This window comes from Mustela nivalis (assembly GCF_964662115.1).
Source record: "Mustela nivalis genome assembly, chromosome: 18".
NCBI classification, from domain to species: Eukaryota; Metazoa; Chordata; class Mammalia; order Carnivora; family Mustelidae; genus Mustela; species Mustela nivalis.
In genome coordinates, this window is record NC_139037.1 from 1,318,645 (window position 1) to 1,459,097 (window position 140,453).

Genomic DNA, 140,453 nt, shown 5'->3' on the forward strand with positions numbered 1-140,453 from the left:
AGAAGGCCAGAAGGATGTGTTGTTAAGGCCTGAGTGAAAGGCACGGTATTCTGTGGAGAGCACAGCCTGTGCAAAGGTCCTGGGGCAGGAACCTGCTGGTGGCTTTAAGTGACATGCAGGAGGCTCCTGGGGGCTGAGGCGGAGGTCAGTGGGGCTGACTCACTGACTTCTTGGTCACGGTCTCCTTGGTCACGGTCACAGGAGGGATGACACCGGTCTGCATTCTGAGTGAGGTAGAAAGATGCCCTCCCTGGTTTCTGACCCGAGCAGGACGCAGTCAGCATGGGCTTCAAGAGGTCAGGATCCCTGGGGCTGCTCAGGGAGCTACTGGGAGGGTAACACCCTGAACGAGGAGGCCGAGCCCTGGAAGGCCGCTCTGCCATCGGATTTGGGGCCTTGAGCGTGTGTGCGACGGGCTCGAGCACCATCAGGCGACCTGGCATTTCCCGCCCATCCCCGTCCCCTCCTAGAGCTCTCTGGACCTGCAGCCTGCTCAGCAGAACTCCTTCCCGCTCGGTGCGGTGTCAGGTTGCCTGGCCCGAAGCCTGGCTTCCCTCTGGCCGGCTCCTTTGGCCCTCTAACTTGCCAAGCCCTCGCCTGGACAGCCCTCGGATCCCGAGGCCCAGACGCCAGCCCCAGCCTACCTCCCCAGGCTGGGCTGGCCCCTCTTCCCCACGGGAAGCCCCAGTGGGCGGGAGCCAGAGGGCCCGACTCTCTAGGAAGTGCCACGGGTCAGCTCCACCCTGGGGGGCCGGGCGGTCATCAGAGCTGGCATGCCAGGGAAGGCCAGCTGTGGACGCCTTCCTGGGACAGCAGGCCGCCGGGGGAGGGCGGAAGATGGGGTGAAGGGGGGGTTGCGGCCGGCCAGGAGGTGAGGGGCTCATTCCCATCGTGGCTACACTCAGCGCGACGCGCGGATCGCACAAACCTGCCAGCGACGCTGTGACGTGGTCCCTGTGCTCCGCGTGACGAGACTGAGCCCGGGGCACCGCCATCCTGGCCTGCACTCAGCCCCGGCGGGCACGACTGTGTCCCAGGGGAGCCTCCCCGGGCCCTCAGGAGACACTTTTTCTCCGCTTCTGCGGCGGGAACCAAGTGCCGGCAAACGTAGACTTTGGAGACTGTGGGAGCCACGGAGTTTCAGTCTGCTCTTTCCGCATAGTTGCATGAGCTGAGTCAGTCCCGGGGAGCGCGCGGGCTGAACTCCCCAGGGCCGCCCATCACCAAGGAGCTGCAGGACCCCCCGGAACGAGCCACCCGCGGGCTGCAGGACCGCCGCCTCTCCCTGGTTCCGGAACTCCATCTTGTCACCACGCAAGGTGACCCCACGCCCATCAGCAGTCGCTGCTCACCTCTGCCCCCCCGCCCCGGCCCCTGCAGCCGTGCACCTGCCCATTCTGCACATCCGTCCAGTGTCCAGCAAAAGACAGCCTGCTGGCCTCTGCAGACACTGGTCAGCGGCAGCATGTGTCCCCGGCCTCCCCGCGGGGAAACCAGAGCGTCAGTCCCCATCGGCACGCATGTGCCTGCAGGGTCAGGGCCTTCCCAAGGCCTCGTCCTTTGATTTAAGATTTTTTGACAACAATCCACCAGACCCCAGGGAGGAAGCCAAGTACAGCCTGGGGACAGAGAGGCATCCGGGAAAGCCGCCATCTCCGCGGAGCCAGGGGCCCTGGGCCAGCGTTAAGGGGAGCCCAGGACCCACAATGGGGAGGGACGGCCGCGTGGCCTTGGGCTTCCCCGCTTCTGGTGTTCGGTGCTCCCTGGGCCCCACGGGGGCCTGGGAGGGTGCGAGGTCCCGGGAACGAACGACGAGTGCCTGCCGCTCTCTGGTCTGAGTGGCCGGAGTGGGGGGCTCGCCGCATGCTCGCCGCAAGGGTGTGACTGCTGCTGCCCATGGATGACAAGGAAACCGGCCCCAGCAAGGTGAGGACACTTGTCCAAGGTCACACAGCCCTGGTGGTAGTGCCTGGATTTCTGGAGAAAAAATCACACAGGCCGAGAGCAACATGTTTGGGGTCTTGGGCCGTTCCAGAAGCCTGGATTCCAAAGTCCGGCTCACAGGTCTGCCGGATGTGAAGGTGCGGGTGGGCCTGGTTGCTTCTGGAGCTGGGGGGGTGGGGGTGAGCCCTTCCTCTGCCTTCTCCAGCTTGCAGGGGTGCTGTGTCCTTGGCTCGCGGCCCCGTGTCCTCCAAGCCCGGCCTCCATCCTCCTGGGTCCTCGGCCTTGACCCTCCTGCCTCCTGGGGGGGCTCCGCGGCGACACTGTGCCACCCGGTCGCGCCTCTCGGCGTCTTCTCTCTGGTCCCTTCGCCAGGACAGCGCACGCATCCGCAGCCCCCGAGCGGCCGTCCCGCAGGAGGGACGCGGAGGTCCGAGAGGCCCGGGGAGCTGCCCGGCGCATCTGGCAGGCGACTGGGCTGGGGTCTGAGAGGCGGTGGGCTGCCCGGCCAGGGGGCGGCAGGGGGAGGTCTGGGGAGGCGGGCAGGGAGGCGGCCCTCGGGTGGGAGAGCGGGCAGCCGCAGCGGTGCAGCCCGGTTTGGAGGGGCCGTGGCTGGCCGTCTTCTCTTCCAATGTGGAAAGTATTTTCCCTTCGGTAACTAAAGCAGCTCTGTGTTTATACCGGCAGCCCGACGGTGGGGGCCGCGGGAGGGAACCATCTGGAATGCGGGGGTTGCTAGGGAGGGGCGGCTGCGGGGAGGGGCCTGCTGGCTCCTGCGATGGGGGTCCCCCGGGGCGTGGGGAGTCGGGGGTGCGTGGGTGCACGGGCGGCACGTGCTGCTGTGTGGGGGAGCACCCGGCTCCCGGCCGCGGTGCCGCTCCTGCTCCGTGAAACCCGGGCCCCGCCTCTCAGCCTCAGTTTCCCTGTCTGTCCAGGGGCGCACAGCCGGCGGGCTGTGGGTCGGGACGGAGATGCCGGCACGAGGGGGCCAGTGGCTGCTCTGCTCCTTTTTCCAGATGGCTGGAAGCTTCCTCTGCCTCCTGGTCGTGGCTGCGCTGGCCCTCCCGCATCGGGGGCCTTCGGGTCCTTCCAAGTGAAGTGATGGAAACCGGGCTCAGAGCTGACCGTCTGCCCGGGCCCGAAGCTGGGAGGCGGGAGCTGGCAGTCTCCCGCGCCAGCCTCCTCGGGGCTGGCCCTGTCCCCCGCAAAAGGCCCGAGAGTTCATGCTTGCACACGTGCCTTTTCCCCCCTCGGAGGCTGGCATCCGTGTGACCTCTCCCTCAGGTCCAAGGGCTGCTGAAAGGTGCCAGGTCAGGTAGGACAGCTTACAAGGTCCCCCTAGAGCCACCCCAGACCCTGAACCCCAAGCTGTGTCATCGGGAGGCCCCCCTGGATCCCGTTCACCTGGGGGGGGGACCCTGGGTGCCAGAGAGGGCCCCTGGCTGGGGTCAGCACACCGGCTCGCGCCTGCAGCTCAGGGCTGTCCCTCCCCTATTGGACTCAGTCCTTTGGGACAGGAGTTGCCCCTCCGTCACAGTCCCAGGGCCGGGCTGCTGGTCCCTGCCTTCGTGGGCCCCAGCCTGGCCCAGGTGGGAGGCAACAGTGGGTCCCGGTAGGACGGCAGGACGGCAGGACGTGGGGCGCTGCCCCCCACGGATGTGTCCAAGTCCCACCTCCCAGACCTGAGATTGTGCGCGTACCGGGAAACAGGGTCTTTGCCGATGTGATGGCGAAGATGAGGGGCCCCGAACCCGAGGACTGGTGTCCCCCAAGGAGAGGAAGGGGGACAGACACGGAGGAGAGGCTGCGTGAAGACGGGGCGGAGACCGGAGGGGGCCTGGAGCCCCCAGGAGCCAGACGAGGCGGGAGGGGCCCTTCCGTGAAGCCCCCCGGAGGGAGCGAGTCCAGTCTGGATCTCAGACTCTGGCCTCCACGCTGGGAGGTAACGCAGTGTTCCGTTAGCAAAGCCTCAGGACACTCCTACGGGGTGCGGGGGGGGGGGTTGGCCGGCCCTTCGGGGGAGCAGAACTGCTTGTACCTGCTGCCCTTCGGGACCAAATCTGGGTCCACACTCCACCAGGCCCGGCTGCCCCAGCGGCGACCGCGGGGGGCGGGGGGTGGGGCCGCAGGTCGGCTCGGGCCCCGGGGGTCCGCAGGGATGCCCGCTGGTCTCTCTGGGAGGCACGAGGGAGTCCGAGGGGGTCTCCCTGCTGCTCCTTCCAGCCTCCTCAGGGGGACCGGAGCAAGCCCACGGTCCCCCAGCCCAGGGCAGGAGCTGCAGCCTGGGCTTCTGCCTCCTGGACCGGAGGGCGTGAGCGTGGAGACGGGGGGTCGGAAGGGGAAGGATGGGGTGTGTGGAGCCCCAGCGGCGAGACGCGGTGGGCGAAAGGGCCCTCCCTTCTTCTTGGAAGCGCAGACCTGTCCCTGCCTCAGGGTTTTGTCCTGGCTGTGAGGCGACCCTGCGGAGGGCCCGGGTTGGGTCAGGCTGGAGAGGTCCTGGCAGGCTGGCGTGGGGTCCCAGAGCGCCCTGCCAGGGCTGGAAGCCTGTGACCTGGGGCCCAGCAGACTGGGCAGTGGACTCCTCTCCCTGCCCGGTGCCTCGGGTGGGAGCCAGGGTGGGGACATCAGCCGGAGAAGTGCGCCTGGGATGGAGCCAGGAACCCCTGTCCCCAGAGACGTGCGCTGGGCAGCAGTGAGCGAAGCGGAGAAATGGAATAAAATCCCTTTTTAATGCTCTCGGCTGCTAAGTTCGGCACTTGAGCCAGATGTCCGAGAGGACTGCTCACACTGTGGCTCTGCCACAACCCGGCTTTCGTGCACCCCAGCAACCCAGAAGCCCTAGAAGCGCCCTAGAAGCCCTGGGAAGGGGGGGTGCCATCTTTCTCCGTTCTTCTAGGGCGGCCTGGCTAAGTCTTGGGGGGACACTGGACTAGGAGGCACAGCAAGACCATGTGGTTAGGGAAGAAGAGGTCAGGTGAGCAGAGGTGAAGTCAGGAGGGCGGTGACACGCCTGCGGTGGTGGGCGGCAGGGTGGGTGGCTCGCAGTGAGAACCAGAAAGCTCTCTCGCAGAGTCCACTTCCTTGCAGGCCCCAGGAGCGTCACCAGCACGCGAGGAGCACGAGCCAGCGTTCCAGGGAGCCTCTTGGAAGATGACCCTTGAGTGCGTCACAATCCCAAGGTTCTTCACGAATTTGCACCAAACAGGCTGCTCAGGGGTCCCCATAGGGGCCGAGGGAGGTGACAGCAGCCCGTGGTGACCGAGCTTGAGCTATGAAATGTTGGCCTGGAGGGGTCCTGGGACCGCTGTGCCTGCAGCCCTACATTACAAGGGGGTCCTGGGGCCAACAAGGGAGTCACGTGCCCCTGCCACCGAGACACACGCTCCAGGGAGCCCGACTCGGGGCTCCTCACCCCCCGCAGCGTTCGCCGGGCCGGAAGGTCAGATGCCTCAGCAGAGCGCACGCCTTCCTCCCAGGCTCTGGGGCAGGACTGGCTGCCGTCCTGGGCCAGTAACCCGTGGGTGGGCGGGATGACGCACGAGTTCCGAGCCCAGCCGCGTGTCCGTTCGCCCCTGGGCGCTCCTGGCCTCGGCCAGGGCAGCAGCGAGCCCGCGCAGCCCACGGACGGGAAGGACGCGGCAGGACCGGAAGTGACCACAGCCCGGAGCCACGTTCGGCCAAGCACAGTCCGGGTCCGACGCGGCAGAGCAGACCCCGGGATGAGTGAGCGACAGAGAGCGGTCGTTGCTGTCTGTCGCTGAGACTTCCGTGCCGCCGGTGACACCGCCGGAGCGGACGGACACAGGCCGAAAGCCGGCCCAGGCAGACGGCGCAAGGAGAGAGGGCGGCGAACGTCCACGGTGCGCTTCCTGCCCGCCGGGCTCTTCTGAGGACGATCTGGTTTTACCTGCTTAGAATTAAATTAATTTATTAAAAAACACCAGTTTGCCCACTTCTTTATCTTGCGCGGCTCTTCCCGGTTCGAGGCGGGGCACTTAGCTCCGGTTGGGAAGTGAGCTGCCCCCTGTCACACAGCCACGCACGGCAGAGCTGGGACCTGAGCCCACGTCTGTGTCCCCATAGTGCCCCGTCCGGCCGTCCCACACGGCAGCCGCTAGCTACCTGGGACTGCTCAGATGTAACTGATGAAATCAGGGAAGGCTCCAGATTCCACGCTTCGCTCACAACAGGCCCCTTCAAGTGTGCGAAGGCCGCCTGTGGCCCGTGGCCGTGTACGAGACCGTGCACGCTTGTAGCAGTCCCGGCGCCCCAGGGAGTTCCGGGTGTGGGTGTGGACTTGGGCCAGCCATCTGGCCGCCTGGGAGGACCCGTGGGCCAGTGCAGCCGCGGCTACTGTGTGCTCCGTGGCCTCGGCTACTGTGTGCTCCGTGGCCTCGGCCACCGTGAGCTCCCTGGCCTCCACATCAGCTTGCAGCCCACCGCAGGCTTGTCACGGCAGGACAGGTGACGCGGAAGATGGGTGGTCTTCTCAGGCTCTTCCAGAACCTTGCTGGGGACCCTGGGCCAACTGGCCCCGGTTCTCATAAACACGGCGGACCCTCAGGGGCGTTGCCCGTGCTTCACTGTGACTTGCCCCAGCAGTGAGGCCCTGTGCCCGCCACCCACACGCACACTTATTCAGCCCCGGGTCATGGGCAGCCTGGGCGCCGAGAGCAATGACTTCACCAGCGAGAGAACGAGGTTCACACAGGTCCCTTGTCCAGTAGAAATGCTGCTCTCCGGTCTCGGGGGTCAGCATCTCCCCAGTTCATGAAGCCTGTTTTGGGAGCCAGGGAAGCGAGGCCCTTGCTGGGAGCAGCTGGTCTCCTGCATCAGGCCTGAGCCCACCCAGCCTGGGGCCCAGCACAGTGTGTCCCGGGCCGCTGTGCCGTCCCCACATGGCTGTGCCCTGCCCCGGACAGTGGAGACGCGTGACAGCTGCCTGCTGGGCTCGTCGGAGGACAGGGCTCAGGCCCCAGCCTCGCCTGCCCCACGGCCTCTCCAGGTGCAGTGGGACGGTTCCTGCCAGGGTCGCCGGCCAGAGCCTGTGTGTCCCCATGACGGTACACGTGGGGAGGTGGGTGAGGCTGGCCGCGCCTGGCACCTTCTTCCCGTGCAGAGGGCTGTGCAGGGAGGGGTCCTGTTTGGGAACCCTCCTGGCCCGCCTCCTGTGACCTCCTACATGTTCACATGTCCACCCTGAGCCGACCCAACCCCACTCCTGCCCTCCCAGCAGCCCCTTGCCCCGGCACCGCCCTGTCCTTGGTCCCCGAGCTCGGCTCGCGGCTCCCTGCTGGCGCTCACTCAGCGCCCCTCCATCCCCGCCCGCCCCGCCTGCCCCCGCGAGCCGACCCTCCGGCAGCCTTCTGCACGGGTGCCGTGGCGCTCCAACCCCAGCATGGGGCAGCGTCCAACTCCGCGTCCACCCCAGATGCGCTGCCCGCGGGCCTCCCGCCATTTTGACCCCAACCCTCCGCTCTGTCTATGCTGTGTCCATGGAAAGGGGCAAGAACCTGCTGGGTTATGGGGCAGGGCGCGCGGCTCCGTCCGAGCCCTGAGTGAGGCTCGCTTGGAGGGAGGAAGCTGGGGAGGCCCAGGGTCAATCCTGCCCTGGGCCGCCCCTTCCAAGTCTGCCAGGAAAAGTAGGACCCCCATGAGCACGCTCCCTCCTGAGCTCTGGGTCGTCCTCTCGTCCTCCTGTGAGGAAGCAGGAAGCATAGAGGAAGGAAACATGCTTTCCTGCCCGACGTGGTTCCTCATGTGCAGTCCCCAGGGCCCTGCTGCCGGAGGGCCCAGGCCAGCAGGCGGGGCCAGGACAGTGAGAGGCTGCCCACGCCTCCCCAGGCCCCCAGACGAGGGTCCCTGGACCTACCCCCAGACCCTGGGCAGGGCAGGCCCTTCGTGAGGCGCCAGCAGCCCCTGACCCAGAACCTGGAATCCCGGCCCTGGCTCTGTTGTGACCTTTCGTGTGACCCAGGTGAGTCCCTGTCCCTCCTTAGGCCTCAGGAGCCCTGAGGTGGTGGTCAGAGGATGCCTAGAATGTTCTGCAGATAGGCCCCAGAAGTGGCGACCCACAGGGGTAGGTGGGAGTCTCCAGGCCATCTAGAACCAAGAAGGAGCCATGAATCAGGGTCCTATGTGCCATTTCTTGTCCACTTGCTCCCTCCTCCTGGAAGCCTTCCTGGGCTGCTCCCTGGCCGCTGGGGGCTGTCTGCACACTCCCACTGCTGCACTCATATATCATTTCTGTCATGGAAACTCTGTGCCCCGTGCCCGGCACAGGGCTCACCTCTGGATGTCAGCGGAGTGATCGAGCTACCTGCACAGGCTACAGGGCCAGACGGTGCACCCATGGGCTGAGCCAGGCCCCTTCCCTTGGGCCTGCAGACGCTGCATGGGGCTGGGGTGGTGCTCAGGCTTTCAGGGAGGGGAAGTCCTGGGTCACTTGTCCCCACCGTGGTTGAGCTAGAGGCAGGAAAGGGCTCCTTTAACCGTCTCGGACTTCTCTCCAGCCACCCGGCCCTGGGTCAGCGGTGGGGTCCCTGGACGGCATGGACGGCAGCGAACAAGGAGAGCCGTCACCGTCTGTCGGGCAGGGGAGGAGGGCCGAGGGCTGCTCTGCCAGCCCGAGCAGGCAGTGGGCGCTCCATGAGCTGGCGGGCAGTCGCGGACAGGGCAGAGCCTGAAGCCGGCGCTCCGGACAGCCTGGGAGCGAGGAATGGTTTTTGCATTTTTAAAGGATTGTTAAAAAAGAAGAGAGAGAGACAGAGACAGAGACAGAGGCCATATGTGGCCTGCAAAGCCTAAAAGATTTATCACTCTTTGGCCTTTTATAGGAAGTTTGCAACCTCTAGGTTGGAGGAAGGGATTGTGTGGTCAGGCCAGGGGGGAGTGGGCCTGGGGTGGAGGCCAGCAGCCCTGCAGCTGTGCTCCCTGGCCTGGACACCAGCCCCTCCCCCACCCAGGCCCTGCCCCTCTGGAGGGTCTGGTCTCCTGTAAGAGAACACGCTCCGGGGAGGGGTCAGCACGGGCCGGGAGGGTACAGAGGAAGCACCTTCTGGAAGCCGACCTCCTGCTGGGGCTGAGACCGCTCCGGGTGGCTCTCAGCTGAACAGCCAGTCGGCTGTGGATGGCTAGACACTGTTGGCCGTGGCCGTGGTTCCCTGGGAGCGAGTGTGGAACCTCGCAGGTTTCTGGCCTGTTCCCCCCACCTGAAACCTGGAACACGCCTTTAGTTCCAGCCCCCGTGTCTCCTGGAGCGCCGGCCCTAGGACCCCCCGTGAAGCCTCTGGATGTGTTACAGTCACTTCTTCCTGGCTGACGCGTGCCGGGAGTCTGACCACGAAGCCCCCCGTGCTGCAGGCCCAGGGGGGACGGGTCAGCCCCAGCCCAGCTGCCGCCCGTCCTGCACGCGAAGCCGTCTCGGACGCTCCATACCGGCCCGTCGGCCCCTGACCGCCACGGCACAAGCTTCGTCACCACCACCCAGGAGCCCCCAGTCCCTCCAGCCGTGGCGCTGTGTTACCCAGTAGTGAGCCCAAGCTGAGCTCGCCCACTGGCCACCCCCCTTCCTGTGTGCGGAGGCAGGGACCGTGCCACGTGGGATGAACCCGTCCTGGCACTGACCTGAAGCTACACTGCATGCGATAGTTAATGCCACGGCTCTTCCAGAAATGGCTCTAGGTGCCAATTTCCAGCAGGTGGAACCTTGCTGGCTGCACCACGGAGGGGCCCGACAACACCCCTATAGCCCGGCCATCGGCTCTCCTTCCGGGTCTGCCTAGGGACCCATGGCCGCGTCTGCCCTGACAGCAGCCCCCACGGGTAGGTGACAGTCCTTGGTCCTTGGGAGCAGTGGCTGGGCGCTGGCCAGGGAGGCAGGAGGGGCTGCGGGGAGGGGCTGCAGGCTGAGCAGACAGGCCTGGGAGAGCACTTTGTAAAGTGACCGGCCGACGCCAGGCATCATCGTTAGCAGAGGCGGCAGGGCTCAAGCTGATGACTTTGCCAGGACGATGCTGAGCGAAGCCACAGACGACCGGGGAGGCCCCGAGGGCGGCGAGGCTGCAGGCCAGCCGGCTCCTGCAGGCGGCACCCCCCCAGGAGGTAAAGCGCCATGTGGCCCAGGTAAAGCTGGGAGGTGCAGACCAGGGCACTCCCGGGCTGGGGGGCCCAAGTCCTAGGTTCCCGGGAGCTCAGGCTGTGGCCTCTGGGCAGGTTCTGCTCCCTGGGACACCCTTGGCAACCCCCTGCCCCCAACGATGCACGTCAGCCCAGAACCCGTGAGTGTGGTTCTCTTGAACGGAGTTAAGACCAGGTCACACGGAGGAGGGTGGGCCCGAGCCCACAACGGGGTCCTCACAAGAGGGCACACACAGAGGAGAGGCCGTGGGAGCCAGGCACAGAGACTGGCTGCATGCCAAGGCCCTCCAAGGACTACACATCCTGCGGGCTCCGGGCCCGGCGGCCTCCACGTGCTCGGCCGCCTTTCCGGGCCTAGCGCTTCTCGGGGCTGGCGTGTCCCCAGGTCACTCTGCACCTCGAACCCTTCCCGGACTGGACGTGGCCGTTCTCACCACACCCCACCCCACCCTGGTCAAGCGAGCTGACCGCCCTGCAAGGTCCTGAGGCTGCCAGGAAACGCTATGAACTCCCAGCAGCTCAAAGCAGGGGACGCTTATCTGCTTGCTGTCCTGCGGGCCACAGTCTGAGCTCCAGGCATCACTGGGCCACGCTCCCTCCAGGGACCCCAGGGGAGGGTCCCTCCTGCCCCTCCTCGCTGCTGGGATGCCAGGCGTCCCTGGGCCATGTCACTCTACCTCTGCCTCCCTTGTGTCTGTGTCTCAGGGTCCCCTCTGCTGCTTCTCAGACACCGGTGCTGGAGTTGGGGCCCACCTCGATTCAGATCTGCGGGGACCCTCATCCCAACCCAAGGCCCAGGCTGAGCGTCCATGCGGACAGGCCTTCATGGGCTCCACGCCCTTCCTGCAGGTCAGAGTCACCTGGGGGGGTGCGTCTCCGCCATCACCCCCCAGACCTGATCTGGGCCTGGAGCAGGGGGTCCGCAGTAAGGTGTGTGGAGCTGAGCGGACATGGTCACGGCTCCCAGCGGGTCTCACGTGAGTGACACTCTCACACCCATGGGCCCGACGGCGCCGCAGCCTCCTCCGGCGTCAGGCCTCCTCCGGGCGGCTCGGCCTCTGACCCCTCCTTCTCGCAGCGTGTCCCTGAAGGTGCCAGCAGGATGGGGCTCAGGGCTCCCCGCGGCTCGGCAGAGCTGCGCTTGGTGTAAACCGTCAGGAGCGAGGGGAGCAGATGTCCGGGTATTTGCCCGGGACCCGCCTGGAGAAGCGGACCACGGACGCAGAATCGTGAGAATCCCAACCCCGTGGGAGTGGCTGCGGCTTCTTCACCAGAGCAAACCCGCCGGCGTCTGGGCGGGGATGGGCTCTTCAGGCAGCTGATGACGTCTCAGAGACCCTCTAGACGGGGGCGGCAGGCACGGTGGCTGGGTGTGCACACGAGGGCAAGGGAAGCACCGAGGGCCATTCAGGGGCCAGCTCCACTGCACGGTGCCCGGCAGGGATGTCTCTGCCTCCCAGGAAGCGGGGACGACGCTGTGACCCCGCTGTTCAGATGTCTCGCCTGCCCCCCCTTCCCACGTTCACTGCGGCTGCCTCTAAGCTCACGCTGACCGCCGGGGCCACTCACCCTCCTGCTAGGCACCTGCAAGCCCCGCCCCCACTGGCAGCGGGGCCGGGAGCCTCCTGGGCCTGCAGCATTGGAACAGAAGCTCCTCCCAGAAGGCAGTGCCGCCGAGAGGGTCCTGCACAGTTTTCTTGGCGCGTCTCCATCCCTGCGTCCCTCAGACTGGAAGTGTCTCAAGTTCCTAACTGTCGCCCCGAGTCACCTGGGGACCCCTCTCCCGTGACCAGCAAACTGAGAGCCCTCTCCGAGCTGGCTGTGCCCTCTGGTCCCCAGGACTGGGCAACGGGGGCCCTCCAGGAGGACAGTGGACACGAGGACGCCCCTTTTGCCATGAAGGCCAGAGCGTGGCCAGGGCGAGCTGCAGGCCCAGCCGGCTCCTCCCACCGAGGCTCATGGCCAAGTTGCAAGGGGCGGCCGCAGAAGGGGTGGCGGGAGCTCGGCCGGGTGGGCCTCACGCGCTGGGAGCGTACCCCGTGGGAGGGACTGCGGGCTGGGAGGCAGGAGCCCCGGGGCTCAGAGGCCCAGACTGCAGGGACAACCTGAGCCCTCAGTCCGCTCACCGTGGAGTGGGCTCACAGTATGCACAGCGATGGTCCGCACACAGCCGTGGAAGGATTTCGAAGCTGGGGAGTGATGGAGCTGCGCACTGGGTACCGGAGCGGGTCCCGCAGTCCCTTCCCGCAGCCCGCCCCTTCCCGGTGCACACGCCGTGGGCTGCAGCAGGGGCGCCCCTGGTGGCTGCCCATGGTTGGTGCACGGAGGGGTCTGTCCTGCTAAACACTGCCCCTGCCCCCGGCCCCCGGGGCGGCCTGGCTTCAGAGCCACAGCAGGACCCAGTGCCAGCCCCAGGCAAGACTTGTGAGGACTGCAAGGCAGGCCCCACCACGGAGGGGCCCGTGCAGCCACGAGAGCCCCCGGGGCTGGGCGGAGGGTGAGCCAGAAGCTGTGTCAGGGGTTCCCACGGGTGTTCCTGGGCCCCAGGCGCTCCGGCCAGCCCCCCACACGGACGGCGTCACCCTCTTGCATGAGCCGCAGCATTCTTGGACACCACACTGAAACCTGAGCCTGTCATGCCTCCTGGGACGGCGCATGTGGAACGTTGTTCCCTCTGACTCATCCTCCATCCTTCATCTGTCGGAAAGCACAGTTCTGTTTGTTCCTGAAATACCCTTTCAGTGGCTTTGCTGATGACAACCAAACACCAAGGAAGGGATGGATGGCAAGAGCCCCGTCCCCTGTGGCTGCTCCCGAGGCCAGGAGGACAGTCGTTAGCCGAAAGGGACTCTGGAGCTCCGAAGGCCTACGCTAGGGGAGGGCCATGAGCAAGGGGCCAGAGCTAGAGCCAGCTTCAGGACCCAAAGTGCTGCCACACTGGACCTCTGTCTTCCTGTGAACAAAGAGGGGACTGTCCCCAAACCCTGGGACCTGAAGTTCCAGGACTCATGTGAGTCTCCACAGAGGGGAATGTGAATGATGATGGTGGTGATGGTGAGAATAATGGTGATGATGGTTGTGGTGATGGTGATGGTGATGGTGTTGACTGTGGTGATGGTGATGATGGTGATGATGGTGGTGATGGTGATGATGGTGATGGTGGTGATGATGGTGGTGATGGTGGTGATGGTGATGGTGGTGATGATGGTGGTGATGATGGTGATGATGGTGATGGTGGTGATGATGGTGATGGTGGTGATGATGGTGATGATGGTGATGGTGGTGATGATGGTGGTGATGATGGTGGTGATGATGGTGATGATGATGGTGATGGTGGTGATGGTGATGGTGGTGATGATGGTTTTGGCTGATGTACTGGCCTGGCCTCAGGGGGGTCCTGGGAGGAGGACCCTCATCCCCCAGCCCACATGCAGCCTCTCTCTGGACACAGAACCTGAGGCTGCTACCCCCGCAATCATGGTACCATCTGGTCCTCCATACTTTTCCCAGGAAAACTCAAAGTGCCCCGGTTGGCTGCTGGTGTGGTTTCGCAGGAGGCTCTTGAGGCCTCACTGGAAGCCTCCCACGTCCCTGGGGACCACAATGGGAAGGTGCCCTGGTACCCCCGCCGGCCAGTGGGCACAGCTCTGGTCCGGCCTCAGCCAGGCTGCCAGCTCAGTGTTCCCGCCCGACAGCTGTCGCTTGGACACTTCTCCGCTGCCTGCCTGCATGGGGCAGGGGGACATCCCAGAGATGTCACTCCCTTTGTGTCCCTAGGGGCTGGCCTCCTGTTGCCCTTGCACACGTGTCTCTGCATCCCGGCAGCCACGGGGCCGGCGGCGAGGCCGTGTGCTGCACCCAGCCCGTCTCCCGGCTCCCGGCACGTCGCTGTCGGTTTAGACGCAGCCACAGTCCCTTTAAAAAGGAAATGACCGCGGGGCATCTGGGTGGCTCAGTGGCTTAAAAAGGAAATGACCACTCGTCGTCCAAAGTCCCAGCACCTGCAGGGATGAGGGCCCGAGCCAGGGGTCCTCTCAGAGATGCCCCCATTTGCAGAGCAGGACCTGGGCTTTCTTGCAGCAGGGCGTGCTCTCCGGAAGCAGCTGGCAGACACCATGGAGGGCTGCCTCGAGGCGGTGCCCTGGGTGAGGGGAAGGGAACCCAGCGGCCTGCACAGGCTGGCTGCCTTCCGATAGCCAGCTACCACTCTGTCACCTGCTCTGGGGAAGATGCGCCTGGACAGGATCGTGCTGACTCGGGGAGAGGCCTGGGACCGGGTCGAGGTGGGTCAGTGCTGCCCACTCAGCCGGCCTGAGCAGCCCGGCCCCGAGCCTCTGGTCAGGGTGCAGAGTGCTGGGCATGGACAGGAGCGGGACGCTTGGCGGCTGGAGGGCAGAAAGGAGGCCCGGCGTGGTCTGCGAGCGGGGAGGCCCTTGGAAGCAAACTGTGGCCCACAGTCTCTGGGGCTGGAGTCCCCTTGGCGTCCCCCTGGGGACCCCCCTGCAGGAGGCACCTGGCTCTTGACCCTTTGGTCTAGTGGCAGGACGGGGTATGTGCTGTGCCCCCAGTTAGGAGGGCAACACTGAAACCACTGTGGTGTGGTCTCCGACCCCTCCGAGACCTGGCCACACAGACCCGGGTGCAGCGCGCCTCTGAGGGCATCCGCGGGACAGACACAGGGACAGAAGGACTCTGGCCCCTCACCTCCTAGGACGAGGAGCTGCACCCGGTGCTTCTGAGCACCCCACGCACTGTGCTCGGGCTCGCCCACAGGCCACCAGGCCACCTACCCAGCAAAGTGCAAGGCTGACTCAGGCTAGAAATTCCTAAATTCTTTGAATTCCCTCCTTTTAGCAGAATTCCTAGCTATTTTGCCAAAACAAAGAGTGAAGGGGAGGGTGTGACCTGCCTCATCACCTGTCTCGCACCCACCCCAGCCCCAGGGGCGGGGCGGGGGCATCCTGGCCGTGGTCGGACACTGCCAGAGCTACGTTCCTCTGCGTGGACTTCCACACTTTCTCTTGTGACTTCAGGACAAGCAGGGCTGCACGCCGCGGGGGAAAGAGAAGTCTCTGCCACCAGAGACACAAAACTGTCTGCAGTTTTGTGCTTATGATCATTGCTACTTTAGTTTGTACAATTTTCGAAACCTCGAAGGCCTGCTGACGGCGGAAGAAAGCCACATGAGCATGTTCAGAAGACCTCACTGCCGGGCCATGGCTGTGGCCTTCCTGGAGGGGTGCGGGGGGAGGCCCAGGGGTCTGCACCCGCCATGGCCAGGAGTCCCAGGGAAGGGCGCGCCAGGGCACAGCCCCACGACTTGCCAGAAATGAGCAGCCATCATGTGGTTCTAACTTATTAGTTTCTTCGGTTTGTTTGTTTATCATTGAGATATAATTCGCACACTGTCACATGTCCCCTTTCCAAGCGCACAGTGCCCTCACGTGCGACCGTCACCGCTATGGAACTCCGGGACGTTCCCGTCATCCAGACGCCGTCCCTCCCCATTAGCATTCGGGCTCGCACCCTCCCCCAGCCCCTGGTGACCACTGGTCTGCTTTGTTTCTCTGCCGGTTTGCCTCTCTGACCCTCCGTGGGAAGGGGACCCCATCACGTGGTCCTTTGTGACTGGTCCCTGTGGCGCAGCGTGGCGTTTTGGAGGCTCACTGCGCTGTGGCCTGCGGCAGGCTTCCTTCCTTCTTACGGCAGAACAGCGCTCTGTGGTGTGGACGTGTTGCGTTTCGTTTGCCGTTAGTTCCTGGTCTTCAGCCTGTGATGTGCTCGCTGTGAAAACGCACTGGGAAAGTACAGCCTGTGGACACACACTGGGTAAGCTCGGAATCCCCTCTGGGCTTGGGTGGGTTCTCCTTCTAGAACTTTCCATGGGCCCTGGCCCAGAGGAAGAGTCCACCTCCCAGTTTTCCCAGCAACCGGATGTGGCGCGTGGCATGTACCTGGTTCTGGTTGGTGCATGGAAGTGACGTGTGTGACACCAGTGCTATCCTCCTCTGCCTGCGACTGGGTTTGGGGGGTGGAGAAGAGCTGTGATGGCAAGCGCTGAGGCAGTTATTTTGCACCAGGAGGCAAAGCCAGGGGTTGCAGAAACAAGAGCATCAGGGAAGACCAGGGTCCAGGACACCATAGAGATGCTGTGCTGGGCCGAGGCTCTTCAGCAGAACATGTCACCCACTGCTCTTGTGCTGGGGCTGGCAATGTTTATTTCGGCGGCAAGACCTTACATTCACGGACCGGGCCAGGCCCCGGGCAGGGGGCACCAGCGATGTTTTCTCAGGGGGCTGAGAAGAAGGTACTACCATTACCCCCACATTTTCACAGGTAAGGAAATGGGTGTTCAGAGAGGTTGTATGCTTTAGCCAAGTCAGAGTTGATGGCAGGATAACATTTTTCCTTTAAAAAACGTTTAAAATTACGTTTAAATTCAGAGCACAGTCTGCACGCAGAAAGGGGCACACTTCCTTTGGTGTCCACTCGGGTCATTGTACAAGGGAGAAGCGGGAGGTACTGAGCCCCCATGGTCTCCAGGCTCCCCTGCAGTGCCTGTCTCTGCCCTGGGACTTCCCTGCTGGCCTCACACTGTAGGTTCCCTGATGTCCTCTCGACCCGGGGACCTGGAGTCACACCGTGTGCAGGCGCTCTCCATCGATGCGTGATGCCCCCACAGGGAACCCCCTGGCCAGGCAGCTGGGGTTTGGGACCGTGACACATCGTCAGGGACACTCGATGCTGAGCGCGGGGCCCAGGCATGGTCTAAACAGCTATTCCAAGCCATGGTCCTGTGGCTATGTGGGCGAGCGCCAGCTGTTTTTGGAAGGAAAGCCCTGAACCCACGCCTGACTAGGGGGCTGAGTCCTCCTTGTGGGCCTTCAGAAGGGGAGCTCTCAGCCCCTCCCAGCACCCCCAGGAGCCACCAGCTGGTCCTGCAGGGAAGAGCCCTGAAAACCCAAAGTTCTCCTGGCGGGAGCGGAGACACATGAAGCCAGGTTTCCAGGGTGGGGTGAGCAGCTCGCAGACAGGACGCCGTGGGGCACCAGGTCCAGCCCTGTCCCTGTCACCTTATAGGTGAGGAGGCTGGAGCTTGGGGCGGAAGGAGGGCTGGGTGCCCCCTCAGCCACCCGCAGAGCTCTGGACGGGTCAGCGGCCAGATGGACGCAGCCCGCGTTCTCTCGCGCTCTCCCACGGGGGGCATGTGCGCCCTCTGCCCCTTTCCCTCGGCCATCTGGACTTGACCAAAACAGAGTGGCAGAAGGGACCTGAGTAAGTGTCCAGGCCCAGGCTTGAGAAACTGGCAACCCCCGTTCTGCCTCCTGGGCTCCTGGCTCCCGGGGACGGCTCGGGCAGAGGCGCTGGCAGCTGACGCGGCGGGCCCGGCCAGCTGTGGAGGCACCCGTCTTGCAGGGGGATCCTGTGACCCCCGTCCAGAGGTTCCCCCAAGCCCTGCCCAAGTGCAGACTGGCAGGCCCCCGAGATCACAGGCCCGTCGAGTCTCCGTCACGCCGGCTGCAGAACCCAGGGCGATTTGCTGCCCTCTCTGTGCCTCATTGTGCTCCCAGGTCAGATGGAAACAAGAGTTCACTTGGCGCGCAGGAGTGGGGGCAATTGAGTGTGGGAGCGTGGACGGGGGTCTGGCGTGGGCCAGGGGCAGGGCAGGTCTGTCCTTGTGTGTGACCATGACCACCACAGAGAGGGGCTGGTCCTGGAGGTCCTCCCCTCCGCAACGTCCTCAGGGGGGTCAGCGGGTGGGAGACTCTGCGGGGGTGGGGGGGGGCAGCTGCTGGTCTGCCCCGGCCTCCCCTGCTGTCCGGGCCGCGTGGACGGCAGGGGCCTCCTGCTGCTGCGAGACACCCGCCGCTCCCCAAATACGGAGTGGAGCGGGTCCGAGGGCCGCAGCCATCAGACTTCCAGGCTCACGGGTTAAGCGGCTGCCACTCCAGGTCGTGACAGGGCCCTCCTGTCCCCCTGCAGGGGCTGGTGCAAACACGCTGACTCATGGGGGCGCAGTGTAGGCACACACAGCACGGCCGCGACATTGGGGCAGACGGAGCAGCCTCAGCCCCCAGTCCCTTGGCACTTTACAGTCTACGAGGACGGGGGGACCCCGCACTTTACAGTCTACGAGAACAGGGGGTCGTCCCCGCTGAGCCGCACAGAGAGCCTGGGGGCTGGCTGTGTGAAGTCCAAGATGGCCAGTGGTCACTTAGCCTGGCATCTGCTTGCACAGCGTGGAGGGACTGATGTCCCCATGTTGCAGACGGGCACATTGAAGCCCCCCTCGGACCCGAGGCAATGGCAGTGGCAGCCAAGAGCTGCACGGCTATGGCCAGGTGGCCTGCTGTGCGGTCCCACCCTCACAGGGACACTGGCCCTCACAGCTGAGCTCCCTCTCCTGGGCACTGCCTGGAGTCGCTGGGTTCTGGGCCTCACACTCCTGGGCCTGCAGGCACCTGTGCCCTGTCTGTCACATGCACTCTCCCACTGTGGGAACTGTGGATGCATGGGTCACCTCCACGCTGTGGAGCTGGAGCAGCAGAGAGGTGGTGGCCGGGGCACTGGGACTGGTGGCCTCAGCCCACCCCTCACAAACCCTCCCCATAAGGCCCCCAGCCCAAGTGGACTGGCCACGGCTGCTCCCGTGTGGCAGCCAGAGCCACGAGTCCTGCTTGATACCAGAAAGTCACGACTCTGGCTTTCTCCACTAGCAAGGGCAGCTACGGGCGGCTCCTACCAGGGTCTGTGAGCACTCACAAGCCCGGACCACAGTGCGAGAGAGGGCAGGGCGACGGATCACCACGGCTCCCAGGGGCTGGCCTCTGGTACCACATCTCGTGGGGCGTGGACAGTTGCAGCAGACGCTGGCCCAAGTCTGCCGGAGACTGACCGTGGCAACAGGGGCAAGTCACTTCTTCTTGGGGGCTTGGTTTTCTGGGGGCAACGTGGGTGGGGGGATTCCAGGGCTCAGCTCTGAAGTCCTCGGGCCCTGTCTGTGCAGGACACACCACCCAGAAGCGGGGAAGGAGAGGTAGGGACAGGGAGGTGCAGAGGGCCTGTGGCTTCTGTGGCCTGCCCGCCTGACCAGGCTGTCCTCCCCTACTCATCTGGGTGCTGCTGTGAAGTGTCCGGGATGTAGGCAACCACTAGCATCAGGTGACCCCGAGGAATGACGTGCCACAGGGTGGGTGGGCCTCGTCCAGTCAGGCAAAGGATTCAAGAACAAACACCAAGATTTCCTCGAGATGAAGAAACCCCGCCTCTAGCCTTCGGCGTCAGCTCCTGGGAATTCTCCTGCCTGCCTTGCGGGTCTGGGACCTGCAGGGCCACAAGCTTGGTCCCCGTGACTTCCTGTGGTGATGGCTGGGGTCACCCATATCCTGTGGCGCACGGAGAGGCTCCTGTCCTTGTCTGCTAGAGGTCATACTGCCCGGGACATCCTCTAGCACATTACTTCTCCTCTCCCGTGCAGTTAGGAATTCTTGGCAGAGAAGACCAGCAGCGACAGTACCGTCTGTCTCTAGAGAGTTTTTAATGTCTATGAAGCAAAAGCCTTGAGACGGACAGTCTCGGAGCAGCTCCGACCCTCGGCCCTCAGCGCAGTTCCAGGACAGGCTCGGAGCAGCTCCGACCCTCGGCCCTCAGCGCAGTTCCAGGCCGCATATCCTCAGTGCTCCCTTTGCCAGGGGGAATGGTCCCCTGCCCCATGGTGGTTGCCAGAAAGTTCTCTGCCAGGTGGCTGTTATCCCAGCGGCGTGCACCCAAACCTGGGGTGTTGACGCTTACGAGGGGCAGTGCTCATAGGCAGGGCAGAACTAGTGCCCAGGAAGGGGCAGGACGCGGCGTGGAGCAGGCAGGAGGGACTGAGCGAGTGTGTCTGGGCAGAGTGAGTGCGCCGATCCCGTCGGAGCCGGGGGGCGTACTGGTGCTCCCCGGCACAGGGGACAGCCGGCCCTGGCCAGTGAGTGGGCCTGCACCCTCCCTCTCCAGGCAGGTCACCTCCCTTGGGAGGCCTTAGAGGGGCCGCTGTCCTCTCTGCACATGGCTCTGCCTGAGGGGGCTCCCTGGGTCCATGGGGTCCCCCGTGTACCCCATGCAGAGAGCATGGGGGTCCGGTCCCGCCGTCTCTAAGGGCCCCCAAGCTGTGTTAAGGCCAACAGGACACGGGCCTCGGGTGGGTTATGAGGTGGGTCGGGCCTGCACACACGCCTCACCTGGCTGGGGACAGCAGGCCTGCCTCCCTGAGCCGCCTGTCCCAGGCTCCCCCACAGAGGGGTGGCCCCACAGAGGGGGAGGCTGGCAGCCGGCAGGAAGATGGGGCCACGAGCTCGCCCTGTGTGGATGCCCGCAGCAACTCCACCCCTGTGCCTCCCAGCGGCTGGACCCAAATCCAGCACCCCAGGGCCCCGGGAGGACGCGCTCGGGCCCTCATAGCACCCCGGAGGCCGGTGCTTCCTCCCCCCCCGCCCCCGCCCCCGCCCCAAGCCAGGGACAAACAACCGAACCGCGAGTCTGGGGGACCGGGCCGGCTCCGCACCACACACCACACGTCCCATCTCCCCCCAGACCCGGGCTCCCTCCAAAGATCAGGGTATCCCTGGGCTTTGCGCAGACTCGGTGAGATGGCCAAGGTCATTCCGTGAGCATGGGACAGCTCCGTGCCCTGGCTGCCCTCCGGCGTGGGGCCCTCCGGGGGTGGCCACTGCACACTTCTCCAAACACGGTCACATCAGACGCTCCCTCTGGCACAGGACCAGCTCTGAGACACTGTTGCTGCCCTGTCTGCTACACAGCGGGGGACAGCAGTCCAGGGTGTCATGGGACAGGCCCAGGCGTCTCCTTCCTGAGAATGGGGCACAAGTGGGCCCACTTCCTGGACGCTTCCGCCATCGGCCAGCACAATCACGGCGGCTTGACTTTCCGAAGGGCTCGGGGAGAAGGTCACCAGGTCTCACGGTGCAATTTCTGGTCCCAAATCAGTGAGAAGTGCTGCTGCCTGGCGAGGCTCCTCCCGGCTCCCCGGAGGGCCCGAGAGCATTGGGCAGAGCACGGCGTCTGGAGTGCCCTTGCCGTCAACGGGGGCAGCGGTCACTCCGTCAAACGTCTCCCTGCCCCTTGGCTCAGCCCAGCAGCTCTGGGAAGGAATGCGGTCAGACGGAGGAGGCTGCCGGCCAGCCATCTGGACCCATGGGGGCCACAGCTGAGCCTCCGGGGGGCAGGTCCCTCTGGTCACATGGGGACACCCCTTTGATGCTGGAATCTGTGGTCAGTCCCTCGTGCTGAGGGGCCTGTGCCCTGGGCACGGGTCTGGGACAGCCGCAGGGTTAGGCAGGGAAGGAAGAGCCTTGCCTGCCGGCTCCGAGGCAGCCCCACCGCGTGGGGGACACAGGGAGTCCCCGCAGCTGCTCACAGGGTCTGGGCTCCCCACCACCCGGAGGAGAGGCCCAGCTCGGAGACAGGCTGGGCTCAGCGGCTCAGAAAACAGGAGGAAGTGTGGTGGCTCCTTAAATGGAACCAGATGGGCTTTGGGAGATAAAGGGAGATTTCTGGAAAGTTCCTGTGAGTTCCTGGGGACTGGGGTAATGGTCAGTGAGGACAAGTTGGGAAAATATTCACATGGACTTGCTTCCTGCGGTTGGGAAGATGTGTGGTGGGAATCCGTGGAGAAACCAGAGCCCTCTGGGGGTGGGGCCAGGGGAGCGGCCAGCAAGATGCAGGGCCGCGGCGGGGGGACGTGGGCGCCGGCGCCCCCCTCACCGCACGCCTGAAGTCAGAGGACCCCGATGTCTGCACCAGGGTCGGAGTTGTGCGGGGGAGACCCCGGGACGGCCTCTGCGGCCCACACGTGTGTGCTCCTCCCTCTGCCGCGGTGAGAGGCAAGCCTCCTCCGGCCGCCCTCCCCCGAGGGCTCCACACTGGACCGATGGGTGTGCAAAGGGGACGCAGTACTGGGCGTGAGGCACACAGACACGAGGACCCTCTAAACCCACACTCCACACAATAGGCCGTGCCCCGCCTCGGGGGAAGGAAAGAAATCTCTCCACGAGAAGGTGACGACCGGCGGGGGCGTTGACGTCTGAGCAGGAGTTTGTGAGGCTGGAGGAGAGCTCGGGGGCCGCTCTCCGTCCTCTGCTCCTGCTGACGGGAGGGGCCGTCAGCCCGTGAGGAGAGGGCGTCAGCCCCGAGGGAGTCAATCCTCTCGGACTGAGCCGGGGCAGTCTGTGTCGCCGCTGTCCTGAGTTCTCCGCCCCACTAACCCACTACTCTGCCCAAACCCGCCATTCAAGGTCTACTTATCTGGGTTTTGCGTTGTGCCCTCCCGGCCTGGATGGAGAGGAAGGCTCCGGCCAGAGGCTCTGAGCTTGGGGCTCGCGTGCAGGAGAGACAGGAAGCACATCTTCTGCGGAGGCTCCAGCCCTCGGCAGGCTCCCCGCGTGGCTGGGAACGGGCCGTCCCGTTAGCCTGCGTGTTCTGCGCTCGCTGGTTCGGGTGACGGGGCTCAGGCCTGCTAGTGGGGGGTGTCCCGCGTCTCTGTCTGTGTCGCCATGGTGGACAGCAGCCCCTGAACTCGTGTTACCCCCATGTCCTGGGTAAGAGACTGGAAGGGTCACCAAGGGGAGCGGAGGGCAAAGCTGCTGGCCCACCCTTCCTGCTCTGGTCAGGACGACGGACGTATAAACAAGACAAAACCGCCCCGGAGATGCTGGCAGGAGGGACAGGTGGGGGCCTGGGGGTGTTCGCCTCTGCCCTCTGTGGCCACAGGAGAGCCCGAGAGCCCCCAGCCCCTCCTGGGTCCTCTCTACCGTCACCGAGTCACCCCCTTGGTCACAGGAAGGAACGGAAGCTTCTGTCTCCTGGTTGAGTGACCATCGCCCTGCAGGGCCCAGCCAGGAGTGTGGCCGAGGTGGTGGGGTGGCCGTGGCCACCTCCGGCCGGGTCTGTGGTTGTGGGCACCTAACTGTCCCCAGTGGAGCTCTGTTGTCTCGTACCTGTGGGCCTTGGTTCGTCTCTCTGCGACAGTGCACGGGGCTGGGAGGTGAAAGGCGGTGCATTTGGGGCCATAAAAGGAACCAACCTTTCAGTTTTAACTCATCGTTAGAGAAAGGCTCTCTGGGTCTCCCACAGATCTCGCAAAGAACCACACGGCTGTAAAGTCCCATTTCTGATTCAAGGCAACCCCTATCACACCCCAGCTGTCTTTTTTTTTTTTGCCAAAATTGCCAAAATTGTCTGGCTGATCCTAATTCTCACACAGAAATGTGAGGGCCCCGGAACAGCCAGAACAACCTTGGAAAAGGAGAGCACATTGGCAGACTCGTGCGTTCCTAGAAGCCGAGGTAGCCACGACGGTGTGGGCTGCACAGGCGAACGGGACGGAATGCGGCGTCCGGAGGTAAGCGCTTGCGTTTATAGTCCACGGCTCCTGGCAAGGCAGCCCGGCGACTCGGTGGGGAGAGAACGGGCTTTACAGCCACAGGTGCTGAGCCAGCGGCCCGTCCGCACACGGAGCAATGAGGCTGGACCCCTACCTCACACCATACGCAGAAGTTAACGGAGCCAACGGCCTAAACGTAAGAGATGGAAGCGTGAGACTCTTGGGGGCAGTAAGAAACTCGGTGGCCTTGAGTTGGGCAGCGGTTCCTCCGCTCGGACTCCACAAGCACAGCGACAAGAGGAAAAACAGAACAGGCCTTCATCAGAAATGACACTGCGCATGGCACATGTTGTCACCAGGAATGTAAAAGGACGACGCACCGAGCCTCTCCCTGCGCAGGGACTCGGATCCAGAATATATAAAGAACTCTTCTAACTCAATGACAAAAACGCAGAAAATCCAATGAAAAACTGGGCAAATGATCGGGCGAGACATTCTCCCACAGAACGTGCATAATCGGCCGGTCGGCACGTGGGAAGCCGCTCACCGCACGAGCCCCCGGGACACGGAACCCGCGGGGAGACCCGGCTTACACCCAGCAGCTCCGCTGGAGGTGAAGGCGCAGAGACCAGGCGTGGGTGGGAAGCAGGGCCGCCGGAGCCCTCGTCCCGCCGGCGGGTGTGAGGGGACGCCCCGTGGGAGTACAGCCGGACGGCTCCCCACGCCGTCACGTCGCTCTGAGGCGCGCGCCGAAGAGAACCGAAGACGCACGTCCACGGAAACGTTCGCATGTGAGCAAGCACAGCAGCCACACTCCCCGGAGCCAAGATGCGGATGGACCCCAGACGTCCAGCGGCGCACGAAGGTGCAAACTCACTGCCGAGACCTGGTCAAGGGTGCTGACACGCGCCGCGGCACGGGCGTTCTCGAACACACACTAGCAGGACGTGGCCAGTCGCCAAGGCCACCTGCTTTGCAGCCCCATCTCTGTAAAGGCTGAAGCCCTGGAGTCCCTGAGCGCAGTAGACGGAGCCGGGGCCGGGCAGGCGGGCCGGGCGGGCGCACCCCGGGACACGACCACTAACCGGTAGTGGCTGCCTTTCTGGACCGTTCTGGAATTCGACGGTGGTGTTGGCTGGACGGCCCTGGGAGCACACGTAAACCCGCAGACCTGTGCGCTGCGCGAGTTCTAAGTAAAGCCATTTGAGAAACGTGTTGCGTCTTCTCGCCCCTCCCTGCCGTCTGGCCCTAGCTGGGGCAGAAGGGGAGCCGGAGTCCCTAAAACCCATTTCTGGGGCAAAGAGCCTGCTGCTGGCTGGGGTCCCGGGGTCCCCTCGCTGCCTGGCCTGGAGGCTGGAGCGTGGGCAGCTCTCAGATGTCCTCAGTAGCCTCGGACAGGAGGGGACGATGTCTCCCGTTGGACCCGCACAACAGCCCGGAGGTGACGTGGCTCCGGAGAGGAGTGGGATGTGACAAGTGTCCACGCTCCTAGTGACAGGGACCCTGTGTCCGCCCACAGGACCTTGTGCTCCAGCCTGAGCACGAGCGGGGGCAGACGTCAGCCCGTGGGCAACAGGCACTGTGGTCCGGCTGGACGCGTCCCCCCGGGGGAAGGGGCTGAGCCCGGCGCCCGGAGATCCCTTCCAACGGACATTTTCTTCCGAGACGCCTCCAGGAGGCATGCACAGTGTCCCGGCCGTGAGGCTCGGGGGAGCAGGGCAGCGGGGCCCACGGGGCCGGCGGGGACTGGGGTCGCCCCCACCCCGCACCCAACGGCACTCGCAACGATGCCGAGCAGGAGGGCACGCGCCTCCGCCACCCGCTCAGTAGAACTTCCGTCCTGACACCTGGAAGGTGGGCCGTGTGACGGGGATGTGGGTGCGTCTTAATTTATTTATTAAACTTTAAGTCAACTCTGGCCCACACGTGGGCTTTGACCTCACGACCCTGAGATCAAGAGTTTCATGCTCTACCCACTGAGCCAGCCAGGAACCCTGAGGACGTGAATTGTCTAACTAAAGATTTATTTATGTAGAGAGACAGCGCGCACAAGCAGGGGGAGGGGCAGGAGAGCCAGAGAAGCAGGCTCCCCACCGGGCGAGGACCGACACGGCGCGCGACCCCGGAACCGCAGGATCACGACCTGGGCCGAAACCGAGACTCGGACCCTCGACCAACGGCGCCACCCAGGCACCCCAAATTGTTGACTTTGCATCGTTGCAATTCACTGAAATGTGAGGAGCCCCACGGGGGTGGTGGCTGCTGGGGACGCGGACCCCAGGTCCTCCGGCAGTTTCAGATTTTGTCACCCGGCCCCGGGCTCATGGGGTCACAGCGTTGGCCCGACAGATAAGGACCGTTCACCCGTCAGGCTAGAGCCAGGACAGACCATGTGGAGGCCGGTGGGCCGCACCACATCAGGAACCGGGGTCGGGGCTCTGAGCCCTCCTCACCCACCTGCTCTGGGATGGCTGCTAAGCCTCCCCTGGGCGGCCCCCCGCAGGAGCTGACTCTGATCGGGGATGGACTCGGACACCCCCGCACTGAACTGGGAGGGCGGATGCTGGGGTCTCCCAGGAAGTGGGCCGTCGGGGGCCCCAGGAGCAGGGCCAGTGCCCCGTCTTCCACAGAGAAAGCCTGAGCCCAGAGAGGGAAGAGCCCAACTCCTCTCGTCCCGAAGTCATTCGTCTCACGTAGCGAGCATATGTGAGCACCTTCTGTGTGCACAGCCCTGAGCCCCACCCCTCCCCCCGCTGCAGGGCCCAGGGGCGTCCGCAGCTGTGAGCAGAGGGAGGCGGAGAGCCCGAAGCCGCAGTGCCGGGAAGCCACAGGGTGGGCCACGCAGACCCAGCCAAGGGAAGCAACCGTGGAAATAGATTTTTTAGGACACACGAAGCACCACATTTAAATAGATCTGCTCTTAGAAAAACAAAAAAGGAATGAACTTTATCTTGAGAGACTCTGTCCGCCAGATTCAGAGATGAAATATTTTTACCATTAATACCGTCTGGGCACATACGTAACTGCTGTGTAAGGGCCTGGGGCCTCCCCAGGCAGCAGCAAGGACAGCGGGTCCTACGGCACGCGGCCAGACCTCTGCTCCACCACTTCCGGAGCCCGCCCTGCTGTCAGGGCCGTCCTGGGTCTCCTGCCACCAGGAAGACCGAGACCCCCCCTGGTCAAGGTCTCCATGCTCTCTGCACACTCTGCTGCGGAGAAACCACATGTGGGCTGGGCTTGTGCACGCTGGAGGGGAGTGGGCTTTTCTGAGCCTCAGTTTCCCTGTCTTCAGAATGGGCCCAGCTGCTCTCTCGTCACACATGCTATCGTGAAGACGAGGCCCTGGAAGCAGCTAGGACAGTCACCCTGACAATAACCCCCCCGCCGGCAGATGCTGAGCCCTGAGCGGGACCTAGAGGGGTCGGGGGGTGCAGGGGAGAGCCACTTCCCACCGGCCCATGGAAAGGGCGTGCGGAGCCAAAGCCATCCTTGCCAAGCTCGAGGGGATGCCACACGGACTCGCACCCAACCCCCCAAGAGGTTCCTCCGATGGCACCTGGGGGTTCCTGACCCACAGACCCTCCATGTGCTGCCCGCAGACACGTTCTGGAAGCGTGACCCCCCACTTGTGGGCAATGCCTGTGTCCCCCGCCCCAACCAAGCCTGCCGTGTGAGGCTTCCCTGGCTTTGTTCCAGTGAGCGCTCTTGGGGTCATGTGGAGGCTGCCACGGGCTGGGTGTGGCTGTGAAGTGTTCCCAGGGATGCGGGCCTCCCTGCCATGGGCACATCCAACTGCCGCGGTGCCCACGTGCACGAGGCCCGGGGGTGCCCTCGAGCACTGCTGGGAGTCAGAAGGACGCGTACCCTCCGCCATGTGTGGGTTCCGGCCCACCCGAGGAGGAGGCCCTGTGTCTGCAACCACCCAGGCGGACGCCGGCGAGGCGACGGGCTCGTGCAGGGACCCGGCTCTGAGCTTGTGTCCAGCCATGGACACCTCTGCCTACTGTCTCTGCAGGCAGTGGACGTGCGCCCGGGATGATCAGCGCCTTCTCGAGATCAAAGATGCCTCGGGGCCAAGGGGGACCATCCGGCCACAGAGTGGAGACAGACTAGCTCTTTTCCCAAATCAAACAGGCTTCCTGGGCGGGTCCCGGACAGCAGAGAGCCCCTCTGGGAACGGGGACATCTGGCTTCACGAGCCAGGAGGGGGTCCCGAGGCATCACAGTCGCATGGGCACTGGGAGGGTCCACCCCTGGAGGGTCACTCAGGGGCGGGGGTAGAAGCCATCGCCCAGAGCCCCCTCAAAAGCCATAGGGGTAAGGTGGGCTGTGGGGGAGCCTGACGTTCCCCCCGCTGGGCACTGTGGCCGGGCTGGTGGTGGGTCAGAGCACGGTCAGGTCCGGTTTACAGGTACAGTTTTAAAGGATTTGGACGTATTACAAACCTGAAAAGACAGAGAAGGATCTGCTCTCTGGGTGGCAACCCCATGTGCCCCCAGAGCCCCAAGCCCACCCTCCTCCGCTCGGAGCAGGGCCTTGCTCCTGGGTGCCAAGCTGAAGGGAGAGGGGAGGTCACAGATGGGAGGTCAAAGGTGACCTTGTCTGACAGCTGCTGCTCCAGCGTGCTGAGTGCTGTGGGAGGGGCAGCGCCCAAGGCAAGCTTGGGTCACCCGGCCACGCGTGGAGCCCCCCAGGGACACACGCTCAGGAGAAGCAGCAGGGAAGGTGGGTGTGTGCGGCAGGAGGGGCCAGTGATGCGGGGCCGTCACCCCTGCAGGTGCCTGCTTAGCACTGAGGCGTCCCGATGGCCCTGGCAAGCACCCCTTGTGCCCGTAGACCGTCAGCAAGACCAGGACCCACCCACTGGCCTCCAGCAACCGTCCAGCCCTCCCCTTGCTGGCCCCTCCGTGGCCAGCTGGGCCACGACCCCACGCGCCGGCTGCCTGCGGAGTACGGTCCCCACGCAGGAGAGGGCATCTGGGTCCGGGCGCGGCCATGGGCCGGAGGTAAAGAGGCGGCTGTTTGCTGAGGACCCGAGTCTGAGAGAGCGCTGCTTCCACAGTGGTGTTTTTGCGTCTGACCCAAACGTCCCTGCGTACAAACAGCGGCACCGCTGAGCCCCGTCGGAGCCGACACCCTGCCCCCACCCTCACGCAGCTGGAGCCCCGCCACCGGGCCCCTGGGCCCTGGGAGCTGCCCGCAGATGTCCTGCTCTGGGGCCTCAGGGCTGTTGCGACACATCAGGGTCCTCCAGCTCGAGGAAGGGACATGGCGAAGGCACCGCCAGGTGGGGTCGCTTCCTGCCCTCAAGAGGCAATATCCTCTGCAGAGCGGAGCCTGAGGTGAGGCTTAGCAAGCCCAGGCTGCCGGGACGTGGGCTGCGGGCCTGGCCAGACGTCGCTGGGGCGTCGACCGCAGAATCCGTGTCTGCTGCCGGGTCCCACAGGCAGGCACGACCATGTCGGCACCAGCGCTCGCCTGGAGAAATGTGTCTCGTGGCTCGAGCCCTCCCAGCACCACAGCGCACAGTGGCGGGCCAGGTGGACGCGTCAGGCCTCGTCCGGGCCCCCCCGTGTGTGTCTCAAGGACACGGCGCCAGGGCGCACAGCGGAGGCCACATCGCAGACCAAGGCTCCCCGCTGGCAACCCTACTCACTGCCCACAAGCCACAGAGCTGTCGCGGCCGACCTGTGAGCAGAGGATCCTCTGAACCCACGGGCATCCTCCAGGGGCCGCAGCCCTGCTGATCCCGGGGCCGAGGGGCTCTCACTGTCCCTGAGTCCTGGGATGGCCCCACCAGCTTGGGCATTGCTTGATGGGAAGTCGTTCTTCATTCATTACAAGGACATGCTGTCTACCTGAAAACGTAGCCCCCATCTTCTCTGTGATGCCCACAGTGTTGAGATCTGCGTAAGTGACCTCTGGCAGACAGACTCTCGCTTGCCCCCCGCCCTTGCTCTCTCCTCGGATACACAGGTGCTTATTAAGGACTGGTCCGCAGAGGTGGCGAAGGCCCAGGTTAAGGGGCTTCCAGTGCTTCTAGAGGAAACAGGTGTCTGTTTTTAGGCCGTGGACCCCAAGAGGCCTTGGGGGAAGGGAGTCAGATCACCAGGAAAGGCTTTACCGGTGGCCTTTTCCTTCTAAGAACGTGCCACCCAGTAATGCAAGTTCGTATGTCTTGTCTGTGTCCTTGACCTGACGGGGGTTTCTGGAGGTAGGGGTCATGGACCCAGCACGGTGCCAGGCAAAAGGCATTTGATGGGCATTGAATGAGCAGGTTTGCAATACAGGACAAACCCGAACCACAGGGGAAGCAGGGAGACGGCGCTGGGCAGTGGAACGAAGCAGGGAAAGAAGGGGGCTCCATCGGCCGACTCGTCCACCGTCTGTCCACCGTCCGTCCATCCACCGTCCGCCCGTCCATCCACCTGTCCGTCCATCCGTCCATCCATCCGTCCATCCATCCGTCCACCGTCCGTCCGTCTGTCCACCGTCCATCCGTCCATCCACCGTCCGTCCACCGATCGAGCTTCCACACACGCGTTAGTTCATCTACCACCAACCCACTCATCAGGCCACTAGTCGGTCTACCGGTTGCTGATCGATCTGCCGAGCCATCCCCCATCCGTCTGCCCCTCCACAGGCCTCGGTCCGTGCCGAAGGACGAAGGGACGCGGGATCCATGCTTCCGGCGGCGAGTAGGCCCTGCCCCCGATCTCGCCACTCTGCAGGGAGGCTGAGGCCCCTGGGCTGGGGTCGTCAGGATGGCTCTTCAGAACGGCTGTGACCAGAGAATTCAAGTCCAGGCAAGTCTGGATGCTAATCCAGTTTAGCTAGAAAAACCTGTCTTCTAACAGGCAGGAGGGGCAGGTATAGGGGAACATGGCCTAGGGTCGTGACCAGAGAGCCCTGGACGCTTGTTGGACACCGCGTGGCCACAACAGCCGGTCTGCAGAGCAGCGGACTCGCGCGCGGGTCTGGCTTCTCAAGCAGGTGCAGGTGCAGGTGCACTGGGGTCCGCGGGCCGCGCCTGCCGCCACATGCACCCGCACATGCAGCATCCCATTCCCGCCCGTCCCCGCCCTCCCTCGGATGCGACGGGGGGTCTGGCCCCTCACTGTCGCCCGCCCGCCACGCGTTCCAGGGAGGCGCTACCGGGTGTCCCCCGCAGCCCTGGGATGCGGCTCTCTCGTGCGCCGGGCGGAGCACAGAGGCCCAGAGAGGCTGCGTCTCGTTCCGGAGTTCTCACAGGGACGCCTGCTCGGGCCTCACTGCCCAGCGCCCGCCACTGAGCCTTCCATCACCCCCTGGTTCGTCCTCCCGTTCCCCGGATGGGGCTGAAAACCTGTGGGCTGCGGAGCCCCGTGAGACCAGGGTCACCCGGCAGGGTGCCTGGGGCGGCTCAGCCTGGGGCCGGGGGCGGCGGTGGCCAGACGGGGACCGGTACCAACAACTGCTCTCCGTGCACCCTGGGAGCTGGGCGTGCTCGCGTTCTCACCGGGTACTGCGGTGAGGTCAGAGCCCGAGACGTTTAAGAATCCCACAGGAAGAGCAGGACCCAGTCTCGAACGGGCCTGGGGTGACAGGTCAGGGGAGGGGCATCGCCTGCCGTGTGGGGACAGCTTCCAACATCCACCTCTTTTCTGGAAAAAATGTGACTTTATGCGTCCTTGTGGGCACCGTTCAAGAGGAAACGGGACGTAGCCAAGAGACAACGGTGAGATCAAGAGCACAGGAAATTTTGTCTTTCATCTGAAAACCCCTCGGCTGCGGAGGAATGGAGAGCGGGGCTCGGGGAACACATGGGCTCCTGCTGGCTTGAAGAGCCCGTGGCCACGGCCCCGTCGGCAGGAAATGCCTCATCTCTCTGGGATGGAGTCACCCCGCCAATGGCCATCCTGCGTCCCCTGCTGCTGTCTGAGCTCGGGGGGAGCGCCTGGAAGCTGTGACTTGGGAACACACAGTCCCCAGATGGGGGGCTGCCCCCAGGCCATATTCTGAGACACCCCCTGGCTCTGGGCACTCAGGAATGCCCATGGCCTTCAACGACAGAGTGAGGTTTCTTGGCCAGAGAGAGGCATTTCCTGGTAGGTGATGTTGCAAGAGATCCCCCCCCACCACCACAGAAAGCTTGCAGCCGCGTGTGGTCTGGGAGGCTGCGACTTTGGTCCGCAGATCCCGACGTGAAGTCCACCAGCTGGTCACCGCCGGCATCTGTCATCAGGCTCCCGGAGAGAGGCCGGGGCACGCGCTGGCCCGCAGAGTCTGACACCTGCCCCAAGGCCCAGCTGCGTCGTGCTCCCAGGCCCGGCTCTGGTCTCGGCCTCGGTTTCTTCCCTGGTGAACGGAGTAGAGTAACACCGATGCCTTTGCGTCCCTGTCCCCTGTGTAGACAAAGCTTCCTCGGACGGGAGTCACTGCCGCAGGAGGAACGGGAGGCGGGAAGTCAGGACACCTGGGCATTCTCTGGGACTCCGTCTCTCCCTCTGTAGGATGGGGGGTGTGTGCGGTGGCATCGAGGTTCCCGCCCAGCTCCCGTATTCTAGGATTCTCCTTGGTGGCAGGCTTGTTTCTGGGCCCTTGCGGAGTCCTCCAGTGTGCATAATAGTTGCTCAAGAAACGTGTGCTGAATCCATGAATAACTACGAGTGCACACGCCAGAAGAGTAATGCGCAGAGTAAGTATCGTAAGGGTTAGAGGAAGAAGCAATGGCTCGGGACAGAGGAAGCTGGGAAGACTTCCTGGAGGTGGTGGCAGTTGAATTTAGCCTTAAAGACTGATGATGTTTGGTTGGGTGTAGGGGGACGCGATAATGCTCTAAGCAAGAAGCAGGACGAGCAAAGGCACGCGTGACATCTCAAACATGGGTCTGGCCACCAAGGAGCCCAAGTGACAGAGCAGAAGAAACATGTTTGAAGACAGGCCCCTCTGCTCAGGAGGCTGCGGGGCGCACTCCAGGAACACAAGGGGGTAAAGCAACGTGGTGGACGGGTCTCGGAAGCAGGGGTTCCTACGGGAGAGCGAGGTGGGGACTCCTCCCGGGAAGATGGGGGACGAGGCTCCCAGAGCATCACCCCCGCCCTGGGCACAGAGGACAGCCTGTCAGGGCTGCGCGGCAGACAGGTCCGGGGCTGAGACGGAGCGCGGTCTGCGGTGCGCGGCGCTGTGGGAGGGGACGCTCGCCCCGGAAGGGAGTCGAGTTCGAGTCAGCGACCAGTGCACAGGAGAGCCCGCGGCCCACCCCAACCGACCAACACAAACCCGAGACGCTCATGCCACGGCGTGGAATAAAGACAGCGACAGAGGCGACCACGCCCGGCCATGAATCGTGACTTCAGCGCTGGCGTGGCCCTCTCTGGGGCTGCCGGAGGGTGAGGGTCCAACGCAGCGTCTACACTGGAACTTCGAGAGTTAGCCGTCCACGGACGGTCCCGGCGCCACGGAGACCAAGGCCACGAGAACCGGCCCGCGGATTGAGCACAATTACGTGAGGAGGGGGGTTTTGTGGGGGGAGGGGCACCTGACGGTCCTGGGTCCAGGGTCTCTTCCCTGTCCTGAGCGTCGGCTGTGTGTCACTGCACCACAAAAACCAACGAAACAAAAGGTGAGGTTTGCCACCGTTTTGTTACAGGGAAGAGGAAAGAGGAGGGCCTGGCAGACGCGGCCGCGGTGACGCCTGGGGCCGGCGCCGCCCCCGGTGGGTGTGGACAGCCACGCAGGCCCACTGGAGAGCCACGCGTGGCCGTGCCGGCGTGCACACAGGTTGCCAGCACACAGCGTCCACGTGCGCTCGTGCCTGGACACACCCTTGCACGGCCGGGCTCGGGGCGTGCCTAGTGGCTTGGCCGGCAATAGTGACATGCTGGGAGCTCCCCGTGTCCACTGGTGGGAGGGCAGGGTCTGCCGCCCTGAGGGGTGACCCCGCCGACCAGCGCACAGCGGTGGGTGTGCGGCCGACAGCCCCCAGCCTCTCCTCATGGAGAACAGCCGGGCACTAAAGCGAGGCACGGAACGCGACGCCCCTGGGCCGCCATGCTGGTGCCCGGCGGCGAGGATGGGGGCTCAGGGACACGGTCTGCCAGCAGCGCCGCAGGGAGCGAGAGGACGGGAAGCACACGAGGAGCGTGGCTTGCTCCGGGGGCGAAGCTGGGGGCGGGGGCGGGCTGGTGCCGGCTGAGTATCCGCCAGGGTAGGGTGCGGTGGGTGGGGGGCACACAGCTCTCCTGGCTTTGCGTGTGGTCCCCCAAGTGCGGCCAACTTACTGCCACAGGACGGCTAAAGGGTCGGCGGGCCACAGGCCTTCCGGCAGCCTGTGCCATGGGCCACAGTGGGGGGACTGGGGGCAGCATGGGGGGGCCTGAGGACATGTCTTCGTTCCTTCCCAAGATCACAGCAGCTCACTGGGATGTCGGGCAAGGGACGCCACGTCCTCGGTGCAGACACGGTGCTCCCCCCCCCCGCCGCATCTGCTCCAGACGAACCGCCAGCAGGGTCCGGACCCGCTGGGGTGTGGGGGCGCTGCCGTCTGAGGCCCCCAGGGGCACAGCAGCCCAGGAAGGTGGGGGCTGGCTCCAGGGAGGTCGCGGTGAACATGCAGGGGCAGAAAGCACCTGGGGTTTCAGACGACCAAGAGCATCGATGTCAGGAATCAGGACCGTGGTCCCGGGGCTCAGGGAGCCCGTCCCGACCTGTGAAGGGTTCTGTGGGGAAGGGCAGGGAGCGACTGGGGACCCGTGGCTTGCAGAAGTCCAGCCACCGCAGGAGGGACAGGACAGGCCGAATGAAACCCCCGAGGACCAAAGGTATGGACACCGCAGAAGAATCACATCCCCGGCCAACAGACCAGGACCGCCGGGTGTGACGTGTGTAGACCGTTCAGACACAGAAGGGAAAGGCTGGCATCCGGGCTGCGCGGCCCCTGCAGGCCAAGCGAGCGACACGGGACGCAGGGCCTGACTGCGAGTCGGCGCTGTCGGATCAGGTGTCCTTGCCACAGGACATGGCTCTACCCGTCTCATGGCTGCAGGCCCCCAGGGCCCCCACTTGCAGGAGCCGGTGCCCAGGCACGGCTCCAACCCCAGGGGCAGTTCAGGGACAGGTGCCTAGCCCTCGACCCCGGCCCTGGGTGGCGGCGACCGGTGGGAGCCCCAGCGGAGCTCGGGGGCAGGTGAGAGGGAGCCGCACCCTGAAGGCATCGTCTGGCCTCCACGTGGGAAACGCCGAAGCCGTGGCATGGCAGGTCCACGGACCGACCGCCGCAGTCCGTGGTGCCGTTACAAGCCTGTCTGCCTCGCACCACAGCCCGGCTGCCTGTGATCCCTCTGAGTCCTGGGTACAATTCAAAGGAGAGACAGCCCCGTGCACAGCCCCCGACTGCTCCGGCGCGCAGACGTCAGCGTGCGGCATCTGCCGACGGCTTCCCGGCAGGGGAGGTTCACGCGCGCTGTAAGCGCACCCGTTGGTGGGTCTAAGAACGGCGCCCGCTGGGACCCCGATCCCGCCGGGATGGGGATGGTCTGGCGCTCGAGGACGGGGCCCGTGCCCCCCAGCCCCGCACATAGCCAGCCGCCCGCACACCGCTCAGCGTTCACTCCGATGAGTGTCGAAGGCTAACGGACCACTCGTGCGGCCACGTCCTGAACCCTTAGCAACAAAGATGAGGCGGCAAGTCTCCTGACGTGACATGCTGGCCGCAGTCCTGACGGAATCGCACGGGCCCTGCTCGCGCCCTTTCAACTAAACGTGAAGGTGCTTTGGAACCCGCCTGCCCGCTGGGAAGGAGTGCACCGCGGAGCCACCCCGTGCCCCTCGCAAACCTTATCAGAAAGGAGCCTGGGCAGCCGCTCTCCGGGGGTGAGTTTTCTCAGATGTGGGAAACAGCTGCCGTGTCCCCCCGGGGGCCCCGAGATGCAGCCGCAGTGTAGACCGCAGCAGGGGTCTGCCGCAGTGAAGACCGCAGCGCTCACTGCCCGCAGCGGGGGTCCCACCGTCACGGCCCGGAAGTTTACATCTCTACGGTCAGGCGCTTCTGGTGGGGCTTCGCCTCTGCCACACGTGGCCGCGTGGACCAGCTTGCAGAGAAGGGTCTCGGGGCAGAAGGTGGCGTCTGGACAGGCGCCGGCAGGCTCTCTGCTTGGACCCGGCCAAGCCCCGCCACTTGCCCGGGCTCCCGGCGCATACCTGACCCAGATGCTCCCCAGCACCTTCGGCAGTGGGCCCTTCGGGAGAGACGATCCCCTTCCCAGGGAAAGAGGAAGGGTGGGCGCCAGGGGCCAACGGTGCAATAGGTAACACTGGCCCCTCCGCCCTGGTCCAGGCCAGAGACGACCTAGGGCTTCTCAGCAGAGCAGTGGGGGGCGGCCACGTTCATGTCCAGCCTCCCACGGGACTCCCGGGCTCAGCCTGGACTTCGGGGTAGAAATGCAGACCCAGAGTCACTATTTCTAACCCGTGTCTGCGTCCACAATGCTCCCCCAGCGCTGCCCCTGGCCCTGCAGACACAGCCGGCGAGGCCTCTGCCATTCCCATCGGTCCCCTGGGACCTGGCGGAGGACAATCCCCCCCCCCCCCGGTGCATTCTGAGACCCACTCAATGTCTCGCCACATCTTGTTGTCTGTGACCGTCCCAAGTGTGCACCGATGTCAGCTCCACATTGAGCACGTACCGACATCCACAAGACTGGCCCACGGACCCACCTTAGTCCCACACTGACCATGCAGCACCGTCCACACAGACCGACCCAGGGGCCCGCGTCGGCCCCACGCCGGCCGTGCGCCCACGCTGGTGCCCAACGGTGGACAGTACAACCCATGACAACAAGTAAAACAAGCAGGTTTGGCGCCAAATCAAAGTGCAGGGGCGAGGATGCTCCTTACCTCTGTGGTCCCTGATCACAGCCGCGACTTCTGCAGGTCACCGTCCACACAGCTGTCTCTCGGTCACAAGCAGACTCTGTGGATCAGAAGCAAGAATTAAATGAAAACACGCCACAGCAGCACCAGGACCCGCGAGCCCTTAAACCGCGGCTCTCCAGGCCCAGGCGTGGAGGGACGGGGTCTTGCCAGTTGGCTCTGCCCACGGGTCACCCTCCCTGTACCCACCCCAGGTCCAGATCAGTGACCCAGCAGTGTTCGCGTCCCCCTCCATGGTGCCGCGGTCGCCTGCAGGCAGCTGCGGACACAAGAGTCGCCTGCAGGCACGGCCTGATCAGGCTGCCCTCGTACGGCTCCCTTCACGCCTTCTTTCTTTTTCTCATCCAAGTACTTGGGCAGAAACTGGATGTGCTTCTGTGGTCACTGCATGGAATCCCCGGGAGGAGGGGTGTCCTGTCTGTCCCCCTCACCACAGGCGTCCACTCTCTGCCCTGCGCAGGGCCCCTGCCAGGGAGGGGCTCCTCGCCAAGGTTCTGCAGGTGGACCCTTGTCCATGTGGGTCTCTGTTGGTGGCCAGCCCTACTGTCCCCTCCTCCAGGGCTCTGTGTCTCACACCGGGCCTCCCGACCAGAAGCTGTGCTCTGGGTGCCTCCCGGGGTCCCCTGCCCTCCTGGCTGGCCCTCTATTAGCTTGCCCAGCGTCTCCTCTCGCTGCACAGTGGAAATGGCAAGAACCCGGACGCCAACCAGACACTTTGTGCCCATCCACATCCCAGGAGGCTTCGAGGCGGGGAGACCAACACCGTGACAAACACCTATTCAGAACCGGCACGGAACTGGGTTGAGCCCGGGTTCTGTCCCAGCCTCCAGACGGGCTTCCAGGGAGTCGGCCCTTGTCCTCCGCTCAGAGCCTCAGACCGCGCACTTAGGACGCCCCCGCAAGGGCCGTGCTGGCCTCCGTCCCAGGATGGCCACCGGGGAAGGGGGCTGTGGGGCTTGAGAAGCCGTGTGGTGGAGGCTCTGGGGCCTCCCCAGCCCTGGCTGCCGGTGTGTCGCCGGAACGCCACGGCCCCCACGGTGCTCCCCGGGACCCGCCCTGTGAACAGACTCTCTCTGACCTGAAGTGGCCCCAGAAACACGTGCTCCCCGCTCTGGGCTTGCTCTTCTGGTCAGAGCCGCATCATCCTTACGACACCGGCGGCTCTCTCCTCCCTCCGACTGTCCGGCAATAGCTCTGCTGCCGGCAGCACCGGAAAAAGAGCTGCGCTCAGAGCCCAGATACGGAGCGGGGTCCGACTCGGCGGAGCCCCCCCGCTCAGGCCCCAGGCCCCCAGGGAGGGCACGCGGCTCTTGGAGACCCCCTGCCTCACTCCTTCCCACGCTCTACGTGGGAGAGCGCTGGTGTGCGTGTGCGTGCGTGTGCGTGTGCGCATCTGTAAAGAGCCCGGCTGTGCGCCTGGGGCCGGCGGGGCCCTGCACGCCCGCTTCCTGCAGTGCCGTCCCGGGACCCCGCTGGGTCGAGAAGCCGTGTGCTCGGTCCGCGCCGGCGAGGTAAGACCCAGGGCACGTGGCACATCTTCCGCAAAGCCACGGCCCGTATCCCGTGAGAGGCCGTCCACGTGGAGACGGTCCCCGCGTGTAAGGGACACGCAGAGAAGGGGCTCACAGCAGGCAGTGTGGACACATGCTGAGGGCCGCACGTGGCCAGGCCACCCCCTGAGGGACGCGGACCGGGTACTCCGTGGGGCAATGTCCCTGGGGTGCGCGGAGCGGCTTCCGTCATTCATCCGAACGCTCAGGAGCGTCGGCATTTTTATCGACTTACCGTGGCGAGAGCGTGAGCGGGGGAGGGGCTGAGGGGAGAATCCGCAGCAGGGTCCTGGCTGAGTGCGGAGCCCGACGCGGGGCTCGATCCCACCACCCTGCGATCGCGACCTGAGCCGGAACCAAGAGTCAGACGCGCGGCCGACTGAGTGCCCAGGCACCCCAGTATCCTTGTTTACCACCGTGGCAAAATACACGCAGCATTTGACTTCCCGTCCGCACCTTTTTAGGGGCAGAGCGGGTGGCATTATGAGCATTCGCGACGCCGGGCAGCTACCCCCACGGACGGTCCCCACGGCCCGACGTCTCAGTTTGTAAAACGGACGCTCTGTCCTGGTCGCGCACGCCCCCACTTGCACCATCTGCTCCCGTGTCTACGCATCTGGCCACCTCGCGCCCGTGGAAGCCCACGGCGTGTGCCCTCCTGGCGGCTGATCTCCCGGCCGTGCTCCTGCCGTGCTGCCCTTTCCAGGGCTGAGAAACGCCCCACCGTGTGCCGGCGTCCGCTGACCCACTCGTCCCTCGGAGGACACGGGTCTCCACCTGTGGGCTGCCGTGAACTAAGGCTGTGAACGTGGGGGTGCAGACAGGAGCCTCTGCTTTCCCTTGCCATGGGGCTGCACCCCGAAGGGTGAGCACGGGACCCCACCCAGCAGCAGAGCACGGGGCCGTGCGTCCGTCTCCCAGCAGTGCCATCCTCACGGGTGTGAGCGGGGGTCTCACGGCTTTTCACTGGTGACTCCCCAATGCGGAAGGACGTCAGAGTCTCTGTGTGCAAGACTGGCCCGTGTCTGCGTGCAGATTCCACGTGACCATGGTTCACCTGCACGTTTACCGATGAGCACACGGGCGGGTCCAGCTCAGGGCTAGTTCGGACGGCGCCACGAACGGGAGCATCCCCCCACCCCGGGAGCGGAATGGCCGGGCCGTGGGCAGGGAAGGCCGATGGCTTCCCGGTTCAGACTCCCCACGTGTGCACACCCGTCCCACGTTTCTGTGTCCCCTGAACGCTCAGCACGGCCGTGCCACCCCAGACTTCCTGCTGGGTGGACGGCGTATCTCACAAGGGTTTTTATTACATTTCCTGCGGAAATGGAGCACTTTTCCTGCATCCGCTGTTTCTTTGGATTTCTTCTCTGTGACATGTATGCTCAATGCTTTTGCCCATTATTGTTCTGCGGTGTTTGTCTTTTCCTAAAAACCCTCATTGGATGAACGTGTGTCGAGGAGACGCCGTTAGGGACAGAGCCACCACGGTCTTCCTGTGAAGGCGGGTCTTTCCCTGACACACCCTCACGCCCGTCGCACCCGGCGGCTTCCACGAGCCACGCCATTCACTCGTCCACCCGCGCTGTGAGCCTGGGCCAGCCCCAGCTGCGCCCCCTCCCTCGGGCTTAGACCTGGTCCCGCCGGGCGGCAGCGGCCCTTCCGCACCACCCGCCTGTGCCGGCCACAGCTGCGCTGCTGTCCCCACGGCTGAAGTCGCCTGAGCCCCTCGCCCGCCCGCCCCGGTGATGAGCCATGCTCGTCTCTCGTCCCCGCGTGCTCTGCCCACCCTGTCACAGCAACCACCGGGCCCGCTGTTAGTAACGGTGACCAAGATGACAGCGTCCTGCGCTGTGGAGCTCTGCTGGAAGCCAGCCCTGGGCGGGGACCGGCCGGGCCGTGTCTCACTGACTCCTAGCAACCCTGTGAAGCAGGTTCTGTTATTTTCTCCGTACGACCGAGGAAGGCCCTGGGACTCAGAGAGGCAAAGCAACTCACCCTAAGACACACAGCGAGTCAGGGACAGAGCGGATCCCAGCCCTGGGCAGGGACCACGCCAGAAGGGCCGAACACCGGAGCAGATGAGCCAAGGGATGTGCGAGGCCCAGGCGTCAGCCCCATCTCAGAGCCGGAGGGCTCCGCGGCCACCCTCCGCTCGGGCCTCCCGGGACGAGGCGGCCCACCCGGCAACCGGCCCTCCTTCCGGGAAGGCACAGGAGAAGGAGCGGGTAAACGCCAGCAGGAAGCGAGAGACGCACGGGTGTGCACACACCCCCAGAGCTCGGGGTTTGCCATTCGGGTGCGGCTGGGACACATCGGGTCATCTCAGTGTCCGCAGAATCACAGCCAGTGGAGGCCGGGAGCACGGTCCTCGCCGCACGTGGGGCGGATGTCCTGCCATCTCTAGCGTGACCCCATGCCCAGGTGTCCTCACGTCCTGGCGCAGATGAGGCCAAGAGAACCACTCGTGAGCCGCGGCCCGTCAGGGGCCACAGGAAAGGCCGCCTCCTCTGCCAGCGCCTTGTCCATCCAGAGAGGCAGCGGGGGGGCAGCACCGGGGGGAACAGGACAGCGGCCCCAGATGGGCGCAGCGACCTTCCAGGACGCGGACGACACTGCGCCCGGGCGTGGGGCTCTGTGCAAACACTGCGCTCACCGCCGCATTCCCCCTCCGGATTGCTGAACGCCAACAACCCCACCAAGCCGACGGGGCTCCAGACGGGGTCCCAAGGGTGGGGACAGACTCCGGCAGCGGCGGGGAGGTCTTCCTTAACATAAAGATTCCATGTTCCTGCTCCACCTGGTGAGGCAAGCTACCGAGGGGCCCGCCCAGGGATCCGCCTTCCTTCAGCCTCCTCGGTGGTCCAGGGTCATGCTTTGAGAAACACAGCTGACTTGGGATTCTAAAAGTGGGGTGCCCTGAGTGTGGGGGACCTGAGAGCAGGGGAGCCTGAGGACGGGGACCCGAGTGGGGGAGACAGTGTGCTGGCTGTTCCTTTCTCGGGGGGCCCATCGTGGTGGGCTGGAGGGTGGGCTCTCCTCCCTGGAGGGTCAGGGCTGCTCTGAGCTGGGGCTGCCCTTGACTGCCGGCACTGGCTAGGAGCCATGTTTAGGGCTGTGACTCTCCAAATGGGGTCCCGACACCAAGGGCACCGGCCCCCTGGGAGCTTGCTAGAAGTGGGAGCGGTCCCACGTCAGCCCCCCACCCTCGCGGGCACTGATGGAGCTGCAGTCTCGGGACGTGGGTGTCGGGGCGCAGAGAAGAGGAAGGTCTGGTGAGCCTCCCGGCCTCGGGGATACGGCGGCGGGCATGCGCGTCCCTCCTGCAAGCGGTCAGCGGTGGGGCTGACCGGGACGGCCCCGAGCAGCTTCATGCAGGAGAGACGGCCTCCGTCTCCACGGGGGGCTGGCTGGGGGTGGGTCAGAACTCACCCAAGAGCCCTGTTAAGACCCGGGTTTCCCATCTGTGCGCTCACTTCGCCTCCAGAAGAGAACCACGGGCAGGTGCCAACTCTGGCCGACGGTTTCCACACAGAAGCATCTGGGGGCGACGAGTCCGGATGTTTGCAAGTTACTTTCAAATGCTAGAAAACACCCTGCCACGGGGGCCTGGGGGGCAGAACTCAGGGCCCGGGGCTGGGGCAGGGAGAGCGGAGGATGAGCCCGGGCACCTGCGTCGGCAGCACCGTGGTGCACAGAACGCGGTGACCCACACGCCTGTCCCGGTGGGAGACAAGCAGGTCCCCCCAGGCGAGGAACGGACTTACAGGTCCCACAGGAAGACGGGGGGGGGTGGCAGGCGGACCGACAGAGGGACAGGGACGGACACGGGACAGTCAACGCTGCAGCGCGGCGGCGACAGAAGCAGGTGGCGGGTGCCGGGTGTTCGAGGCACAGCTCTTCCAGGGGGTTTGCAAACACTGAGGGAGGACCAGCCTGAGGGTGAGGCTTGGGGAGAGCACGTGAGCGGCGGTGGAAATCCAGGGAGGCTGGGGGCGAGGCTGCCGCAGGGCCCCGCAGCTTGGTCCCCAGCACAGAGGCCCCCGTGGGCTTTAAGTGGATGGGGGGGCAGCCTGCTCAGCGTCCCAGGTGGGGGCTCGGGGGACTCTGTGCCCGGGGGTCCGATAACACCCAGAGCCACACCCAGACCCACTTGAGCCCCAGGACAGGTGCCGCCCATCGCCAGGCCGAGAGGACCCGACCGACCCCTGGACCGTCGCTGGGTCCCCTTCCTTCCCTCCAGAGCCACAACAGTTGTCTGACAAAGCAGCAGACTCTCCAAAAGTCAAGGCAGCGAACCGTTACGGGGTACCCCCAGCGCCCACAAACCTACCACACAGCCGAGCGGGCCCTTCCGTGGCCGGCCAGAGTGGCACAGTGACAACTAGAGCCGGAGCTGATGGCGGCAGTGGGGGTCGCTCGTCAAGGTCGGGGGCCCCAGAGGGAGACTCAGAAAATCCAGACGAACTGTCCCTGGAGCAAGGCACGGAGTCTGCAGCAGGGGTGGAAGCCAGGCAGCCGATGCAGAGGGCTCCCCCATCCCGGAGCAGTGCACAAGCACCCCCTGCCCTAGGGTCCCTGAACTGGCATCACTGCTCAGTCCAGGCCAGCCCACCCCATGTTGAGAACATGGTCACTCCCACACCCTCGTCCCGGGATGGACCCTGGGCCTTCTTCCCAAAGGCAGGGCTGCCCAGCACCTCCCCTTCTGTGTGGGGGCACAGACCCCGAGCCCCTGGGAGCTAAAGAAAGGGGCCAGCCAGCAAGACCGCCCACACTGGGCCAGGGAGGAGCTTCCAGACTCATGATCCGCCGGTTTTCTCTCCTCTGCCCTTGGCCAAGCGGGCTTGAAGCCCGGTAGTCAGTTTGGTTTAACTTGCTCGGGACTGCCCCTTCCTCCCCGGCTTTCTGTAACTAGCCAGGAGGGCCTGAGAGTCCCGCGGAGCTGGTGTGGCCGCCATGCGTTGGGGACGAGGTCCCAGACGCAGGTGGTGGCCCTGTGGGGCTTCCCCGGACCCCACCACGAGGCTGTCAGGCTGGACCGGACGGCACGCGCAGGAGGATGCGCGTCTCGCCTCCCGCAGGGCTGCAGAGTCATTCCCCTGACGTCACCCAACCTACGCCTCCAGAGGTCACCGCCCCCAGATGGCCCCCAACACGCACAGAAGCACCGACCTGGTGGTGGGAAGCAGCACGGAGGAGGAGGGGTGACAGGCGTGGGCAGAGGCCACGGACGGGGCTGCACACACGGAAGCAGGCGCTCACCTCACCCCTCACGGAAGAGCTGCCAACACCGGGCCGAGCCACCTGTCCGCGGCCGCGGGCACCGTGCACGTGGGCAGAGGACAGGCCAGCGCCCGGCAAGCGGAACGGGGACGTGAGAACCGTCCGGCGTCGAGCCGTGCGGAATCGATGATCGACCGAGTCTTGCCCAGGGGCCGAGGCAGCTCCCGACGGGTCCCACACGATGAACAACACGCACGTGGATGCCAAGCACCTCCTCCACAGAAGGAAAACAATTACCTCGGGTTTTACCAAGTTTCAAAAATCCGCTCTGTGAAAGGCGCCATCAACATGGAAAGACACACCCGAGCCCAAGAGGAAATCCCGGCTGTATTTCCCACGAAGGCCTTGTTTCTCGGGCGTAGAAAGAACCCTTGAATCGCAACAGCACGGAAAGAAGCCGATTAGAAAGTTGGCCCCGATCTGAGCAGACGCCGGACCGAGGAGCTCGAGCGGCGCACGAAGAGATGCCGGGCGTCACCCGTCCGTAGGGGACGCCGGTGGAAACACGCAGACACCGCGGGACACACATCGGCGCGGCTGGAGCCCTCGCTCACCGCCGGGGTGGGCCAGGGCGGGGGGCAGACGGCGGAATGCCGCGGCGGCCCCGGAAGGCAGGCTGGCGGGTGCCTTCAACAGCCAAACACAGACGGACCCCACGACCTGGCGCTTTGCCCTTATAGGTACTTAGTCTGACGAAAGGGCAAATCTGTGTCCACACAAACCCTCGCCTGGGAATGTTCCTGTTGGCTTCCTTCATCATCACCGCAAAGCCGAGGTGACCGAGAGGCTGTCCAGGTCCATGGCGACGAGCTCGGCGTGTCCCCACGATGGTCCGGTATTCAGCAGCAGGCTGGCTCCTGACCCACGACACGGACGGGTCTGAAACACAGAGCCAGACCCCAGCGGCTGTGCGTCGTACGGTTCCGCTCCGAAGGCGTGTGGAAATGCGTGCAGACCCGGCCGGTGACGGCCTGGGGCCAGTGGGGGCCAGTGGCCGACGACAGAGACAGGCAGGGGGCAGTGCGGGGGGAAGCCGTGGTGCTGGGCGGTGGACACGCGACTCCCAGCATCTCTCACCTGGAGAATTTCAGGGTCACAGATGCTGAAATTCAATGTATAGGAATTAAAAGTTAACCAACCCGGAGGGGCTGCGGACGGTGGCGGCCAGCTGGCTGCGCTGGAGTGCTCAGCGGCCTCCCTGCGAGGGTGGGAAGTCTCCGCGGACACGGACGCTGCAGGCTGGACACTCACGCCGGTGGAGGACTGACCGCGCGCCGAGGCGGTTTCTCACTGGGACGCCGGCTGGTTTTCCACCTGTTCCGGAAGGCCGTGGGGGTTGGGCCAGGCAGGGAGCGGTGGTGGTCGGGGGGCCACGTGTCTCCCCGTGGGACCCGAGAGGCTGTGCATGACCGCTGGCGGCCGTCCTCACGGCGGCCCGTGAGCCCAGTGGAGTGGGTCTCGTGGCCCCGCTGCATAGACGGCAGACGGAGACTCCAAGCAGCCGAGCTCAAGCAGGACTCCAGTGCCTTATGGGAAGGCACGGGGCTGGGACTCCGCTTGCGGGCGGTGCGGGGAAGGGACGCCTCCCAGCCCACGGGGTCCCGGAGGTCCCGGGGGCTCCCTGAGTACTTGGGACGTGGCTCCTCCCCCTTGGGTCCTTTTCCTCTTTCTTGGGAGGATGCTGGGTCTCAGAGCCAAACCGGTGAAGTCACATGTGGGGGTTGTTGGAGGACAGAGCCGGTGACTCAGCCGCACGAGAGGGATGGGGCTTCCAGCCCGGGCAGGGAGGCCCGTGGGGGCCAGGTCGTCGTTGGCCTCTGGGGAGCCGCACAGCGTGTCTCTGTCCACGCGGGAACGGGGGGCGCCAAGGTCTCTCCCCGCCGTGCCTCTCCCCTTGCTCTCGGGCTGCCAACGGGTCTGCATGGGGGGGAGCCGTGCTTGGAGCGTGGAGGGGGAGGACGGGGCGGCCCCGGCTGTGGAGGGCCACGTCCTGCGAGCCCACGGAAACACGGCCCCGCGGCCCCGAGGAGGCAGCGCCGTGTGGGGCGTGCGGTGGGAGTGAGGCCAGGCGTGGGGCCGGGCCGAGAGTTTCCACAAGGAAGAGTGGCAGTGTGGAGCCGGAGGCCCAGGGCCGCGCGGCCAAGAGGGCGGGACCAGGCTGGGTGGCCTCCGGCATGCAGGGTCCCGGATGGACAGACGGGTGCACAGGCAGGACGGACGGGCAGGAGGGAGGAAGGGCGAGCGGGTGGGAACGGTGGGCTCGAGTGTGGGGCTGGGCAGGGAAGCACGGGAGGGGCTGGGGGCATGACGGGGCTCCCCCTCCCTCTGCGGGCTCCCACTGGGGCAGGAGGAGCAGCTCTCCCCAGGCGCGGAGGGAGAGCAGGCAGTGCCGTCCCGCCAGAGCTCCCAGGGTGCTGGACTGGAGCTGGGAGGGACCCAGGCCTGGGCTCCGTGGGCCCATGGCAGCGACGCCGGGTCCTCCTGCAGGATGGCCAGAGGGGCCTTCGGCTCCCTGGGAATGGGGAAGGTGCCGGGCAGCTTAGGTGTCCCCGTGTGCACCCCAGCCACGGACCCGGGAAGTCCCCTGGTCCTCCGACCACCACGGTGCACATCCACCCGGCCCCAGGCTCCTTCTGCCTCCGGAGCGGTGGCTGCCCGGGCCGAACCGGGGAGCTCCTCCTTCGTCAGGGGAGACCAGGACTCCGGGAGCGCCTCGTGGACCAGCCCATCGCTCCCGGGAACGACCCTTGAGGACGGACTTTCAAAGAAGCTGCGTGCAGGCCCCGGCTTCCCACTCAGCCCGAGCCCCGATCTCTCCCCAGCCGCTCCCCGGATCTCACGCTGCGAGTCAGGTGCTCAGGCTCCCTGGACAGGAAGGGTGAGGGTCCCACCAGAGGCCAGAGGATCTGCCTGTCCGAGCTCCGCTACGCTGCGTACAGCCCCGGCTCTGGGACCTGCTGCAGGTCCCGTCTGCTTCAGCCGTCCTGTGCAGGACTGTGTCGGTCAGCTCTGCCTGCCGATGGGGTACAGGCCGCAGGACCCGCGCCACGGTGCCGGTAAAAGGTAACTTTTAAGCTGTCCACCTCCCTCCGTGAGCTCCGAAGCCACCCCCAGCTGCTGACAGGTGTGCGCCCACCTACCCCGCAGGCCGGCCTCCGCCCCTGCCCCACCATCCGCCAGACGACGGCCTCCGGGCTCCCTCGGCTCAGATAGCTCTCAGCGAGGAGGACCTGGGCCAAGGGCCGCCCCTCTGGGAGGACACGGGAGTGGCTGTTCCCGCTTCTCCACGGGACCCCCAGGACGTGGCCGCTGTCTGGCCGAGGCCGGCCAGAGACGGTGCGCCGCAGGCTGCTGCTGAGTAAGGCTGTGAGGCTGCGGGCAGTGGGGATGACTGGCAGCTGGGAACCCCAGATCTCTGTGACCTCAGGGGTACGACGGGGCAGCCGCACCCCCCACGCCCAGGAGCTTCGACGTGGGTCCTTCGAAGGCCGTGGTCCCTTACACGCTCCTCATTGCTGCTCTGTTCAGAAGACCAGGTTCCCTCAGACGCCACACCTCCGCTTCCCCAGGCTGCCGCTGTCTCCAAGCAAACACATGCTCTGCGACCACGACGTTCAGCCTGCTTTCGCGGGCCGGAGCCTGGCCGCCTGGGGCTCTGTGCCGGTCACGCCACCACATGGCGCCCATCTCTTTTGCCAGAAGCCTCCGTTTTATTGGACTCTGAACAGTTTCCCAAGATAAATGCCTGAGAGTTTCCGAGTAAGCCCTTAGGCCTTTGTTTATGAGACTCTTTGATCCCCTTCGAGTGTCTAGAACCCCCAGAAGCTTCCTCCTGCCACTACTGCTCACGGGAGCTCAGCTGGGCAATGAGCCCATTGGCCTGTCCTTGGTCTTTGGGGATCCAGGTCCCCGAAAGAGAACCCTCCAGGGCCAGGAGGTGCCCCTCGGGGACCCCACAGGGTCGTGGCGGCCTTTCTGCAGCCAAAGTCCACCCCGGGCCCTGCACAGGGTCCTCCACCCACACAACACGCTTTCCGAGCCCGCCGGGCCTTCCAGCGGCGACTCAGGATGACGGTTCGCTCCCGCCGCCCCCACGGAGGCCCAGCGGCTCGAGGTTGGGAAACCTGCCCTCTCAGCCCCTAACTTAGGGGACGGGCTCCCGGATGCCCCAACCCCTCGCTCCTTTGGGTGGCCCGCTGCCCTTCCCACTTCGGCGATGCCGTCCCAAGCGCCCCTGGAGCAGGCCCAGGCCTCCCGTGAGTTCAGGCTGTTTCTCTTCCAGCCCAGATTGCCACTTGGTCACCACCAGGCTGGAAAAGGCTTTCACTGGATTCCCGCAATCCCAAGGTCCCCACTCCTTAAGTAACGCCGAGTGCGGTTTGGGGCAGAAACAGTCTATACGATGCAGAAGAACGGGAGGGCGGGCGGCTGCGCGCGGCTGGAAATGCTGGCACGGGGCTGAGGTGCCCCGGCCGGGCGGAGGGGCGGGTGGGGAGGGCGAGGAGGGCTCCCAGGGCAGACCAGGCCCAGCCCCGCCGGAAGGCCGTATCGGGGGGAGCCTGCATGTGGCCTCTGGCCTGCAGTTCTCCAGCTGGGAGGGCTTCCCCTGGCTTGGGGAGCAGGCAGCCCCTGAGCCCTCAGGGCCCCCTTTCCAGCCCACGGGGGCCTCCCAGAAAGGGCCAAGTCCGGGGGATGGAGGAGTTCCGCACTCCCGCTGCACGCCCCGCCCCCCTTCAGCAGCCCCTCCAAGGGCAGGAAGGGCAGCGGGAGTGCGCAGCCCCCGGTGGGCCCTCCCCCCTGCACAGCAAGCGGCTTCGCAGGGGCAGGAAGCAGGGAGGGCTGGGAGGGGGCAGCCCGCACGCCTGGTCTGTTGCCCGCCCCGCTGAAACCAGTCTCAAGGCCAGGATGGTGGCCCGACTCCAGCCACGCCCGCAGGGTGGGTTCGTGGCTCCAAGAGGCCGAGACTCAGGGTGACTTGGTGGTGGGTGGTTCTTGGGGGGGGGACGTGTCCTCCCCAAATGTCTGTAACTCACATGTGAGGGGAGGGGTCAGCCCCGGAGCAGGCGCATTAGCCACCCCAAGCAGGGGTTCGGGGCCACACCTGCCAGGGTGAGGGACACGGACAGGAGTGGCTGGGCCGAGCAGGGGCCTGAGGCTTTTCTCCCGGAGGGAAAGGAGCCGGGGCAGCACAGACCTCTCCGGACTCCCTGCTCCCGCTGGCCGCAGCGAGACTCCCTCATCCCCGCCCCCAGCGCGTGGCCCTGCCCCCAGTGCTGTTCCCCGGCAGCGCACTCTAACCTCTGTGGGCCCCCTCCCCGCTCACGGGGCCGGGAAGCCCCCGCAGGCAGGGGGGAGACCCTCTATACACGGGCCCAAGACCCCCATCTTCAGCTCACGCAGCCTCTTCTAGCAACTCTCCACTTTGCCTTTGTCTGCAAGGCCTTCTTCACCCAGGGCCACCCTCCTGCTCACTCAGGGCCCTGAAGCCCACCCAGGCTCAGGCATCTGGGGGGGGGGTGCTTCAGGCAGGAGGAGTGTGCTTGGGGACCCTGGAGACGGTTCCAGAAGGTGCAAACCAGCAAGAAGCTGGGAGGAACCAGGGATGGGTGGACACAGGAGCATGCACTAAGGGTGTGGTTGTCATCACGGGGGTCACGGGGTCCTGGGGTCTCGGGGTTCCTGGCGGGCACAGGAGATTCTGGGGGTCCCAGGGACCTGGGGATCATAGGGAACAGGGACCCTGGGAGTCGTGGGGACCCGGGGGGGCATGAGATCTGGGTCACAGGAAACAAGAAGCCTGGGGGCATCCTGGGGTTCTGGGGAGCAGGGTTCTTGGAGGCAGCAAAGTCCCCAGCTGCTGTGGGCTGGGGGAGGTTTTGGGGCCAAGGCTCCAAGTTCCAGGAGTATTTCCTCACCAGATGAACAAAAGACCACGAGTCCCAGGCTCTGAGTAGAAAGCGTGCAGTGTCTCTCCGTCTATAAAGGCTCCGAAGTGGAAAAACCTGTTGTTTTTCCTGAAAGCAGCTTGGGGAGAAACAATGGTGGTTTTGTTTCTGGAGACTCTGAGAAATCTGGCTGTTTACTTGCCCTGGCGGGCTTCCTGGTGGGAGAGGGCCCAGTGCGGAGCAGGGAGGTGGGGGGCAGAGATACCGGCCAGGGGTGCCCCGGTCCCGCGGCACCCGCACACCCTAGGGAGGCTCAAGATTCCTTCAGTGTGGGCTGGTGGGCGGCCGTGAGGCTGGAACCCAACTGCTTTCTTCTCAAGACTATCTTCTGCTTTGTGGGCATGATGGTTTTTTCTGTTTAAATTTGCTTCAACAGGAAGAAACAAATAGGCCATTTTCCGGTCCTTCGAAGGGGTGAGCTAGGTTGGTGGAGAAGGAACAGCTCCATCACCTGTGAGGACAGCTGGTCCTGGCACGCCGGCGGGCACATGCCCTCAGCCCGCACCTCTGCTCACCACCATCACTGTTGACGCAAACTCTTGGGTTCCTAAGTTCCAAGTTCCTAAGACAAGCAGAGGGCTCCTGCCAGATGCTCCCCCAAGCTAGCGCTACCCTGGACGAAGTCTGCCCTCCCCCATGACGGATGTCTCAAGCCCAGAACCTCGAATGCACTTGGACCCCTTCCAGGCAGGACGTCCTCCAGCCAATGGCTCCGGGCCCTGGTGGCCGCTGATGGTGATGGGGGACGGCCCCCAGGCAGCAAGGGGAGGCGGTCTGCCCTGCCAAGCTGTGCTGCCGTGGAAATCATCCCTCCCCTGCCAGGGACCCCTCCTTAAACAAAATAACTCAACACCATCCACATCACAGTCTTGAACCCCTTTTCTGTGACCCAGTAATTCAGATCTTGATGATGTTCCCCCAAAGGCAAAGCACAGTGTCTATTCCTGAACACAACACACACGATCTTTGTCCCTCGCTCATCCCCGCTAGCCCCCCACCCCCCAAAACTGTCAACATCTATCTCCATTGCGTGAGGGCCTGCCCCTCCCAGAGGAACTTACTTGTAAACCCCGGATCTAGGGGCAGGCCAGGCCGGATGGAGACAGCCAATCAGTGGGGCGCACATATATTTACTGAGGTGAGTTGAAATCCCATTGGCCACCTGTGTGTGGGCGGGGCTCAACCACCTCTATAAAAGTTAGTCTGCGAGGCTGGGCGGGGGGAGTAGGAGGAGGAGTTAGAGTAGCCATTAGAGCCCTTAGTTGGGAGCAGCTGCATCTGGGCAGTGGCCTTATCCGGAGCGGCCTTCTTGGGAGTGACCTTGTTGGGGTCATCATCATCTTCTCTTCGTAAGAGACAGCCCCTACCAGTCAGTTTGATTTTTGATGCTTGGCACGAAATAAAGCTTTGTTTGATTTTTGCTTTGTGTCAGTCTCCATCCTTTGATCACGAACCCTAACATGTTGGTCTGTACGAGGTTCTCTTGAACTAACCTCTAGTTGGGGCCTTGTCTACCTCGTCATTCTAGAAGTTGCCTTATGCTCCATAGAGGGCACCAGTGCCCTTGTATCATTGGACGACGGTGATCAGACAGTGCACACTGAGATGGAAGCTTCTGGGCCATCAGTCTGTTATTCTGGACTCAAGAGGGGGCTCTAGAACCTTCCCTGTTGTCCGGCACGATGCTCCGTTTCCACGCCCAGCCAAGCCCTGTGGTTTGGGGCTCCTTTCCTCATCAGCTGGGGAACTCTGTCCTAGTTATTTGACCACTCCAAACCTTGTCGGCTACAGAAATGGCACTTTTTTACAGCTGTGGAGATTAACTGGGAGAATGCAAGGGAGGCGTGCAGACAATGCTGGGCACACAAGGAGTGTCACTTAAATATTGTCCTCGCCGCGTTCCTTCCCCGTGGGAATGCACCTGGTTTCGCACCATATTCTCGGTGTTCGGATGCAGTGGCTGCTGGGTAAGGTGAATGAGACGACAGGTAGAGCCTACAGGTTGGCAAGAGCCACCCACAACTCAGTTGTGAATGACAGCTTGTCTCGGATTGCTTGGGGCTAATGTTCCAGTTTGGGGCTCCTCTCAGCTACCAGTCCTGAGCAACCTGCGCACAGGGCCCACATCTCTGCGTCTCAAGGAGCCGATGAAGAATTCTGGTTGAAACTACACAACACTACTGGAAGAAATGAAAGACAACCTAAGTCAATGGATAGGTATACCATGTTCATGGATTCCAATGCTCAAAGCTGTCATGATGTCAATCTTCCCCCAAGTTTATCTACAGATCCAAAGCAGCCCAATCAAAATCCTGGATGACTTTTGGGGGGGGTGATTGATATGCAAAGGATATAGAATAGCCAAAGGATATTACCAAAGAACAACTTAGAAGAACTACACTGACTTTAAGTCTCACTATAAATCTATAGTAATCAACAAACCATCACATTGGAGTATGGAGGGCAAGTGGTTCAATAAAACCAGAATAAAGAATCCCAGAAATAAAATACACCCACACACATATCATTGAATTTTTTCAAAAGATGTCAGGGCAACCCAAAAGAGAAAGAAGTCTTTTCAACAAATGGCACTGGGACAACTGAACATCCAGAAGAAAGTGAACCTCTACCTCACTCTGCACACAAACTTTAATTTGTAATATATGGAAGACCTCATAGAGAGAGAGAGAGACAAACAGACAGACACAGACAGGGAGAGGGACACAGAGGGAAATAGGGCTGGGTGTGAATGGGCCTCTGGTAAGATCATGGGGGCAGGAGGAGAAGTAAACCAACTCAAGACACAGTACCCTAAAGAGAAGGGCACAGCTTTAGACCTGCTGTCTTATTGTCACAGGTAGCAACGTCTCTGTGTACCTGTGTCCTTGTGCATACCATGCAGGAGCTGAGACAAATGACTGCGTAGGTTCCTGGCTCCCAAGTTCTGCTACACTGAGTTCATCCCCAAGTTCCAACAACACCCTCTCTGTCATGCTGGTTCACAATCAGCCTGCCTGCATATTCCAGCGGACATTGAGTTTTATAAATTTTATGTAAATACAGTTAACTGGAGAGAACTTAAAGAGGATTATGACCCTGAAACTGGAGCAGTGCTTAGAGTGCCATGAGATCCAAGGACGTCTACTCAGAGCTGCCATCAGACGCTGATGCCCCTGACCTGCTTTCTCGGGTCATTTGCCCCCATCTGGCCCAATTCATCCAAGAAACCTTTTCTTGGTAATTTCCAGTGTCTTCTCCACGCCTCTCCATGTCTCAGCAAAGTTCACTCTCCAAGAAAAGTGCTTTCTCTGTCCCCAAGAAGTGACCAGTTATATTTCTCTTCTGTGCATCGCACTGGCCGATGAGCCCCTGGGGTCCAACGCTGAGCACAGCCAACTATCCAGATGGCAGTTTTGTTGTTCTGGGGAGAAAAGTGGGTAGTGCCCTTAACAGGGACATTAAAAATAAAAAGTTTTGGTACATTCTCCTACCTTGGGCTTTCCAAATGAGCATTTATTCTAGGCTATTATACGGCGTAATCTTCAATCTTCTTGAGTGGTTTGTTGAGGAACTCATGGAACATGTCTGGTGAAGGTGCTCCAACCACCGCAGTGGTCACAGTTTATGAATGTGGACCCCAGGGGACAAGCTGCTCCGGGGCCCACGATTACCTCAGATAGACCTGCCTGGACCAGGAGAGGGGTCCCTGACCATTGGCTTCCCCAAGCGTCTCTCCACCTTCATCAGTTTCTGTCTTGGGTTGAGGGACCACTAACTTCTCTGGGAAGAAACACAGCCCTCCTGCCCTTGGTGACCTTTTGTGAAGCCAGTCCCGTGGGTAAACCAGCATGGGCGGGTATGTTGTTTGCTGAACATGCAGGGGGGAGAGTCAACTAAGGGAGAGCAAGGGAGGGGGCTCTGCGTGTCCCCTCAGAGGCATCACAGATGAGCTTGTACACCCCCGCTTTCGCTCTGGGAGGATGCTGCCCTTAGCTAAGGGGTTAGGACACCCAGTCCAGGTTGACCTTCCAGCGGTGTGGTTCCCATGGTCACCAGCTTGAGAAGGCCTGTGTGCATGACCACTGGACATGTCCACTACATGCGAGAGAGGAGACTGACCCTTGAAGCTACATCGTGGGAAAAGCAATCCGAGCACACTCATTCATTCTTTCACTCACTCCCTCATTCATTCATTCATTCATTCATTTGCTCACTCACTCATCCATTCACAAAGGAGAGAGTCCCCTCTATCCTTTGAACATGCTGCTCTCTTGCCTGACAGCAGTGGTTCTCAAAGTGAGGCTCGGGACCCGTAGCACCAGCGTCGCTGGAACGCATTAGTAATGTGACTTGGAAGCTTGGAGGCTAAGGCCCAGCTGTCTGTGCTCCGAACCTTCTGGCAGACTGATGTCCTGTCCATTCACCCTCGCCAGGGCTCTCCTCTCATATCTTGCCATGACTACCTCCTCCGCAGCCTCTCACGCCTCCTCCATCATGATGCTTCTCACTCCTGCCTCTGCTCGCCTCCAAGGTAAATCCTGAGGAAGGGACCCACACCCAGCAGAGCAGGTGCACAACAAATGAGCAATGAATGAAGAAATGCACGACGGGGTGATGAGTGAATTTAGATCACACTGCATCTCTCTGGGGTTGGAGCTGGGGTTGTGAATGGGAACAGGGTTGCTCTCAGTCCATCACGGGAGGCAGAGAAGAAATGGTTGGGGCCCCTGTGGCCCCCAGAGCCGGCGCTGATGGCTGCAGGGTGGCTGCCCTGGGAGCACCTGCTGACCCGTCCAGGTCCCGTGATGTCTGCACAGTGCCTGGACAGGCACCTCCTAACTGCTCTCACGGGGTCAGCCGGAGCAACCATCCGGCTGCCGGAGGGGGTCCAAGTGACATGTGGCTGCTCCAGCCCTAGTCTCTGTGGTCAGGTCAGGCGGCCAGTGTCGCCGGGCGCAAGGCTGCTGTCCTTCCACACTGCTCTTTGTTTTGGGGTCCATGCTTGGAGGGACGATTCTCAGAGCAGCTCTGGGCCAGGGTAAACAATCCTGGTCTGCCACGACAGTCTAGAGAAATGGCCTAAAAATGGGCCAGGAGGGTTGACTCATGGAGTGTGGGGGGAGGGGTCCAGAATTCCCTCTCCAGGGATGACTTCTTTGGGCTTGTGGAGGATGAGGAAGGTGGCTGTCATGGGGTGACTCATCTGGGAACTCATGCAAGCCTTTGATTCCTCCCGGCAGCTGACCTCCCAGCCTCGGGACACATCTCCAGGACCCACTGAAGGGACAGTAGCAGGGGCTGTGGGAGGACACAAGCCAGGGTGGGAGAGGCCGGGCGCTGACACATCCGCTTCCCCACTCTTCTGGGCCATGAGAAACAGCCCTGCTTCCACAGCCAGAGACCGGTCACGGTCTTCCTGCCACTTACTCATTCTTACGCCCCTAAGTCCATGCTTGTGTCTGCCCTGAGTTCCGAGGGCTGCTGTGAGGCTCTGCTGATCCCAGAGGGACAGCCTCGTCAGGAAGGGTGGCAGTCCCCTCAGATCAGCCTTTTGCTCCCTCGTACAGCGAGACTCTCCTCGAAGCCGGGGACATCACTCAGAGACAAAATGCGTGTGAATGGGGGGCAAATCTAGTCTGGTAAGTCGTAGGATTGCTTCATGGCCTTTCCCTCGGCAGTGATGAGCTGGGGAGGGTATCTTCTCGTCACTGGCAGTAAAATCCAGGTCTTCTGGGCGCGGCCGGTTTCTCTACTTTCCCAGATCATGGGCTTTCAGACCCAAGCCGCTGGGCACATGACTGGTTGTCATAGTTATGGACTGTCTTGTGCTCATCCACCCGACCCCCCACCCATGCACTCAGCCATCCACCCACTTAGCCATTCGTCTGTCTACACCGGCACCCATCCGTCCGTCCGTCCGCTCCCTCGTCTCCCCATCCAGCCGAAAGCACGTGCACGGTAGCGACTCTTCGCCATTCCTACGCTCGCACTGGGAACACGAGGTTGGATGAGGTATTGTGTTCCCCATGCCCTGCTGGAGCACAGGGCGGAGGAGGTGGTCTCTTTCTCTTTGAGAAGTGCAGTCCTGGGTGGTCCGTCCTCAAACAGCTGCAGAGCAGGGGGCCGGCGCCAAGTGTGAACACGACTGAAGGACACCCACTCTTCTGGGAGGAACTGAAGGAAACTTCCAGAAGGGGCGATATATGTCTCGCATCCCAAATGAAGTCAGAAGCCACTAGCAGACAGGAGGGCCCAGACCCCTTCCGTGCGGGCGCAGGACAGGTCGGCAGGCCAGGATCACAGACGAGCGCTCGCGGGCCGTGAACAGGCCCACTCAGCACCCGTGTCTACGGCGCGACACAGAGCGCCTCGGGTGGCCGCCTTGGGATGGGGCTTCCGTGCGGAGCCAATGAGTCAGCTGCCGGCCAAGGACACTCACTGTTTTTCCAGACTCTGAGAGCCACCTCCTGACATTTTCTGCCATTATAAGCAGTGACTTAAGCATCTGGGTAGAGGATACAGGGGAACGCAGCCAGCCAGGGCCGGGACAGCGCCACGAGCCGAGCCGGGGACGCGGCGATGGTAAACACTCCCAGCCCCAGTCAGCGTCCCCCTGCGGGGGGGCTGGGGGGCTCAGTGAGCGCGTCAAATGGCTTTTGTTCCTTTTGTTTTTGTTCATTCCATGAAGGAGCTCACTTGACTCATGATTTCCCAACCAGCTCCTTCTGCAGCTTAAGAAAGCAAGAGTGAATAATTGCTCTGGGTTTTTGCTTGTTGGGTTTTTTCCTTCCTTACAGGAATGTGTAAACACCCTGGGTTTTTTGAAGATGCGCTGCCAAGCCCTGTGTGTCGGAGACGCCTCCTGCCTCCAGTGGACGGCTGGCATCGCGGCTGGGGAGACCAGGCAGGCCCTGTTGGTGAGGTCTGACCCTCACTACGCTGCTGGGGACCCTGGCCTGGGAAGGGGGCCACTGGTCATGCTGGAACCTCAGAGCCACCTGTTGGGAGCTGAGCCACGTCCCCCCAACACGTGTGTGTCGAAGTGCTGATTTCCAGTACCTCCGAATGACCCCATTTGAAAATAAGGTAATTGAGTTAAAATAAGGTCGTTAGGGTGGCCCTGATCCTGTAGTACAGGGGTGTCTTCTGAAAGGAGAGTGGGAGACAGACACACAGAGGACGGCCACGTGAAGACACGGAGAGCATGCGGCCAGGGCACACCAAGGAGACAGGTCTGGGGAGGTGCACAGCTGGCTCTCAGACTTCCAGCCTCGGGACGGGAATAACTATCTGTGGTTTAAGTTCCGGGTCTGTGGTGCTTTGTTACGCAGCCTGAACCGACTAATACATCGTCCTTCCCTCCCCTGCAGGCGGGTCACAGGCCTTCCCTGCCCTCACCACAGCCACAAATGGGCAGTCAGTCCTCTGCTGGGCGTGGCTGAAAGCCCCCCCACACCCCAGCCTCACTCCAGCCCAGGGAGACGGCTGCTCCCAGAGGCCCCGGCGGGGAGGGAGCAGGGTGAGTCCCACGCAGAGACCACGGCAAGGGGGAGTCGGTCAGCCTGGCCCTTGTACCGGAAGAACTCATACCCGCTGGGCTCTCCCTGGGAGCTGGCTTGGGTCCAGGCACCTGGAAGTCTGCCGGGCACAGTCACCCAGAAATGGCACCAAACGGGTAGAAGCACGGACGTCCCACGGCCGCCCGCCCGTGACAGAGCTGGATGTTCCGGGAAGAGAACGCAAGAACCTCGTCCCCTGGGCCCCCTCCTTCTACACCAGACGCCGCCCACGGCTCCAAGGCCACCAAGGAAAGACCACAGCACAGCCCGATCGTCTGCAGCCCCCTCCCTGCGGGGCCACGGAACAAGGATGACACGGGTCTTCCGAGCTCGGTCAGACTCTGGCGTGTGCCGCGGGCCGGCTCCCGGGTGTGCGCATGGTGGCCCTTGGTGGAGAGGAGGGCACAGACGACATTCTTCAACGGTTCGAGCCCCAAGCCCGGAAGCTCTGCAGATGTGACTCAGATGAGACCACACTGAATTCAGTGGGCCCCGCCTCAGTGACAGGTGCGCTTAGTAGAAGAGAGGGGATGGCCCGACGCACACAGAGAAGAGGACCGAGGACACCGGCAGCCCCCAGGAGCCGGACGAGGCAGGAAGGGCCCTTCCTGGAGCCGCCGAGGGGGACGGCCCTGCCTCCAGCCTCCAGGCCAAGGGAGAACACGTTCTGTCGCTTTAAGCTGCAACCTGTGGGGACGTCACGGCAGCCGCAGGGCCTGGGCAAGGTGCTATCACGTCTCGGGCCGTGAGGGCAGGCCCGAGGCGTGGGGGGCACCGGAGGCAGCGTGGGGCAGTGTGGGTGGTTGTAATCACGATGGGCACCTCCAGCGGAGGGCAGGAGCGGTCTCCCTGCCCCAGCCAGCCTGCGGTCAGATGCCTTTGGGAGGGCGCTGTGCCCCGGGGAGGGAGCCTCTGTCCTGTTTGTGCCTAGCGCTGCCGAGTGCCGTGAAGGCCCCCAGGAACCCCTTCAGAGCCCCCACCACCGGTGGCCCCCTGAGATGCCCCACCAGCCCTGACGGGCTTCGCCACATTAGCTATAGAGCGGAGTTGTGCGGGGGTAGAATTCTGGGACCCCTGCCCCAAAGCAAGCAGCCCCAGGAACGGGCTCCCTGCCCAGTCGCGCTCCCCAGGCCCAGAAATGGACCAGGCGTTCCCAGGGCTTGGCCGGAGCCTGGCCCCAGCCGGCACCTCCTGCCTTCGGGGCCCCTCTGGAAACATCTGCCCGAATCTCTTGTGGGGTCTTTCTGGGGCAGACAGTCCACTCCCCCAGGTGCCTGGGGCGCCAAGGGACAGCCCAACCAAAAGCGGGAAAAGGAGGCCCAGCCCCGAGGGCCCCCACAGCCCGCATCCTGGCTGTGGGGCAGCAGCCCTGAGACCAGGAAGTGGCCAGTGTTGACTGTCAGGTGCTGGGAGCAGTCCAGCCTTCGGTCCTCTCCAGAGTCCGGCCGGGGCAGCAAGAGGCTTATGTCACCACACTTGGCCAGCGGTGCAGGTGGTTGAGGCCCCGAGGCCACGTGGGGATGCTCAGAAAGGGCCACCACCGCTGCTGCAGGGGGAGGAACCGAGAACACAGCCCTGGGACCCCCGCTAGCCGCTTGGGGCTCTGGGCTGCAGGGTTCAGGATCACAGAGGTCATTTCTGAAAGTAGGTCCTCAGGGCGGGACGGCTCTGGGTCTGCACGCTCTCTGGGGATGCCAGGAAGGGGCCCCCCGCTCCGTGTCCAGCTTCAGGAGGCCTGTCTGGCTCCACCCAAAGTGCAGCAGCCCCAGGCACAGGCTTCCTCGGGCACAGGCCAGGGTCAAGTCCCCTGGGGGCGGCACCCAGGGAGCGGCTCGCACAGCCCAGGCACCTCCAGGACACCGAGCACCTCGCCTCTTCTCCAGCTCGCACCCCAGTAGCGCCTGGCGAGTCTGTGCTCAACCTGTGCAGACCCCTCGACCTTCTCCAGTGAGGGGGGGTGCGGCCCGCAGCCCCAGGACTCAGGTCCCTCCCCCGGGCCTCTCAGGCCCCTCATGAATCCATTTCTCCTGCAGCTATGAACGGACGCACTTGTGCCCACGCCACAGCCCTGTGATGAAGGCCCCGGTGGTGTGCGAGCTGACGTGGTGAGCAGACGCACACGCAGATGTCCCCGTGCGTGGGTGTGTGACACGTGCACGAAGACGACCAGTGTGGGAGGGACGTGTGAGCTGCTGCCCCAGCCACAGTGTTGCTGGGGCAGGCGGGGTCTGCGGGGTGACCGGGTTTGTGCCAGCCCCCGGCTGCAGAACCGCACACCCGTGCCCCCCGGCGGAGGGTCGGTGGCTATGTCCGGCATGCAGTGGGGGTCCCTGGGGCAAGCTGAGGAGGGCCCGAGGCCGGGGCGCACGGGGGTGGGGGGCCTTCTGCACCGGCAGAGCCCCTCTCTCCCCAGCGTGAGGAGGCCCCGGGCTGCAGACACAGCTGGGAGACGCACCCTGACTCCAAAACGGCTCGAAGCCAGGCGGGGTCAGGAGGGTGCACTGGTGCCGCTGAGTGAGGCCCCTGTGCTGCCTAGGGTCTCACACACACATCCATGCCGGCTTCGAAGAAAGGCAGCTCCTCTCTGCACGTTTTGGCTGATGCAGCTGCAGCCGCATGGACCCCAAGGCCCCGTGGACCCCAAGGCCCCATCTGTGTTTGGTCCGGGACAGGGTGGGTGTGGGATGGGCGTCGAGGCCAAGCGGACAGAAGACAGCGGCCAGGGCCCCACCCACGATGCGGTGACGCCCTCCCCTCCCCCTTCCGGCCTCTCATTCCCGCCCCCTCCCCCACTGTGACACTAATACCGGAGGAAGGCCTCCGGTCCGTCCCCACGTCCCTCAAGTGAGTCATTTCCACACGTCGGGACGGGCGCAGACCGGGAACCGCTTATTCCAACACTCTCCCCACCTCACCGCCCGGGCCCCAGCCGGCTGGCGCGTCCAGGATGCCGTCGAGGGCCGTCGTGCCCTTGGGCTCCACGTCCGCCCTGCCCTGGAGAGCGGGGGCTTAGGATGGGGGCAGAAGCCAGTGCCCCCAGAGGAGGAGCCCGTCCCGGTGCAGCCTGCTGACCCGCCCGCCCTGCACCTAACACCCACACGCTGGGCCGCTTCGAGCGGAGACGGCAGGACGGGGCCATGCTCTGAGCCGGCGGGGCCGGTGGAGAACTCGTGGGAAGGCGCAGGCTGCCGGCTGGAGGCGGACCGCGCACTCCGAGCCTCATCTTCAGGCGCCGCGGGAGATAAAGGCATCTCGCGGCTCCCTGGACGCCTCTGTCCACGTCACAGTCGTGAAGAACCGTCCTCACTTTCTTCGGCCGCAGAAGAGGACATGTCACCGCTTTTCTATCGTTTCCCGGCCTGCTCACGTCACTCCCCGCCCTGGACTGTGAAGCAAGCGGCGCTCGGGAGGACCTGCGGGAGGGCCTCAGGCGTGACCACGCCCCCCCGTGCCAGGGCCGACGTGTCTTGGCCACCGCGAGCGTGCACACAGCCTTCCGACGGACCCTGGCCGCTGCGGGATGTCCCACCCGCCCCTCGGGGGACCTGACTCCACGAAGGTCAGCGAGGAGAGGTGAGAGACCCGATGAAGCGGACATGTGTCCTGGCGCCCACAGAGGGGACGGTAGGGACAGGGTGCGGTGGCCGGGTCTGCAGACCAGCAAGCGGGCACTGCACTTAGTGCTTCTGCGACCGAACAGAACCCCTTGCTATTCTCAGTAAGGACAGTGGGCTTTGGGGGCTCTGCCCACGGTCATGTTCCTGCCCTGGCTCTGACCTCCACTGCTGGAGACATGGAGAGCCAAGCCGTCTTCAGTGGAGATAAGAAAAGACCAGCTTCACTTTGCAGGCCTGGGTCCTGGCCGCTCTCGGATCTGACATTTAGAGTCTACATGATGTGGGGGTTTGCAAACCCTAGCTCCCAGCCCAGGAGGTCAGGAGGGAGGCACTGAGCCAAGAGAGGCTCCTGCAGCAGCCAGAGAGGGAATCTCTTCAGGGTCCACCCCTCCCTCCAGGAACCCCTCCTCCGGCCGTGCTCCAGGAACGCCACGGCCCTGGCTCTGCTCCCCACGCCGGGACCTCAGGGCCTCCTCTCCGCCCCCCCGCACCTCAGACTCCGCCTCCCTTCAATGCCCACCGCCCGGACCGGCGAACACGGCTGGAACAGCTGCCAGGTCTCCTCTGAGCGGGGGCCTCTGGGCAAATGGACACAAACGCCCCAGTCTGGGCTGCAGAGAACCGGTCAGCGGGAAATCGGAGCAATGGGTTCACCACTGCCCGAACCGGAAGCCGCCACTACGCCATCCCGCGCGCGCATGGGCCGACACACTGCAGCCCGTCCACACCGTGGTCAGTGGTACTCGTCCCCCTCGGCTCTCCCACGGCCCCGACACTGGGCGTTTCTACGGGGAGGGTGCATGGGGGGAGGGGCTATGGCGCTGCATGGGAGCTCCGCACTTCCTGCTCGTCTGTTTGGAAACTGAAAGCCAAACAAGGAAGATCTATTACTTGAGGGAACCCAGGGGAGGGACAGCGCTTTGCTCCGTGTGTCCTAATGGGGGACAGAAGCTGGGTGTCTTTGTGGCAGGGACAGACATCTTGGAGGGGTCCAGCGTCCCTCCAGGGACCCCACGGGACAGCCGGGGGAGAGCTGGGGATGTGGACCCACGGCACTGGCTTCACACCTAACTTGCTGATCCGCTCGGGGACGGACAGACTCTACCCCGGGGCATGGACGGAGCACCAGGAGCCCCACCATGCACGGACCTGCTCGGGCACGTGTGCAGCGGCCAGCTCCCAGGCTGATCAGGGGCTGGTCCTGACAGGAGACCAACCCAAAGACAGGAGCTGTTAGAAAGGAAGGACATAGGGGCTCCCCACCCCGAGGCCACCGGCTGGGACGGCACATGGACGGGAAGGGGGGCAGGGGCAGCCACGACCCAGGCTGAGTCTCCATCCTTCCACAGAGCCCTGAGCACAGCAGACTTTCATCCAGGGACACGGAGTGTGCGGGTGCAGAGGGCTGCCCAGGAGAGCCCAGCGGGCAAACCCAACGGCTGCTGACCGAGTTCCTGTTTTATACCCTGCTCCGTAGTCCCCTCTGTAGAGCGGACATGTGCTCCGTCCAGACTGTCCCCCGTTCCCCATGTGAGGATGGTCCAGGCTTCGGGACATGTATGGCAGAATCACCAGGGACCCCAGAGGTCAGAGACACGCCTACTGTCTTCCACGTGCGCAGTGCACTTTGCAACGACCGCCCCCAGAAAGGCAGACGCAGGGGCCCTGGGAGGCTGCTTGACCCCAAATGAGACAGCCACTCCCCACAGGCTGACCTGGCTGCTCCCTCTGGCGCCCCAGACTGTGACCTGGGGCTTGCCCTTCCCTGGCCAGGCTCCTTGTGCCCTCGGAGCAGCAGCCTCCCTGCCCTGGAGTCACGCCACCCTGGCTTCCATGGTGCAGAATCCCAGCCCCCATGCATCTCAAGTTGCCTGTTCTCAGGTCCCTGGTGTTCCTGGGGGGTGGCGGATCTGTGCGCTGAGCCGTGAACTCAGGGGCCCACAGCGCTGCCTCGCGAGTCTGTCCCTGACCACACGGGTTCAGAAGTGCACGGCCCACCAACGCCAGACACTCGCTCAAGCAGGAAGAAGATAATTCCGTATTTCAGAAGATCACTTACATCACACAAGTTCCCATGGCGACCACAGTGGAAAACCCACTCACACGTGGGCCAGACCCCCACCCCGAGGCTCAAAATCGCCGAGGGTTCTCATGGCTCTGGGGCGGGGGAGGCAGCAGGAGGCCAGAGTGTGAACCGCGGCCGCGCACGCCTCACCCCAGACGAGCACGCAGGCGCCAGCGGGCTTCCCGTGTCCCGCATCCCGTCGAGACAGTCCCCACCCTTGACGGAGCAGCACCGCTCCTTGGAGGCGGTCTTGCCTCCTGAGCAAGCCGGGCACCACACCAGGGCCCACCTCCCAGGCCTGTTTTCCCCGGGGGGGAGGCGGGCCAGGCCCAGGCCCAGGCGTGGCGCCCGTTCCACGTCCGGCTGGGAGAGCATTCGGCCGACCTCCCCGGACACCTTCCCACGGCGGGTCACCAGGAATCGGCCGTGCATCTGGACACCTGTGTGTGCACCTTCCCTCTCGTGGAAACCTCCAGAACAAGGCGCTCAGGGCGTCCCCGTCATGGCACACTGGTCGTGTGGCAGAGTGTGCGGCTGATATGGACCTCAGGCCGGAAGCCTCCCCCTGGGTCGGCGGGCGGGGGCGGGGCAGGGGTGGCGGAGCAAGTTCCGGGGTCATTAGCAGAGATCAAGGGCAGCTGCGCCCCTGCTGGCCTGAGTGGCCATACAGGGCTGCTCTCCTGCCGGATAATGAGCCACATGCACCCTGCTCCCTCGGTGAGAGGCACGTGGCCCCAAGTGTGTGAGTGCCCGAGCCTGGAGAAGCAGCTCCGAATGTCCCCTGGTCGGGGCCTCAGAAGCAGCAGCATGGTGACCTTTCCTCAAGGCCACATCCACTGTATTCGGGGCAACCCTGCCACCTGCGCGTGCCCCAGCGGCCGAGGACAGTGTTCTCAGTCGTCACAGGACACTGCGGTGGCTTCTCCACAAGGACCCGATGGCCCCATCGGACAGGCCTGCCCGACGGCTTCCAGGCCTCCGCTGAAGTGTGAAGACCGCGCGACTGACCTCTCGTCTTTGGAGTCCCAGTGGAACCAAGATCTCCAACCTATCGTCAGTGCCATGTAGCGGCACCGGGGGCAGAGCAGGTCGGGAAACGGGAGGGGCCCCAGCAAAAGAGGGCCCCTTGCTGCAGATCCCAGACCCAGCGAGCATGGCCGGGGTTCTCCGATATGGAGTATGCCGCCGGGGAAGGGCCAACCTGCCGGGGACCTTGTGGGGGGAGCAGGTTGGGGGTGCATGACAATAGGTGACCACAGGGACCCTTGGGCATCGCAGAGGGGCCGGAATAAGCAGAGTCGCACACAGTCACACACGGTCACGCATGCGTACAGGTGCCCCTAGGGCTCAGCGCCGAGGTCCTCCCCACGTCTGCCAGGACAGGGCTTCCGGCCTGGCGGGGGATACCGTGTCCACGCACTGTTCCATCTGGGCCCTCAGCAGACTGACTCAACTACTGCTTCTTGAGGAAAGATATTGGAAAACTGGTGAAAATATTTACATCGATTTTTATCTCTTCATCCTGGTCTTGACTTCTCAGTGTTCCTTCGGTTGACCCGTTTCAGTGAGACGCAAAGAAATCCGCTCGAGTCTGAAGGCTCGGGAGGACGGAACTGCCCGAAAGCGTGACGGCTGAGGGGCCGGGCACTGGCCGCGGATGGCGGGGCCCTGGCCGGGACTGGGCCAGCCCATCCTCAGAGGCCAAAGTGGCCCCGTGGCCCTCGCACTCCAGGACCTGCTCCAAACCCTTGTGTTGTCCCTAAAAACAGAATGCGTGTGTGGCGTCGGACCCGGCAGGCCTCCCGAAGCAGCGTGAAAACCATTTTCCGGGTTAGTCCCAACTCCTGGAACATTTCAGGGGGGAGAAATGCTGGAAATAAACAAAACACGAGTAACGACAGTCCCTGGGCTCTTTTTGCTTCTTTATCTACTTTTCTGTGCTTTCCAAATATTTTAGAGGGAGAGTGTGTTACAAGAAACAGAAGTTGCAAGTTTAGAAAGTTCAGGGTCAGCCTCCAAAATACACTACCGACTGCTCCGGCTGAGAGCGGAGAGTCCGCCGAGTGCTGGGCCCCGTCTCAGGGGTCCTGCCGCAATCCTCGGACGTGGGCCCTGGGACCCCAGACAGGGAGACAAGACCCGAAGACACGTGGCCAGGGTCCCAGACGGCTCCCACGTGCTCTGCCTTGGGCCACGTGACAACGCAGCTGCCCGCCGGAGACCCTGCCGGGGCCGGCCTGGGCTCGATGCTGGGCTTCTGCCTCCAGAGCTTTGAGAGAAGACATTTCTGCGGCTGTAAGTCCCCAGCGAGTGGCCCTTTGTCCCAGCTGCCTCAGGACAGAACATGCTTCCAATCTACGTGGGCATCGAGCGGTCAGGGGCGTAGGGCCCCTTAGAGATGCAGTTTGGAGTCACAGCAAGAGTGAGAGAGGGAAGCTGCACCCTGGGGCAGGGGACCTGGGACAGGGGAGCGAGGCAGCCACGGAAAGGGTGGACACAGCCCCGAGGCCACGGATCCCCTCCCGTGGACACACGCGCAGACCCTGCCAGGCGCTCGGCACTGTCCCAGCCCCGGGCGCGAAGGGGCTCCTGCCGTTCGAGACCCCACGCGGCAGGCAGCTTTCAGGATCACTCGCAACGAGCTCCTCCCCATCCTCTGAGCAGGACCTGCGGAGCGTGGAGGCCCCAACGAGGAGGGGCTGCGGCGCCTTCTGCGGGGCGAGAATTCCTTCCCAGGGCTGGAATTTCAGCTCGCGGGCCTGCAGGCTGATGACCCGCGGGCCTGCACGCTGATGATTCTCCCAATGTCCTTTGCTTTGAAATCCACGGCTCCAGGCTCGACGGGGGAGTGGGTGGGGGTGGACATAAGGGTGTGACGGACCCAAGAGCCCGGGGAGGGGGCGGCGCACGGGGCGAGGGCAGGCGGACGGGTCTGTGCCCTGTGCCGCGAGTGTCCCTCTGCGGAGGGGCTGGCCATCTCCACACCCGGGGGACTGTTGCAGGAGTGCGCTGGTGTGCCCCAGGGGGCCCTCGACAAGATGGCCCCCACCCGGACGTCTGTCCCCACCCTGGAGGCGGGAAGTCCACAGCTAAGGTGTCGGCAGGGCCGGTGGCTATTGGCAGTTCCCGGGGAAGAGTGGCTCCTGGTGGCCCCCAGCTCCTGAGGCCTCTCCCCTTAAAGGACCCCACCCTGATGACCCCATCTTAGCTGGATCACACCTGCGAAGGCCCTTCCTGGTGCGGGGTTAGGGGCAGAGTGTGTCTCGCTGGGGGACACAAACCAGCCCACAGCCACTGTCCAGGCTTCTGGAGACCAGGAAGCCGTTCAGACCCTCAGCACACACACACCCGGCAAAGCCTCTGGCCGTGGGCTCACAGGCACGCGCCCCACGCAGACGGGGTGTCACACCAGCGGCCACGCGGCGGCCCGGCAGGCGCAGGAGAGAAAGCCTGCTCGGAGCCAGCAGCCCACAGACCTCAGGGACAGGTGGCTCCCCGTTGCCCGGGCTCCTGAGTGTCCCTGACCCCACCCCCTTCCTTCCATCAGAAAGGGCCTCTTTATCCAAAACCTCGCTTAAAGGGCCCGGGACAAGATTTTAGGAGAAGGGTAAAGAATGGGCCTCCGGTTCAAACCTTGGGGAAATCTGTGTGGCCGGAATGTGGCCAGCATCGGAAGTCAGGAGCAAAGTCTTCTTTACCAGGATGCCATCCAACGCGATTTTTAAAATATTTAAGGAAACTTGAAGCCCACTAGGGGCAGGAGCCTAGGAAGGTGCGGGGAGTGCGGTGGGGACGGGCAGGGTGGGCTCCGCATCAGCCGGGTCCGGTCCCCGAGGCACCGGGAGGGGACAAGTGGGGACGCCCATACGGTGCCACAGAGGCTGGGGTGTCAGTCCTGCCCCCAAGGCCAAGGTGGCACCCCGTTCCAAAGCGGGCACACACCTGTCCCAGCTCAGCTCCGGCAAGGGACCAGACCACAGCAGGAAACAGGCGGAAATCTTCACAGCAAAGGAAGAAGGGCCCGGAGTGCAGGGCACATACAGACACCTGCACATACCCAGGCACACTCGCACCGTGCACACACACCCACACCACACGCACACACACGCTCGGCGCACACGCACACACCCACACACAGGCACACACGAGATCACGCTCGGTGCACATGCACACACACACCACACACACACACACGAGATCACGCTCAGCACACACACATACACCCACACACGGGCACACACGAGATCACGCTTGTGCACGCGCACGCGCACACCACACACACGAGATCACGCTCGGCACACACGCATACACCCACACCACACGCACACACGAGATCACGCTTGGCGCACACACATACAACCACACACGGGTACACATGAGATCACGCTTGGCGCACACGTGCACACCCACACCCCCCCACACACGAGATCACGCTCACGCACGCGCACACACCCACACAGGCACACACGAGATCACGCTCGGTGCACATGCACACACCCACACCACACGCATACACGAGATCACGCTTGGCGCACACGTGCACACCCACACACACACGAGATCACGCTCGCGCGCGTGCACAGACCCACACCCACACACACACACACGAGATCACGCTCGCGCACACGCACACACCCACCCACACACACACACGAGATCACGCTCGGTGCACACGCATACACCCACGCCACACGCACACACGAGATCACGCTTGGCGCACACACGGACACACCCACACAGGCACACACGAGATCACGCTCGCGCACGCGCGCACACCCACACACACGCACGTTCTTCTCGGTGCTCCTCTCACCCAGCTGCCATCATTGTGGTTTTTCCGCAGAACACTGCACATTTTTCCTGAAACGGCCTCTTTTTTTCCGCCCCAGGCACAGCCGCAGACCGAGTTCTGGTGCAGTAACCAGATACGCTTTCGGAGGGGCCTGTGGACCGGGTGTCCCGGACGGCCAGATTTTCCCGCCGGACGTGTCTCGAGTGGGCCGGCAGCACGGGGACCTTCGCGCCCAGGGCTCCCCGTCCCAGCCCACCCGGTGAGCTCCCGGTGGGAACGTCTCGCTGTCCTCGGCTCCAGGGCACGCAGGGCACATGGCCCACTTTTGCGTCTGTAATGACTGCCTCTTCCAAATCTCCGAGCTCCGGGCAGCAGCCCAGCACCCCGCCTGGACCCCGAGACCAGCCGCAAATCACTGCTCAGTGAGCGAGAAGACGCCCCGTGGGGGGCCGACCATCCCTCCGTCTGGCCGGGGTGGGGCCACTCTCACGGCGGGTGCGAAGGACATGAGAACTGTGGCCGCAGCAGGTGAGACACTTGCCAGGACGCGGCCCTGGAGTGTCCAACATCTCGGGGCTCCCGGAGGCGGGTGAGGGGACGGGAAAAAACAAGAGGCTGCAGGTGTGAGCTGGAGGCTGGGGCAGAGCCGGTGGCATCGGGCGGCCCCCTCCCTGGACGAGGTGCAGGGGGGACCGGGCCACAGCGCCCAGGGTCCAGGTCCCGCTCAGCAGCCCCCTTGGCTGTGTGGCCTCATTCGATCCCTTTACCTCCCTGAGCCACGACCCCACCTCACGGCCTCACGGGGCTGCTGTGCCTCCCCAGGACGAGGCCAGGGCTGAACGATTCTCGTGTGAGGGGCACCGTGTCCAGGCCATGGACTCAGGGTGCGTTCACGAGGCTCATGGCAGTGGGCACCCAGGGTGTGTGGCAGATGTGACCCGGGTGGGAAGGTTCTGCCCAGTGAGTGCCACAGAGACAAGCCCCGATCGCGTGGCGCTGCGAGCAGGAAGGCGGACTCACCACGGCGCCTTTGCAGCCCCACGTCCAGCCTCGGGGTGGGCAGCACTGGGCCAGGAGAGGACAGCCTGCATGGCGGGGGAGGGAGGCCGAGGGGGCAGGACGTCACGGCACTGCGTGGCCGGCATACTACGGTGAGGGTGTCCAGCTCGGGCCCTGCCCAGGGTGTGGGGCCCAGCTTCTCTGGTGCCATTTTGTTCATACAGAAAAATAAACCCTTTCCACTTGAAAGAAAATGACCCACATTACAAATGACCCGGCAAACAAGGAAACGGTAAAGGCACCCCAGCTGTCACCATCCACCGTCACCCTGCCACCCACGCATGCTGGACCCTGCATCTGGGGCCCCCACTGAGATGCCCACTCCCGCGGCCTGCGTTCCCGGGGACACAGCCAAGAGGAACCGAGCAGGCTGGCCCAGCGTAGCAGACGAGCTGGAGGCGGCGGGAAGGGGGTGGGCGTGCAGGGCTCACGGAGGCATTCGGCAGACTCGATCGGACGCCTCCCCCGCCAGGCATTGCCCAGGCCCTGTGGCCGCAGCACCGGCTACATGCACACCCTTCTCTGAGGCACTTCCCTCAACACTGTGTCACAAGCCTTTTTCCAGGTTCCCAACACAGTTCCAACCACGCTCATAGGGGCTGTGGTACTCCAGGAGGCCGTCCTGTCAGCGCGCCCTGGGGTCAGCCCGTCCTGTCATACCACGAACACCGCTGCTGTGAACACCTTCCTGCAGAAGGTTCCCACCCGCATGAGCCACGCAGCCCGCCGCCTCCCTCCCCCCCCCATCAATAGCACAGCCGCCAGTGTGGAACTGGCAGGTCAGGGGCTACGCCGAGGGCTGGCCTGACCTGAGAGGAGCCTTCAATCCAGGCCACTCGTGCAGGCCACGAGCAGGTTGTGGGGGTCAGCTGAGTGAGTCTGTGACAGAGAAGTGGGAGAAGGAAGTGAACAGGAAACACCGCCGAGTGTCACAGAACACAGGAGGAGTGTATGAGACCGTACTCCCTCTAAGGTCATGAGTGTGTGCACATGCATTTAGGGTCAAGATGAAGAAATGCTTTCCTGACTACGTATCACAGTCCAGAAAGCATGAAGGTGAGAAATATTGCTTTGGGTGGTGGCCCCAAGACATGCCCATGGCCAGAGCCTGTCAGGGTGACCTTATTTGGCAAAAGGGTCTTTGAGATGGGGTCACCTCGGATTCCACTGGACCCTACACTCACTGTCCTTATAAGGGAGAGAAAAAGGAGACACCCGGGGCCCTGGGACATGCAGCCCGAGGTTGGCGTGATGTGTCTAATCCCAATGAACCCCGAGACGGGCCCTCGCTCAGAGCTGTCAGAGGACCCAGCCCCGTGACAGCCTGAGGTCAGACTCTAGCCCCGGCGTGTGGTCCCCAAGGGGCATGAACACCTGGGCTCCAGCTGGTCTCAGAGGGTACACGTGGCACACGCAGCTGGACGAGGGCTCCTACCTGGGGCTGAGGGCCCTGCAGGTTGCCTCCTGAGCTACAGTCTAGAGGAAGCGTGCAAAAGCCTTCCCATCCCTCTGCACATGGCCACGCTCTGGCTCTCTGGAAAAACCCTGTTCCCTGGTCCTAAAACCTTTCAGGGAAAAATGCCCACGTGGCCAGGGAGCCTCTGCTGGACAGGAGAGAGGAGGCCCGACAGCCAGGGTGCAGTAACACCGTGGAAAGCATTTTACAAGTGACAGATTATTTCCTCTGCGCCATCACCTTTGGGCCCTTACAACTATGGGAAGCTGGTTTTGTGGGTTTGGGGACAGGAGAACCAATGCCAGGAAGACACGGCATCCTGGGGCTGAGCCAGCCCTGGCTTGGCCTCAACCCAAGTCCTGCTTCACTGATGACACGTAACAAGGCCCTGGGGCCATCTCGCTGCATCGAGCATCCCCAGGGCCTTACCCGTGGCACGGAGCAGGCACTACTCAGCAAGCAGTATGGACCCAAGGGAGTCCCAGCCTAGTGCCTTCACTGACACTCTGGCTCATATCCCTCCTGGGCCACTTGGGCACTGGTACCTGGCACAGGCAGGGCAGTGGCTGGGCGGTGGCTGGACCAGACCCATGAGGCACCCTGGCCAAAGTGTGTGGAAATGTGCAGCCTCAAGGGAGCAAGCCGCAGGCCAGAGCTGATCCGGCCAAGCGCTGGGAGTGGAGAGCAGGCGGGGCTGGTCTGGAAGGCCGGGTCCCAGGGAGCCATGCAAGGGTGAGAGCTGTACACACTGTGGTTCAGAACTCAGGCCCTGGAGCCCAGAGACTCAAATTCCATCTTGGGTCTGGGCAAGCAATGCAGCCTGCACACTCCACCCTCCCCATCCATGAAATGGGCAATCATAGCAATGCTTCACAGCCTTCTGTTCCAAGAATTTAATTCTGTTCCAAGAATTAACTGAGATGAGTCACAGGAGTCAGTGAGCTCCAGGGGCACGTGAGCTCTGAAGGGGAACACCCAATTCACTCAGCCCATCATGCACCACGTTGTTAAACTCTGGTCTGGTTGTCACTTGCCTTCAGTGCCCCGGGGGGAGGGGGGACAAGAGAGTGGTGGGGGTTGCCATCTGGCAGTGGGAAGTTTGGGATTCACTCTACTCACTCTGCGCATGGAGTCCCTAAGGCATCTGAGCAAACCCGCTAGTTTTCCCACTTAGAAGCAATGGTCTGGGTTTCGCAGCAAAACGGGGAGTGAGATCTGGCCCACAGACTGGGTATTTCCCAGCCTCACAAAGGATGCCCACGTTAGAGCCCAAGGAGCTGCCCATTCAGAATCCCAAGCAGGTTGCAGGTGGAATGAAAGCTAGTGTGAGGCCCTCCTCCCTGATGAGAACAGCCAGAGACGCCTCTCCAGGATGCAGCATTGCCTGCTGGAAGGCATCAGGAGGAGGGGTTTGGAGAGGGAGGACCAGCAAGGCAAGCTAACTCCTGTACCTGCTTTGTTTCTGGGGGCACCTGTTACTTGAGGCACTGGCAGGAGGCTGAGAGCCCTGTGGCACCACACCCAGGGGACCACTGGTAAGGACCAGTGCAAATCTCAGTGGAGACCTGGGGAGGAGGTGGTCAGAAGGACTGGCCAGTTTTCCCCTCAGGTCAGGTGGTGAATTCTGGGGTTACTGTGCATTGATATGTGGAGAACCCTGGAGAAGCAGAGTCATAGCAAAGCTTAGACTCCAGGACCCACCAAAGGGAGGGGGGTCAAAAAGAACATAGCAGGATTTCAGTTGAAAACCATAAGGGACCAGAGGGCAGCCAGAAGGAGACAGAACTTGCCAGAGCCGCAGCTCCATGTGACCTAGCAGAGTACCTGATGGACTGAAGTCACCATAGCAGCAGGAAAGGAAGAGCACTTAGAGGGAACAGCATCAACAGTAGCCTCTACAATGTGCTTTATTCACAATGCTTAGCATTGTCACAGCAAAAGACAGGACCACATGTCCAAAAACCAAGAGAAAGCACAGATCTTAGAAACACACCCTGGAGTGACTCAGGTGTCAGATGGAGAAGGCAAAGACTTAAAAAATGACCATGCTGAATAAGTTTAAGAAAATGGAGGGAAAGATGGAGAAAAGCAGCAGAAGCCATTCTAGAACCGAAGACAAAAACACAGTATCCAAAATGGGAGAGCAGCAGGTCAGACAGACGGGTCAGACTGACCTGCAGTCAGAAGACAGAATTGGTAGACTGGAAACAGGTTAATAGAATATAACCAAGTTGACGCAAGAGAAAAATATTAGTGAAAAAAAATGTTGGAGACAAATGGGATGAGGTGAAAAGGCTGGACATGCAGCGGTTAGAGTCTCAGGAGAAGAGATGACGACCAGGAGGCAGTGCTTGAAAAGATAATCAAGGAAATAAACCTTCAAAACCCACAGCATCAGAAGAGGAAAAACACGAAGAAAGCCATGCTTAAGACACATCACATTAAGACTTCCGAAAGCGAAAGACAAAATCCTAGAAGGAGCCAGGGGGGAAAAAAAAAAAAAAGACTCATCACCTTCAAAAGATGCTGATGAGAGTGACAGCCAACTTCTTGGTAGAAACAATGGAAGTCCAAGCACAATAGGATAGCATCTGTGAAATGCTGAAACCGTATCCACCAGCCCAGAATTCTGTGCCTACTTAAGTCACCTCCCAAAACGAAGGTGTCGTGAAGACACGCTCAGGCAACAAAGAACTGAGAGGCTTTTTGTCGCCAGGAAAGCCGTCCCGAAAGAAATCCTCTAGAGGGTTCTTCAGACAAAAAGAAAATGACCCAAGTGAAAAACATGGAATTTCAGAGAGGAACAGGAAGTGACAGAAAAGGCAAATATATGGACAAATACAAATGAACATTCGCTAAAGACCGGCCGGCCAGAGAGATGGCTAGGATGAAGTGTGGCGTTTAAACATATGTTGAATTGCAATGTAGGTCACGGAACAAGAAGCAGTAGGGTTTAAAGGGTTAAGCTATTCCACGTTTCTGGCATTGACAGGGAGTGGCCACAGTGATTATTTGTATTAGACTGTAATAAATAAATGTGCCTGTTTGAACCGCTAGAGTAGCCCCTAGGTGACTCGTAAAAGCTAGAAGAGAGAAACAATGGAGGAACTGAAATTTTTATTGATGCAAAAAGGCAAGACATGAGAGAGAACAGAAAACCAAAAGAGATGAGTCAAATAGGAGAAAATATGGTGGATACAAATCCAAGTATCTCGGGAATTCACCGATTGCAAATAGATGACTCCAAGTGAGTCTCTGAGATTGCTAACAAGTAGGTAAAAATATAAACACCAAAATCCATTTTTATGCGGATCACAACAGACACGCCTTCGGTATAACGCAGAAAGTTTGAGAGAGAAGCGTAGGGAACGGAAAAGCATTCACAGGGTAAGCAAATGGCTGAGCTAACATCACACACACGAAGCTTCAAGGACGGAAACATTACCAGAGGCGCAAAGGGATATTTCCTTATGATAAAATGGTTAATCCAGCAGAAGAATATGCGAATCCCCAGTCCGTGTTCATTCAATAGAAAGCCAACAGAACTAAAGGAGAGAGGTACACACCCATGGTCACGGGGGTGGTGTGAACACACCTCTTTGAAGACACCAAGAGGATCCTGACCCTCCCGTCTAGAGACTCTACCTTCCAAAAAGGCTAGGCAAAAAGCAACTTGAGCCTTCATGGAGTGCATCCTCTTTACTGGAAATCTTTGCCGTGAGCCAGCAGCCGATGGGGCAATCACGGCGGAACCTGGGCTCAGGCTTGTCAGGAGGTGATCACGTCATCCCCTTGGAGGGAACATGCGCTCTTTATGGAACCGTGAGCTTTGAGCGGACACACACTCCCTTGTATTTATTTCCCAATTCTTTGCTCTTTTTATTTGAAAGTGACCTCTGTACTTTCCGCGAGGTTACTCATTTCAAGATATGAACAGTTCCCTATTAACCAGATGTGGTGCAGGGGTTGGGAATTCCTGGCAGGCAAGATAAGAAAGACCACCTAAATCTGAACCTTCCTCAACAGCCTCTAAGAATCACGCCACGCAGCGCGGGCAAAGGCACACAAGTTCTGTGCCTTCGGCATATCCACGTGACAAAGAATGCCAAAAATTAAAAATTCACTGTGGATAGAGCAATAAACATTAATTTCAAACATTTCAAAATGTGAGCTCTCACAGCAGAAAGCTGAGTGGAAGTGACACAAGTTTGGAAAACAGAAGCAGAGACAGAGCTGGAAGCACCCCCAGGGAGAGGCAGCCCATCACGACCGGGAAAGTGCCAGAAAGAGCCCCGGTGAGCCAGAACACTGACCATGGGGGAGGCCCTCAGACGTGCACACAGGGTTTGAGGAGGGCAGTCTCAGAACGGCGGTTCTTCTGGGGCGAGGAGGGGAAGGTGCCCTTTGGAGACGGCCAGCCAGTGGGGGAGTCCGGGGGAGATTCCGGATCTCGCAGGCAGAACGCACAGAAGAGTACATCCCTCTCTGTGCTCGCCCAAGCGCCTGTGCTACCGTAACAGGAGGGTAACTCAGGACCCCCTAAGCCGCCCTGACTGGACTGCCCTGCCTACAAAATGCACATAGATAAGAATCCTTCAACTATGAAGAGAAGAATTTGACACCTCTGAAGGGAGGGGAAAAAACGAATAGCCAGAAAGTCCAAACTTCTGGATTTTCCATTCCCACCCTGGCTGGCTACTTTCAGAGCCGTCACGCAGAGACTGTCTCTCCCTCGCCCCGTGCCTGTGTGCTTATGCCAGTATGTGTGCACACACGGGTGTTTCTGTGTACATGCGTGTTTGCGGGCATGTGTGTATGTGCACACACGTGCGGGCACACACGCAACATGTGTGCAATTCATGGTATGTGCAACTGTGCGAGCACATGTGTGCATGCATGTGTGCATGTATGAGCACGCGTGTGTTTGTGACATGATGTGTGTGTGTGTGCGCAAATCCACACACACACACACTTTGTCAAGACACAGGAATTTAGGTTTTGGGACATTGTTTAGTGAAAGAAAAAAATTAAAAGCTGTTATAAAAAGAAAACTGTATGAGGATCAAAACATTCCAGGTGAGGAACATGTACCATCCCTTCCAATCCAAACGAGATAAAACCAAACAGTAACATTACACTCCAAACTAAATTAGATATTCCCAAACAGCATTTCAGTGTATGACTATCATTTTGAGCTGTAAATTCAAAAACTAAGAACAAAAACAGACACACACACACACACACACACACACACACATGCACACACTCTCCCAGGAAGAAATGAAGTAAATACTGACTGAACCCAAGAGAGAAATAAAGAGGAAAGAAGACACACACAGAATGAAGACGTTAAAGGTCCCCAGACGAGAGCAGACTTGAACGAAGACTTGACGTGACCCCTGAGGGAGAGAAGAACAACCGAGCAAGGGGCTCAAGGTAAGATAAAGTCAAAGAGCAAAATGTGTCCAAGAAAAGGAGGTTGAAGGAAAAGGCAGAAGAGCCAGCCTGCGTCGCTGGAGTCACTGAAAATAGAAGCTCCAAGGTAGCAGAACTTTCCAGAGACTGAAGATCCCAATTCACGTGGCCAGACCCACCCGGCACCTGGAAAATATCACTGGAAAAATGGGCTCCGACACAGCTCAGTGGAACTATCAGAATTAAAGATAAAGCAAAAATCCCCAGGTCCTCTGGGCCAAAATGTCAGACAATCTAAAACGGCAAAATAAATAAATTAGACTAGCATGAGCCAGGGCGCAAAGCAAAACGGCCAATGCGTCGTCTTCCGGAACGGAGAGTGCGTCTCCATAAGATTCGCTCGCACAAACAGACGTGAGCACCTGACAAAGTATGAGACACACACTAGAAGGAGCCGGCGAGGGTACGTGAGGTAGGTGGTGGCCGAGCGTCTGCCACAGATGAAGGCAGTGCCACTGGGGAGGTCCCATTCTTACGGTGTTTTGCCTAATGGCAAGACCCAGTTGGCATCACACTGACGTATGAGGTTCTAATAGATGAGGCATGATCTGACTGCGCTGGAAAGCAAGGCCAACGTCCACAGCGCTCTGAGAGCTGGCAGATAACGGGGGACATCCAGGGAAACACCAAAGCAAAGAGAGAGCAGACGCTTTGTATAGACTTTGCCCAAGTCCCACTCTGACATGTGAACCCTGCATCTGTTCAGCTAAACGAACCGGCAGGGAAGACAGACCCATGTTCAAACACCAGTGCACACCAGGGGAACATTACAGAATCGGAGAGCTATAGTGATGTCTTAGTCACATTGGAAATATGTAGTTTTTTAAAAGAATACAAATCACAATGGAACTAAACCAAAAGTCAGTAACAGAAAGATAACTTGAAAATCCCCAAGTATGTGGAGATTAGACAACACACTTCCAAATAACAAATGGGTCAAAGGAGAACTCTCAAGAGAAATTTCAAAATATTTCGAACTAAAAGAAAATAAAAAGACAACTTAGCAAAAATCTGTGGAAATTCGTAGCACTGAGTGCACATGTTAGAGAAAAAAGAAAGAAGTGAAATCAGTAATGTATGTTTCCCTGTTAAGAAACTAGAAAAGTGAGGGCAAAAGAAATACTACGTGCGCAGAAGAAGAGAGTAAGAATCGGAGCAGACATCGGTGAAACTGAAAACAGGAAGTCAGTAGAGAAAACCAATAAACCAAAAGCTGGTTCTCTGGAAAGATCAATAAAGTCAGTGAGCCTCGAGCTAAGAAAAGATGAGGGGACACAAATGACTAGTATCAGAAATGAGTCACGGCAGATACCACAGTATTGAAAGCACAATAAAGGAATCCTACAAATAAGTCCATGGCTACAAATTTCATGACCTACATAAAACAGACAAATGCCTTGAAAGAGGCCATCTGCCAAAACTCACAAGAGCTCTGACTAGGTCTTATCTATTTGAAAAAATTGAATGAATAACTAACAACCTTCAAAAACAGAAAGCACCAGGCCCAGAGGAGCTCACTGGTGACTTCTACCAAACATGTAAGGGAAAACTCAACCTACAATCTCTTCCAGGGGACGGAAAGAGAAGACGCACTTCCCAACGTAGCCTGTGTGGCCAGCATTATCCTGACAGCGAGTTCAGACAAAGACACTAACAGTACCTCTCATGAACACAGATGATAAGTCCTCGTAACACATTAACAAATTGAATCCAACAAAGTACAAAAACTCGTACACCATGACCAAGTAGGACTTATCCCGTCTAGATATGTAAGGCTGATTCAACATTAGAAATCAATTAGTCAATCCTATCAATATGCCAACAAAGAAAAATACATGATCATATCAATAGATACAGAAAACACATTTGACACAATCTAACAGCCACTGGTGATAAAACTCCCAGTGAAGTAAGAGCAGAAGGGTTTGGACTTGATAAAGACTACCGACCAAGAGCTGGAGCTGGCGGGACCCGGACGCCTCCTACTACGATCGAGCACACAGCAAGGAGGGCCTCTCTCTGCACCCCCTTCCAGCATCAAACCGGAAGTTCGAGTTAATTCAGTACGACAAGAAAAGGGAACAAGAGATCGTAGATCAACTTTTCCCTTGAGGGTTTGGGAGAAGTCACCAGTGAACTCCTCTGGGCCTGGTGCTTTCTGTTTTTGAAGGTTGTTAGTTATTCATTCCATTTTTTAACAAAATAGGTAAGACCTATTCAGATGTCTGCTTCCTCTCTTGTGAGTTTGGGCAGTGCACAGATTGGGAAGGAAGACCTAAAACCGACTCTGTTTGCAGATGACAGGACGGTCTATGTAGAAAGTCTGGAAGAACTGACAAGAAAACTCTTGGAGCTAATAAATGATTACAACAAGACCGTAAAATACAGAGTTAACACACGGGAGTCGGTTGTCGGGGTGCCTGGGTGGCTCAGTTGCTAAGCATCTGCCTTTGGCTCAGGCCATGCTCCCAGGTCCTGGGATCGAGCCCCCGCATCGGGCTCCCTGCTCAGCGGGGAGCCTGCTTCTCCCTCTCGCGCCCCCCCGTCTGTGTTCCCTCTCTGGCTGTCTCTCTCTGTCAAATAAATAAAATCTTAAAAAAAAAAAATCAAACAAAAACCCAAACCCGAACAAACAAGAGTCAGTTGTTTTCCTATATACCAGCAGTGAACAAGTAGAATTTGAAATAAAAATAAACACAGGGGCACCTGGGTGGCACAGGTTAGATGTCCAACTCTTGGTTTCAGTTCAGGTCGCGATCTCAGGGCCATGAGACTGAGACCCAGACCGGGCTCTACGCTCCGTGTGCGGTTGGCTGGGGACTCTCTCTCTTTTCTTTGCCTCTCCTGCCATCTCTCTCTCTTTCTCTCTCTCCCTCCAATAAATAAATAAATCTTTAAAAAAAAGAAATGAAAAATACCATGTACATTAACACTCCAAAATTAAATACTTACGTCTAATTCTACAAAATATGTAGAAGACCCACATGAGAAAAACTGCAAAACTGTAAAAACTCGAATGAGCAACATTGAAAAACCAAATAGATTGATATTCCATATTCATGGCTAGGAAGACTCAGTATGGTCAAGATACCAGTTCTTTCCAACTTGCGCTATAGACTCAGTGCAGTCCCAACTGATACCCCAGAAGGTGACTTTGTGGATATTGATAAACTGATTCTAAACTTCATAGGCAGAGGCAAAAGCCTCAGAATAGCCAACTCAATATTGAAGGGAAGAACAAAGTTGGGGCTTCTACAAACTACTCACTTTTGAGCCACGGCACTCAAAACAGCGTGGTGTTAGTGCAGGAATAGGTAAACAGACCAACAGGGACAGAAGAGAGAGCCCAGAAACAGACCCCATGAATGTAGCCAACTGGTCAGTGACAAAAGAGCAAGGAATACAGTGAGCAAAACCACTCTTCCCAGCAAACAGTGCTGGAACAACGGGGCATCCCTCCTCAAAAATTAACTCAAAATGAGTTACAGGCCTAAATGTTAAATGCAAAACTAGAAACTCCTCAAAGATGACAGAGGAGAAAATCAGACGCGAGCTTGGGTGTGGTGACAACTTTTCAGACACAGCACAAAAGGCGCCATCCAGGAAAGAGATCACAGATCAGCGGGACTTCACTGATAGGAGAAACGTGTGTTTTGTGAAAGACACTGTCCAGAGGAGGAGAAGACAAGCCACAGACTGGGACAAAATATTTCCCGAAGAAAAATCTAGTAAAGGACTGTTACCCAAAACACATGAAATACCCTTAAAACCCAACAATCAGAAAACAAACCTATTTTTTAAAATGAGCCAAAGGGGGACGCCTGGGTGGCTCAGTGGGTTAAAGCCTCTGCCTTCAGCTCAGGTCATAATCTCGGGGTCCTGGGATCGAGCCCCACATCGGGCTCTCTGCTCAGCGGGGAGCCTGCTTCCTCCTCTCTCTCTCTGCTGCCTCTCTGCCTGCTTGTGATCTCTGTCAAATAATAAAATCTTAAAACAAACAAACAAACAAAAAAATGAGCCAAAAGTCCTACCAGACACCTCCCCAAAGAGTCACCGGCGACACACACCTGAGACGACCCCGCGTCACGTGTAGTCAGGGAAGCACACATTTGAACAGCCGTGGAACACCACTGCACACACACCAGGATGGCCAACATCCACAACTCTGACACCACCACATGCTGGCAGGGATGTGGGGTGGCGGGAACACTCATTAATGAAAACGAGGCAGCCGCTTTGGAAGACTCTGGGCAGCTCCCCACAAAACTAAACATGCTCTTAACGTAGACCCAGGAATGACACTCCTTGGTTATTCAGCCAAAGGCAGGGAAAGCCTCCATCCACACAGAAACCTGCACATGGATGTTTGTGGCAGCTGTACTCGTCACGGTCGAAACTCCGAAGCAACCAAGCTGTCCTTGGTTGGACTGTCCGCAGCCCATCCAGACGATGGGGTATGCCTCGGTGCTGAAAGGGAATGAGCTGTCACACCATGGAAAGGCCTGGAGGAAAGAGGAACGTACATCACCAAGCACAAGAAGCCGTCCGAAAAGGCTGTCTGTGGAGTGATCCCAACCCTGACATTCTGGGGGAGACCGCAGAAAGGTCAGTGGCAGCCAGGGCGTGGAGCATGATGGACAGACAGACACTCCCAAGCTCGCTGGCCGGAGCGCAGCCCTGCAGAGCTCCCAGGGAGGGAGCCGCCATGGTCTAATGAGCTGCGCGTGCGTTCGCCACGCCTCGGCCACCGCGCTGCTGGGAGGCGTCCTGCAGCTGCACTCACGGTAGCATGAAAACCCGCGTGCACAAGGGGGTTCCTGCAAACCCTCACCTAAGTGCCCGCGGGCAGAACGAGGCCATTCCCTGTAAACTTGTGTGGAGTGACTGCCAGGATGTGCTCTCAAGTGGAAAAAAAATTACAAAAGACTATAGTAGGCTATCTTCTGGGTAAAAGGAAGGAGAGATAAGGGGAAAATATGATTATTTTTGCAAAGAGATGCTCAGGAAGGATAAACCAGAAACTGATGAGATGGTTTGTCTGTAGGACGTAGATGACAATGGGCTGGAAGTGGTTCGGGCCGTCGGGAGTGTGTTTGCGTGTCGCCTGGGGAGCCGCATCTACAGTTAACACACTCAGAAGAGGGGGGGCAGGGAGGTGGCTCTCTGGGACCACGAGAAAGAAGAACCTAACTGTACTTCAAAGGAGGAACATCTGGGGAGGGGAGAACTCATTTAGACCAAAAAAAAGTGTAAGAAATCATAAACTCTAGGCAATACACTCGGTTTTCTCAGGGGTGGGCTTAGCAGTTCTGAAACTATTTTCTATTTAATCCAGGATCAAGCAAATAGTCAGTACATGGAGGAGAGCAGACGCCGGCTTCTCCTGCGGGCGAAAAGAGGGACAAGGATGGACCCGAGGGTCTGGGGTTGGAGCCGGCGGTGCGGGTGTGCACTCAGTCTCCCACACGTGTGCGAGCCGCCACAAGCTCGCCGCACCCAGAGCTCAGGAACCCAGAGCGGGTTTCTGAAGACGCTTTGCCAGTGAAAGGAGGGCTTTTGGGGAAAAGGCCGGGTGGCAGGGCTGTGTCAGAGAGAATGGAAGGGGAGCTGGGAACAAAAAGCAAGAACCGCTCAAAGGATGGCAGGTCAAAGGGACACACATCCATCGGGAACCCCGCTGGCTGCCTCCGGACAATTTCGGCATCAAACGATGTCCTGGTACGAACGGGTTATAACCCACGACACGACACGACAACCGAGGAGTCCACCCTGACACCAATCGGTAAACGGAGGCGAAGGACTCTGTTTCTTATAGCAGGACGCTCGCGAATACATGCAGAAAAAAAAAAGAAAGAGAGAGAGAGAGAGAGAGAAGCGGAAAATCGTCACTTAGCGGCCATGAAATTTAATGAAGGACCCTTACGGGCTCCCGAGGCATCTCACTAAAGTCTTTCAGTGGCCGTGGCAGGCTGACCGACGGCCCAGGCCCCGAGGCCCCGTGAATGGGGCCCCGCATGGGAAGGGCGTCTGTCCGGGTGATTGAGGGAGTGATCCTGAGATACGGGGGTTCCCCAGGATGATCGGGGGGGCCTAACTGCATCCTCCTTAAGGAGGCCAAGAGAGAGGTCAGACGCAGGGGTGGCCCCCTGAAGCCGGGGCAGAGCCTGAAGGACACAGGCCAGGGATGCCTGGGCCCCCGGGAGCTGTAAGGGACAGGAAGGGCCTCCCCAGGAGCCTCTGGAGGCTGCCAACGGCCCTGCCGGGACACGAGGCAGGATCTGGAGCAGTCTTGGGGACCAGATGACAGTGTCTCTGGGTGATTTTCTATGCAAGCGCTGCTTACGGAGGGAGCGGGCTGCCCTCGTCCCCAAGTATGTGGAGGTGAAATTATATAAAGGAAAAGTTCGGGGGGTGCCCACCCCCAGCACCTGGCCCGCCCCCTCTGGGTCCATGTCAGCTCAGCCAGGTGCAGGACACGGAGGGACGTGCGAGCCCATCATGCCCCTGCCTCGGGGCAGCCCGGGTTCGCACCCCACAAGGGCAAGGTCGGTGGAAGCCCTTCCTCAGGGAGGGGCTGCCTTTCCTGATCCTCCCAGGGCTGGGCTCGCACGTTCAAACATGGGGAAGACCATGGGGCCGTCTATAGACCCCACACCCCATGGGGGACACTGGCCCTGCATCCACGGGCCTTGTGTGTCCTGCTCGGTGCCCCTGCCTGGGCCTCCTTGGTAGACCCGGACCTCGTGGGGGAGTCAGCACCCTGCCCCAGCCCCCGCCCCGCACCTGCCCCTCGGCCAGCAGAACGGGCCCCCCCCACACTCCCGCCAGCCCTCATCCCTGGCACCCGCCCCCCCGCGTCTGGGACCCTCCGCGGCCGCAGCCCTCCGTTCCTCCTCGGACATTCCCGAGGCTTGGCCTCCCTGCTGACTTTCCTTGGTTTCGGGGCTTCTTTCCAGATCCATGCTAAATCCATCATCTCCCTGGCCTGTGTGTGTCCTGACACACACGTCCTCTTCACCGAGGCTGAGAAAACGTCTCGGGAGACAGGGCTTCTCTCACGCCTCATCGCGGGGAGGCGGCCGGCTGTCTCCCGTGCTGACGGCAGGCCAGCCCTGGGCCGTTCCCTGTGCTCCGGCAGCTTGTGCGCAGGTCCTCGTGCCAGACTCCGGGGCCCTCCAGCCGCCCTCGGCCTCCCCGCCGAGCAGCTCGGCCCGACACGGGACGCGGACGGAAAGCCGGGGGGGTTGACGTCAGGAGGCTCCCGGCTGTCGCATTTGCGCGGAACCCAGAGAAAGCAAGCCCTCGGCCCTGCAGCCAAGGTGGGGACGTCTGGCTGCAGCGGCCTTTCCGGGCGGGCACGGAGGGAGCCGTCCTGCCCCTCCCTTCCCGAAAGCTCTCAGCGCCCGTCCCCGGGGGAGGGGTGCCCACGGCTCCCCAAGTGAGCAGGAACGCTGTCCGTCAGGGGTCACAAGACGCTGACTCTCTCCGGGAAAGCTCCGTCACGGTTTGAGGCTCTGTATTCGGACATGGCTCCTTCTTTCACCATTAATTTTCCTAAAATAACGCGATCCCTCAGATTCTTGTGGGGAACGGCTTCCAGTAACGTCTGGGCTGAAGCCGGGGCGGGCAGGGTCGCGTGCTGCCAGCAGGGACGCCGGGGACGTCTCGGGAGCGCACGGGGGTCTGCGCTCCCTCCGCGCCCCTGCCCGCAGCCAAGCCCCTGCCCGGCCCTGCTTTCCACATTAGAGACGCGCAGCTGGCGCCCGCGGGGGTTTCTCTTGGACGCCCGCGGCGCGCCGCTCGCCAACTTCCTAGACGCCCGGAGTCGCGCTGCCAGCACCCAGCTTGGAACGCCTGCTTAGCTACACAGCGAACTACTCCATTTTCCACGTCGGGCTGGACCCGGGTCCCTGGAAGCTGCCGGCTTCACAGGGAAAATGCAGCCGACGCCCCTGCGACCTTCAGCCTTCAAGAGCAGCCGAGTGAAACCCGCAAGGGCAGAAGCAGAGGCGTCCCTGGCGGTGTGGGAGCTGCCTGACCCCCCCACCACGGGGCTGCACGGCCAACGCCCCACAGAGGGGGTCCTGTGCTCCCAGCGTGGTCCCCCCCCACACCCCGCCGTTCTCTAAGTGTCAGTTGTGCTCGTCTGTTGGAGAAAACCCCTTAGAAGCCGGAGGCCAAACCTCTCTTCTCTCCTCTCTGCTCACGCCCCCGGACAGTCCTCTGTGAGGAGGGCGCAGCCCCGTGTGGCTGGGACCCCGGGGGGCTCTGTGGGCCGACACCGGGCGCCCATGCACACATCACCGGGGGAGCTCAGGGCCGAAGCTCCGGTCACTGCTAGACACTCCCTAGGGCTTAGGGTGCACCTCTTATGTAATTCTTATTGCAAAATTCAGGCTTGTTGAATTAGGTCCCTCCAAAATATCCATCGAAGTCCGAACCCCCAGCCCCTGTGAATGGGCCTCATGTGGAAATAGGGTCTTTGCGGTTGGGAGTAAGTTGGGATGAGGTCATCGCAGTGGGCCTCACCCGCTGACTCGTGCCCCTACGAGACCACGTGAAGACCCAGAGGCACACAAAGGGGGAGACACGTGAAGCCGGAGGCAAAGGTCCCCTCCAGAACCAGCAAGCACGTTCCAGGCAGGTCTGTGGGACCCTCCGAGGTGGGACCTGATTTTGCCCAACTGTCCACTCAAGGGCTTACAAGGTGCCTGCAGCCACATCTGGCCCAAATCCAGCCCCAATCTGGTTTGTGAACCACCTACAAGCCAAGACTGGCTCTTAACCCTTTATTTGTAAAGGGTTTTATATTTTTAGACGCACACGCACGCACCACAGATGGGTGAACTGAGCCACAGAGCGGGCTGTGCCTCAGCGGGCTCTAGGTCACAGGCCAGTGAGACGCAGCAGTGAGAAGCCAGTGTTTGGGGCCGGGGGTGGGGGGTGAGGCAGTCCATGAGCAGAGGGCCGCCAGTCCCTCGCTGCACACACCTGCCCAGGTTCCTGCCCAGCACAGTGGGCTCGCAGGGGCGTGAGCTCAGCCAGCCCAGGTCCCTCGCCTGCTGCACACACGGGGGACCCATCGAGGCAGGCCGTGGGCCGCTCTCCTGCAGCTGGGGCCGCTGGGGAAGCCCAGGGCTGTGGTAAGGGCTGCGGATGTTCACAGAAGACACGGGAGCGTGTTTGGAGCGTCCTCTTCCGGCGGCTTTAATGTGAGGCCAGCAAAGGAACCTGGGCTACCAGTCACTGGTCCAGGCCGCCCTCAGCGGCCTCTGGCTGGGCCACCCGCCCGTGGCTGTGATGTCAGCAGGCAGACTCCTGGGGAGCTGGGGAGCCGTCTCTTCTGGCTTCGGCTCCGCTGGTGGTGGGGGACGCGCTCTCTTCCCCATGCGGGCCTGGGGTTCTGGGTGATGAGGTCGGCTCTGGCCTTCTGCAAGTCCTCAGTCACCCTCTGGACGGTGGGCGTCGAAGCAACGACGTCTCAGCTGTCCCAGCCTCCCAGGGAAGCCTTCCGCCCCCACGCTGCAGGCCGATCCCGGACGTCAGCGCGCCCCTCTTCTCGGGTGGCCTTTGAGGACGAGCCAGTCTCTGTTCCCGCTTCACCTGCTGGCGGCTGCTGACTTGAACAGCTTCCCAGATGCCGCCTCCGAAGGAAGACTGCCGGGGCCTGGGGCGCTGCCAGCATGGCCTCATGGTCGCTCCCCCGCCGACCGGACGCAGGGACTCTGCTCATCCGTCGCTCACCGTCCCCGTGGGGTGCCTGTTCCTGGACCGGCTGGACTGTTCCTGTGGCCCAGGATGGGACCTGGGGGCATGCAGGAGTAACCAGGGGATCGGAGGTGGGGCCACTAGCGGCGTGTGCGCCACCTTGGACGCAGCCCAGGGGACAAAGCTCTCGGGCCCCCAGGACCGGAAACCCTAAGTCCAGCCACAACCTTAGCTCGTGTCCCTTCTGCGTCCCCACCAGACAGGGGCACTCGGGGAGGTGCCAGGCCGCTGAGAGGAGCCCAGAGACCAACCCCGGGTTCCCCACCTCTGCCGTCCCGGGCGGGGGCAGCTCTGCTCCCTGCCACCCCCCATGGTGAAGACCGGCAGACAGTACGGGACCGGGGGAGGGTCTGTGAGGCCCTGGGGGCATGTGCTGCCCTTCCGGTCTGCACCTCACTTGGGGCCACCCTCCCTGGCCCAGACTCTCCCCAAAACAAAAGCATGTGTGGAAAGCAGGAGCCCTGAAACTGGGCCCCGCTCCCCGTGAAAGTCTGTGGGTGGTCCGGGCCGGCTGCTGCCTGAGGAAGGTGGGACGCTCCCCAAGGAATGCGTCCGGGAGAGGCGGGTGCACGGGGCCTTGATCCCGACCACAGCGGGCACAGAGGCTGGGGCGGCTCGCACGCCCACCTGCCGCCAGCACCCCGAGGCCTGAGGCTCTGGGCAGAATGCCTTCCCCCGGCGCACTCCCAGCACAAAGACAAGGGCACCGCGGGGCCGGGCGGATTCCTCTCTGGTCTGTCAGACACTAGCCCAGTATCAGCTGCATTTTTTCTCTGAAAACACTCTTTTTCTCTAACTCAAAGGTCTCCCCTTCCTCTGGCAAGCTCCGTGGTTTGCTCTCACAGGGCCTTTCGTCCCCGGCTGTCGGACGCCAGCACGATGGGGGAGGCCTTGGGGACGCGCTTGCACACACAGAGCTTCCCGGCGGCTCCTCCCCAGGCTTGTGCTCTGAAGCGGCAGCCCGACCACGGAGTCGTGGGGCTCCCAGTGCCGCTGGGCCTCCGGGGCTGAGAGCTGTGTTGGGAGAGGGGGCTCTCTAAGCCACAGCAGGGGGGGGCGCACACAACCCAGGACTTGGCTGTGGGCCTGGCTGTGACCTGCAGCCTCTCCCTCGCCCGCCCTACCTCTGCACCAGCAGGGCCCGGCAGCTGACCGGTGTCCTTGGAAAACATCCACAGCGGCTTTAGAGGGAACCGGCGAGGCACGGAGGGCCTTCTCCAGTCTCCCGCTGCAGGAGTCAGAGTGGGAATCTGGGAGGCACCTTGGGCGTTAGGCCCGGGCCCACCACGTATCCTACTGAGCCCCAAAATATACCAGGTGGGGCCCTGGCAGAACGCGGGCCAACAGCGGTCACCGGAAGACGCTAGGAAGCAGCGGTGCCCCTGGATATGCACAAGGGGCACCGGTGGGGATGGGGCCTGGCCCTGCTGCGCTGGGGTCGCTGAGTCACCGTTCCGACTCCGAGCCACGTGGGCTCGTGGCCGTGGTGCCTGAGCTTCATGGCACTCCCAAGGAGCCGGCACACAATCACCCTGGCCGTCAGCGGCAAAGACAGAACCAGGCCAGAGCCCAGCCCCGATGCCCCCATCCCGCGGCCCAGGCACCCTCACCAGGCCACCCCCGAGCTGGTCGGTGGCCCTGGCTCAGGTCGTCCTGGCTCCAGCCACGTGAGCTCCAGCCCCCACTCTCCGACCTGCACCGTCCCCAGGGCTCACTGCTAGTCCCCGGCCGCTACTAACCTCATTCAAAATGAGTTAGAATTAAATCAAAGTGAACATTTGATTGTTCGGTTGCACGAGGGATGCACAGCTGTGTGAGACGGAGGGTGACAGCGTGACTGCGCGCACAGTGTCTCCCGCATGGCGGGGAGCTCCTGTGGGGGAGCCGGTGTGGCCGGTGGCGCCTCCCTCCGCAGCCCTGGCGAGCCCTGGTGAGCGCTCGGAGCCGGGCGTCGGGGGAGGCGCCTGCCAGATGGCCCCCCGGGCGGCGTGGACCCTTCAGGCGGCTCTGTGCTGAGCCCACGCCACGAGGGGCGTGTCCACTCACGGCCCCGTCGCCCACTGCAATGTGAGCTTCGTGTACTTTCTGAGTAAACGAATCACCGGCCTCATCCAGCTTTGATGGGCACAGTGGCTTGAAACATGCCCCCGGACATGTCGACCCTGTCCTTTCAAACGTGGACACGGAAGCCCCTTCCCCTTGAGCACGGGCCCGACTTCGTGACTGGCTTGAAGGGCACAGAAGGCCGTGGACACGAGAGCGTGTGGTGGACGTGACGAGCTCAGGGACACTGCTGGCCCACCTGCCCAGCCCCGGCGCTGTCTTGGGAGCTCCATCCTGTCCTCCCAAACGCAGACCGCGGATTCCTCCGGAAGAGATTTCTGTCTCGGCAGCTCAGGGTATGAAAGCGAGTGGAAGAGCTGGGGCCTCTGTGACGGCCCGAGGTCTCCCCCGCCACCCACGCTTCCCTCCTGGACGGAATTCCGCACTGTCGTGGTCGGATCCATCCCTTCAGCGAGGCCTGTCCACGCCGCTACACCAGGCCTTCCGGACGGGGCCAGGCGACGGCAGCGACCTCCAGACTCAACCCGGCAGCCTCTGGCTTTCCCAGAAACTCTTCACGCGTCACCGGCCGCCCATCAGACCATCTGCGGGCGCCGCGGCCCACGGTCCCCGCGTGGCGGTCTGCAGCCCGGGGCCCAGCGCTGCCCAGACCAGAAGGGCCCGGCCTACCGCCCTCTTGGCTTCCTCGGGCTTTTTCAGGTCGGGGAGGTTCTGTGGGTTCACACGACAAAATTCGTGTTCCCACGAGAGCACATCCCTCGTACAGGTCGTCTGCGTCCCCACAGCGGTCACCAGGCCATGCCCCGGCGCCCCGGCCCGCACTGGCTCCCACCGGTTACAGTGACTCCCTGAGGGAGTGACAGGGCCTTCCAGGAGTGTCCCCGACCTGTCGTTCAGGCTCAGCGTCCCTCCGTCACGAGCCCCGACCCTGCCCTGGTCCCCTGGCTGCCTTCTGAGGGGCGGAACGGCAGCTGGCGTCGCCCTTCTAGCCGGCACCGGCCTGGCCCGGGGAGGTGGGTCTACGCAGGTTCGCCGAGGCGCCTACCAGCCGGTGGACTGGAGGACAAGGCAGGACATAAACCTTCGCCAGAGTAAGCCACAGCGGTGACGGGAAGGCAGAGAGGAGGCGGCAGCGTGACATCCCGGCTTCCTCCCCGCCCCACGCCCCATGGAGAAGCACGTGGTGTCTCTGCCTCCAGCAAGCGCTGATGGCTTCCAGACGCCAGCAAGAACCTGGGCCCAGGCTGCTGGGCCCGGGAGCGGTGAGGATCCCGCGGGCAGGGGCAGAGAGTCAGCGTGGGCTGTTTCTCCTGACGCCCTCTGCCCTCTCCGTGCAGAGAAAGAGGCCTCTGCCCAGCCTGGGGTGTCGCGGTCCGAGCTGTTTCCATAGCGGCCCTAACAGACGACAGCCCCGCCGTGCCCGGTGCTGGCCCGCGGGCGAGTGCGCCCCTACAGGTGAGGCACCCTTGTAGGGGGGCGGCCCAGAGCTCCGGAGCGCTCTATTCCTGGGGCTCAGCGCCTCTCAGGAAATGGGGCAGAAGTTGGGGTCCGGCTCACCCGCGGAGAAGAAGCAGCTGGAAAGGAAAGTCGGCGTGCAGAGCTGGGGTCAGATTCCATCCCGTGGGATGTGGGGTTACCAGGGCCTCTCGGCCACGTTACTGGGGCTCGGTCCCGGTCCCTCAGGTCCTGGAAGCCCAGGAGTGTGGTCACTGAGTAGAGCCAGGCTGTGGTGTCCCCACGAGGTGGGGGGTACCCTTCCTGCTGTCACGAGGGCACGAGGGCCACCAGGAGACCCCCACGTCCAGCTCCCTCCCCAGGCCTCACCGGCCTCTGGGCACCACCACATTGTGAGCTAGGGTTCCAACACAGGAATTTCAGGGGGTGCAAACATCCAGGGTGTGACAGGCAGCCTTAGAGTCCCCCCTAGTACCCCCAGGGAGCTCCGCCCTGGAGCACCAGGGACCAGGTCCGTGGCGAGCGGCATGAACTGTCCCCGCCTGGCGCCCCACGCTCGGCGCGCACAGACGGCTTGTTCCTCCTGCCGCGGCGGGAATTCCGTCTCCGAGCCTCGCATTTAGGGAACGGACGAACGAACAGGGGGATTCGGCTGCGCGGGTCCCCAGGGAGACGGCGGCGGGTTCTGGCGTTCAGCCTGACGCACGCCACACGCTTTCTCCCTCCCCGCTGGCCGCCCTTGGCTGCTGTCCCTCGGCCCCAGAGGAAGACAAGATTGTTTCTCCTGTGCTCCGAGCGCCTCCCTGTGCGTCTCGTCAGTCCCCGGCGGTGAGCGCCTGCTGCCCCATGTGCCAGGGTCAGATGAGGTCACGCCGCAAGGCACCTTGTGTGTGCGGCTCAGGTGACCGACCATTGGGTTCAGCCCCCACCCCTCCCCCGGGGCCACCGGCTCCGCCCCCACCCGACCTGGTGAGATGCCGGGGAAGACCGTGGGCGCCGCGCCCACCAAGCCCAGGCCCCGAAGGCCCACCCGTGCCAGACACAGAGCGGCTCGCAGCCGGGCCTCCGTCTGCAGCGGGCAGGAAGGGTCATGGCAAGGGACATCGCAGGGAGCCCACACGGCCTGCGGCTCCGTCCCGACGCGTCCGCACGGGCTTGGCCCGCGCCACTGCGTGCGGGTTTACGTCTGAGTTTCCCTCCGAGAACAGAAGTCCCCAGAAGGTAGAGGACGGGAGACGGAACGCTGTGACGCCGAGAGGAGGGAAAACCTTAAGATCTCCGCCAAAGGTCACCGAGAGCAGCCCCTGCCTCCGCCCCGCCCCGCCGCCTCGCAGCCCCTCGCTGCCCTGCTCCCTGCTCCCCACCGGCAGTCGGCACAGCCCCTCCTCGGGCTGGGCACCCGCCCGCAGCTTCGCCCGGCTCCGCACGTGACGGTCCCTGACCGCCCTTTTCTCTCGGCAGCTGGCCACGTGGACGGGGAGGCCGTGGCCCTGAGAACCCAGCACTACGCTGCTGCCGCGGACACCGGCTCAGAGGCAGGGTCCCCGCACGAGGAGAAGATGGCTCAGTCTCCTTGAGGATGGAGACGACGGGCTCCCGCCTCCAGAGGCTGTGTGGGGACAGCACGAAAAGGAGCGATGACTTTGGGGTCCCTCGGGGAGATCAGGGCAGGAGCCCTCGGGGTGATCCTGGGAGCCCTCGGGAGCATTTAGTTAGGTAGAGAGAAAGACCCAGGGCAGAGAAAGCAACCTTTCGGTAGCTGGGCCGGAGACTCGTTCACCGCCCCATCCGCATGATGCACGCCCCAAAGGCGGCAGATACAGCCCTCTGTCAGGAGCCCGCGCCCACACCTTGGGTCTCAGCACCCCGCGTCCATCTCCTCGGGAGCAGCACCCAGGATGGACCGACCAGTGAGCCCCGGCAGCAACCGACAGCCCCCACACCACCTCCCAGGCCCCGACGCGCCCTGACGCCCGCCCCAGGGCCCCCGTCCGAGGTGCTCGTTCCTGGCCGGCGAGCGCCAGCAGACTGCTGCGCTGCACGTGGCCCACAGGCCCTGATGTGAGGAAGGATGAGCTGGACGACCACAGACGCGCTGATGCCAGATCCACTGATGCCACGAGCAAGACAGCGACCTGCCCGCGTGCCCCCACCCGAGGCGGGAATGGTGCCCGCCAGGTCTCACAGCAGGCAGGGCCGGGCGGAGGAGGGCCGGGCGGAGGAAGGGAGGCACGGGAGGGCCGGGGAGGGGAGAGGAGGGAGGGGCGGGATATCCCGGGGGCCAGGCCTGCTCTCAGCGATGACAAGCCTGTCTAGCTCAGAGCATGCGCCATCTGGGGCCTGTGGGACCGCGGGCAGCTGCAGGGCTGAGACGCGCCCTGGGTGAGACACGGAGCCACACACCCAGGCTTCCTACCCCTGCAGGGCATCCCAGGCAGAGGGGAGGCCGTGATGCCACCCTCCTGGGGCTGTGGGCCGTCATGGCCTTCACCGCCTTCTGGGGCTGGGATTGCCGCCGGGGGCGCCGGCCTGGGTTCACCGGGCGTTCGCTACAGGGAGAAAAGGAAACCGCTGGGTAAGGAGCCACGCGAAGCCGAGAGGTTCTCACACCACAGACCACGGCTCGGCACGCCCGGTTCGTGGAGAAGCCCTGCAGCCGCCCTAGGAGATGGCAAAGGGTTTCCGGGCCGAAGACGTAGATCTGATGCCCAGCCCTTGGCCGGCCCGCTGTGGGGCCCGCGGCAGGGGTCGCTGTCTGGGGTCCTGCTGGTCCCGTTCTCCTGTTCAGGGAGCTGGGGTCACCGCAGCAAAGCGGGGCAGGTGGGAGCTGAGCGGGAGGGGCCCTGGGCCCGGCTCCGTGCAGGGGCGAGGCTCTCTCCCGCGCACGACGCCCCCTCCCCCCGCACACATCTTCAGATCCTGCTCGCCCGGAGGACGCCCTTGAACCCAGCATCGGCGCGAGGTCCCGCCAAGCCCTATTCCGGGACACCCGAGAGCCGCGGGGCTCTCCGATCCTGCTGGGCTCCCTTTGCTGGACGGGACGGCACCCAGGAGGCCGTCAGAAAGGGATGATTCCGACCCGGCACGCCTGGAGGGCCCGGGAAGGTCTCCCCTGGAGAGAGGCACCTGAGGGGCACCCGGGGGCTCCCGGCAGTTACACCTCTGCCTTTGTCCCTTGGCTCACAGCGTCGGGTTCCGCGCCCCGCGGCGGGGGCTCTGCTTTGCCCTGTGCCCCTCCCCCGCCTGGACACTCCCTCTTCCTCCGTCTCTCACGTAAACAAATAAAATAAAATAAAATAAAACAAAAACCAAACCCCAAGAGGGCCCAAGCGTGCACCTGGTCTCGGGGCTGGGCTCTGCTTGGGTGAGTGTCCTCTGAGAGCCTGGTCTCCTCACAGTGCACGGGACGACCGTGCACTCTTCCCTGGGTCGTTGAGGAATAAATGAGGCGTCCGGCGGGGGCTTCATGGGCTCCACAACACTCTCTCCTTCCCCCTTCCGCGGCGGGCTTTGGGGCTCCCACGCCCAGGGCACGGGGCGGCTGGGAGGTGCTGACCACGGAGCCCCTCCCTCTAGCGTTCCCAGCGCCCCTGGCGTCCCGAGAAAGCAGCGTGATCGCACGTGTTCACTTCGTGTGGGACACACCTGACGTGGTGCCCCGAGCCTCAGATACTGGGGCTCTCAGAGAGGGCACTGCCAGGGCACAGAGCTGACCTTCCAGCAGACGCGTACATGCTGCTCAGGACGCGTACATGCGGCGGGCCCTACCGGGCACCCCCAGGCCCCAACCACGGTGACAGCGTCTCTGTGGTCTCCCCGTCTGCCCCTCCCCAGGTCCTGTGGCTGGACGCTTCAGACCAGCTCCAAGAACAGCCACGGGGCCCAGCCCATGAGGACACCTATCGCCGGGGCTCAGGGACCGGTCCGGGGGCAGCAACCCAAGTCGGGCCCACGACGTGAGGTCCTAGGGCACGGCGGGGGACTCAGAGCAAGCAGTTCATGTCCTCTGGGGCTTGGACTGGAACCTTCCAGACTCTGAGCTACTGCCCTGAGGCCAGGGTCCTCTTGAGAAGGAAGGGGAGCGGGAAGCATGGCATCCGACGTACCCTGTGAGCTCAGAGCAGCTGTCCAGGCCGGCATGGCCGTCCGTGCTCGAGGCCCAAAGGCTGTAGGGGTGACACTCTCTGCAAACCTCCCCACTCAAGGGCTCGTGCCCTTCCCCGCTGCCCAGCCGCCAAGCCCTGTCCTCACTCTGCCCCCAGGCCACTCACCAGAACACTACAGGGTGGGCACACCTCTGGCTGAGCAGAGGGGGGTGACTGGCATGCTCCAAGGAGCCCGTCCCGCCTCTGTCTGGGCAGGATTGTGGCAGCCGGACCCCTTACAGGCTGTTGGGAGGGTCAGAGGTCCCGGGCACGGATGTGCTTCCCAGTGGCAGGCCCCGGTGAGGTCAGAGAGCAGGGATACCACTTCCCAACCGACCGGAAGCCCGCACACGGCCACCAATCCCTGGTGACACGAGTGGGCTGAGCAACAGCCCCAGAGAACCCCCTGTAGGGCTGTCCACGAGAGATCACCCTGAGGGCGGGGCGGGCCCTGACATGACCACGAGCGTCCTCGGATGGAAGCAGACACTGGGGCGATGCGGCCACCCGCCGGGGGATGCCTCCGGCAGGAAGAGGCAGGAAGGAGCCTCCCCCGGTGCCTCCTGGGGTCCTGCCCACCTAACCTCAGCCTGCAGCTCACTCCCACCAAATCCCGCAGACATGGTCCTCACCCAGGGCTCGGCTTGTGCGGCTCCCAGCCCAGGGTCCTCAACGGCTCCCTATTGCCCTCAGGCCAACGGCTCATCTCCGAAGCGCATTACAGAGTCGTGCGTGGTCTCGCCCCGGCTCCGACTCTGCCTCCCGCCCCTCCGGCCTTCCCGGCTCTGTTAACGTCACAGACGTGTCACCTCTCCCTTGGTGTGGTTCGAGAGTGAGGCCTGGCACCGAGCCTACGGCACAGGGGCCGGGAGGGCAGCGGAGGGCACTGGGCCTGGTTGGGCCGCGACCAGGCAGCTGCGTGCAGGCTCCTCTTTTCTTCTCCGTAAAACGTCAGTGGGACCTGGAACCGGCCTGCCGTGAGTCTGTGATGTTCAGAATGTCTCGGGACACACAGAAAAATACAGGCCCCGAACCGGGAAGGCTGTGGCGCGACACCGGATCAGCTATGGTCATTTGGCCCACGCACCGCTCCAAGGCCCACCGCCACGCGAGTGCCTACTTCGCCGCACACGGGATCGGAGCGGGGAGACAGGCTGCAGAGTAGGGGCGACAGTGGGGTGGGCGCCGACTGGAGACCACGTGTCAAGGCTTGCTTGTGTCATATTTCTGTGGCTCTTCCCATCGCGACAGGGGGCACAGGGAACCGTCCCTTCTGGGAGAGCATGTCCCCCGAGCCCAGCCCAGTGCCCCGCATACAGCAGGAGCACAATAAATGCATGGTGCGTAGACGCGCATACCCAGCGTTTCCAGAGATGGGCTCCGGAGCCGTGTGGGCCACACGCCCACGATCCCCAACATCCCCCCGAGAAGGGGCCCGGGTGGCGCCCCTGAGACCCGGCAGGAGCGAACCAGCACTGCGACCCGGGCCGCTGCACCCCGGCTCGGCCGAGCGAGTCTTTCTGGCTCTTCTCTCGGGCTCTGGCTTGGGAAGCGCTGTCAGGTCTGTGCTGTCCTCAGCGGTGACAGCGGCAGAGCGGGGCTCCGGAGGGCCCAGCAAAGGTCAGCGCATGTTTCTCCTCGAGCCTCCAGAAGGTCGAAAAGGGACAACCACGCATGCAGGGCCCGCCTGCTGTTTACAACAAGCATCTTCCCCTCGGCGGGGACACTGTGCGCACAGGGCTGGGGAAGGAAGGTCTTCCTCTTCACATGGGACAGGCGGGGCAACACTTGGCCCCTGGGGCGTCCATTCCCAAGCGCGCGTGCAGCGTGTCCCACGTGCAGAAGCTGCTGGTGCCCCACGTCACGGGATCAGCAGGAGGACCCCTGCCCCAGGGAGCTTGGGTCCACGTCGGTGCCTCCTGGGAGCCCCGGGGGGCGTCTGAGAGCAGACTCTCCTGCAGCAGGGCTGAGCAGGGTGAGGGTCTGCCTTTCAGGCACGGTCCCGGGGCGCGCCGAGGCTGCGGGGCTGCGGCCCAGGTGTGCCGACGACCTCGGGGGCTTGCTGGATGGACGTTCCGGGGCCCCACCCAGGTCTCCTGAAGCAGGAGCTCGGGGAGAGGGGCCGGCGGATCTGGGTGTCGCGAACCCTCCCGCGGATCCCGACGCTCTAGCAAGCCTGAGCATCGCCTGGTCTAGACCGTGGTCCAGGAGTGGTCACTTCTGCCTCCCTCGCACAGGACGACATCATTAAACAAGAACGGACCGTCCTGCTCAGTCAGTCGGAGCCTCAGAACCGTTCTCAATACAGCGGTCCAGCCCGTCCCCCCGCCCCCGGGACAACAGCTGACATCCGGGTGTACGCCAGACAGACAGCAGTGACGGGAGGTACCAAGTGACAGGGAGTTCTGGGGGATGGGGGAGGTGTCCCAGCAGGGGTGACACGGGGCCGGGCACTGGGACATGGGCGGGAGCCCCCAGGGCAGGAAGGGGATGCGCTCAGGGCGGTGTCGACAGCAGGGTTTGCTTGGAAGCAGGGACCGTGAATCAGCTAAGGGCCAGACCGATTCCCAAGCAGGCTGGGGTCATGGAAGGAGGCCCGGGAGGCCTGGGAGCCAGAGGCCGGTGGGAGCGAGGCCGGCGCACACGGCAGAAGCCGTGATTCCTGCAGCGGGTTCAGCAAGGGGGCGTCCCAGGGCCCCCCTCCCCGCCACCGGTCTGCCAGGCCCCTCCCCGAGACCCCGCTGGCGAGAAAGGGCCAGGCAGGGGCGCGGGAGGAGGAGGAGAAGGAGCCATCATGGGACTCGAGACCCTCCAAGATAAACACACAGAGAAACTGAAAAAGTTGAGGCCTCTCGTGTCAGCCTGGGAGAGACAGAGCACGAGGCCGGGTATCTCAGGCCAGCGGCTGTCTGGTTCTGATTTCACAGATGCGAGGAAACGCAGCCATCTATCTGGCATTAAGTGGGACTACTTCAGGCTGTTCCTATAAACCACATTTGGGTTCTCTCGGCATTTCTGAGATTCAGTTTATGGAGACGTCTCCACGTCCAAGAACCCCCAAATAAACTCTGGGGGGCAGCGTGGTCGGGTCCCGGGTGGGCCATGCACTTCCACAGAGAGCCCCCCAGCGGAGGGCGGCGCGCCACGCCTCGCCATCTGCCTGGGCGCAAGCCCGCCTCGCTCCAGCTCCAGCTCCAGCGGCGTGGCTCTGAGCAGACGGGGCCCGCCTTCCTGCAGGTGACGCGATCTGCATGGGTATCGGGCAGAACGTGGCTATGAATAGAACGCATGTGCCTCTGCCCAGGCTCGGGGTCTCCCAAGGCCATGGGCATGGAGGGTGCTGCGGGGTTTCCAGGGACCCGAACAGGACCCAGGAGGCTCAGAGCGCGAGCCCACGTAGGGGTCCGCAACCCCTCCTTGTGCTCAGGGCTCACCAGCCAGGAGACCCGGACCCCGGCGATCTCACGCACGGAGCGGCAGGCCAGACACCCGCGGCTCCTGCCTCTGACCGGGGCACCTCCCCCACCCCACCTTCCCCAGGATGGACTCCCTTCCCCCTACGCCCCTACCCTGCCTTGCCGCAGGGGCTCTGTCCGGACTAGTGCCCTGAGACCATCTGTCTTGCGGCAGTGGCTCTGGGATTCATCCCGTCTCTATGACGGGCTGCTTCCCAAGAGTCCTCTGGCTGGACGCGTCCCCCAGCCCAACCAGAGCCTGGGGCCAGAGCCCTCCCAGGGAGGCCTGTGTTTATTTTACTTTGCATACATTTTTCCAACACAAAGAGGCTCAAGCAGAGGCGTCTCTCGGGCCCTGGCTGGCACATTCCAGCAGCTGCGCGTGCCACCCGGCTGGGCTACCTTCTGCGAGGGGAAGTGGGACCCCTGCCACCTTTGGGGCGGGGGAGCCATGGCTGGCACTTGTGTCTCCGAGCCGTCTTCTGACTCTGCACCCCAGCCGGTCTCCAGGAGAAAGGGCGACCAGCAGGCCCCAGCTGAAAGCTTCGTCAGGAGCCGCCGCCAAAATCAACGCTCCAGCACGTGCTGGAGCCTGGCTCACCTTCCCCCAAACCCACCACAGGGTGGGAGCCCACCGCGGGAGCCGGCCCAGATCCTCAGCCGCTGCCCCCAACCGGCAGTGCAGGAACACCTTGTTTTGAGAGGCTTCTGGCGAAGTGGAGGTCCTCCCGGTGCTAGCCGACTTGTGAGGAGAGGGGAAAAGGCCAACTTCAGAGACATCCGCAGGACCCCGTCAGGACCCTCTGAGAAAGCCAGTGTCCCGCCGGATCAAGACACCCTTGAACGTGGAGACCTGGGGTTGGGAGCTCATCCCAAAAGGAAGGTCGCAGGGCCAGCCCCCAGCCCGCTCGGGCACCCCTGGAGTCTAGAATACAGTATCGAGTACCCAGTAACGAAAACGGCACCGCGCACCGTCGGTGGGTCAGGTCTCATCCCGGTCGCGGGTGTTTCCCCAGGCTGGTATGTGCGCGTGTGTGTGCACGTGTGTGAGACACGGTGCGAGTGTTTTTACGTGTGATTGTGAGAGTACGTTTGTATGCAAGTTCCTGAATGCATCTGTGTATGTGTGCGTCTGTGAGCACATGTACCGCGTGTGTGCGTCTGTGAGCACATGTACCTGCGTGTGTGCGTCTGTGAGCACATGTACCTGCGTGTGTGCGTCTGTGAGCACATGTACCGCGTGTGTGCGTCTGTGAGCACATGTACCTGCATGTGTGTGCACCTGTGTGTACATGTACCCGTATGCGTGCATCTGTATGCACATGCATCTGTGTGCACATGCGTGTATGTGCCATGTGTGCACATGTGCACCAACACAAGTCCAGTCCAAGGCTGGCCAGAGCCCGGGCCAGCAGGAGGCAGTGTCTCTTGAGTAAACCATCCACAGCACAGGCTGAATTGACAAGCGCAGGGATCTGCACCTCTGAGGTCTCCAGGGGCCCGGCACCTCCCAGCACATTCCTGACAGAGTAGCGGTCCCCAGGTGGCAGGGCTCTCCTCCTGTGAGCTTCGGAGGTGGCCGCAGCCAGAGACAGAGGCTCCAGGGCCAGCAGCGCAGGCACCACCGCCGCTCCATAGCAAGGGGAGAGAAAACAGACCCAGCGCCAGAAGCAGAGGAAACGGAGACCCCATGGCCAAGAAAAATGGCCTTTTTCTTTCCAGTCTCTTGCTAAAATAGCTTTCTCCGTGGCTGCGTGTTTGGGGCCACGGCAGAGAGACGACGGTTTCCCCCACTTTCCGCAGAGCTTTCCAGCAGCAGGCAGGCGGCGGCATGGTTGCAAAGCAGTCCACGGCACCCTGCCCCTGGGAGACGTGGGGGCAGGGACACGTGAGGCCGCAGAGCTGCCAAAGCAGCCGCGGTACCCGGGACGGGGAGCGGCCTTCCATCCCACGGAGCCGAGCCTGCGACTCGGCGGCAGCCCAGGCACCACGTGGCGTCCCCTCTGCTGGGTAGCACGGACCCAGGTAGCACCCATCTGCCCCAGGGCCGGGGACCTACGTGCTGACCTGCCCCCTCCATCAGTGAGGGCTCCAAGAAGACACTGGCGAGCCCAAGGCCACGCTTCCCGGCCATCCACACTCTGGGGGCCAATCGCCACGCATCAGGCCCGGCAGCTTCTCCTACCCCGGCCGTCCCCGGCCTTCCCTTGTCCCTGCGCCTGGGACGTGTGACAAGGCTGGCCTGCCTCCCATCACGTTCCCCTGCGAGGGGCTCCCCCAGAGGCTGTGGAGTGTCCCTCTCACTTCTAATCCTAGAGTGGTGGCCACGTAACATGGGCCACAGAATGTGTTGAGATCTGTTTTGTGGCCCGGAGTACGGTCTGTGTTGCGGACTGTTGCGTGTCCCTCGTGAGAACGTGTATTCTGTTGATGCGGGCCGGGCTGTCCTGTGAGCTGCCGTGAGGTCCGCTGTGCGGCTGGCGGACGGGGTCTCCAGCGGCCTCCACTGCTGCCTTCCCGAGAGGGGCGCGCACACGGACTGCGGCCACGTTGTCCCTCAGAGCGAAACTTCCATTACGAGGCCCCAGGGGCAGCTCACACAGTGAGGGCCGGGTGTGGCCGCTTCACTTCATGGGGCGAGAAAGGCCTCCAGTCCCCACGCGGGGCCCTAGGGCCGTGGCCACCAGGACGGGAGCTGACACCCTTCCCCGCTCGCAGTAACCGGAGAGCACGTGGCTCCCCACAGAACTGGCACCCTGGTTCCAGCAGATTCACGTGGCAGGAAGAACACGTGGGCTTGCCAGAGGGGAGCGGGGTTGGGGGGGAGAACGGGGGGGGCACGCAGGAAACCCCACAAGTTCCCAAGCACTGGGCCCCTCCGCCCCTCTGTAAAGAGTGTTTTAATCTGTGCTGACGAACCCAGAGCTTCGTTTCCGTGCCGGGAGCGGGGCCCGCGGTGTGAGTCGTTTGCAAACGAGTCCAGCGTTGCCCCCTCCCCGCTCCCCCTCCCCGGGGCTCCGCCGGCCGTCGGTGAGCGAAGGGGTAAGTTCCTCCGGAAACGTTTCTGCTCCAATAAAGCATCATCACCTGCCAGTCACCAGAGCAGCGTCCGGGAGCCTCTCCTGAGCTCAGGGGTCCCTCCTGCCTTGGGAGAGCCCTGCGGCCCGGGCGCCAGAGCCGCACACGAGGTGGGGACCCCTGGCCCGCCGAGGCTCTCGGGGCGGCGCGAGCGGCCGTCAGCTGGTCGTCTGTGGGTCACATGTGCGTTTCATGTAACATCTGGTCTGGATTTAATGGCCTTTTCTCAAAACCGCACTTTACCCAAACTAACTTGCTACAAAAGCACCGAATACGCGGGATACTGTGCCCGTCCCTGGAGTCTCGATGGGCGACGGGGCTGCTTCGGCCTGACGGGTCGCAGGACCACCCGCCACACCGGCCGAGACGCCGCCGAGGGACACGGGCCCAGCGGGCAGGGGAAGACGCCGGCGGGACGAATCCCTCTGGTGCTGAGCGCTGAGGCCGAGACCTCTCGGAGCAGGACCCGCTCTGCTCCTCCGCGGGACGGGGGTCGTGTGTCCTTTCCGCGCCGGCTCAGGGGCCGCAGCCTCCACGCCCCACCTTCTGCTGGGGGGGCCCTGGGGGCACCTCCAACCCCGACGGGAGGAAACGGGGTCCCCAGCCGGCTCCCTCCGTGCGCTGGGTCCGATCCATCGCACTCTGCCGGCGACGCCTCGGGTCCTTCGAGAGATGCGAGCGGCGGCCATGCACGCAGGCATCTCCAAAGACAAGAGGCCCCGGGCACAGCTTGTGGGCCCTCAGACGATGTTCACGGGCTGAGCCCGACACGCGTCCCTGCAGCCCAGAAGCACTTTACAAGTCACAAGTGGTGCAAGGTGTCCGACGTGTCCCAGCCCTCCGGCACAGACCTGCTCGCTGCCCCGGAGTCGGGCAGACAGCGGGGGCCCGGGAAGCGGGTGCAGCTTTAATGGGGAGCACAGCCCGCGCTCCGATCCCAACTCCTGGTCTCGGGGAAACCTCCTGACCTCTGTGAGATGAACCCCCTTGGAGTCGGGAAACATACTTCGTGTGGTTTTCATCTTCAGTGTACGGGGAACTGTTTCACGGCCTAGAGCACGGTGCGTCTGGATGAAGGTTCCATGTGCCTCCTGACGGGTGCTGGAATGTTCTGTGGACGCCGGCTGGGTTCGGACCGTCGACGACGTTTCTCGAGTCTTCTGGGTCGTCGCTGGTCTCCGGTCTACTTGCTCTACCGCGGCGGGGAGGGGGCTGCCGAGGGGACGTCCTGGGGCTGCCGCCAAACCCTGGGCAGCTGCCGCTCGGAGGGGCTTCCAGACGCGAGTCGGGCCCTCATCAGCTGGGCCTACGGAAGGCAGAGGATCCCGGGGCTGGCGCCCACCCGCCTCGGCCAGGACTCCCTAACGCCGGCTGAGGCTTCCCAGGAAGAGGGGGACGCCTTCCTCTGGGCGGCAGCACTGGCCACGCCGTGTCCACATTCGTGTCACCAGATGTACTTCTCCGGCCGCACCACGGCCCAAGCCGACTCCCCGCCACCTCAGGAGCTGCACCACACGGCCATGGTCCGCTGCACTGGCTGAGCCGCCACGGACAGGCGGCGAGGGCCGGGCACGTCTGGAGCCGTTCGTAAGGACACACGGAGCATTTGCGTCTCGTAGACAAACTGACCCCCATCCTGAGAACCGACTTCCTTATCCCGGGAAAAACACTTTGACATGAAACCCACCTCGGGCCAATGTGGCCCCGCCAGCCTCACAATGATTCACGAGAGGGGGATGTTTCCCGGCCACCCACGTCCCACCGGCGCGGCCTTCCTGAGACGCCGCCCGTCCTGCAGGCTGTGCTCCGGGCTCCCCCATCGTCCTGTCCGGCCGTCGCTCTCAGCCTGGAGGTTTAGACGGTCTACGCCGATGTCCTTACTAGTATGGGCGGGTGTGAACCCCTCCCCTGTGTTTCTGTCTGTCTGTCTGTTCCTTGTCTTCTTCCTCCCAGCATCACGGCTTCCTTGGACTCCTTGAGGGACTTGTTGGACGGATTCTCCTTGACCCCCGTCCTGGGGAGAGCTTATCAGCTCCTTCATGTGTTATTTTTACGGGATGCTCTGCAGGCCACAGTTGACGAGTGTGACTCATCACGCCGGCCTCCCCCTCACGTTACACCGTCGCACACGGCGTGAGGGCGACAACATCCTGTGCACCCCCGTCCCCTGTGCTGTCATCAGAGATCTTACCTCGCTAGAGTATAAACGCCCAAAAGCATTGTTTTGTTTTGTTTTGTTTTGTTGCCTTGAACAGTGAATTATCACTTCGAGAGACACAAAAATGAGAAACGTGTGTTTTCCACGTACCGGAGCCATCCCCTTGGCGCTCTCCATGGCTCCGTGTGGATCTAAATTCCCGCCCGGAGCCGGTCTGCTGCCGGAGGGACCGCGGACAAGGAATCCTACCAGGTTTTGTCTGTCTGAACCTTCGTCATTTTATCTTCATGGGGTCGGGAAATCCCCGCTGACGGTTCCCCCCCTTTGAGCAGATGACAGACCCTCCCCATCGCTTCCCGGGAGGACGGTTCTGGCTGGAGTCGGCTGTCCCTCGCAGCCCTGCTCTGTCCACGGCCCGTGGTCCCCCCGGTGGCTCCTGAGACCTGCCTGTCCCAGCAACGTGTCCTAACGTGCTTCGTGCGACGTCCTCGTGTTCGCTCTACACGGGGTCACTTTGTTCATTGTGTCTGTGGGTTTGCGGTTTCCAGCAAATTCAGAAAACTTTTGGTCATGATTTTTTCAGAACATCCTCTGCCCGTGCCCCAGTCTCTCGTCTTTCCAGAATGGCAGTTACGCGTGGTCTGGAGGCCTGGCTGTCAGCCCACAGGGCACCGGGCTTCTGTTTTTCTGTTCTTCTGTCTTTTTTCTCTCCGGTTGGACTCGAATCATTTTCATAGCTTCAGATGCGCAGATCCGTAATCCCACAGTGAATCCCGTCCAGCCGGTCGTGGTTGCGAATATCAAGCTTTCATCTCTCCAGGTTCCATTTCTGACTGTTTTCATATTTTCCTTCCCTTTTACTGTGCGTTCCTCTCCCTTCCTGGACGCGTGGAGCACATTTCCGACAGCACCCGAGCACCCTTGTCTGTTAGTTCCATCGCCTCAGCCTCTTCTGGGTCTCCTGCTAAGCTGTGTCCTCCCTGACTATGGGTCTTGACTTTTCTGCTTTTTCCTGTGCCTGGTTATTTTGGACTGAATGCCAGACATTGTGCGTGTGCACTGCCGCTTTCTGGCTTTCTCTGTGCTCCTTTAAACGGTGCTGGGGTCCACGCGGGGGTGCTGCTGAGCTACTCAGAAGTAGTCAGAGCCTCCTGACGCTTGCTCTCGAGTCTTGCTGGGTGGGAGCAGACGTTGGTGCCAGGGGATTTGCCGCCATGATTCAGAGAGGGCTCTCCCGGGACCCCACATGCCAGTGTATTCCAAGGCCCCTCCCTGCCCCTGCTGTACTGCAGACTAATCCAGCCCCATAGGAGCTCCCAGGGCCACCCTGCCGGCTCCTCCTGTGGGCAGCTCCTTCACACACATGCGCTCGCCCTGGGTACAACCCTGCAGAGTCCCCGGCACTCTGCCCCCAGCTCCTGCTGATATGGTCACTCCAGACTGGCCAGAATCAGATGTCCCCAGACCAGTACAATTTTCAGATGAGTTTTTTGGTCTCGGGTCAAGCTGATATTTTTTATTGCTACAGTTTACAAAAAGCCCTAAGAATCTGATAAGAATATGGCTTCATCGAATGACATAAAGGACACCATCGAGGATAACGGGCAGGACAGCGGTGGCCCTCACATACCGATTTATAAACTCTGTGCAACTTCCCTATTTAACCAGAGACAATGGACGCATTCCATAGGCCGACGCTCGAGGGCAATGTAGATTAGAGATGACGGAGCTACTGTGCTTGGTGACAGGGGTTAGGGATACTGGTGTTACTATCAGACATCGTGTCTGAAGCCGACATCGTGAGCCCAGAAGAAGTAACAGCAGGTCTCCTCCTGCCTCGGGGGCTGCTGGGCGTGCCGGGTGGGGGGTGCACAGCTTGTCACGGGGCCGCACAGACCACGATCTCCAGAACACGCTCCACATACCCCCACACGTCCCCACGTTAGTGGTTCACAGCAACGTCATTCTGAATTGGCAAAGTGATCGTAACAGGGGACAGGTGGGCCCAGCACCCTGGCGGGCAATGCCAGGGCTGGAGTCCGGGTTCCCTCAGCAGCCGGCCAGGCTGTCTCCCACTGCCGGAGGGCTTCCCAACCCCACATGCTCACGTGCCCCTCTCACGACAGGTCACTGAATCTCCATGACGCCCGCCTCATTACTCCTGGAACACTTTTCCTTAAAACCAACTCATTTCTGAAATACCTAAGATGGTCTTGAAAAAACATTTATGTCATGTCTACCGATGGAAAATCAGAATCATTTGCTTAAAAAAAATAATCAGGGAATCCATGAAAATAAAATACAGGGAAAGCAATATACTATGAGTAAATTCTAGCCAGACACGCTCGCTCTCCTGTGGCTTCCTCTTTCTTCATTAAAAGGAGAGACCAGCAATCCTTCAAGAGGTATTGACATTATAATAGTATCCAACTGAGAGTCCCTTAGATAAAATTGGAAATTTTGGAGAAGAGGCTACAGCTCCTGGTTCAGCTGGGCTGACTGACTGCCTGCCGTTTCCTCTTCCCCTGGGCCCAACCAAAGTGAGCACAAAGGAACGGAAGAAGCCAAGCCATCAGGACCGACAGAGAGAGGAGGTGGGTGCCCTCAGATGAAAGGTGGCGGCACAGGGGGAGACGGCGGAGGGTCCCTGTGACCCAGAGCAATGCGGACGAGCCTGCATCTTCGGTGCATATGGGGGGGTCCTCGGAGAGAGGACCTTCTAGTATTATAGGGGGTGAAGGGCCCAGGAGTCCCCAGATGGGGGAGCACGGAGTCGGGTGGAAAACCAGCCCGCTAAGTCCTCCCCGACTCCGATCAGCCAGGATGACCCTTCTCCCAGCCTCGAGTGGGCAAGCGGTTGTTCTGCTTGGGGGACCCAAAGCACAAGACAAGGGAAGGGCCAGCTGTCTGCTCCAAGACCTGCCCCCGCCTCTCCCAGTCCCGGCTGGAGTCTGCGGTCAGGCTTACACCCTTCCTCACCCGCAGCTGGCAGGAGCCCAGGAGTAAGGACCGAGATGCCAACATTCAGAACTTCTCGAACGAGGCGCTGGCTCCGTGCCTCCTTCCCGAGGAGCCCGCTGGGAGACGCCCCCACGGCCACGCGTCCGGTCACTCGCTGGGAGACGCCCCCACGGCCACGCGTCCGGTCGCCCGCTGGGAGACGCCCCCACGGCCACGCGTCCGGTCGCCCGCTGGGAGACGCCCCCACGGCCACGCGTCCGGTCTCGCTATTTTCTTCCCCACCCCAGCAGGTCACAGCACGCACCCTCCGCTCAAGAACAACCGGGGTAAACCCTGCCATGATTGGATGAACGTGACCTCCAGGGGCCACGTCCGGAGTCCCCGGGGATTTCAGAAAAGTCACCTACCTCTGACCCCGAGCTTCTTCGTAGGGGTCGTACAGGTCTTGGCCGTTACCAACTCCTGGCCGATTCCCAAGGTCAGTCCTGGTCTGCTTGCCCAGTAGGCATGTAGGCCCCCCACGTGTCAAGGGTTGGCTGCCTGGACTAGCCGGGCACAAGCCCAGGGAACGCGGCGCGGCACAGGGCTGGTATCTGAGAGGCAGGGCAGACCGTAACCAGGAAAGATGTGCACAGCCCATGAGCTGGGGATGTGTGCCAGGAAGAAATCAAGCAGGTGGCGGGGGGGACAGCAGGTGTGTGAGCAGGAGGCTTTTGAACAGAGCCAGCGGGGGCGGGGGGGCAGGTCTGGGCAGAAGGGTTGCAGGTGGGAAGGGTGGGGATGGGGGTTGGGGACAAGGGACACAGGCCCTCTCTGGCCACTCATCCTCTGGACAGCAGAGCATGGGCCGGGGTGGGGGAGGGGCAGGTATGAGCGAGCCACGGCCATAGGCCAGGTGAGAGAAGAGGGGCCCACGTGGGTGTGCTGGAGGTGGTGACAAGATTTTGGCTCCATCCTGAAAACGGCGCCACCGGACCTGCTCAAGGGAGGAATGCGGGCACGGGGCCGGGGACGGGGGCTGTCCAGGATGCTCCAAGGCTCTTGGCCCCAGCCAGTGGAAACGCGGGCTGGCCGGCAGTGCCCAGGCCCGCGCGAGGAGGGGCAGGCGGGGGCAGGCGGGGGCAGGGGTGGGGCCCCGCGCTGGAGGCCGGGATGCTGAGCAGATTTCCAGAAAGAAGGGGCCCCTGTGTGTCCACTTTCCTCCCTCCCCTCAGCAAACCAAACAGAGGAGCGTGTGCGGGGAGCTGCTGACTGTCCCTTTCCGCAGCTGGAGTCCTCACAGCCCTGCCATCTGGGACCTCATCGTGACGGGGTGGGGGAGGACGGGGGGATTCCTGCGTCCAGCAGCAGGAATGGAGCGCGGGAGAGTGGCCGCGAGACTCTGGCACGGCTCCCCGGGGCTTCGGAACAGGCGACGGTCCAGTGCTCTGCCAACCGTGACCTTCCTAGCCTCCCCGTGAACGGCCGCAGGACACGAGGCAGAGGGAGACACGGCACGTCGGCAGCTGAGACCCAGACTCAGACGCCCAGGTCCAGCCCAGCGTCCCCCCACGCGCGAGTAACAAATACCCCTGAGCACCCCCAGCAGTGCCCACGGAAGACGCTCTGTGATGAGCCACACGGGAAGCCGACGCAAGCCCAGGAGGGACCAGAGCTCACGGCCCGGGGTGGCCTAGAGTCACGGGCAGGGACCCCGCATGATGGGAGCCCGTGGGCTGCCGGAGCTCCCACGGCCCGGGCAGGATCGCCTCCTGCTGCAGCCGCTGGACGTGCGGCCCCCACATCCGCGACACAGGAGCTGGGGACAGAGGACAGACGTCCCGCCGGCAGAAGGTCCCAGGAGCTCCGTGCCCCACCATGCAGATCACGACCTCCAGCCGGGAGCGGATGAGCGGGTGCAGCATGTCTGCCTCGGGGAGCACCGCTGGCAACGAGGGGGAGCAGACCACCCCGACCCCCAGCGACCGTCAGACACATCACGGCGTTGGGGGGGACACACGCACAGAGGGCCCCTTCCTGATGTTCCGGAAAAGGCAGCTCTAGGCTCTGGCGACAGAAATCAGATGGGGGCTGCGGGGGCCATTGGGGGGCCGCACAGGGCAGTGAGGGGTGGCAGGGCCTAGCGGGGCTTGGGAAGGGACGGACTGCGGAGGGCAGGAGGGGGTTTCTGTACGTGTGCTGGGACGGTCGCACCATCGTGTGCATGGGGAAGGCGGGTTATAGCCGAGATCACGTCCCACAGCTACGAAACTGGACCAAGCCCAGCCCGTGCCGCAGACGGGCCAACACCGTGCGCGCCCTCTGCCCGTCCAGTCCCTCCTTCCGCAGGACGGAGCTCTGCGCCCACCCTCCACGCATCTCTCTCAGGCTTCGGACCCACTGGGGTCCTCCCCTGCTGGCCAGAGGCTCCCACTGCCATGCACGTGCCCCCGACCCCGCCGGTCTCTCCAGGAGGACAGGCACGTGCCTGTCACCACGGACGCCCAGCCCTTCTACAGAGCTTGTCCCGTAGCAGGTGTTCACGAACAGTGGCCACGTGAACGCATCAGAGATCAAAGTGCGCTCCGGGGAAAAGACACAGACCAAAGGACTCCTCTACGTCCCGGATTTCTTCGGCAAAAGAAAACGATCTGTCAAAAAAAGACATGTCCAGACCCCCCAAGGAGCAAGTGACCGCGTCCTACCTGTCCCAGCGGTGCGGCCCCAGACTCCTGCTCAGAGTGTGGCGTCGGCCTGAAAAACGCAAGGGGAGGAAACAGTTCACCACCACGCCCAGAGTCTCATTTTTCCCAGCTGCAGCTCTGCTCAGCCGAAAACCAGCAGCGAACGCTTGGCCACGATCGGTGCCCACTCAAACGCCAGAGCCTCTGAGTTTCAGACCAGACTTCAGGCTTTTGAAGTGGAGGTTCTGGTAACACTTGGCTCAAACAACAGGGGTGGCAGGAAAAAGGATGGGAAAGGCTCCCCAGGTGCCAATTAGCTCTTACAAAACTGCGCTTTGATGGGCGAAGTGTAAATGAATCCTCTGCACACGTCCCGGGAGACACCCACGGGCCTGACAATCACGGGCGGCGGGTGAGGCGGGGTGAGGGAGAGGGACCTGCGCACCCGGACCGCACCACGGGTCTGCCCGATCCCTCGTCCTGGGACGGGGCGAATCGCTGAAGACATCTGGCTGAAATGAAAACACGGCTGGCTGTTCATCCTTCCTCGAAGCAAATATTATTCTCGTTAAAACACAATCAGATCATCTGTGGGGAGGAGCGCGTCTCCGCGGAGAGCGGCGCGGAGAGATGCGGAGGATCACACAACCGCGGTCCTGTCCGCGGCCCGGCTGGCGCGGGCTCCCCCTGACGGCCGCCGAGGTCCTGGCCAGGGTGCCCGGCCTGCCCCCGCAGAACGCGGCCTTCCCCCAGCCAAGGTCAGTCGTGGGCATGGGCCTGGAGAGGCTGCGGTGCCCAGCTGTGGGGGCCGACACCAGGGTCGGTGTTCCTGGGCGGGTACTGGGCAGATGTGGTGAGCACGCGGTCGGCCGGCTCTGAGCCGGGGGGGGGGCATTCTTCCCAAGCTGGGGGCGCCTCATCCAACCGGTGGACGTCCTTAGGAGCAAGAACAGAGTCTTCCCAGATTAGACACAATTCTGCCTCGTGACGGTAATGGACATCTTGCCGGAGTTCCCAGCCTGTTGACCTGCCCGGTGGGTCTCAGACGTGCCAGCTCCACGGTCCTTCAAATAAAAATGGGTCTCTCTCCGCAGGGAGGTGGACAGACACATATTGATAGATGATAAAAAGAAAGAGGCACAAATTAGGCAGACAGCAAGAAAGAGACGGTAGATAGAAACACGGAGAGATGACAGACAGACAGACAGCAGATCGATATGCAAGACAGACTCCCTACCGGGTCCATTTCGCCGGAGAGCCCTGGCTCGTCCACCGAGAAAGCGAAGACCTGTGACTGCCCCAACGCTAGCCCTTGACAAGCCCCCACCCAGGTGGTTAAAAACGCCGATGCTGATTGACAGGAATCAGGAACAGGCGAAACCAGCCTTTGATAAAAATATCAAGATGGTGATTGCCTCGAGGGATGGGGGCACTGTCGGGGCCGAGGGAAAGTTCCACGTCCTGACAGGGTGGGCTCACGGGTGTTTGTCTTTCTTAAACCTCAGCAAATGGTTCACCTGAGCTGTGTGCATTTCATGGGGTGGGAATTTTACCTGAAAACATAAATATTGAAGTCCGGTTGGTGAGATGTGAGCTCATGTATCTGTAAATGCTTTTGGAAATGTGTACCCCTCCCCCCCCCAAAAAAAAAAGATTCACGGACGGACAGAGGGATGAGAGGCGGACAGACATCTGACAGTGTGAGCGTAGATTACGTTCACGGCCGAATCAGAGGGGGCAGCGGTGTTCGCTGTAAGATTATCTTCACGTTCCTGTGGGTTTGGACTTTTTGACAGTAAAATGCTGGGAAAGAGAGCACAGGCAGGCGGTGGGCCCCGCCCGTCCGTCCTGGACCCTGAGCAGCCGGGACAGGCGGGCGGCACCCTCTCCACTCTGTGCCTCGTCCCCCCGACCAACAACGGCAGCAGCGACATGCCCACTGCAGAGCCGCGCGGGGACCAGAGCTCATGCACACAGGGCGCTGGGACACCCCGGTACGCGGCAGCCCGCCTGGTTCTCAGCAGCCCTGTCCCCTCCGCATGCTAGGAATCGACTGAGATCCGGCTCGGTGACAGCTCGATGTCCCCACTTTCTGCAGCGTCTAACGTTGGGGTCCCGAGTAAGCACCTCACTGAAGGGCCAGCAGGAGACGGGGAGCAGACGGCGGCGGCAACGCCCTCATTCAGTTACGTTCCCTGAACACTGGGGATCACCAGGGAGGGGCCGGGCGGGACCAGGGTGAGCGAGACAAGCCATGGTCCCCGAGGGGCGGTGTGAGCCAAGGGCTGGAAGAGGCTGGAGCAGGCAGAGTTGGGTCGCTACAGAGAGGCGATGGGCGGCCTCTTGGGAGAGTTCTTCAGGGCAGCGTTTAAGCGGGTGGCCGTGGTCCCGCTCCAGGCTGGTTCTACCTCCCTCAGGACCACAGGTACAATGGACCCCATCTGTCAGCCACCTGGAAACCACAGTCGGTGTAGAACACGACCCTGCCTCACTGAAAGGGTCCCTGGTCAGCCCTGGCCACCCACGGGCAAATGCGTTCTCAAACCAAAAAAGATTCTGCAGACCACTCTCTAGAAACCCCAGATCTAGCTTTTCCCCAGCAAGGGTTTGGAAGGTTTACACCAACGCGGTCCTGGTTTCTCACCCACTGACGGATGATGAGGAACAGAGTCATGAGACAGTGTAAAGTGACCTGGCCAACAGGGAGATTGTGTTGTAATAAACCAGGAGAACGTGCTTCAGGGTCAGGAAGAAAGCTCACTCCCAAAGCATTCACGACGCTCTTATATTAATGGCTCAGTTTAATCCACAGCCCTCCGTACATCTGCCCACTCATCCAGCCACCCGCCCGCTGATTTACGCGTCCGTCCACCGACCATCGTCATCCACCCGCTGTCCGTCACCCACCCACCCGTCCACCTGTCTGTCCAGGCACCAACCACCCATCATCCGTCCATCCACAAATACATCCGTCCGTCCATACAGCCACCCATCCACGCAGCTCTAAAGAGCCCTACATGACTATACCCTTGCTGTATGCCCGGTTTATAAAGCTACAATATTTGGCAGAACAGCTGGATGAAGTAAATACTGAGCACAGTTCAGGGAGACTGTAACTTATCGAGCAAACCAGGACCCTGCTGAGAGTGAAAGCGGGTGCTTAGAAGAGTTTTTAAAATGTAGACTTTATGAAAATCTAACTCTTGTCTGACAGTTTAATTTTCTTCGTTGCTGGATGTAACCGTACTACTTAAAGTCTATTATCCACATAAATCACGGAAGATCAAGTACCGTGTGTAGTAAAACAAAACTCAACAAAATCCTTTGTACTGATTATCTGGACGTTTAAAAAAACAGACCAACCAGAATAATTATTTTTGACACGCAGTCGCAAACTTGGCTTTCCAAGCGTATTTGGCTCTAACACCTTTTCCGTTATGTTTTAGTTTGATTTTTTTATAAACTATCCTCAACCTTCTTCAGGGCTGTACTTTGTGACCGGTGACTTCAAAACCGCGGACGCCTCGGACCGAGGCTGTGTGTGAGCCGGCTGCCGCGCTGAGAAGCTGCCCGCGCTGTGGGCCGCCCGTGAGCGGGCAGCGGAGGTGGCGAGGTCGGGAGTCTGCCTTTTCCCCGCGACACGCCTGGGCCCCACGTGGCACGCGAGTGCGTCCCCCGTCCTCGCGGGGACGGCACAGTGTCTGGGAACCGGAGGCTGACAGGACAGCGGGCTCCACGCCTTAACAACAAATCGATCTTTAACATCACTACGTTCTAGCCAGTCCTCCCTCCCACCAGCCCGGGCCCGACGCCGGGCCTTTGTTTAAAAGGCGGATGACCAAGGGCAAAGAAAGCCCCTTCACGGCTGACCCAGTCTCGCTCCCAGTCACAACCGCAGTGCCAGAAAGAAGGGAACCCAAGTCCCTTCTGTGGGACTCAAGGCAGACGGATGCTGAGCACAGGGAACCGTCCACACCCCACGTGGGAAACACCACCAGGGCACACCTGAAGAAGCTGACCGTCACCCAAGGTCACCCAGACCGCAGTGGGGCAGGACCCTTCCTGCCCTCCCACCGCCTTCCCCAGCGGTCCAGCAGGTGCCAGCTGAGACCAGAGGCGGCTGCTTCTCTGTGCGGTTTGCCACGGAGCCGGTGCGGCGGACGGGGGACGTCCTGGCATCCTGGGACAACAGCCCGTGCCCGTGAGGAGGGACGGAGCCCACCGGCCGCATGACAAGAGAGCTCTTGCACAACAGGAGACGCGGAACGTCCCTGAGAATATGGCAAATAATTTTAAATTATAGGAAGAATGTTAAGATAAATATTTAGAGGTTTCGAGGACACGCAGCTCCGTTTCGAAGGAAAATGAAAAGTTGATAACGAGGCTCGGTTGTTTCCGTTTCCAGAAGCCGAGCGGGACGGGAGACTCCTGCGGGGAGGAGCTGCTCTTCCCCAGCCCCTCCCCCACCCCTGCGGCGACGCCACATCCATCCCTGCGGCCCCTCCTTGTGCGAGAGCCGTTCCCCTCGGCGCCGGAGAGGAGGACACCAGATGGATAAGCACATCTGTCCCCCAGGAACTCCCAGGACAGCAGTGACAGCCCATGCCCCTTCCATGCACCAGGACGATGAGGGTGGCCAGCCCGAGGCTGCCCCAGTGGGCCGGGCACTGCTGGGCGCGCGCAGGCATGCTGACCGCTGACCGTGCCCGTGGTCTCGAGGGCACCGAGGCCAGAGGGGTAAATTCTAGCCCCGCACGGCCCTGGAAAGGGGGAGGCCCTCGGCACAGCCTCCGCACAGCGTCCTCCGCTTCGGGTCCAGCCCACGCTGTCTGAGACAGGGGACCAAGGACCGGCCTGTCGGCTCTGGGGCCCTCCTCCCAACAGTGCAGGGCAGGAGGGAGGCACGGCACCTGCAGGGGACGGGGGGGACAGACCAAGGGGCCTCGTGGCAGGACCAGATCTCAGGGATGGAGCTGGGCTGGGGGAGAGACAGTGGACGTCTTGTGTATGAAACTGGAGGAAGAAGGAGCCAGACGCCCCTCCGAGCGGGGGAGGGGGCTGCTAGGAAGAGCGGGGGAGGGGGATGCGAGGAAGAGTGGGGGAGGGGGCTGCTAGGAAGAGTGGGGGAGGGGGCTGCTAGGAAGAGCGGGGGAGGGGGCTGCTAGGAAGAGCGAGGGAGGGGGCTGCTAGGAAGAGCGGGGGAGGGGGCTGCTAGGAAGAGTGGGGGAGGGGGCTGCTAGGAAGAGCGGGGGAGGGGGCTGCTAGGAAGAGTGGGGGAGGGGGTGCTAGGAAGAGTGGGGGAGGGGGGTGCTAGGAAGAGCGGGGGAGGGGGCTGCTAGGAAGAGCGGGGGAGGGGGCTGCTAGGAAGAGCGAGGGAGGGGGCTGCTAGGAAGAGCGGGGGAGGGGGGTGCTAGGAAGAGCGGGGGAGGGGGCTGCTAGGAAGATGCCTGCTGTCGTGGGAGGGGCCAGAACAAGCGGGAGAGACGAGGTCCCAGGGGCCCACATGGCTGCCAGCTCCCCGCAGTGACCAGGACAGTCAGCCCTTGTCCTTGTGCCGACGCAGAGCCACACGCGATGGCGGGGGTCCGGGAGGCGCTGCGGGAGCCGGAGCGGGTGCTGTGTCAAGAGAGGCAAGCTGGCACGAGCACAGGCCGGAGGCTCCGGTGCAGGACGGCTACGCAGAGGGGGACCAGGCACCCCCTCTCTGGCTCCACGTTGGACCAAATCAGCCTCTGCTGGCAGCACCCACCTGCTGTGGCTTTTTCGGTCCCCAAGGGCGTCTGCACGGTGTAGCCGACAGGGGACTCTGAGGCCTGAGGAGGCCCCTAATGGGCCGAGAGATGGGTGCGGCCTGCCCCCGAGGGCACAGGACCCGCTCCTGGTGGGAGTGGCAGGGGAGTCGGAAGTCTCAGCGGCCCCGTGAGCCGTCACTGCCACAGAGGAAAACTCTGACCGGGACACCGTGTGAGGTCTGCCCTGGGATTTCACACAGGAGGTCAGACGTGGCGCGCACTAGATTCCTGGAGCGTGAGACACAGCTGAGTTGGGGTCCTCCCGAGACAGATGCACCACGTCGCCGTGTGAGAGGGCATGACGGAACTCGGGCACGGGAGCTCCCCACCCCAGTCTGGGGCACTCTGTGGAATCCCACGGCAAGCGCAGAACCTTCTGGTGGAAGGAGTGGGGACAGCAGGCTTTCCAGGAACTGCTGGGAAAGCCCGTGGGGCGGGGGGAGGTCCTCACTTCAGCCCCCAGCCCACGGAGCTGAGAAGCCTAGAGGGTGGGCCAGCCCTGTACAGGGACGACATGCCTCCTGCAGCAGCTCTGGGCAGGGGGGCCCAGCGAGACGCTGGGGTGAAGCCGTCGTCCTGGAAATGCTGTTGGGGCTATGTTTTCCCCAACTCTTTGTTACTAAGGACATTTTGTTCCAAATCCCTACCCTCACCTGAGACCACCGTCCCCCTCTGCGAAGACACGGAGTCACTCTTTCCATCCCTGGTGCCCAGGTTGGCGGTGTGCGGGCCGGGTCGGGGTGGCCTAGCAACGAGTGGCTGCAGGAGCAAAGGCCCCTCCAGCCTCCACTCTGGGCTGCCCCCTGCAGCAGCGCATCCTCTGGGGGGTGAGCCAGGCTCCCGGCGTCCACACAGCCCCCCGTGGCCCCCACCGGTGCCTGGGGCTGCATGACAGCAAGACCAGGGCGGCATCTACCCTTACCTCGAGTTTAGAATCAGACCCTCTTCGTTCTCCCAGGTCTGGACGACCGGCCTCCGATAAGGGCTCCCACGACGGCTCACCGGGGCAGGGACCGCGTCCTCAGCAAGCCGTGCCGACGGGGCGAATGCAGGCAGCCACCGTGTCTGGCTTTCCCTGGGAGGTGCCACCCAGCAGTCACGCCCCCGGACGTCTGTGCACCAGAGAGAAATGGAAACGTGCGTCCACACGACACGCACACAAACGAGTGTGGCGGCATTACTCCTGCCAGCCAAAGTACGGAAACGACCGAGAAGTCCCTCGCGCTGACGGCCGTGGCGCTGCTGCGGAGAGGAGCGACACCCGGCCCTGGCGACGACACAGAGGGGCCTTGGTAGCGTCACGTCAGGACAAATGAGCTGGTCGCAGGAGGCTGGGAGTGTGTGGTCCCATTTACAGGAAGTGCAGCCCGAGGCCGAGTCCTGGCTGCAGGGGCTGCGGGAGGGGACGGCGGTGACCACGAACGGGGATGGGCTTCCTCCCGGGGTGATGAGAACACGCTCAGACTGACCGTCGAGGTGATGGACAGCGCTGTGCGCGTGCTGACAGCTCTGGAATGGTACCTGTCAACAGGGGAGCTGCACGGGAGATGCGTTTTATCGCAATGAAGCTGTATTAAAACACCCGGTCTCGGGCGGCCAGGGAGGGCTCAGTCGGTGAAGCCTCTGCCTTGGGCTCAGGTCACGATCCCAGGGTCCTGGGGTCAAGTCGCACGTCAGGCTCCCTGCTCAGCGGGAAGCCTGCTTCTCCCTCTCTCTCTTTTAAATAAATAAATAAAATCTTAAAAACACTCAGTCTCGGGGCAGGACTCAATGGGCCACGACCATGGAAAGGCCTTGCCCTCGGGCCCCGCAGGGTGGGCTCCCTCCCACCCACGCCATCATCTCCTCTGGGTGACACATCCCATATGCGTCCTCCCCAACTCCGGATGTCCTTGTCACCGATGATCTAACCCCACACTCCTCCGGACGCAGCCCTGTGACCAGCAGCGTCGCATTACCAGGAGCTCGTGAGTGATGCCGAGCCTCCGCCCCTTCCCGCCAAGGGAATCGGTGTCTCCATGAAAGCGCTGGTTGTGCCCCTCCCACCCTCATAAAAGCGCCCAGAAGGACTCGTCAGCTGAGGTTCCTGTGGGGTGAGTCACCGTGGGAATGAGAAGTCAGCGCACCCGGGGAAGAACTGGTTTCAAGTTTCACTCCTTCCTTCCCTCGTTCCCTCAGCGAGCACTCACCCATCAGCTACGGCCCAGCACGCACTCTTCTGGGGACACGGAGATGGACAAAGACGGAGACACACGCAGCCCTCAGGGCACATACACAACGATGACCCTAACAGGCTCTTGCAAACTCAGGAAGCTAGCACGTCTGTCCCTCTCAGTGAGCCGCACTCCTCGTCAGTGGGATGGCACTGGAGGGTTATGAGGACCGGAGGCAAAAATACTCGGCACCAGAGACACATGACACAATTCTACTGCAGCTTCTCCAGCGTGTTTCTTAGCAGAGGGCAAGAGGGAGTCTGGGGTCTCTGCTACCTAAATAATCACTCTGGTTCTGGCTGCCAGGTTTTCCTTACATTCCCAGGGGCTGACCATGGTGGCTTCATCTCCCCAGGATGGAAACGGAGCCGTGGAAGGCGGGGGTGGACTGCCAAGAATCCCAAGAAACAGAAGACAAGATTGAGCGTTTCACTGTGGAGGGGGCTGCGACACGGAGCCAGTGAGGGTTCTGGAACCGAGAATCCCGAACCTGACAGACTAGACCTAAATGAAGAAGGAATTAGTGAACTAGAAGACAAATCCAAAGGACTTTTATAGACAGAAATGACAATGATTTGGGCCATTCTGGTGAGGGTTTACTGTGCTTGTGGTTTATAGTCATATTTCCCTGGTTACTAATAACCTGGGTGATGGGCCATGTGGACATCTTTATGAAGTGCCCGTCCAAACCTGTGATCATTTCAAAGACTGGGTTTCCTTTTTTAGGAATGCTGGGTTTGTTTGTTTGTTTGTTTTTTTTTTTTGAAAAGACACATGTGTGTTCTAATTTTACGATAACCTGAAGAACAGCAAAGATGTTTCCATCTATGAAACTAATAGAGTGGGACATAAAATAATAAAAGTATTCACTTTTAAAGGCAAGAAAGGAGAGGAAAACTAACCAGGATAAACAGAAAACACACAGCAGCAGAGGTGGCGGGAGCATTCAATGAAAGGCAAACGTGTTATCCCATTAAACGTAAACAGACTAAAGACTCCAGTTAAAAAACAAAGACAGTATCTCTTGTCAGCAGAAAATGGAACTTTCCCCACACAGATGACTTCCTGCAAGCGGGTCTGCCAGTGCCCCTCCTGCTGTCACTTAGTTGGGGACGGTCCATCACTACCACCCACAGATTGCTGGTGTGCTACCCGGGAAGTGGCTCGTTCAGGGAGACAGACGCTCTTTCTGAATGAGTGGTGACGTGACCCCATCTACTGGTCACTGCCGTGCCAGCAACTGAGCCGAATCATCTCTGCCCCATCGCAGCTCCCGTGACGTCCCCCCCAACCAGTCCATCCTTGTTGCTGAAACTTGGGTCGGTGTCTCAAGCTCTGGGGCTGCCTGGGGTTGATTGTCACCGTGTGTTTGAGTGGTTTCACCCTCCATACCCGACCTCCTCAGTAACTGCCCGAACATCATGGGGCTGTTGTACACATTCAGTAAACAGATAGACGCGTGGCCCAGGATGAATGCACAGGACATGAGGGCTCTTACTGCTGCTGTGACGTGACAGCTTGCCCCCACCCCCATGCTCTGGCCAGTTCCTCCTGGGCTCCCGTCAAGGCTCAATTCAGAAGCCACTCTCTCTGGGGACCCTTGCCCTGACCGACCCACCCACCTCACAGCCCACACAGCCTGGCTGCAAGGCTCCTGGCATGCAGAGGTGCCCCACACTGGAAACAGGGATCCACGAGGTCTTATCCTTCCTCCCTTGATTCATGTCCTGGACACGCACCTGACACGTGAGACGCTCCCCAACACTAGGTCCTGACACTGAAGTCAGGCACCCCAGGCCAGCGAAGGATGGACCCGGGGACAGTCCACACACTGATGGATGCATGCCGGAGCCACTGTCCCCTGACAAGGCCGACCTAAAGGATCAGTGACAGTGATGGTGGGGGACAGAACTGGGGATGGAGCTCTCATCATCCTGCCCAGTATCTCCGCGAAGGTTCCGCGCTCTGTCCCACGGGAACAGGTGTGGTGTCTGACGAGACAATGAAAGGGGAAGGACGCGGGGAGGCAGTTGAGTGTGTGCCCGATGGAGGCTCTGGTGCAGACCGCTCCTGTGGTCCCACTGTGTGTCGGACACTGAGCAGCCGTGGGAAACACAGAGATGAAGACTGCGTCTCTCTGCACGTAGGTTCTTCTGCTCTCTCTCTTGCAAACCAGTGGGGAGTGGGCCATCAGGTGAACAGGTCTCGGGGCAGTCTCTCTCCTCCCCTGCTAATGCGTAGTATGAGCTCACAACCCCAGTCGTACAAATAGCAGATAACACACGGAGGAGACCACCTTCCAAGGGGGACATCCCAAGTGCGCCCGTTAACAGCTTCTGACCGACGAGGCTCCGGGGAGTGCCAGCGTCTGCTCTGCCCATGTGTTGTGTCTGACCCGCACTCGGGGAGCACCACGTTCAGAAATTACAGCTCCCAGGGGCCTCCTCCATTGCCATGCGGGCAGCAAGGGCAGCTCCGTGCTCAGTGCTGCAAGTGCCCTGGGTGTCACGGCCATGCTCTGGATGCTGTGGACCGTGGCACCCTGCTCCGTACACAGCCACCCTGCCCAGGCGGCTCTCGCACAGGCCCCACTCTTGCTCTTTGACTGGAAAGGGAAGCTCGCTGCACCCTCCCGCAGTCCTCAGAGCGGGACGCCACGGCCGCTCCGAACACACGCCACGGCCCAGGATACAGGGGTACAGGGCACGCTCCTGCAGGTCCCCCTCTGACACAGAGCCCCCTGGTCTTCCCATCCAGGCCAGCGCGCTGCTCTGACGAGGGGCGAGGGATCCGGACCCAGGAGGGTCATGCAACCCCAGCCCCCTCTGGCGCGGGCTGCCTCCCATCCCCGCGGACTCCCGCTCAGCATCAGAAGTGCCAGGGAGCTACCGAAAACCAGGAAGTGCCACGGTGCCCGTTGGATCAACCAAGAGAAGGAGGAAAGTTAACAAAGCGTCACTGGAAGGGTGTGTCCCCGGGCGGCTGCTTGTCTAAACCGACGGGCAAAACGTATTCACTGATTGCTCAAGATTGAGTTATCGGTTTAGAGAGAGAGAGCAGGTGTGAGTGGAGGGGCGGCCCAGGGAGCGAGAGAATCCAGCAGACTCTGCGCTGAGCACCAGCCCCGAGGGACCCGATCCAGGACCCTGAGGTCATGACGTGAGCCAAAACCAAGAGCCAGCCGTTCAGCTGACACAGCCACCCAGGCGCCCCGTATGCCAACATTTAAAAAGCACTTGGAGGGGTACGTGGGGGGCTCGGTCGGCCGAGCATCTGACTTGTGACTTCAGCTCAGGTCATGATCTCAGGGTCACGGGATCGAGCCCCACATCGAGCTCTGTGCTGGGCGCGGAGCCTGCTGGAGAGTCTGTCTCCTTCTCCCTCTGCCCCTCCTCTCACTCGAGAGAATGTTCTCTCTAAATAAGAAAATCAGTAAACAAAGAACAATAAAACAAGTAAAACAAGCAGCCCTTGGACCCCATGGTCATATGGTCCCCCCGCGAGCGGGCGTGAGGAGACAAGCCCAGCGTTGTCGGGACCCGTGCGACCCCAGGACCCCATCGACGTCATCGGCTGGGAGCAGGTTGGCTCCAGCGGGGGTGTCCTCGCCGGGGACACGGGGGCTGGAGGGGAGGAGGCAAGGCTGCACCCCTGAAGCAGAACGCCTCGAGACAAGCCGGTGACACCGCGGGGACATGAAGTCCCGCCCCCGGGGAGAGCGCGGACGCCCGTGTGCCCGTCTCTGCGCCGGTAGCTCCCGCCAAACACGCACAGGGATCTGGAGGAAGGACGCAAGGTGGAGGCTGCTCTTCCCGTCCTGTCCCGTCTGTCCCCGTCCCGTCCCCGAGCTGAGCCGCCGCATCCCGCGTACGACCCGCTGGAAACGAGCACCGTCCCCCGCGCGGTCTCTGCTGAGCACCTGCCGTCCCCGCGCTGACGGCAGAGCTTCTTGTTCCCACCAAACGCCCTCATCCCCTCCGCACACCAGCGAGAAGGAACACCCCATCTGTCTGTCTGTCCGAGCACACCGGCCCAGCAGCGAGACCCTGGGTTTGGCAAAAACGTACGGAAGCCCAGCAAGCCCTGTGCTGGGGGTCGGGGAGATGGAGAGGCGCAGAGATGAAGACACCTGCACGCTGTGGAGGACACGACTGCGTCTGGAGACGGGGCCTCCAGGGAGGTGACGGAGGTGGCATGAGGTCCTGCGGCTGGTGCCCTTCCAAGGAAGGAGCAGACGCCAGAGCTCTGTCTGTTTTCTGTCTGTCTGTCTGCTCTCTGTCTGCTCGTGCAGAGGCCACAGTGACACAGGTCACACTCGGAACCAGCTGTGACCTCCAGGCCCCAGGCCCAGAGGAGAGGACGTTTGTGCTGTTCAAGTCCCTGTGGTACCCGGCCGTGGCAACCCGTGTCACCTCGGTCCCTGTGCTCCGGGGGCCTGGCTGACGGCAGCGATGTCCCCACGCCCACACCACCCACAAGTCCAACAAGCACATGCGGAGACCGACCTCACCTGCGCTGGGAGGGCACGTCTCTCTGCCCACTCGGAGGAGAACGCCCAGGACCCCTGGAGAACCCCACCTCATCTTCCCACTTGCTTTTCCTACAGAAACACCAGGGATCGCTCCCATCTGAGAGGTCAGCATCGCGTGAGACGGTGGGGAAACACCCGGGCTTTCTAATTCGTGTCCAAAAGAGCTGGGGAAGAAGCTTTGGCCCAGGGTCCACGGAGTAGAGACCCGGCACCCCCACCCACGAGGGCCAGAGAGACTCCATCTGGAGGACGTGGTGCCAGGCTGCACTTTGGGCCCGCCGTGTGCCCTTGCCCTGGGCCCAGGACGCATGGAAACAAGCCCGTGTGTGGCCTACGCATCTTTGATCTTTGATCCCCGGGTCCTGCGCGTCTGTCTGGGGCAGCAGAGGCCCGAAAACAACCTCCTTCATGGCCCCGACCCGGCACAGCAGGTCCCTCCCCAGCTGTCCGGGGAGCCTTCGTGCGGACAGCGGGGGAAGCAGCATGCGGAGCCAGTCCCCCAGACAGAAACTTGCTCCGGGTCCAAAATCACCACGGGAAACCCAAATGGTTTAAGTCTGGCGACTCTCCAGACAGCCGATCGTGCGGAATCACAGACCGACGCCGTGGCCATGGCTCCCGAAGGCATGGGCGCATCTTGAGAATCTTAGAATTCCCAGAAAGCAACAGCGTCTCTGGACACGAAGCTGTTTTCCAAGGAGGGAAGGGGTCTGCCAGATGCTAAGTAATTCTTGCCTGAAAAGAGAAAGAGACAGAAAATTCCATCCAGAGACCCAGGGAGAAGGGACTGACTTTTCTCTGATGAGCACAGATGCCGGGACAAAGGACTTCCGAGGGCACCCTGCCCCCGGGACTCAGTCCGGGCCAGCACCCGCCGCGGGCAGCACGGGCCCCATGGGGCCGGTTCCAGCGGGGAGATGCTGAGCTGGCCAGGCGGACACTGGCCGCGTGGATCTCCGCAGCAGCCAAAATCCGCAGCCGCCGAGGCCCCGGGTCTGGCCAGCTGCAGGGCGGGCCGCCGCGTCCTCCGATCCACACCCGGGGGGCACCGCAGTGGAACATCGGGGAGGCCTCCGGAGACCGGGGAGCCCGCCTGCAGCCCGCGGACGGGCGGTGTGCGGCTCCTGCCCCAGAGCCCCTCTCGGGGCGTCAGCCAGGAGCTCTCACGTCAGGCACTGCCTGGTGCAGTTTAGCCAAATGCTCATTTTCCCCCAACACATTTCAAAATGAAACCTTCCCTTGCGGCGCCTCACGGAGCTGTTTTTCCCGTTTGAAGACGCTGCCCGCTGCCCGCTGCCCCCCGTTTTCTCCGGTCAGCTCTCCGCCGGGCGCGTCCCCGTCCCCGGCCGCCCGAGAGCGAGGGAGGCAGGAACTGTGATGTTGCCGCAGGGAAGGCGGCTCTCTCTGCAGAAACACGCCCTGGGCACAAGTGTGGGTCCACCACGAAGGTGCCCTCTGAGTTTGCAGGGCCACTTTGTCACCGGTGGCAACTCCCATGAGTCCGTCGTGGGAACTCACGGACGCCCACGCGAACGCGCTTTAAAAGCCGTTTCGTGCTTCCCTTCCACTCGGGGCTCCATTTCTTTCGCACTGAAGTTCGACTCAGAAGTTGCCAGAACGAGGAGCAGTGAGGCTACCGAGAACGCCTACGGGGCTCAGGGGGGCACACGGGGCACTGGCTCCTTGCTTGTGCCAGGCTCACGGGGGACGATCACGACACTACAGTCCACAAGGAAGACACCGAATTAGTGGGGCGACAGACATCAGGGTGATGACGGCCGCCGGCGCGCTGGAGCACACGTCCCCGGGGAGAAGTCTCCTCCAGAGGCCCGTCTCTAGGGACCTTTCAAGGGCTGTACTGGGTGTGCCTGCCACCCCCACACAGAGCCAGGGCACCACCGGGTGACAGGGCAGGAAGGGGGGAGCCTGCGCTCTCGCTCCCGGTTCTGTTGGGCACACGCGCCGTGCACACACACACGCACACGTGCTTTCAACCCCCCGGGCAATTCCCGTGTCTGTGGTTTAGGCTGCTGCCAGGCAACTGAAGGCACCAGGAGGAGGGACCCTGCGGGCGTCCCAGGCCGACCAGGGTCTGTGCTCAGACCCACACGTGAGCCACAGTGGGGGCGTTTCTCCGTCTCAAGTGACTGAGTGACTTTGGGCAAAAACCCAGCGAGCCTTTGTTGCTGGATAACAAGAAACACCCAGACACCCACCCCGCTGACAAACAGCGGGACAACGAGCTGACGGCTTTGCTCCAGGAGTTTCCTTTTTTATCAAAAAAAAAAAAAAGCTGACAGTCAAGGCGTGGGTGATGCGTCCTCCCTGGACGCGGCATTCCACGTCAGGCCGGGCGGTCCCAGGACGCCCCTGTCGCGGGCGTGCGGGGTCCGGGGAGCACCGCTTCCCTGCGGGGTCTGTCCGCGCACGGGGCTGGCAGGGTGTTCTCCGAAGGAGCCTGGGTTGAGGGTCGGACGCCCTGCCTGTGCTCGGCATTTCAGGACGGCGTGTCCGTGGGGTGACGCCCGCTGGGGCCCGAGGGATACGAACCCTGGGCCTCTGCGCTCCGTTTCCCTCCCGCATCAATGCACAACCAGAGGGACAACTCTAGGCCGCAGAGCCCGAGCCCTTCCCGGGGTCCCGGGTCCCGGGGCTGCGCCCCCATCGGGCTGACTCACGTCACTCCTCACGGCGCACAGGGCCCCGCACGGCGACGGCTTGCAAGCTGCGGGTCCCACGTTGCTGTATGAGTGCTGGATCTCCTCACAGGGGCCCCAAACCCACAGGGCAGGGCAGGGCTGGGGTGTGACCTCCCGCTGCCGTGGACGTCCACTGAGGGGCCACCCGTGGCTCACAGTGCCCGAGCGGCTCGGCCACATGCCTGTGGTGTGGCACCTGACTCGGGCGGGGAGGTCGGGAGGGAACGGGCCTGATTGAAGTGACCTGCGGAATGACGACCCAGACGTCTTCCCGGACGCGGAGCACGGCACGCGCCACGTGACCACGAATCCCGCTTCCTCGGAAACGAACTGAAGTAGAAGCACCATGTGGCCCCCCGCCGAGAACCGCCCGCAGGGGCCCGGCCGGACCCTACCCTCCCCTGCTCGCGGCAGCGGCGCCCACAGCAACTGCGGGGTCGGAGTAACCCCGGGTGCGTCGACAGGCGCGTGAGAACCACAGCGCGGTCTTGGGGCACCTGGACGGCGCCGTCGGCGACGGCCCAACTCGGCAGCGGCTCAGGTCGTGATCTCAGGGTGGCGAGACCAAGGCCCCCGTGGGGCTCCGGCTCTCCGGGCTTCGCCCTCCCCCGCTTCCTCCCACTCGTGCTCTCCCTCGGACTCTCTAAATAAATCAACAAGTCTCTCAGGAAAAATTTAAAAACCACAACACGGGGTCTTCGTGCGACAGAGCAGTAGTGAGACTACCCTGACCCCTGTTACCACCTACATGACCTTGGGGGACGCTGCGCTCAGCGAGGTAAGCCAGACGCAGAGGGACACACGCGGTGAGAGGACACTTACAGGGGGTCCCCGGGAGTCAGGGCCGCGTGGGTAGAAAGCGGACGCGGAGCCTGGAGCTGGGGTGGGGGGCGGGCGGACGGGGGAGACCAGGGTTGAGCGGGTTCCGGTCTGGGAAGATGGGCAAGCGCTGAGGGCGGGAGGCTGGGACAGGGGCGCGACGCTGGGAGGCACTCAGTACCCCTAAGCTGGAGGCTGAGAAAGGGTTAAGGCGGTCAGTTTCGTGTTCCGTGTATTTTCCTGCAATAAAAATGAATAAATAAATAAAACAAGAGTCCAGGCGGAATCCTTCTCCCGAAGCCTCTCCCGGGACCGTGGGCTCCCCCCGAGGACCCGGCCCGCTCCGGAAGCATCCGGCTCGCGTGGCACTTGGCGCGACACGGGCAGGGATCTCTGCTGTGTGGTCAGAAGCCCACCTACAGCACAGCATCTGGGCCCGCTTTACAATGCAGATTCCTGGGCACGGCTCCAGCCTCCAAATCCGTCCTGGGGCAGACGGGTCCCACATACTTGCATTTTAACAAGCCCTTTGTGGGCGCCTGTGCCCGTGCAAACGTGAGAACAGAGCAGAGGGCGGGTGCCCCCCACCCAGACGCCAGGGCTTGCCTTTCCAAAGACGGATTTGCAAACCGAAACCCAGCTCTGATGGAGCCCCAGAGAGGAAGGACCCTCCAGGCACCTTCCGGGAGCACACTCGACCGTAGTTCAAGTCCCCAGGTCTCCATGCCGTAATAACCTCTTAAAAATGGTGTTAACCTGAAGGTCGCCCTCAAACTTTCACTAATGGTGGGAATTTACAAAAGCACCGAGGAGGGACCCATAGAGCCCAGCCCTCCCTCTCAAGGTGAGGCCACCCGAGCAGCGGGTCCGTCCCCACCAGGACGCTGGCCGCTCTTGGGCACGCCGGTGGCGCAGATCACAGCTCCCCTGTGGACAGTGTGCTGCCACGCGGATTTCTCCGGATCCGGGAGTCCGTCCGCTGGCAGCCTGCCCGTAGGTGGAGGAGGGGGTGGCCACAGGCCAGGATGCCGGCCAAGCAGGCGGCTCCTTCTCTCCCGTGCTGCGTGAGCGGCGTCCCGAGCCCAGACCCCCTGCTTATAGCCAGAGACCCCTCGCTGACAGAGAACAGGGCGGCGACTCCCTGGTCACGGCTCCAGGCTGCCACGGGACTGGCCAGGCCACACTCATGGGCCCATGGACCCAGAGCCTGGATGAGCTGCGGTGGTTCTAGGAAGCAGGCCTTCGGCAGGAGCGCAGAGGCCTTAAGAGACCAGGGCACATGGCAGAGGACATGTGTGAGCTCCACGGACTCTGTGGGCGCATCCGGGCCGTTGCCCCGCACCCCCGACATACAGGGGCTCTCCGCACACAGCCGGCCTGCTGACACGAGCCCTGACACCGCCCCGTTGTCCCTCCGCCCGGCCAGCCCCTGACCGGCCCTCCCATCCTGACGGCCCCCTGAACACCCTGCTTCCTCTCCGCTTCCTGAGAACCAACCTGGGGAGGGCCCCACCCCTCCCACTAGCAAAGGTCTCCCCGCAGGCTGCAGGCCTCCCCTCGTCCACCGGGGACCACAGGGGTGACGAGGACATCACCTCCAGAAACTGACAGCAGAGAGAAGACGCTTCGCTTCAGGGGCCGAGACGCCTCCCTGTGTCCTGTTCTTCCAGGGGCCCCAAAACCACGGGGCACTGGAGGTGGACAGCACTGGCCTCCCCAGGCCTCGGTACGGCTGCACATCGCCCAAGAGGAAGCAAGGCCCGGGTTCTCAGGAGAAGGCCCAGCCCCGCGGCGGCGACAGTGCACACACACGCACACGTGGACATACATACACACGGGCACACACGGGCTCACACTAGCCTGGTCTGGGGCCCCCATCACGAGCGAGGCCCCAGAGCCGGGGGGTGAGGGGAAGGCAAGCCCGCGTGTCAGGGTGGCAGCCCAGCACTCGGCCCCGTGTGCGGGGACCTGGGACCCGCGCTGGACGTCGCTCTTGCTCTCGAGCCCTGGAAACACAGGACAGTGTCCCGCCGTGGATTTGTGAGACGGGCAGGGACCAGCCCACATCTCGGCAGCTTCCCAGAGGCAGCGCCCCATGAGCGCGCCCCCTCCCAGCCCTCCAGCTGGCCGCCTGCAGGCCGCCCGGGCACCGGCTCCAAGCCTCTCGGACATGTCCCCCACGGCTGTCCCCCGGCCCCAGGGGATCAAGAGGTGCCACGAGAGTCGGGGGACACAGAGCCCAAGCTCTGGAGTGCCATCTTGGGAGCATCCCTGGGGACCAGAGTGGGGGCCTTTGGAGCACCTGTGGCTCCCCTGCGTCTCCTGGTGCCTCCACGGCAGCAGCCCATGCGCGAGGACCGTGACCCAGCAGAGGGGCCCTGCACGAGGCCGGCAGACACAGGCGCCAGGCCAGCGCTGCCGGGAGCAGCCAGGGGTCCACGCATTGTCTGGGGAAGGGTGTCTGGGCCTCGCCTCTACGTTGCCCAGCGCGGCGGCAGCCACGGCAGCTGCGTGGTCACGTGCGTGGCTCACGGTGTGTGGAACGTTTGAGACCCTCCTGGAAGTGGTTCCCTCAGCCCTCATTGGTCTGACCGTGCGGTCACACTGTCCCCTACAAGGTGACGCGTCACTCCTGAGACCGCAGGTCCCTTAAGGTTTCAAAAAAACGTTTCTCATCTTCGCAAGGGTAACGGGGCCCAAGGTCGAGTGCTCGTGTGAAACGTGGGGACACCTCCGGGAAAGCGGACGGACCTGCTGCGCCGCTGCCCGGGCCCCGTCATTATTTTCAGTGCCGTGGGAGGCCTGAGTGTGGCCTTCTCGCCCGAACAAGCAGACATCATGGGGACGCTCGGGTGCTCTACAGGCCTCCAAAAACGCAGATCTCAGAGACTGTTTGGGCTCAAAAGCAAAAATTAACCCGGAACACTTCAAATGCTGCAGGTCGTGCCTCCTGTGACATCTGTCCTTGAGGATGGGGTTTGGACGCCAAGAACTTTCCCGCAAGACGCATGAGCGGTGGCGGCAGCCGGTCCTCGGAGCGGAGGCCGCTGGCACGAGCTGTGTGCGAGCCTGTGTCCTCTCGCCACCGGCAGACGGGACGTCAGAGCGCGAGGTCGACCCCAGCAAGCCCTTCACAGTGTTTCGTTCTATTCCACGGCACCTCGTGGCAACACCGTGCACGGTCCCGAGGTCAGACTGACCCACCCCATGCTTGCAGCTCCGCGGGGACAAGACCCCATCCTGGACCAGGGTGAGAGTACCTGGCTGTGCACCAGGCATCCAGGCTTCCCTCCCGACGGTGCCCCAGCCCAGGGGCTCTGTGGCCCCGACCAGCTGTCATCAGACTGGGGGCATCCGCCCTCTCTTCCTTCCAAATCACCACCCCGCCCAGGTCAGGGCCTTGGGACCCCTCTCAGGAAGTACAGCCTTTCGTGCCACAATCAGGAGCCAAAGGTAAAATGAAAAACAACCTACAGGAAGCAATGCTCCGACTTAAATTCATACTAAAGTGTAAATGACTCACAGCAGACTCCTCTAAGCCCAACCGATCAAGTCAGAGCTTTTGGCCGTTAGTCTTCAAGGGCCTCCAACTCACTGGCCCTGCCTTCCCCTCCTCTGTCCCTTGCTCCCCACTTCGTGCTGAACTGCCCCCACTTCCTGTCCCCTCACTTCGCTTTGGCTCCCACAGTGACCCTCAGCTCCTCCAGGCTGGGCCAGGCACTCTCTGTTGCCATCAGCTGCACTGCTGTCCTGCCACGTGTCCCCTCCTGGGTAGCACGGCCTTCACGTACCTCTGTCTCCCCACACACGCCGGTTCCAGTCCCCGCACTCTGCTACATCTTCCGTGCCGGGCACAGGGCCAGATGCTCTCAGAGGCCTTGACAAGAGTCAAGGCAGTGGACAGATGTCAAAGCCACAGCGGGCCCTTCCCCTGGCCGGGCACCCCAACAGTGTCACTGTTGCCAAACTGAGGAGGACATGGGCTGTGAGCCAGCAGGTGTCACGGTGCAGGGCCAGCCCTGGGCCATCGCTGGGCCATCGCTGGGCCATCGCTGGGGGCAGCCTCCAGACAGCTGGGCCGGCAGGGGCCAGAATCCCTTCCCCGCCCAGCTCCAGCAGCTCGGCAGAGCAGGCCTCTCAGCCGGGATCTATTTGCATCCACTTGGAACAAACGGATTTCTTCCATGTTTATATCATAGAATAAACAGAGATTTTCCTGATCAAAGACTGTCCCAGGCCTGGAGATGGTTACGGCAAGTGTTTTCCCCCACTGAGCTCGTGCCGTGCATGTGGGACGCGGGCCCGGCCATGCCCAGCACATGTCCCAGCTCGGACCGTCAGCACGCTCTGGAAGGGAACAGATCCTCACACCCTCTGGGGCAGGGGGCCCCCCGTGGGAAGAACTCACCCGGAGCCGAGCCGGCGGGAGTCCGAGCTAACATCCCACCGGGCGCAGGCTCCCTCTGCCAAGCAGGTTGATGGTCGGGCCCCCACCCTGTCCGCGCTGGGGAGGGCTGGAGGCCTAGCCTCGTGACCCTTGCCAGAGGTCCCAGGCCACCCAGTGGCGGAGCAGAGATGCCAGCCCCTCCAGGAACCATAATTCCTGCTCTGGGTCACCAGGAGACTGGTCCCGTGAGGCTGGGTCACAGAGACATCGTCTGGGGATGTATTCTGCCGGTGAGGAGACCACGCGTGGAGGACAGCAGGACCTGGCTCAGTGTCCATGCACAGTTGGTGTGGGGGGCGCACAGGGACACTGACCCCCATACAAAGTGAGGCTGCTGATAGCAGCGGTCTTGGTTTCACGATTCCCTTGGGCCCATTGCGGATGGGATCTGGGCGTTCCCGGGCGTCCCCCTGCACAGCCTGGGACACGGGCCTCGCCGCTGCCCTTCTCCAGGGCTGCGTGGGTGGGACCGGCTTGGGGAGGGCTCACGGCGCGAGGACCCAGGTGTGGGCAGGGCTGGCTCCTTCTGGAGGCTCCTGCCGGTTCAGCTTCTAGAGGAGCGCCCGAATTCCGGGGCTCCTGGCCCCCCGACAGCCTGACGTGTCATCATGTCTTCCCGCCTCCTATGACAAGGGCCTTGGGATACGCGGGGTGCCCCCCGCAAGACCAGGGCCACCTCCCCCCTCAGCTGCACCTCAGAGTCCCTGGTGACATCTCCAGGCAATGCTGCCCATCGGGGGCTCCTCCTGTCCCCCGCTTGTCTGCGACTTGAATTCCGACACCGCGTCTCACACGCCACCCAACGCGTCTGACTGGTCCTCCATGGGTTTAGAACTTGGGAGAGAGAGACTTTTCCTCCGCCAGAATTACGAAAATGATTTATTATTCTTCTGATACATTTGGTTTCGTTTTGACGGTTCCCTGTTTAATCCTGCGGACTCTACCTTGTGCGTGGGGTAGGGCTCGAAACGATCTACTCCGAGAGGCGGGCGAACCGTGCCAACGACACTTCAGAGCGATCCATCCCTCTGAACGTGACCGACTTTCTCAACTGAACCCTCCCTCCGTGTTTTAAAGTCCACTCGGCTGTTTCCACGCCCCGCTCCCACGAGCCTGGATGTAGGGGAGAGTCTGAGGCCGGAGAGCAGGGTCCAGACCTTTCCCCGGGTGTCTGGACGCCGCCTCTCCGGCTGTGTCCGTCAGTGCCCCCCAGCCCCGTGCCGAGCCCCCCCACACCGTCCTGCTTCTCTCTTCTGCACTGCGACTCCTCAGAACCGCCCCCCGGGCGGCCACGCTCACACCAGCGCTGCTACGGTGTCGGGGGTGGGGGGCGGGGGCACGTCCAGCCCATCTTCTACCCCAACAGTGCATCTCTCCTGGCAATAAGCTCCGCCCTCTGGCCCCAGTGAGTCTCTGCTCTGCCCTCCTGACCCCCGCGACGATGTCGTCATTGTGAACGAACCCATTATTCTGTTCCGTCGTGTTATTTCTCGTGGACAGAGCGTGGATTCTCCGTCGGGGATGCCGCTTCACGAACGCTCACTCCTTCTCGCGGCTTCCCGTGGCGCGCTCCTCCCAGAGACGGACGAGCGGTGTCTCCCTGGCACCCAGAATGCTTGCGTTTCCGACCCTGTGGGCTCCGGCCTCGGTTTTCCGTGAATTCCGGTCTTTGTGGTTTTGTGTGACGCCGACGGTCCAGTCACTGGGCCCAAGGAAGCGATGGTCCAAGTTCATCCCGTGCACCGCCGCTCACGTCCCTGGACAGAAATAATGTTTCTTCATTGCTTCCCGGGGCTGAGGGGCCTCGTGGGGAAACGCCTTGTAGGGCCGCAGCCCCTGGGGGCTCCGAGCAGCACAGGAAGGCTCCACGCCAGCTCCCGATGGCAGTGCCCGCTGTGGGCACGTGCGGCCGTCTGCCGGGGATGCTGGGCACGGATGTCCCCGCCCCCCTCTCCCCGGCGGCCAGGCGCAGGACAAGGCGCTATGAGGCTCCTTGCACAGACAGGCCGTCCCAACCCAGCGCGAGTGTCCCAGCACACGGAGTTCTTGTCCTCTCCACACCATGCAAGCCTCTTCATGAGGGACGCGGCAGACTCCGGGGCGGGCTAGCGGGGCCGCCGCCCGGGCACCTGCTCCCGCCGGCAGTCAGGCCGGTCTCCTGGGGCTCCGCAGCCCGGGGACGTCGCGAGCAGGTGCAGACGGGTCGCTGCATCCCTGACCAACGGCTACAGCAAGGCGCTCGGCCGGGAAGCCACCATGTGGTCATCCCCGTTTTCAACCCTTTGATATGAAACCCAGGACGCTGTCGGAGGGAACCTGCCAGATAGAACGGGCGAGAAAATGTGGACGAGAGCGTCGGGTTTCTTCTGGAACATCCGCTCTGCTTCGGCTGACTAGAAGGCAGATCTGTTTCTCCACGGGGCGGAGGCCACTGTCCACGCTCCCCGCAGGATGCTGGACGGGCCCTATGTGTCTGTCCCCAAGAGCAGACCCCTCTGGCCCCACGACCCAGCAGACACCGCTCCCTTTGCATCTGGAGAAACTGAGGCTAGGGGACAACAAGCCCAAGGCCACGGAGCTGACATATGTCCACAGGGACCGTGTGCAGCAGCGAAGCCACGGAGCTGACGTGTGCCCACAGGGACCGTGGGCAGCAGCAAACGCTCTCCAGCAACAAACGCCCTCCTGCCGGGTCCCCAGCAACAGCCTGGCTGGCCTCAAACCCTTCCCGGCAGATGGCGTCTGAGTGAGCCAGAGGCCCGGACTCCGGGTAACATCTGGGGCAGGGGGACACCTCCGCGGGGCCCGCCGTGAGGCTTGGTCCCCACACCATGCCAGCCTCTGGCCCCTGTGCCAGCGAGTCCCGACCCCCCGGCCACCGGGGGGCACAGAAGACGTGTGAGCAGCCCCGGGTCTGGACTGACCACTGAGGACACGTGAGTCCTGCATGGACAGCAGGGTATGGGGGACACACCAGGCTTGGAGAGTCCCTGGGCTGTCCGTCCAAACTTCAAGCAGGCTTGCTCCTGATTCTGATTCCCCTTCTAGGAACTTGTCCTAAGGGATTTAAGGGACATTCCCACAAGGGCGGGCAAAGGGACGTCCTGAGTAGGGGCTGCGCAACGTCCTCTCCCTGCTCCACTCCTGGGACCTGAGCCCAGACAGCCGGCCACAGCGGGCGGGTCGGCCTCCCTGCACAGAGACACACACGGGGCCCCTGCCGGAGCCCGCCTCGGGGCGAGGACTATGCCTCCGTGGCTCTGGGCTCCCAGGTGTCCCCGTCCCCAACCATCTTGGGCTCACAGGATGGACAGTCCCTTGTGGAGGACACTAACTAGATTCACACACCAGACACGTCCACTTTGTCCAGAAGCTCGAATCCACGTGCGCGAGATCAGCGCGCGTCACCAGGGAGGACGTCCGGCAGAGCGGCGAGCAGGTGCGGTACTCGGCTCCCCAGATCCTCCAACAGGAGCGAGGCCGCCCCAGCACACGTGCGGGGGGCAGCACTGACCCCACAGACGTGACGGTGACACCGGACGGCTGCCTCCAACGTGGCACTACAGAAGCGTCACGTGGCTCGGTGCGGCCCACAGCTTCAGTCACCCGGAGCCACGTGAGGGCCCCACGCCCCGGCCGAGACCGCGTGACCACGGAACGGAGCCGTGGTCGGACCGGCACTCACCAGGGCTGCCCTTTGGCTCTTTCCTACGGTCAAGGGAGACAGGCTGCAGGAGGGGGTGTCGGGTCTCCCGGGGCTCCCGCAGGAGGCGACCACGAACCCACCGGTGGGAACACATTCCCTCAGTCGGGCACAGCAGGCCTCGCGGAGCTGAAAGCGGGGTATGGGCAGGTGGTTCCCGCCAGGGGCTCCGGGGAGGGGCTGGTCTCTCGCCTCCTCCAGTGTCTAGAGGCTGTGGCTCCTGGACCCTCCCTGCACGTACTAGCCAGTCGCACAGCCACATCGTGCCCCCAGGGAGGACACTGGGCCCACCAGAACCATCCCCAACCACCTCCCTGCCTCCGAGTCCTTCATCGCACAAACACCTTTAGGCCACGTGAGGTCGCGCAGTCACGGAGTCTGGGGTCCGTAATGTGGACGTCTTTGGGGGAGCCGCCCTTCAGCCAACCACGGGAACAGGACCTCCAGGCCAGGCCCCCCAAGGGACCAGCACACACACGGGGCTCCGTCGGGGTTCTGCCAACCGCACCGGGCAGACGCTGGTCTCGTGCCGCCACGTCGGGCACAGCGTGGAGACAGCAGCCAGCCTGCACCTGGCGAGGCTGCGTGGGCTTCAGGCCCCGCGAGGGAACCGTCGGGGAGCTGGAAGCTGCCGTTCTCCTCGGAGGTCGGGGCGAGCGAGGCTGGAGAGACCCCGGGCCTGCGCACCCCCAGCACTGAGCGAGAGCGGGCAGCGGGTTCCGCGCCGTGGCCACGGGGGAGCGTGAGCCAGCTGAAGTCATCGCGAGGCCGGGCTCGGAGGGTGATTTCCAAAACATGTGGCTGGGCGTGACGTGAAGCCTCGGGGCTCCGGCCTGTGATGGGAAACAGACGGCGGCCTGGCGTGTCGTCCCGCACGGAGGGGAGAGCGGACGCCACTGTCCTCGGCTCCCCTGAAGACGGGGCGGGCAGCACACACCGCCTACCCGGCCCAGGGCCCCAGGTCACCCCAGGAGGTCACCGGGACAGATCCTGGCCCTGGGGGTGTAGGGGGCGAATGGGTTCCCGCCATCAGCAGTGGACAGGACAACGGCCAGCTCCGTCCTGCATCGCTCTCCCAGGGGGCAGGCAGCGACACGCCACACACGGAACCTGCCCGTGCGTCTGCCTTCCCGCGCCCCCGGAACACGCTGCATGCACACAGGCTCGCCTGGCTTCCCCCCAAGCAGAGGGGCCTCTCTGCGTGCTCACAAGTGTGCAAATGTGAACTCACACCTGCTTTCTTGCCCAGAAGTGAGACGGCCTGGGAGGGATGGCCGGGGAAGGTCCCTCCGGCAGGAAGGCCAGCGAGAAACCCCGCCCTGCCCCATCCGCCTCCGGACGGGCTCACTGCTCAGATGACGCGCCAAGGCTTCGCTCTGTTTTCCATTTCTCAACAGTCTCTGGCTGAGAAAAGCGGTCCGTGGGGTGAGTGTGCCTTAGCTTCTCCTTCTACGAGAACACGGAACTCAGGGCAGGGCTGCTGGCGGAGCCCCCCCGCCCCCTGCTCCCTCCACGGGCGTCTGAGCACAACGTGAACCCGTCCGCGTGAGATTTCATGCAGCAGAGACACGGGCAGACAGGCAGCCGCGGACCCGCGCGGGGACAGGGCGCCCCCGAGCCTGAGAGCCGCCCCCACCAGCCCCCACGGCGGCCGCCCTCCCGCCCCGCGTGCCCTGCGATCCCGGAGAGCCGGGCCGTGGCCAGTGCGGTCCTAACGCGCTGGAGCCCTGAGCGCAGGCGAAGCCGGCTGCCGTCCCGTCGGTTCCCCGGCCTGACGCTTCGCTGGTGAGTGTTGGAGGTTCCCCGCGACACTGCCGTTCACGTCGTGGGATTCTCCAGGTGCCGATCTTTAGGGACACGCCTGTCACTTTACAGCAGAACTACCCACATCCCGTGTGGTGCATTTTCCAGAGGACACTCGGCTGCGGTGAGACCCTGGTGCTTCTCTCCATCGCCCCTGGAGAATCCCAGTGTCCCCTGGGGCCCTGCCCTGTGGGTGCGGTGGGGCACACCTGGCCCCCTCTTCCAGGAGAACAGGCTGCCTCGCGTGGTTCACGGCGTGGATTCACACAGACCCGGGGACACATCTGCAGGAAGACGCCCCCAACCTACAGGTTCACACAGTCGTTCTTAAAAATTGTTGAAGTCACGTCTGCACCCAACGCAGGGTTCACACTCACGACGCTGAGATCAAGGGTCACAGTTCCACCCCGAGCCAGCAGACGCCCCCACAGTGCTGTGGCTCCCAATGGACAGAACCACAGAAATCTCTTCCTGCCCCACGACAGGGTTCAGCCCCAAATTGGCCACTTTCTGAAACCAAAGGCTTGGGGACGTCCGGCCGGAGTGACTGGATTCTGTCAACTGAGTGAGGGTTCGTTCACCACTGACCGAGGGAGTCCGGCCGCCGAGCCAGAGCGGGACGAAGCCCAGACCTGGGCGCTGGTTTCCGTTGTCGTCCGACGCATCCGCCGCGCCGAGCGCAGAGCAGAGGCCCCAAGGGAGGAGCGAGAGCTGCGGCCACGTCCACGACCCTCAACCAGGCCCCCGGACCATTGTGCTCCAGGCTTTGCCCTGGGAGACCCTCGGCACAAGACAGACCGGCGGCCCAGAGAGCGTGAGCGCCTCGTGCCAGTTTGCACAGTGAGTGAACGAGTCGAGCGTTTCACACTCTAGCAGCACATTCTGGATGACTTTTGTGAACTCGGTCCACTTACGGTCGACCTTGACACCAGGGTTGAAGCCTGCAACCTTCTGAGAAGTGGGTCCATCTCAGGGCGTGAGGGAAGCTGCAGGTTTGCTCCCTGCTTTGTCTTAAACGAAGCACGGACTTTCCCAGAACAGCTAGTGACGCCTGGCTCCCGCCCGCCTCGGGAGGGGCAGCCCTGGGAGTTGTCTGTCGCCACGCACCCCGAAGCAGGTGAGCAGGTGCCCAGGTGGACAGAGAGCCCAGCAGGTGGAAGCAGGAATCCCGACCGGACGGGGCAGCAGCTCCTGTCTGGGCTGGGGCCTCCTCCACGAACAGAGCACCTTGGCCCGGAAGCTCAGGTTCCTGCAGACGGGAAGGGCTTCCGGAGAGTTCTGGGCCGGCAGCCATGCCTCTCGCTGGGGCACCCATTTCATGGAAACGCTGCCCTTCACGAGGCTGCACCGGCCAGTGTCCCAGTCACCATCGGGGTTAGGCCACAGCCGTGCGCTGGGCCTCCTGGGGGCAGGGGCCATCCACCGCACCCCCACACTCAGCCCTGGGGCACCAGAGGGAGCCAGCCCCCGCCTTCCAGAACATGCACGTCAGCGCCACTGACCCCGACCGCTCCCTGCCCGCGGGTGGGAGCACGTGTATGCCAGGGGCTCTGGGCTCCATGGTGGGCGCGGCCCCCGTGAGACCCTGCGATGCTGAGCGAGGCGGGAGAAAGCGCCGGTCATCCGGGGGAAGAGCCGCTTCAAGCCAGGAAGTCCTCCTCAGTGCCGTTCTGCTGGCGGCCACGTCGAAGCGCAGAAGCACGTCCCATGGACACCCGTCCACCGCGGCCTGACTGCGTCCGGGGCGCCCAGCATGCACGGCGGCCACCGAGGGGGACACTCAGTCCTGCCCATGCTCCGCGCACGATCACCCCTGTGTCCAGGCACCTCGCGACTTCCCTGCGACGCGACAGACGCCCTGAAACCAAACTTGTTCACCAGCTGCTGACGACATCACCAGACTCAACTGAGTCCCCAGGAAGCAAACACAAGCTGTGTAGACAGAGGGCACTGCTGAGTCAGCGGGTCCTGAGGGCAGTGGGTCCATCTCGGAAGGAGAAAGTCACACCCCATCAGAGTCCCTCAGAAGTACGGGAGGACAGATGTCTCCTCACTCACGTGGCTCTGACGCCAGAACCAGACGACGTCCCGTGAAAACAAGACCAGAGCCTCCCCTAAGCCCAGAGGGTAACTCCCGACCACGTGCGAGCGCGTCGACTCAGCTGCGCGTGAAAATGGCAGCACGCCGTCACCAAGTAGGGGTTCGTCCCAGAACCTCCCCTAAGCCCAGAGGCTAACTCCCAACCACGTGCGAGCGCGTCAACTCAGCTGCGCGTGAAAATGGCAGCAGGCCGTCACCAAGTAGGGGTTCGTCCCAGAACCTCCCCTAAGCCCAGAGGGTAACTCCCGACCACGTGTGAGCGCGTCAACTCGGCTGCGCGTGAAAATGGCAGCATGCCGTCACCAAGTAGGGGTTCGTCCTGGCAAGGTAACCAACCAGGGTTACAGAAGGATAAGAGAAGAAGTATGAGATCGTCTCATGAGGTCTGGGGAAGCTCCTGACAAAACAGATCCAAATAGGACACAAACCCACAGCCAGTCTGGGAGAGAACCCACCGCCCCACCGGTGCGGAGGCGCCTGTGGGAGCGCCGGGGCTCACGCCGTGCTAGGTGCAGGGATGGCGCACGTCCCCCAGAGACGAGGCGTGCGGCCTGCTGTCCGCTGTCCCCACTTTTACGATGTGCTGGGTCTCAGCTGGTAGGAAGAGATCCTACAAACCTGAATTCACAGACAACGGGAGCAGATCCCTGGATGAGCCTAGGAAGTTACGGGGGAAAGAACAGAAGAAGCAGGTTCAGGAAGAAGAAGGATCCTAGAGTCCGTCGTATCTCTCGGTAGAGGCGCGCGCGATGGGAAACTGAGAGATTTAAATTCAACCAAAGGGATGCCAGGCCCAGCGGTGAAAACCCCAGCACGGCACGGACAGAGACAGCAGGACACGCAGACAAAGAAGCGACCTGTGTGTGGGTCGAGGGGTCCACGCGGTGCGATGTGGCCCCTCCCAGGCCGGCCCACGAGTCCACGGACAAGCACGTTGTTCCTTCAGTAACACAGAGGATCTGTCCGAGCCTAAGTTTTGTTTTTTTTTTTAAAGATTCTATTTATGCATTTGAGAGAGAGAGCACGTGTGCACCGTAAGGGAGCCGCAGGCGGTGGGGAAGCAGGCTCGCCGCTGAGCAGGGAGCTCGGTGCGGGGCTCGATCCCAGGACCCGGAATCATGACCCGAGCCGAGGGCAGACGCTTAATCAGCAGAGCTCCCCGGGCGCCGGCCGAAGTAGTTTTGGAAAAGAAGACGCGTACTCGAGGCTACGATGATCCCGGTGGGTTGGCGTCGGCATGAAGACAGGTCAGCCGACGGCCGGCTCATTCCCAACCAGGTGCCCCGAGAATTCCGCGGGGGGACCAAGGGCCTTTTCAGAAAACAGCAGCGCCACGACCGCATGTCCACACGCAGGGAAACTCGACCGCCAACCCCTGCTTCCGACCAGACCCACAGACGGTCCTGAAGGGGGTCACAGATGCACCCGGAAATGCTTCATCTATAAAACGTCTGGAAGAAAACCCTCGAAAGAGGACTCACGTCCTTGGGAGGGACACGCGGTTCTTGGAGAGGACACAGAAGAGCTTGAGCCATGAAACACTGGTAAACTGCACGCCATGAACTTCCGTTCTTCAGAAGCCACGATTAAGAAGAGTGGAGACGCCACGGACAAGGAGACGCTACGCAGCAGACACATACGTCTCGGAGGACGTGTCTTCGGATCATACTTAAAAGCTCTCAAAACTCAGCCTCAAGCTCAGACACCCCAGTGGAGAGGGGGCAGAGGACGGAGGAGACACTTCCCTGAAGACCACAACGGCACAGGACGTGCTCCGAATCTCGAGCCACGAGACAACGCCGACACGCGCCTGTCCGAACGGTGTCCCAGCAACAGACAGGACCAGGCTCTGGCAAGACTGTTGGGACGTCGGCCGCACCAGGCCGGGCGCGGCGGCGTCGGAGGCCCTACCGAGGGGCCCTGCAAGTGGGCGCCCCTGAAAGTCTGCCCCGAGGTGTCCACCCTGTCCCCAACATCTGCAGCCCCGGACGTCCGTGGCGGGGACGCATGAGGGTAAGACGAGGGCGCCCGTCCCTGCACACTCGCAGGGATGCGCTCACGGCATTGCTCCCAAGAACCCCATGTGGGAAACGGCCTACGCGCCCCTCCACGGGGGAGAGCACACGCCCCGTGGGACAGCCAGGCCACGGAACGCTACTACCCGTGAGAAGGAGCGAGGCTCTGAGTAGCACGCGGGGATGGCCCTCTGCAACGCCGCGCCGCACGCACACACGTTGCGCCTGCGGTTCTGCGCATGTGACAGTGGAGACGCGACGTCTCATCCAGTGAGGGGAAGCAGGTGGGCGACCGTCCCGGCGACAGAGACCGCGGGTCTCAGCGCTGGTGGTGGTTACGTGTGCCGGACTCACCAACATGCACATTTCAAATGATAAAAAGTATCTAACGTGACAAAAATGACACTAAGACCCTTAGATTTTGAGAAGACGCCGGCACCCCTCGAAGGGCCCGCCCGCCCCAGCCGCCGCCCGCAGCTCCGAGGGTCAGACACGCGGCAACCGCGACAGAGAGAGGCACGCAGACCCGCGACCAAACCCTGGCGCTCGCCGTCGGGCCCGCCGCGTGCCTGGCTTCTCGGGGCCTCGCTAGCTCACCAGGGTCAACGCCTGCTTTCCCCGCACCCCCGGCACATACCGTCCACGAGCCCCTCACAGGGACCCCGCAGGAACCAGGCGAGTCCCCCTCGGTGCAGAATGAGAGCTGAGAAACAGAAGGACGCACGGACTCGGACGGACGCCACCTGGGATGCGGCTGGGAGGCCAGCGGAGGCCTTGCTGGGGGCGCAGCCGGCGACGTCTCAGCCGCCGCTCAGTCCAGCCTGGGCCTGGCCTCTGGCACTCGGCGGCAGGGGTGCGGTGGGCGCGGCAGGGGCTGCCCACATCTGTGCGGCCCTGAGGACGGGAGGCGCGTGGCTTCACGGTGCTGGGGTAGAGACTCGCCGCGTCCTCGTGCGTTCCTCCTGCGGCGGGCGGACTGAGAACGGAGAGGCACGGGCGAGACAAGTCCTCGGTGATAAGGACGCCGGAGCCGGACGGGCATCGCGCGCCTACGTCCACCGTCACAGCAGAACCGCGCCACGGGGTCGGGCCAACGCTCTGCCGGTTCGGGATCAGGACGCAACAGACGAGATGGTCCCTCATTCGCCGGTCCCTGGAGGGGAACAGGTGCGCTCAGCTGCGCGGGGGCCACGGGACCAGCTCCCGCGAGGCCCCACGTCAGACGGAACCCGCACGCCGCGAGCCGTGGCGCCGAAGCCACCGTCCTGCCGAGGACGACGTCGCCTCTCTGCTCCGCTGCTTCTGAAACCGGCCGCGTCCGACCAGTCTGACGGCCGTCGCCCCTGCTTCTGCAGGTTTCAGCAACCGTTTGGCGGCGTCGGCAGAGTTTGTCTTTGGTCTGACTTTGCACGAATCTCTCGCGCGGTTTTTATTTTCAGGTCTCTAGAGCAGGGTCAACTCTCGGAGGCCGCCACCGGCACCGGGGTCGGAGGAAGGCAGGCGCCGTGCAGACCCCGTCGGCTGCACTCGTGTCCCGCGGAGGGAGGGAGGGGGACCGACGCGTCACTTCCAGAGCCTGAAAATCCACCCCTGCAGCTGAGATCCAAGGAGGCCCTCCGGCCCGGCTCCTCCTTCCAGAGCCACGTCCAGGCCCCGCGCGCGGCCGGCTGCCCTCCCCCTGCCCCCGCTGGCATTTTCGGGCGGCGCACCCTGCCTTCTGCCCGCCCAGAGGCAGCGCCGACAGGGAGCGTGGGAACCATGTGTCCTCGCCCGCGGCCCACACTGGGGTGGTGCTGACTCATGGCTTTGGGGTGGAGGCCCCGGGATCCGGGAGCCCCGCCGGGCGCTGGCGGACGGAGGGCGGCGCCTTTCCCGGGCCTGGGCTCGCGCTCCCGCCAGGTGCTGGTAATGAAGGTCGGACCGTGCCCAGCTGCCGGTGGGTCGGGGAGAGCCGCCTCCTTTCCCAGCCCCGCAGCTAAGAACGCCTCCGCCTCCCTGAGGGCCGGAGGACTTCACCGCGTGAGATGAAAACAAAGATCCCAGGCCCAGAAGCACTTTCCGGCGGCCATTTCTGTAACACGCGCGAGGCAGGAGGGCCTCCCTCCCCGGGGCCAGCGGGGCTCGTCAGAAGATCGGTCGGTAACTGGAACAGCCTGGGCCGACAGACGCCCCCTGGAACCAGGGGAAGGTGGAGAGAGCCTGGCACGGCTTCCCCCGCTGGCGTGGGCACGTGCCCCACGGGGAAGCAGCTCAGACGCCAGCTTCTCCATCCAGACTCACCCGGGGGCACCTTTTCGCCCTGGGCACCCCCTCCCCAGGGCAAACGCCCCTCCTCCCCCTCCCAGAAGCCCGTGGTCTCCAGGCTGGGAGGCCTTGGGTCCAAACAGGCTCGCCCCCACCCCGAGGGCCCTCCAGGTGGAGCTCAGGGCGAGCCCCAGGTGGGTGTCAGTCCCTGCGCTGGCGTTGGCGGGCGAGCGGTCCTGCCTCCCCACACTCACGCGGACGCCGTCCCGACAATCTCAGGCCGGGCCGCTTTGCAGACAGCTCCCCGCGTCCCAGGAGAGCAGGGAAGCTGCGGGACGTGGTCCAGCCTCGGCTCGCACGCCGCTCCCGGCGCCTGGGGCTGCATCTCGTCGACCCGCAGTGTGTGGGGACTACGTCTGAGCCACCAGGCCCCACACCAGCGGCAGGGGTGACTCCCAACTCCTCGTAAGGAGTCTCGGGCTCTGCTGGACCCCGGGGTTCTCAGAACCCGGCTGCTGAGAGCAGCTGGCTTGGAAAGGACTCACCAGTGGAAAATGCATGGCCAGGAGTCCAGAGGGTAGCTGCAGACTGGGCTCCGGGCCGAGCCAGGAGCTGCCACCACCAGGGTCCCCAGACATGCACATGCCCCACACGGACCAGCTTCTCCGGCCGCCCTAGTACCGGGGAAGCATCACCGCCATTCAGCAGTGTAGGAAGGGTCAGGAAAACGCGCAGGAGACATTGACATTGACATGGGAAGGAAGGACGCAGTGGGGCAGCCGGCAGCCTGGCGCTCTGTCCTTCCGTCGGGCAGCCGGCAGCCTGGCGCTCTGTCCTTCCATCAGAGGCTGCACTACAAGCTCCGGGACAGGCGGCAGTGACCTGCGGTGGCTCCCGCCCCAGAGAGGCCAACCGGCCGTGTCTGTGCCCCCAGGCCAACCCTGGTCTCTCTGCAGGTTCCTACCGGCACCCCTGCCGCCTGCATGCTGGCAGCGTCCTCCTGATTCTCGCAGTGGCGCTCCGGTCCCGTGTGTGCGTCTCGTGTCGGCTTCAAGTCCGAACATTCTCTTAAACAGGTCCCGCTCCGTCAGGGTCTCTCCGCGGGTAACTAAGGCACGGTGGGGACCGCGCCCCTCACCCGGGCGCGCCGGTGAGCTTCCTG

The 140,453-nt window shown here is 62.5% G+C and overlaps 2 long non-coding RNA genes across 2 annotated transcripts; one reads left to right on the forward strand and one right to left on the reverse strand.

Annotated features, from left to right (window-relative positions):
• The first annotated feature begins 2,970 nt into the window (after positions 1 to 2,970).
• Positions 2,971 to 4,891, forward strand: LOC309853510. Its single transcript, XR_014305769.1, has 3 exons — positions 2,971 to 3,256; positions 3,652 to 3,883; positions 4,838 to 4,891. It is a non-coding gene; the product is annotated as an uncharacterized lncRNA (long non-coding RNA).
• Positions 4,892 to 5,793: 902 nt separating this feature from the next.
• Positions 5,794 to 114,116, reverse strand: LOC309853512. Its single transcript, XR_014305771.1, has 3 exons — positions 113,639 to 114,116; positions 36,338 to 36,413; positions 5,794 to 5,851 (listed from the first exon to the last, which is right to left on the reverse strand). It is a non-coding gene; the product is annotated as an uncharacterized lncRNA (long non-coding RNA).
• Between the last annotated feature and the right edge of the window lie 26,337 nt (positions 114,117 to 140,453).